Source organism: Rhipicephalus sanguineus, chromosome 1 (assembly GCF_013339695.2).
Source record: "Rhipicephalus sanguineus isolate Rsan-2018 chromosome 1, BIME_Rsan_1.4, whole genome shotgun sequence".
In the NCBI taxonomy this organism is placed as follows: domain Eukaryota; kingdom Metazoa; phylum Arthropoda; class Arachnida; order Ixodida; family Ixodidae; genus Rhipicephalus; species Rhipicephalus sanguineus.
In genome coordinates this window covers 139,869,801-139,998,623 of record NC_051176.1, presented here as the reverse complement: position 1 = coordinate 139,998,623, position 128,823 = coordinate 139,869,801, and the positions used below count along the sequence as shown (strand labels likewise).

General features: G+C 46.3%; 1 protein-coding gene across 1 annotated transcript; it reads right to left on the bottom strand.

The window, feature by feature from the left end:
• Positions 1 to 11,293: 11,293 nt before the first annotated feature.
• LOC119399091 (nose resistant to fluoxetine protein 6) lies at positions 11,294 to 116,104 on the bottom strand. Its single transcript, XM_037665909.2, has 15 exons — positions 115,693 to 116,104; positions 48,752 to 48,948; positions 46,203 to 46,317; positions 38,216 to 38,303; positions 37,838 to 37,932; positions 36,259 to 36,441; positions 33,506 to 33,599; positions 31,754 to 31,855; positions 27,026 to 27,191; positions 20,891 to 20,970; positions 19,977 to 20,099; positions 18,972 to 19,092; positions 18,027 to 18,216; positions 12,712 to 12,854; positions 11,294 to 12,638 (listed from the first exon to the last, which is right to left on the bottom strand). Exons 1-15 carry the CDS (start codon positions 116,087 to 116,089, stop codon positions 12,309 to 12,311), a joined length of 2,424 nt encoding a protein of 807 aa, XP_037521837.1. The 5' UTR covers positions 116,090 to 116,104; the 3' UTR covers positions 11,294 to 12,308.
• Between the last annotated feature and the right edge of the window lie 12,719 nt (positions 116,105 to 128,823).

Genomic DNA, 128,823 nt, shown 5'->3' with positions numbered 1-128,823 from the left:
GCAACGCGCAAATAGCCTACGAAAAAAAGACGTTGATGAGCAGGCCGGAACGATATTTAAAATGTAGCATTCGGCGATGCTTTGATACGAGCAATAGGACAGGCGCCTTACCTCGCAAAGAACGCGGTTCTTTGTCGGAACAAAATTTCTTTGGCCGATGTTTTGCAGCCACTGCTTCTTGCGCCAGCCATCACGCTTACCATGGGGAATGGTAAAAAGTGCATAATCGTTTGCACTCTCATTGTGGCAGTTATAGGCGCAACAGCACGGCATAGCGCCCACAGAAAGCACAGAAAACACAGCGCGCGCAACGTTTGCTACGCAGAGCCCCGGCGTAAAATGGCGCGAGCGAAAAAGAAAAATACCAGCAAAACGCAAGATCCACACGTCTCCAAGGGCAACGGCGAAGGAGACCAATCGTCGGCGCGGAAAAGCGGCGGAGAACGGGAGGACGCGAAAAGGGCGAGGAGGGAGAGAGGAGGACGAGCGCGCGGCGGCGAGTACACTGAATGGCGGTACTTTCCCAAGATCAAGGGACTTTAGAAGAGCGCGCTTTAAAAGTCGTCCCCTACGCGGATTAGCGCGCGCCTCGACAGGGCGTGGTCGCTCGTGCGGGCGCCTATCTCGTGATCTCGGTGGTTTGTACGTCTTGCGCTCTGCCGGCAAGTTTCCGTTGAGAGCACGAAGGTCACCTCTCTCACTGCAGCGGCCGCTTTTGCGAAAAGAGCGCGCTGCTCACACAGAAATAAATTACAACTGTGAGAGTTTGCGCTCATCCTGTGCACGTTCGTTCCGCGCGTCCTTTCTGCTTGAGCAGCGCGTTACAAGTTTCGAGCGGCTTGCCGTTCTTCGCGTAACATTACAATTTGATGCTGTAGCATTCATTCCTTCGCGCTTGGGGCGGAAGAATGCACAACAAACGCTCAACTACGTCTGTGAAGACACGTTTCACTTTCGTGTTATACCGATTCCTATGAGACAGGGATCAGCCATGTTTTTCATTGGGGCCTTTGTCTATCCCGCACACTGTAGACCCTCGGGGTGCCGTTTTCTTTATGTTGGGGCTCACGTTGGCCTTATAGTGTGTAGTGGCCCTTAGATAGAGCACTTAGCTTAGCTTCCTTTTTTTTTTTTCATAAAGGCGTTGTAAATTAAGTACTGAAGAGGCGACTTCTGAAGGGTTTCATTGCGTACTATCGTAAGATGTTCCGTCCAATAGTTCTGTCTTCTCGAGTAGGACACAGCATGCCAGCTTATACAACAGGAAATTTACGCCCAGTGTAGTGTCAGCGAAAGCGCCGTGTGTTTTGTGTAATAAAATAGCAAAGCATGACATGAAACCTGTGCATATGATAAAAGCTCTATGGAATCTTTTGAAGTATCCTAAATAGAGAGCGCATGGGAGTCGAAGCCTTTAGTAATTCGAATTGTTTGCATTTGGGCAGCTCATTTTTGGCCTGTTTTAAGTGTGTGCATATAATACTCACCAATCTACAAAGATCGGTATGTGTCACTAAGGTACAAGCAGTACCGAACCTTAAGACGTATTTGCCTATACTTCGCACTTCTCTGTGGAAGCACCTCTCCCCACGCTTCTTCACTCGACATGCACCTTGCATCGCATTCGTCCTCGTGACAGCGTGGCACGCGATGTCTAGTAGTGCGCATACTGTTACGTTTGGTCCTGGAATTCATGGCAGACGTCATTGTGCATGGACGTGTCGGCTATAGAGCTGTCCCTTCCGGGACCTGCGCTTGGACGGGGGCGCTGAGCCCCGCATTTTCCGGGAAGGAGCTTATGCTCCTGTGGTCGAGCGAGCGAGGCGGCCTGTCGTCGCTCTTTTTGCGGAAGCCCGACAGGGCAGTCGCGATCACCCGTTCCTGCCAGGCGGCCTCAACGTGAGACGGAGCCGTTGGAGAGATTGCCATCGAACCAGAGCCTGTCTTCACCTGAACGCAAATATAAGCGTTTTCAGGTGCTCAAGACAGTGCCCATCGTCTCCTCCCTAGTCAACGACCCCTTCCCCCCCCCCCCTCCTCAACCTATTCGCCGAGTTCTCGGGATCAGGTTGCCGAAGACTGAGACTCGTACGTTGGCACTGTGTGTGTGTTGTGGCCCCCATTGGACATCGATCTAGACCATGCTCCCCGTCGGACGTTTCGAGTAGCCCACTTCTCCTTTTCTGGTGGGCGGAACACTGAGACGCCAAGACACCGGATGGGCAGAAGCTGCTGTCACCGCTTCCCCGGTGTTTCAGTGTTAGTGGACGTGGTGCTATGAAAGCCGAAGACGTTTGTACAAAAAAAATGTTCTAGTGGCTTAGCTCGGCTATGCCAGAATAACGTAGCGTTAGCGAAGGTTCAGCTAATGATTCTTAACTTTCTTGATTGTCTAGGATTCGCTTGATTATCATGCTTATTGCTGCTCCAATGACACACACACGGTATACGCATTATGTGGCACATGTATATTTATTTTGCCAGGCAACTACTTCGGGATCCGATGAGTTAAGCTTCTCCGCTCTTCTGCGCCGTTGAGCAGCATTTGCGCTCTCCTGCTCCATGGCTATACCACACTGGCAAACGCCAGTCAGAGGCGCTATCAAGCGGCTCCAGCGCAGTGTCAGACGGCGACTGCACAGCGAAGGCGAATAGCTGCGCGCGCGCCGGCGCCGATACGTCTGCCACGGCTACGACGTCACTCCTCTGGAAAGCGCAGACCGGCGGCGGCGAATAGCGCGCGGCAGCGGCGGAGTGCGAGGGAGGTGCCGGCTCCGGTGCATGAAATCACTGATCCTCGCGCATGCGCAGCACGGCTCTTGAGGAGCCACTCGAAACTGGCTCGGCTAGGCCAGTGTAGCTAACGCTACAAAAGTGAAATATGAACTGAAATGGATGGGAGAGTCTATTTGCACCTCAACAACTCGGGGTCACGTGACCCAAGTTGCAACGTCACATATGACGTCATTGGTTAAAGCGATCGGCTTCAACTGGCTATGTCTTATCGTGACTACGTCTTGTCAAGCGACTCTGAGGTCACGTGATAAAAAAAGGAAAGCGCGTTTTGTTGCCATCATTGCTCGCGTGCACCAATTCAAGTTATCTTACATTCTTGTGGTCATCATCCACGCTGCGTAGTTCGTTGGCGGCTTGATTATGGTAGATATTGATAGTTCATCATCGCTAAGCGATGAAGCAATAGTACGATCGCATCTCCTGGGCTTTGGGAGTGGCGAACGCAACTGGCGTGGGTACGTGAAGACACATCAAGAACTGGAGCACCTAGAAAGAGCCCCGGGCCAAATTCACTTACGGTCTTCTGCTTCTTCCTTTAGTTTTCTACATTGCGCCATGGTACACCGTTTTCTTTTGCACCTCTTCATACCGCGTTGCAACTCGACCGAAGAGTAATATTTGTTGGGGCTTAGAGCCCCAAGAGCAGATAAGATTATGAGGGACTCCGTAGTGGAGGACTGCGGTAATTTCGACCACCTGGGGTTCTTCACCGTGCATCCAAATCTCAGCACAAGGGTCTCAAACGTATTTGCCTCCATCGAAAATGCTACCGCCGCGCATTCCGTCCCGCGACCTTCGGATCACCAGGTGAGCGCCATAGGCACTAAATCACCTAGCCAGGGACCAGAGCGAGTGCTCGCCTCACTGGCGAGTCGGGTGTGTTGCCGTGCGGGTACGTAACGTAGTACAGTACTGGTCACTGGTCAGCACATTTATCTAAAACACCGAAAAGGCGTGTTCCGGACTGCACTGACGACGTTTTCTGATTACAACTGCTTGGAAAGAGCCCGAATTCTCCCATGCAAAGCCGCTAAGGTTAAATGCTTAAAGGGACACTAAAGGCAAATAACAATTTGTCAGAGCGAAACCTCAATGTATGACAACGTCTAAAACAGCAATATTATCAACAGCAGTGCCCTACTTACCGAGAAATTAAGCGAAATCTATCACACGATGAGCGCCACGAGCGGGACATTTCGGAAATGATCCCGATGACGTGAGATAGTCCGACTACAATTAATCACTCGTAATCAAACTAGCTGCAATAAAAAAAGAACCTTCCGTGCATCAAGAGACGTAATAAAATGTTGCGTGTTCGTTTCTGTTTGATTTATGGAAAAAAAGAACCTCTTTGGCGTTGCCATGGGGAACGGCGCGCGTGGTTCAAAGGTTTCGTTTTCGCCGAACTGCGCTCCGCCCGGCTACACTGTAGCCCGGCGCCCTGCTTCGCTCACGCGGTCGTGTATCAGTGGTAGTTTCGGTATCGGGTACTGCCGCGTGTGTTTTGCGCGCTCGTGAAAGTCGCTCTGACAGAAACAGTAACGTGGTTATATTTATCCGGCTTTTTTCAAACACGGGAAAAAACCTCTACGCAGCATGTGCCTTTCCACGAAAAATTGGATCGGTCGTTTTGGAATGCCCTCTACAACGTAACGAAACGAATTTGGCCCTAAAGTGAATATCAGAAATGTTGCACAATTCATGTTAGCTGATTACTAATTTAAGCGCATTAAAAAAATACCCTAACGTAAAGCACCCTGCATAAACAAGACACAGGCGGCACCCCTGAAAGCTATGACAGTAGAGCATGATATGTCGTCAACTTAGGTGTTAAGGTTAGACAATAGAAAACTCAGTGACTATGGAAAATAACCTAAAAGAGCTCGTGGGAACGCTCATGGGAAAAATGGAGTACTTGGTATTATCTTTCTTACATCCCCTTTCTAAGATCTTTAGGACTTGTTCTTATAATTTCCGTTATTATAACGCAAACTCAATTTCGCTATTTTGCTCAATCTTAAGCAGGATTTTTCTTACTTAATGCTCTAGCCACGCTCAGGTTATTTTACCTCTGTCCTCAACATCGCCTCGACATAACGGTGAACTCACATGGAATGTAGATATGTAAATGGTAGCAATGACACAGACTGTTAAAAATTAAGAATAGAGCTGAGAAGGTATTTAGAAGCAGGTTACAAAAGACATATTACAATAAGCAGTCGGGCAAAAACTCTACAGAGGTCTGGGTAATGCATGGGATGCAAGCGGAGGACAGCAAAGAGCGCACTTGTGCTAACACTGAAGTTGTCATTTTAAGAGAACTTCTTATTTAGCAGCAAGATACAGTACGCTAAAATATCTTCTGTTAGGTAAATGCTTGTTCCATTGCATCTAGCATCGGCACCGGTGGTGCGACTGTTGTTAGAATCTCATTTGCATATATTATAAGCTAATCTGCAACCCCATTCTTGCATTCTTGAGACTCTGCAACAAAGCACCACGGCAGACAAACTTCGACACCGACACTATAGCGGCATCAGAATTTGCGAGAAAGACGCCGCACGCGTTGGAGTACGCATCACAGTACAGTGGCTACGAAAAAGCGTCATAACACCGACACAACATCGAAAAAACAAAAGGTCGGCTGCGCGTAGACGTTCGCGCACTTGTTTTTGTCGAGATAGCTCCAGCACCATCACGTGACTCTGCTCCACCCAGAGGGACGCGTACACCTAATCGCCTGTACTCGATGGAGCATTCTGGCGGAAAGATAAAAGAATGTCACTGTCGTTAGTTTTATTCAGGTACCTTAGTGGCAGCAGTATCGGCTTTAGAAGCGGAGTTCAGCCGACGTTTATTGTTTCGCACGGTGTTGTTTTTGTAGCAGTATCTTGTATCTTAAGATACACGATACATTACTGAATGTATCGGAAATACAGATACAGATACTCGATTTGCGAGACGTATCGCGATAGATACAAGGCAGTGGTGGGCAATATCGAAGATACTGCCCACCACCACCACCACTGCCAGCTCGCAACGAGACCCGCCGAACCCCACCCCTTGCAATACGCAATATTCGGTTTTTACATCGATCGTTATAGCATATTAACTGTGTAATGCATAAACATATATGTTGTGGGAGGTTACACTCGGCATAGGTTCAAAACAACCACACCCAAGTTTTGCTTCACATAGGCACGAGCGTGATATTTTTTGTCGTGGCAACATAGCCCTATTCGTTTATTTTATGTACCTCTTTATTTTAACCGAGCAGTTTTGTTTACTGCGGACAATAGTACACCGTTCTCGCAGTGAACGCCCGTCATTGTGTGGTAATTCCGTATAAAGCAGCACTGATCTATTGTACAATTATAACTTTAATCTGTTGTTTCGGGGAAGTTGTTGGAGTCCAAGAACTTACGCAACCTGTGGTCGACGCTGTCAGTTCTCTAACTTTGAAACGAACCTACAGCATAAACGTAGTTAATAATTTCCGGCGATTACGAGGAGTTTCTGGCTCTTTTGCATGAGCAGCGCAGTTGACCACAAGGATAAAAAATGTTAGTCAGCTTTATGCCGACTTGCCTCATATTCACAGGAAGAGAGAAGTTCAGAATGATGGTGTCTATATGCCGTGGTAGAGGAGAAGCGAACGAGACGCAAAGGGGCGGGGGGGGGGGGTCTTGGCTTTGAAAATAAGGAAACAGGCTAATCTCCACAGGCCAATGACTTGGCTGGCAAGGCGCATTTTATTTTTATTTTCTTGTGCCCATTTCGTGACATCCAAGTTTCAGCTTCCAGTGATGAAGTTGTAATGTTATGTTTTAAAAAGTAAAGTAAGGGAGGCCTCTCGTTTGTTTCTTCTTTTTTTTTTTCATATTTCATGGTTTGCTATTGTTTTACGAGTAGACGTAAATTGAATTTTTGGGGTGGAAAAAGCGCGGCAGTTCCATCGTTTAAGAGAAAGTGAGAGGATAATAAACGTGGCGAAGAAAGAACAGGGGAGGGGCTGCCTGAGAGAACTGAAACGCATGCCCAGCTGTGGTCTAGACGGTGATTCTTTATAGAGCGCATTTTTCTTTTTACAAAATACCGATCTTTTAAAAATACGATTGGCACGACGGTAAGACACCTGCCGTCTTCAGAGAGAGAACTATACGTCGCGACAGAAGCACTTCTCCCTGCTGAACTTGCATAGCGATGACTAATTAATGAAACTCGTTAATTAACTTTCTGATTACCAACATGAGGGCTGTTGTTTGTACGGGAAAGTTGTAGGACGTCGCAATAAATGGCGTTCTCGTTTTCTTTATGGATCCGAAAATTCGCGCCTAATTTGAAATATAGATCATCGACTCAAGGCCCCCATGTCGAAATCGATCGTGCCGGGCGCGCAGGAAAGGCGGCCGCTGCGAGTTACGTCAGACCGGAACTTCCTGTGACGAAGAATCTGGTCAGGAAAAATGGCAAGTCGTCTGAAATGCACAAGTGTACAGCTTATTCTTTGCGTGTTATGTGCTTATCTGTTTCTTTTTCTTAAGCTATGAATAGGCGCAAAGCACTCTTTCGCTTGTCCGCGAGAAGCACCACGGTGGCTGCCCCAGTCTACTGAGCCGTGCAGTGAAAGAAGTCGAAATTGCTGTTTTCCTGCGCACAGCGCGGAATAAACAGATGAGCACGGAAAAAGACGGGCAAAGTTAAGCGATCCGCTGGTGCAAGTGGGATGACTTGCAGCTTTCCACGATAAGATATTGTCGCGATTCCTTTTTTTTCTGTATAAGAGTCCTTTTTCTGTACATTCCGTACGCAGTCACACGCCATGACCATCGTTTGCATGAAGTGTAACCGTTCGTAATTCAAGAAGTGCGACTGTCAAAGCGTCCCGCCGATAGTTTTTCATAAAGCGTGCCGCCAACACTTTTACATGGGTTTCCTTTTGAAAGCAACAGTGGTGCATATAGTGGACCTCTGAAGGGGCCCTCTTTCCTTTTCTGAATTCGTCTTCGCGGAACCGCAAGCGCAATCGTAGGCGCACCCTACGCCGCCCATCTACACTTAAAGAAAAGAAGAAAAGAAACGGGTTTTACGTGCCAAAGCCACTATACGATAACGAGGCCCGCCGTATTGGAGGGCTCCGGGAATTTCTACCAGTGACATCGCACATTACCCGTTTGAGCCGCACTCTTTTGCCTCCACCAATATGGCCGCCGGTGGCTTGACTTTCTTGGAACATCTGGTAACAGCAGGAAATCCCATTAGTGTAGAAGCTCTACAGTGCTGTAAAGTGCATTTCCATAATCAACCGCATGTCACCATGCCACACTACCTTTAATTCTAATTTAGCCTTAGAACACGCTTGCACTCGCCTATTCACGCCTTTAAGGCTCTGTTAGGTGTTGGAATAGTTGCGGCACGAGAAAACCAGCGGCATTTTTTCGTTTAAACTTGCGATTTAATTGTAAATGTTAGATAAAGTATTCCTTCTCTGTAACTCGCAAAATTCATATTTAAGATGCTCACTCTTGTATGATGTTTGAACATTAAGGAAGATTACAGTGTCTGTTGTTGACACAGAACAATGAAACTTACGAGACTCTCGCATGAAAGCCTTTAGGGGCCCGAAATATGGCCATGTCGCTAATCCGTCCAACGACGATGTAACCAACTACTTAATTAGTGTGCAAATAACACATCCGTCTATTTGCGTCCTCGCTATATATATATGGTCCTACTGTGCTGTACTATCGCACCTACTTTGGAATCAATTTGGCAACTGGCAGCTCGATTCGTTAGGCGAAAGTTTTGATAGCAGGATCCGTATAACACAGCTTATACAAGGGATTACGCTTCAGCCACTAACTAGTCATTCGCCGCGGAATGATACCCCTCGTTCTACATTTCCTAATACCCTTGCAACAAGACTTCCTCGACTTCCCATCTATCCTCCAATTTCCACATCAAGATGCCTTCATTCAAGAAGCGTTACTTCATTGCCGTGCGCATCTTTCGTCGTACATCCCCGTCAAACTTGTAATCGCACGAGTGATATTCTATCGGAATAATTTTACTATTCGCGTCGTATCCCAGAGTACTCATGGAAGTTTAGCAGGGGTATTGTGACAATCGTACAAAAGGATCAACTGTGATCTCATAGTTGAAAGCCTTTGAAAGTGCCTTTTATCGTTCCTTTGTTTAAAATGCGACCTTGTGTTGCTCCATAAATGACCTCACGAATGCTTTCTTCAAAAAGAAAACTGGAAGCTTTTGTCATCCCATGGTAGTGCGTTGTTCCAAGAGGTCGTTTGATAAGTTGTTCTTGTACTATACATGACACTGACTGCATAGCCAAACTCGCTCTTTGGTCCCATTCATTCATTCACTTGATTGCTCACTTATTTGTTTTTCTTTAGAGTGAATTAGCTGCTGTGGTTCTCTGGCGAGCTCGAGGGCGAGGGTTCATTTTCTGGCCATTGCAGCTGCATTTTGATGGGGAGAAAATGCAAAAACTGCAATGCACTTAGATTTAGATGCGCCTCAAGCAACCTAAGGTGGCCAAAATAAGGAAGAGGAAAATAATGGAGATGAAGGAGGAGAGGTCCACCTGGAAAGCGTGTCTTGGTCAAAATAATTTTACTGTAAATGGCACTGTGGTGTGAGACATCTTGGTATTGGTAGGCGATGGCGCAGAATTTCATTAATTTAAATTGAGTTTCCGTCTCGATCTAATGATCGGCCTTATGTGAACATGGTTACTGCAAAAAAAAAAATACTACGCACTTAAGTGTTTTCGTCGGGCTCTCAACTCATTTCATTTGCTGCAACCGCTGCTGGCTGTCAGACTGGACACATCCATCGTCTAAACAGCAGTTGCTTGCCGAAGCTCATAACGCCATCCTCGTCTGCTAGTATATTGCCTGTTGGATTCTCCGAATTGCATGCACAGACGACTCTACTCTCAGAGTCGGCATTCGGTACAAAACCTCACACAAATGACGAAGCACCAATCTGAACAATGGCGCAGTTGTATGCCCAGTGGCAATCTACGGTAAACTTTTTTTTACCCACGGAGAAGGTTAACAGTGCCTTGCGCCGACGATGACCATTCTTGTCGTTCATTGGTCTACTTACCAGCCTTTTCTCGAAAAACCATGGAAGCCCCTCGTAGACGAAAAGTACAGCTGAAAATCGGAGACAGACCAGGGCGTCTACGTGGTGCAGTCACTTGTTTAGAAAAAAATTGGGGCATTCCATATAGTGAATGTCACATATCGTGTTAGCACACAATGTTTTCTAGCTATGTCTCTGCGTGACGACGGCATCCGTTCCTGTGTGCCGTCTTCAAGAACTGAACGAGCAGCGTCGCATCTAGCAGTAGCCTTTGGAAAGTAATTTGTTTTTCGCATCGGTATGGCCGACAACGCAACGTTGACGACTGCATTTGCAAATTGATCCTTAAACACTTTCTGTGTGATTGCCCTCGCTGCAGTACGCAAGAGATCGTTCACAACTGCTTTGCCCGCAGGCTATTTATTGTCAGAAGCAGACAATCTTGAAACACCTACCTCATAGACATTCAAATTTCCTGACTGCCACCTCCCAGTCCTTCAGCGTAGATCGTATGGCTGTCACTGAATGTGAAGAATTGAATGTCATGGGAGCATTCGTCGCATTTCATAAAATTTGAGAAAAAAAAAACACGATCGTTATGTACACTTTATTTTTGATTTTTTTTTCTCCCTTCTGTAATGCAAGTAATGATATGATGCAATATACGTACAATACAAAAAAGGCACACAAAATGTTCAGACGGAAGCGTCCTGTGAGAGACATACCCTGTTGATTCCATAACATTTTTTTTTTTTTGCTTGGAACGATCAAGGCATACAAACAAAAACAATATACCAACAAAAACAAAAATGTCGATAGGGTGCAACAAGGAATGCTGGATACCGTCAGTTAAAACACAGCTTCTAAACTGCGGCTTGACACGGCCGGACTTGTACTACGTAATACCCTGTACAGCCGTGTCCTGAAGCTGTGCCACGTTTTTATACGAAGGCAGCAGGCCAAAACCAGGCAGTATGGAGGCAAGTCCTGTCCATTGTATTGATACCTCGGTTTGTTTTTCGGTCTTCTTTGGGTAACAAATATAAAATCTCTAGTTTATCTTCCGGTTAATAGCTTCCGTTAAGTGCATACAGCCAGCATTTTAAGCTCTCTGCGTTCAAAGGATGTATGCACACAATACCGTGGTCAATATGGACTTAGTGAAATAATAACTAAGACGTTAGCAAAGACGCTAAAAACGAACTTAAGGTTGAAGAACCATTGCAAGTGGGAGAGCTACAGCAGAAGTTATCAGCTATTATCTTATCTCTTTCCGAAAATTCAGTCCGCCGGTGAAAATGCGCATCTTTTTGTCTTACAATGTGTTGCAATATATATATATATATATATATATATATATATATATATATATATATATATATATATATTGTATAAGCAGATTAGTGACAGAATCGACAGAGTACGGGCTGCGCCATCGGGTCAAAACGAAAATGTACCGCTTGAGTCGCATTTCGTACCTCACAGCATAATTTTTATCTTACAATTACCTTCTTAGCACGATCACTTGGCGCTGTCCTTGAAAATGCTGTCGTCTTAAGCGGTTAAGTATTGATCCCTCTATGTAGTCTAAACTGTTATTTGCCTTTAGTGTCCCTTTAACGATCGGTTAGCTAGTTCTATGACATGACCTTATGAGTGAGGGACAGGTCCAACGCGTTCCATGTGCCCCCAACCCCTTATGCACTCTTTGCGATTGCCCTAGTGCAAAAAAAGAACAAAAACTGCAGGAGTATCCATCACAAACTTCCCATCCCTGGCTTCGTACCAAAACTTTTAGCACCGCCTACACGCGTTAGAAATATTGCTAGTGTAATGAAGAAAAGAAGGGAGAAGCTTTTATGCGATGGTCTGACTGAACGTTGATTTCATTCTTTTGAGCAAAAAAGTAGAGTTTATAGAGTGGACACTTTCGCACGTGAATAGCGTTTTTCTATGAGGCCGGCCGTTCGGTTAGTTTACATTTTCTTTCCCACAAGTGCACAGTATGAAATTTGCAGGCATAACTTTCTGGCTCATAAAACTGGACGCACAATCTCGACGTAGCAGTAGATACTCTTGACGCTCGCGTTTCCTGCCGACCAATATCTTTGGCCTTTACCCCGGTCAGTTTCCTTTTTGCACATCGACAAGAATGGCAAACGTTGTGACTCACAATCTGCTACAGTTGCCCATATTAAAGGTAGGGGAGGTAGGTGTTAGAGTCATTCCAGCTTGTCACTTTGGCTACACAAACTCTTTCCTATTCAGAAAACTCTCACAAAAACTTCAAACTACCACGTTTCCTTTACGAGGCTTCCTCGACCTCCCAAGCACAGTCATTCTCAAAGAGGCGGCTGCAACATTATTCTGCACCGTGCAAGGAAGGCCTCACAAGAGTAGCCTTAAAGGTGGCTCGATTCGTGTGTCTTCGCGATGGCCAGCGACAGTGTTGAGTTTCCTCCGTTCAGGGCTGCCGCTGCGGCGGCTGGAGCACTTAGCTTCGGTGACCTCCAACCATCAGCCTCCTTGTTCTGCTGCTGCTGTTGCTGCTGCTGCTGCTGCTGCAGCGGCTCCGTGTTGAATGTGGGCAGCGGCGTCTGCACACGGTCAGAAACAGTCTTCGGAGGCGACCGCATCAGCCTCTCCAGAGCAGTGAAGGGGGCCTCAACCGTCAGGTAAGCCACGTACGCCATTAGAATGGAAGTGACCAAGATGCCAAAATACAGCGTGCACTGCGTGTGAAACCCAAGTTCATGTACTGACTGCTGCCGCGCGTACGCAGCCGCGCACGGCGGCAGCGCTCACCATGTAGTAGTGGTCCAGTTGAAACGACTCCCGCACGGAAGCCACGTGGACGTAGATGGGCACCGGGTGCAGAAGAAACACCAAGTAGCTCAGTCGGCTCAGCGGAGTCATGGCGGAAGATGACAGCATTTCACCCACGAGACCTGCAACACGTTTCCATTGGAAATGTCCCTTCGGTATGCATGCAGCCAGAGTGACGGCGAATAAATATCGGGAACACGCCCAAGAAGCGTGCACTGCATGGCCAGTATACAACGAGTTCAGTGTTGCAGCGATTATCAACTTTTGAGTATGAGAAATCGAAACAGCGCCACCTTAGAGTAGGTAACTCTATCACGCTTCCTCGGCATATGAAGTCGGCGTGCCTTTTTTGTCTCGTGTTGGTCGATATTGTTACGTTTGTTTTTTCTTACCGCGTGAGCATTCTTAGGTTACTTGCCCAGAAAATGCGTCCGTAACGCAACAGCGCGCCTTTATCACAGGAATACGCAGGACTCCTTTTAAAAAATGCGTGGTGTATAGTGGTATATAGTGAACAACGAATCGAACGAACGACTTAGCAAGCGTGTCGAGGTTCGAAGCCTCAACCTTCTGAGCACGTCCAAATAAATGAACAAATAAAGAAAGGGAAAAAGCGTTGCCGGTGGCGATATTCGAACGTACGATCTCACGATCGCAAGCCGATTTTCTTGCCCACTGGGCAGGGGCGAATCGTGGCCAGGATTTTATTTCGGGATGGGCCCGAACCCTCATATATGTACGTGCTTGTGAATGTTTGGATGTGCGCGTTACTCATAAAAACTCAAATAATCGGCGCAGTCGCGTGCATCCGCTAAGGAAAGAGAGCGAGCGAGCACCGCGTAGTTGAAGCCGCGTGAAGGTGGAGAAGAGAATCGCGTGCCGGGAAAACAATCCCCTCGGCGTGCTGAGCGCGCGGCAGTTCGTTTCCTCATTGGCGCGCCTAGATTTTTAAGGCCAAAGCCTTAAATGTCTAATCAAACACGAAAATTAACCGTCGGCGCCAACACGAGTGATGCTAAGAATCGTCATCGCGTGATGATGTCACCATATGACGTCAACATGGCGTCACGGATCGCCAAAATTTGTTATGTCACCATGACGTCACTGTGACGTCATAGGAAAACGCAAAGATCCACGAATTACGGTATTTTCACGCGTTGCTTTGCACTATTGTCTCCCGATATGTCGCGTATCCTTTTAAAGAGAACATGTCGTCTTCCATTACATTCCTCGACTTTCTTCATTTTAAAAAGAAAAAGACTGAGCTACACTGTAAACCATATTACAGCCATATGGGTGTTTTTTGGTGTCTGTAACTCACACCCTTACACCCCACGAAAAGGGCGTAACAGGCAGGATTACACCCTTCTTATGGGCGTACTTCACGGACTTACACCCTTTATGCATCTATTTTCAAGGGTGTAATATGAAAACTACACCCTTATGGCAAAAGTGGAATGGGGTGTTTAAGCAAACATACACCCTAACACCCTTCCAAAAATAATTTAATAATAATGATTGTAGGGATTTAACCTCCCAAAACCACGATATGATTATGAGAGACGCCGTAGTGGAGGGCTCCGGAAATTTCCACCACCTGGGGTGCACCTAAATCGAAGTACACGGGCCTCAAGCATTCTCGTTTTCATCGAAAATGCGGCCCCCGTGGCCGAGATTTGATCCCGCGACCTGCGGGTCAGCAGTCGATCATCATAACCACTAGTCCACCGTGGCGGGTCGCTTTCAAATATATAAATAAAGCGGTTACACCCGCCTCCTTTCCTCCCTTTCTTCTGAAGCACTATAAATCAAATGACATAGCTACTTCTTCCAGGAAAGAACTATAGCTATAATTCACACTCCTAAAAAAATCGGGTGACCCTCGCTCCATTAAGAGAGAAACGGCGACAACGGAAGGCTGTTGCAGAGGATTTACATACATTATATTGATAGCGCACGTTAACTGGTATGCGAGACACATAGTACACACACTCACTGAATTCAATACACAATTCATTCATACTTATACAACCCATAGTACACACTCACTCAGTTCAATACAGAATTCACTCATACGCATACAACCCATAAGATGAACAAGTCACTACAGCCGCGTAATATGGACCCGTTAACACATACCCTAATAGAAAGCGTGGCGCTTATATAGTGAATGAATTACGAACAACCCTGGTGGGTCAAGCGATGCGTCATTTTTCTTCAACTCCTTACATTTCATGGCTGCATCACAAGGCACGCAGACATTATCATATTGTAGCTATCACTTGGCCAAGCACATTTTTTAGTCTAAAGTTGCGTAATAATGAATGTTATAATTACAGATTTGATTAATTTTATGTGAAAACGACCACCTTCACAAAACTGTATAGGTGTAACATTTCAAGAAACACCCCCACACCCTAGCAGTTATTTAGGGTGCTATATTCGAACATTTGCCCTTTACGCACCCTTATTTCAAATAAGGGTGTGCAAAGGGCGTTAGTGTTGTATTTACACCCTTTGAATAAAAATTGTCAGATATAAGGGTGTACCAAGGGTGTTTCAGTGATTGAAACACCCATATGGGTGTGAAAAGGTTTACAGCTAGTGTACGTCACCTCTCAGTTTTTTCTCAGCGTTCTCAAAAATACGTCACGACATCAGTCGTCCTCTTCTTCTCATATTATTACTGCCGAGCACTTGACTTAGCCGGCTATAGTAACAGGTTTGCTATGATTTTTTAGGGACGAATGTCAATTTGACGTTGAAACGTGAAATGTGGATTTATCCGAAATGCTTCAAGAACCAATGAAACACTAGGAAAAGAACGTTTTCGCAAAAGCTTCTTTCGATATAATTTCTTGTAGAAGTCAAATTTTAGCGAATTCTGATGTTGTACATATTGTTACCCAAGGCACTGACAAACAGCACTTGCGAACAAAAAGTCGCGTCCGGAACAAGGTGTGTGTAGGTTAAAAAAAAAAACAGTTGTACTTTATATATAAATCCCAAGTTAATCCAGTTTCCTAGGTTACAGCAACGAGTTCGTACCTCATTTTCTGCAAGTTTTGATGAGACAAAAATTCCAGCTTCTTCATGGTACCAATGTCCAGCACTCGAAAAAAATGCAGAGAAACTTAGGACGCTAGTCAATAGAAGAAGTTTCTTAAGCATGCTCATCGTCAAACGCGATTAGGCAGATTGCAAATTTTTAATTTCATTTACTGCACTTGATTTTTTTTCTCCATGGTTTTTTTTTTCCTGCTCGAAAATGTAGTCCAACAACAACTGAAATTGGATTACAATTTAAAGAGTGGCTGTGGGCTATTTTTACTCTCTTGAGCTTATTTTCGTAAGAGCAAATTCTTACCAGCACCTCTATAGGAGCCACGCTTCTTCTCACAAATTCTCTTAGACGCACATAGTATTTTGCTGCTGTCTATTTTGAATTAATAAATTCGCGCGCTCAAACTTGGAATTTGCATAATCCCTATGGTCCCTTTATTTGCATTATAAATACAAGTCTCGAACCAATTTAGCGTATGACTGCTCACTTCTGTAAGGCTTTGATCGTTACATCTAACAATCATTCGCCACGGGAGTAAAGCACCCCTCGTCCTATTCCATAAAAACTTACAACAACAAAACCGCGTGAGGTATTCATCTCTCCTCCCGCTCTCCTCGCCAATATGCCTTCCTCCACGCATTGCTTCAAGTTCGTGCGCATCGTAGACCATAAATGCTCGACCAGCTTGTACGGGAATATTTTGTTGCTATATTTGTGTCGTATACTCGAACAATCATCATTATACCGTCTGGGTGAAGCAGCGCACATGCCCAAAGGAATAAGCGGAAATACGCAAGAAAACACGGCAGCTGTTCTTGTGTCTTTCCACGTAGTGCTGCGCGCCGCTTCACCTACGCGGTACGATGATCAATCACCAACTCGCCCCACTTGGCACATTACTGAGCAATCATGGAAGCTCCATAAGGTCAGTGTGACTGTTATACAAAAAGACAACTGCGTTCTCAGTTTATCTTTCTCATTTGCGTACGAGAGCTTTTTCTCGTTCCTTTATTTAATATGCGACCGTTTCCTGCTCCTTAAATAGCCTCACCAGTACTTTCTTCAAAGAAGGATCTGTTTTCACATGTATAAGTTGTGTGTTTAGTTGTTCCTCTTTGACACTTATTGTATAGCCACCCTTGCTCTTTGGCAGCATTATTTATTTATTTATTTATTTATTTATTTATTTATTTATTTATTTATTTATTTCTGGTGTAAAATTGCGTCTCATATTCTGCTGTCGAACACGTGGTCGAGGGCTTACTTAGTCCTGGATCGCAGCTTTTAGCTCAGCTCCCGTGATAGCAGCACGCGTCTTCATTTTATAGTAGAGTAGCTTGAGGAGGCTTATTACAGACTTTATCGATCGTTACGACTGGATCAGATATCATGTCATGCACAACATTGGTGAGTGGACAGGGATAGAAATAGCTCTGAATCTTGGGCTGTGTCCCCTAATGGAAAATAGACGACGAGGCATTCGTATGAAGGGTGGCAACTCTCTTCCTTATCTTTCTACCTCCTTTCATCGCCGTTTAACTGCCTAGGGTAATAAACCGAATTTTCTGCTCTAGTTCGCTTCTCTGCCATCCTCCTTTCTTTCGCCTCTCCGTCCATATGTCCCAGCTCAGTTTTACTGCTAGTCTGTTTATGTTACTAATATCTGAGTCAACTTTATACAGAGGCCTAGGCTGCTGGTCGAGTGTCCGCGTTACTTTACCGTAATTTTCTCGCTTCGGGATTTTTCCCAAACTCGTGGTGTACTTAACTAGTAAGCAAGCTTGTATATCTTTTGCTTCTTTCGTCAATCCTCGGTAGGTTGTATCGGCGAATATTTTTACAGACACACGAGATCTCACTTCTCCACAGTGACACTTATTGTGCAGTGAAGCTTACTTCTGAATACGGAAAGATGGTCTTTTCTCATTTGTGGAGCAGAGTTGGGGTAAAATATCAAATAAAAGCGCTAATATAGTTTGAAACACGAAACACAGTTATCTTTATGTTGTTTCTACGATGTGTAAGTGAAGGAATGCAATAGAAGAGAGGTAAAATATGCTCATCGCCGTGGGCTAGCTTCAGTCGATAAGCTTTTGTCTTTTTAAAAAGATTACTTATAACGTGACAGTCGGACATTTGACAGCGACGATACAGGAAACGTTTAGTGCTCTCTCATAAAAGAAATGTCTTGTGGTATTGTGAGGCCAGCTGCTGCAAAAGCCCTGTGTACCTGCTTGCTGTGTAGCGCAGAGCAGCGTCACCCAGGCAATGCCTATGGTCCAGAGGGTGCGGTGGCATCCCGCGTACGCGGCTGACAACAGCGGATGGAAGGCGGTGTCGCCTCGCCGGAACGGATACGCCACAAACACGGCAGAGCCGCACAGCACGATGGCCATCAGCCAGCCGGCAGCCAAGGCAACCTGCGTGTGCCGCCAACATTGCTTCATTCTTCACCGCGGCCAAAACACACATTGTTCGTGCTACCTGCTGCATTTCCGTGCGCGCGTACATTCTCAATCGGGTCCTGGTTAAATGCTGGCTATATCCAGGAAACCAGACGAAAAATGTCCGGTTTCCTGGCTATATCTAGCACTTTAAGCGGGACCTGATTAAGAGTGATGTATGCCTGCGATGCGTGTGTGTCCATACTCGAGCGTTTACTTTACACTATAAGGTTATACAGGAAATAAAGGCATTAACATGTAAATATCGCCTTTATAGCGCAAAAACTCGAAAATGAAAGGAAGCAGAGGAACGGAGTGAAGGAAAGAGAGGTGCTACGCGTTCCTCTGACTCCTTTCTTTCATCTTCGAGTTGTTGCGCAACCACGGTCATGTTTAGCAAACACCAACTCGCCACCAGAGTTATTCTGAATTAATTTCTGTCCGAAAGAATTTGCATAAACAAGAAATAACACAAGCGTAAAGGTTCATGTTCGTACGGCTTTGCAGTCTATTTACCAGCGTCACGCAAGTCTAACAGACCGTGTCGCATCAAAAAAAGTCTTCCCTGTAGTGTGCCCAGCGACGTCACCATTCCATAGTAGCAATGCCGTACGACTATCACCACAAACCAGCAGCCGCAGTTGAAATGTGCAGTGGCAAAACAGAGAAAGTGATCTAAATTAACCTAGGCAATAACTAACTTAGGCTATCAAAGTGAGATTTTATTGTACCTTTCCGAAACGAGGCACCTTGACCGTGGGCAGGGTGTAGCCGAAGCAAAGACCAATTGCAAATGGGCCGAAGTGCGTGAATGGCTGGTAGTACACCAGGTTCAGTAGCTGCTTCGCCTTGCTGCACAGAGAATGTGAATGCATCGCGTGTAACCCAGTGAGCGGTACTGAATAATCCATTGAAACCCGAAATTTAAAGCGCTAGCTTTTATTAGCTTATTCCTCACCTTCCAATCGTCAACGCTGTTCACAGCGCAGGCCTTGGCCGTGACAAAAGGTGCTTACATTAGTACAATAACAGAAGTTCTTGCGCTACCCTATGTAGCGAGAAAACTTGTTATTGTGGCAATGTTGTTGTGCTAATCGACCTCTTGAGGCACAGTGTTCTTGCTACTTGTTTTTGTCGAGAGAAGAGGGAACGATTTCTAGCTGACTTTGAGAATTAATTGTAAATTGCAGGCCGGGTGCAGCGCTCTAATGTTTGGCTCGCGTGTTCTCAGGAGCCTCGACTACCGATCGGCAGCGTTTTCAGACCATGCTGTAAAAGCCTTGCAGGGCCCCTTGTAGTATATGCTAATTACGATTAACTACTGAAATTCGCAAAAGAAACATATTGCCTCCTTTTCTTTCTTACAATATAATACAGAGTGCGTTGGAATCACGCTGCACGAGTTTTACACATTTGTAGACAGTCCATTATTTTTCGCGCCTGAAGGGGATATATATTATAAGAAGACTGAAACTTGGGCTAGATGGTCGTACTTTATAGTTGGTGGTACTTCATACTTCATAATGTCCGTGCGTGGTTGCGCTGCCGTTCAATTATGAGGATATATATTATAATGAACAGTTATTCGCCGAGTCGTCAACCTGATTAGCACGAATATGTTATTCGACTCATTCGCCTAAACTGTTCATTAAGGAGTGATAGCGCTTTTGTTGCTTCACTTCTTCGGTCGATTTCTCATTCTATTGAGCATAAGTGAACACCAAGAACTCACTCACCTCCAACGCGCCGTCATCATAAGCATGGCAGGAGGTAGTTCGTTCATATAAGTCACCGCACTAGTGACCAGGCAACTTGCTACAGTTAGGGAGATGATAACCAGCAGAGTCACCTTCGGTTTCCTGTTGAGACAAGGTTTACAAAAAGGAGGAAAAAACAGCACAAGCAGGACAGAAGAAAAAAAATGAAAACCGTGAGTCACGAGACCAAAAAGAATAGTGCTTGAGAAACTTCAGAAGTAATACTTGATATAAGAGACATCGACCGATGCGTACCTTCGGCACGTATACTACAGATTGTCGGTTTCCTCCCACTGATTGCGTTTTCTTTCAATGGAGACACAAGCGGAAGTAACTTGATTCAGACTGCTTCATTATGAAACTCTGGCAAGTACTATGAATCAATTCTGTTTAAAGCAACAATGAGTGGCATTGGATTTATTCCCAGAATAAGCGAAAGAATATTTTATTTGTCTCGCGCTCAGTCGCAGCCCCTAAGCCACCATGAAAGCAATCACCTGATGTTTATGCTCTTGCCTATCTTTCTGAATGTAGCATGTACTACGGCTAGAATTGTGCGACAATTCCATTCCATTTCTGTTCCCTCTCCATGCTTAGTGGCTGACCCGAGATAGCCCCCACCGGAGCAATAGGGCTGACCGGAACGGAACATGGGAAAGAACAATGCTTAACAAGAAACGGTCACGGTGCACCGTCGAAATGAATATGTACAGTTACTGCAGCATGCACAGTAAACCTCTCGCGTATTTTTTTCTTTCTTTCCGTCAGTTTTTCCACTAAAATTCCGTGATTCAAGCATGAACACAAAAAAGTGCCGTTGGCGTTAGGTGCGATGATGTTCACCGCTGGTTCGGCGTGGAATGAGGGGTCTCGAATGAACTTTCTGAACTCACCTGAACATCATCAGAGCCAGAGGAAGACCGATGACAAAGTATTGCATGTTCAGCGACAGGAACCACGAATGCAGCATGCACTGCAAAGAGAGGAGGCGCCAAATAGCAGCCGTTACAAGCCACGGAGTGACGCCTTGCACTCATTGAAATGTTGCTCGCTACGTGCAAGATTTCTTCTTTAAAAAAAAGAAAAAGAGGCTGACAGCCATTTTCACCATGTCCTCATCGGGCATACGTGACAGAGTTTTGTTTTTCACACGTAATTCTTGCCTAGGGCGTAGGTAAGGATGGGTGTGATTCCCTTCTTATATCTCACTGCGCTCGCAAGAATCAGAGGGGAGGGACTCTCATTCCGAGAAACGAGAATTTCTTCGTCGGTCGTCGGTATCGTTGACATGAAAGCATACAAGCGGTAGGTGTCCGGGAGTATAAGACCTCATGCTCGTGAGATCGAAAAAGGAGAAACAGGTAAGCGAGAAAGCACGGTGCATTGCGGACAGACACGTGTGCGCGCGAAGTAAAGAAGGGACGCTTGAGACCTCCGCATAGCATAAAGCCTACTGGTAGGCTGCCAGGAATTGTAGGAAAACATTGTATGTCTCAGGTGAAGTGCTAGCGCTTTGCAAATAACTGCGCAAGTAGGCGCTAAGTCAAACACTCAACGTTTGCTCAGCAACACAGATCGAGAGTTGCCAAAACTCAGCGCTGAGAAAACAAGGGGTGAGGCGTCGCACTGAACTCCATGCTGACGCAGCGGAAAGTGCTTGGGACGCGACAGCGTCGCTGTATATAGCTGATCAGCATCACAATCTTTCTCAGTGTGCGATTACAGCAGAAGCGTTGGGTCATACTAAGGTATGCGTATAACCCAGGCCGTTCGGCTGTAAATCAACCATAGGTTCTTGTCAAAGAGGTACTTGACTGCTACGCAAAACGTATTGTGTTTCCAATGTGCCCAACTTGATCAATATTATTTTACTCTATATGAGATGCCTTTAATAGCGAAGCTGTTTAAGCCGGCCGTAAGAACTTTGGTGTGTACAATGCGTACAAAAAGCTATCATCATCATGAACCGGCACGCGCTCTCTTCATTGTCTTTGCAGTGAAGCTATTTAAGCTATCGGTAACTTGTGCTCCGTCGTGCAAAACTCCTCATGTGGGCATTCATCTTAGACATCGGGCAAGCCCCGGTACTGAGTACAGCAGGTGCGAGCGTTAAAGGGGTCATGAATCACTTTTCCAAGTAATGATCTAATGACCTCAGTATCGGAGTTTACTGCCTCCCGAATCGATTGTCGCAAAAATTTCTCGAATCCGTCAAGAATTAGCGGAGTTACGGGGTTTGGGCGCACGCTCTCAGCGCTTTCTCTCTTTTCTCGCGCCGACGAGCGGACTGGAAGCTACACGGGGAGGGATGGCACGGGGGAAAGAAGTTACGTCAGCGCGCGTTCATGAAACGCGATCGCTCTCCCGCTGTGGTTCGCGTGTGCGAGCGCGGCTACCGTGTACTAAGGAGTGCGCCGGCAAGTGGCGGCACCCCGTGGCAAGAAGCGCATCTGATCCGAACGCCGCTCTCGATTAACGTCGGCTATCGTCCAATGAGGATGCTATGTCTTTTGCGACGCGGCGATGCAGATCGCGACGTCAATCGGTAGACGCCCTGCCCACCGACGAGAGTGAGAACCGGCCTCTGTTTGAAAAGAGGGCGCCTGCGAAAACAGAACTTCGCGTTCCGCTTGTAGCCTTTACGCGGCGCGCACGACTGCAGTATTTGGCTGAGCAGTTCATAGCCGTGTCCGCTTTCCGAAGGATGTGTTTTTTCAACAAGCCCAAGGGGTGCTTCATGACCCCTTTAAACGAAAACTCTGCTTGGCGAAGTGGAGCACGTGAAACATGTGATTGGGAGAGATAGAGTAAGAAAGAGATATAAAGAAATAGAAAACATAGGAAGAGGGAGAAAGAAGGAAACAGAGAAAGAAACAGAGAAAGAAAGCGATAGAAAGAAGGAGAAAGAGGGAAAAAAATGGTGAAGCTTGCACTAAATCGCACAAGGCTTGAAATAGTGAAGCTGGACGATTCTGAAGTCTAATAAAACAGCCAATAAGCTAGAAACAACCTAACAACAATAAGCTAAAGCCCAGCGACCACCTAGAAGCAACCTGGAAAACAAACATAGCTAAGAGCCTAGCAGATGCCTAGACGCAAACTAGTATCACCTAGCTAAAAGCCTAGCAACTACCTAGCAACAACCTAGCATAGTCTAGCTAAAGCCTGGAAACAACCTAGAAGTAACCTAGAAGTAACCTGGAAACAACCTAGCATCACCTAGCTAAATCCTACAAACAACCTAGAAGCAACCTAGAAACAACCTAGCACCACCTAGCAAAAGCCTAGCAAAAACGTAGAAGCAACCTAGAAACAACCAAGCATCACCTAGCTAAAGCGTAGCAACAACCTAGATGCAACCTAGAAACAACCTAGTATCACCTAGCTGAAGCCTAGCAAAAACCTACAAGCAACCAGATTAGACGTCAAAATCGTCTAGCTTCGCTGTCCAAGCCTTGCGCGACTTAGTGCAAGCTACGCAATCTTTTTCAAAAGGCGACGTATAGCTTTGTTTCCATTGAACTTTCTTCCGTAGCTGTAGGTTTCATGACACTACGAATTGATTGATTGATTGATTGATTGATTGATTGATTGATTGATTGATTGATTGATTGATTGATTGATTGATTGATTGATTGATTGATTGATTGATTTTGTTAGTCAAGACAAGGCGGAGAATATGCAACTCAGTGACGGTTTGATGGTTTCTTCGCTTTCTTTACGCACATTGCCAAGGTCCATTAGGACTTTTGAAACAGTTGCTATTAGATTAGAGAGCTAAAATATCGGATCTCGGCGGAATTAACATGGAGTGAGTATATATCCTGGCAGCAGAAATTAAAAAGTTTGTCACACGTAGGATGGTTTGGGAAGACACAATAAATTATCCTATTCTCAGTAATTGACACTCGCTGAACATACCACGGAGATATTAAAACAGTAACACTGCGAGAACTGAAGTCCCATCATACGCTCCTCCAATAAAGTCGGGGGACGTTTTAGAGAATCTATGAGCAAACACTTTCGGGCATGTGGGTACGTTATAAGAGGCATTTGAAGCTAATGAAATATTGTGAGGCCCACTGAAGCGTTTTACAGTGGATTGAAATCAACTTTTAAAAAAATGAACGTACTGAGTCTCAAAAAGTGCGCATACATGTAGTTGAATCCCTCCGAAAGTCACTGCTGGCAGTGAAATTGTGATCGCACCGTTTAATTATAAGTGCTAATAAGAGTGGAACGCACTATAAGTACTAAGCAACGACGCCATGGTGAAAGACAATGCATCAGCGTTTGTTGGGAAAAGAAAACAGTGTTTGGAGCGTGCTGCGCGTCAAGACGGCCCTATTGAATATGCAAAGGCACGTAAATCTGTTAATAGGGCTTGCCCTGTCATGTGAAGCGCGCCCGAACCTCACTACAGCGACACGGTCATTGCCTACACACAGTATTGCCGATGAATACGATGTTGTCCAAGTTAGTATGGTGTACCCTCGTTCACCATGCTATAGCTCGCATAATAACCTGTATTTGCGGTCACTATCGATGTATTTCTGTGTAATTCATTGGATCATTTTATTTTATTCCTAGGTTCTTATTCATCAGAACCACGATCTGATTCTGGGGAACGCCGTAATGAGGGGCCTCGGAATTACTTAGACAACCAGGGCTTCTAAGTACGAGTCAATGTGAACGAGGGTTTTACATGTCGCCCCATCGAAATACGGCCTCCGCGGCAAAGAAACCGTGACTAGTGTTCAGCGTCTTAGAAGCTACCCCGGCCAGTTCAACAACCTATAGGAAATGTGGCTGCTTTGGTTGACCGGCAATGCAAGGAGATGTGGTACAGCAGTTGTACTTCTCCTGCACTTCTAAAAAAAAAAAAAGAAGGCTTGTATTCTTGTTGCCGAAGATATGTTTTGACGCATTTCATCCGTGGTTCGAGTTGGAGGCCACACTCGCCGGATTCGAATCTTACTGACGAAAGACAACGGTAATGTCAACGACCATGTCAGCCGCGAAACAAATACTTGGAAACCTCCTAAGACGGGTGGGCACGTTTGCTGGCGCCTTTATTCGCGATCGAAACTTTTGCGTTTGCCTGTCTTGACATGTAGAAAGATTGCCCACCTTAGGCTGTATGGTACGACGAGGCTTCATCCCTGCATCAATAAGCGTCAACGTCGCTCGTCTTCCGATAGCTTGGTAACTGGCGACCATTCCTGACATTTATATCATCATAGATACCAATATTACAGTTATAACTATCTTCCCTTTGACTATCTTCAATACATCGACTGAGAATAAAAAGAATACGGCTTTCGGCTTCGAGACGTCTGAATGCATAAGGGACCCTGTGAGTTTTTTGAACTTGTTCTATAACGCCTCGGCAATAGACAGATCTCACCGCGAGTTGCACTACGCCACCGTTGCCGCAGTGCATCCGGTACTTGGAGTACTCGGTACGTTCAGCTGCATATAGCTGGTGCATCGGCGAGTTGCATTAACGAGCTTTGGCGACCGTATTTGCATGAATCGCGCTGATTGGGTTCACGTCCTGCGTGCTGGGATGCTACATCAGCAACCTGAATCAAAAGGACTCGGATTTTACGTGTTTTCAAAGGACGTCAAGCTCCGACAGGAATGTGAGCGATAGTCAACGAAGTCGGACGGAGCGGCAACTACCGCGCACCTTCATCGTATTGTTCAACGTGTTTGTAAATTCCGTGTGTATAATGCATGGTAATTTAGCAGCGCTCTATTGCGTCATAACAAGCTTTCTGCGCGACTGATGGGCCGATCAGTGACAGCAAAACTTCATACAACGTGTGCTCGATCCCCTCGCCGCCAGCGGCGACAGATAGCATACACAACGTGTTTCCGGCCAAAACAGAGATCGCTTAAATATATAGCGATACCTAAACCGACCTCTCATCAAAAGCGGTGACGACTGCCAAGTGTCTAGCATGAACAAGACCTGTGATACAAGCCGCACTTAACTGCATGCTGTGTACAGCTCGCGCCATATAGAGTGCACGGCGAAAACTCGACCGCGCCGGCATCTCAGCCAACTTCGCCACCGGGATTTCCCCATTCCTTTGAAAATGTGACATTAGGGACTTTTAGCTCGTACGTATAATTCTTTACGTTACCGTGTTACCGGATTACGTTTACCGTGTTAACGGAACTCGAGTTTTAGTGAAGTGTTAGCTACCCAAACGTAAACCTTTACGTACGTACGTAAGCGTTTACGTTTGCGCAAACCGACTATCATGATAATGTCTGCACGTAAACTTTATTTATTTTAGATAAGATTCAATCACCACTGCGGCCAAATCCTAATAACCTATGAATAACATTCAAGGTACTGCTTGAACAAAAAAGAAGCACAAAAAGCTTTCTTTATTCCTTTTTTCGTCCCATCGGTCTGTTTTTTTCCCGTCTTCGTAGTCGCGGAGAGCTCTACGCAGTTTGGGCAACTTATTTTCCGCACACTGTAACTTGTATCGCTCGTGTGCTGACGTTCACTAACGAAGATTGTTGCTCTCATGACGACAGGAACGTGCTTTCTCGTATGTTTTTTTTTTTCTTTTTTTTGTACTAATACTTATTCAGCGAAGCGACGCGAGCGCACCAACACGACGAGACGACCTGGCAACACGTAAGCGTTGTATACTGTTCTTTTTTTTCTTAACGCTAGGATATGCAGTGTAACCTGAAGTAAAATAACATACATTAGAGGTCCGAACACAGTTTAACACAGCGTTCAAATGTCTTCTGCGCCGAGGATTCATGCCAAACGGCAATATACCTCCAGCACGCAGCCGCACCAGCAGTGCTCGGAGTACTCCAACTAAGATGGCGGCAATGCCGCTGTCGGAAACTCGCGCATGCGCAGATCATCTGGTGAGATCGGTCTATTGAGGGTACTTACGATGAATACGTTTGAGTCATGCCGCTTAGATCAACCTTAAGAACAAAGGAAACTATGCGGAAAGCAGGAGATGAGCTTGTGATTGGCAATTTACCATTTTACTGTATGGCAGGTAGTTGCTGAAGTAGAGCAGGTTGGTCCACCAGTAGAGGCGGCAGTTCTCGGAAGCCAGGCCCAGCACGTCGCCCCACATGGGCCCACTCCCGAACGCCGGCATCAGCACGAACAGCGCCGTGGCAAGTCCGAATGCTGGCGTCATCCTGCACTCAAGGAAACCCACGTGCACACATCACTCTCGGAGCACTTCTTTTTTTTTTTTTATTGATATGATATATAAGGAGATGTTGGCGCACAATTATGGCGCCGGCTACTCCTTAGCCCTTGAGTGAAACTTGAACACATATCTTACGTTCTGTCAAGGCAGCCTCACGAAAACAGCTGGTACCTGTGCTCTGCGCACGTTTTTTTTTTGTTTTGTTTTCACCAGCACTGGGGTACCTGCTCATGCGCATGGGTCCGCAATATAATTCCCTTTCAGGTTTTATATAATTCTGGCATGTTATGGTCGGTCGAAACTTTGATTGTATTCCTTGAGTGTTTATATATAACGTAATCATATGTTAATGTATTAATGAATCACTTTCATTAATACATGGGTCGCTAACTTTTTTTATTTTTATAAAAAAAGTTTGCGATCTATGTATTATTTTTATTTTTGTAAAAAAAAAGTTAGCGACCCATGTATTAATGAAAGTGATTCATTAATACATTAACATATGATTACGTTATATATAAACACTCAAGGAATACAATCAAAGTTTCGACCGACCGTAACTTGCCAGAATTATATAAAACCTGAAAGGGAATTATATTGCTGATCCAATATAAGGCAACGCTGTCAAAAATATTACGTCGCGTGACGTCACCGCCCGCCTTCCTTTCCCTTTTCACTAACTTCTAGTAATGGCGAGACTGCCATGTTTGCAATTAGACAAGCGTTACCTGGCAAGGTAAATTCATATATATATATATTGTCAAGACGTTTATTAACGGGGACTCAGCGACGGCGCACGGCAGCGACAGTCAAACCGGGGCCGACTCTGCACGAGGAGCGTGCTCTCAGAGAAGAGAACGACCCACTGGAAGGCGCTTGAGAGGACGACCCATTACTCAGTAGGAACGCTTCGCTACAATTACCCCGGCTACGAAAAGGGAGCCGCCTGGCGACCTAGCAACTTGTCACTACGAGCGGGTCATGGTAGGGCTTCAAGCGCGCCACGTTGACAATGTCGCGCCCTCGACGGCGCATGTCCGAGGATGGGTCGATGGGTTCGATGAGGTAGTTCACCGGGGATGTGCGTTCGACGACACGGTAGGGGCCTTCGTATTTGGGCAGTAGTTTGGAAGAGAGGCCAGGTGCAGTGGTAGGAACCGAGAGCCATACGAGCGCTCCAGGAAGGAACGTGGACGTAGAACTGGTGGTGTCACCGCGAATGCTTTTCTGTCGCTCTTGGCTATGCGTAGTAAAGGTCTTGGAGAGCTCGCGACACTCCTCAGCAAGTCTGGCTGTGGCAGAAATAGGCGCACATTCAGATCGATCCGGCTTGTAGGGAAGGATTGTGTCAATGGTGTGCGACGGGTGCCTGCCATACAATAAGAAAAATGGTGAGAAACCAGTAGTGCTCTGAGGAGCGGTATTGTAGGCGTACGTGACGAAGGGCAGAATGACATCCCAATTCGTGTGGTCGGCGGCGACGTACATCGAGAGCATGTCGCCTAGCGTGCGGTTGAAGCGTTCGGTGAGGCCATTCGTCTGCGGGTGGTAAGCAGTAGTTTTGCGGTGAACAACGTTGCACTCTTTGAGAATGGCTTCGACGACTTCCGACAAGAAGACACGGCCTCGATCACTGAGCAGCTCCTGGGGTGGACCGTGACGCAGCATGAATCGGTGGAGCAGGAAGGAGGCCACATCGCTCGCTATAGCTGCAGGGAGGGCAGCAGTTTCAGCGTATCGCGTGAGGTGGTCTACAGCGACGATGGCCCAGCGGTTACCAGCGGACGTCAGGGGAAGTGGCCCATATAAATCGATGCCAACGCGCCCAAACGGTCGGTCAGGGCAAGGTAGAGGTTGCAGACCTGCTGGCGACAGGTGCGTTGAAGTTTTGCGGCGCTGACAATTGATGCAGGAGCGAACGAACTTCTCCTCGTAGCGGTACATCCCTCGCCAAAAGTAACGTTGGCGAATGCGGTGGTAGGTTTTCGATACCCCAGGGTGTGCACACTGCGGATCAGAGTGGAACGACTCGCATATGTCATAACGCAGACTGCGGGGTATTACTAGTAGCCACTGGCGGCCGTCGCCGTTGTAATTGCGTCGGTGGAGCAGGTCGTCGCGAACGGCGAAATGGTGGGCTTGACGACGCAACAAGCGAGTGGATGGTGTGGCCGATGGATCAGTCAGCAAGTCTATCAGTGAGGCAATCCATTGATCCTTGCGCTGCTCGGTAGCGATGGTGTGAATATCGATGGAAGAAACGACAAAGTGAGACGCTGAGTTGTGGGCATTGTCGGCAGGCAAGGGAGAGCGCGACAGGGCGTCGGCGTCAGCATGCTGACGTCCGTTGCGGTACAGCACGCGGATGTCGTAGTCTTGCAGGCGAAGTGCCCAACGGGCAAGACGGCCTGAGGGATCCTTCAATGACGACAACCAGCACAGTGCATGATGGTCGGTGACGACATCAAATGGGCGACCATACAAATAAGGTCGGAACTTTGTAAGGGCCCAAATGATTGCCAGGCATTCTTTCTCCGTGACGGTGTAGTTGGTCTCGGCTTTAGTAAGCGTACGACCTGCATATGCGACAACATATTCTGGGAACCCAGGTTTGCGCTGCGCAAGGACAGCACCAATATAAGGCAACGCTGTCAAAAATATTACGTCGCGTGACGTCACCGCCCGCCTTCCTTTCCCTTTTCACTAACTTCTAGTAATGGCGAGACTGCCATGTTTGCAATTAGACAAGCGTTACCTGGCAAGGTAAATTCATATATATATATATATATATATATATATATATATATATATATATATATATATATATATATATATATACTGTGATTCTAATGCCTCAGTCTGAGCAAGCAGCGAAAATTTTGACCCTGCTTCCCAGTGGCCACTTAACGTACCACGAATTGTGGTTCGTATGAGCTAGCCAACGCATCATGACACACGGATAGTTCCCATGGAAGAAGCCAAGAAGAACGCCACCTCCGGGCAAACTAATAGCATCGAAGTTGAAGGTTATGGTCATGGTAGCTTCCGTGGCGGTACATTTCAAATGTGTAGGACCAAAGCACTTTGAGCGCACCCCGTACATGCCAAAAAACAAGCATACGAAGTGTTGTGTGCGGTCAATATCGAACCATACTTTCCGACTGGTAATGCTTGGCAGCAGACACCACGTGTGAGCATGGCATGTCATTGGAACCTGTGCTAGACAAAGGGCCAGGGTTGTGTAGAAGACCTGCGCATGTGTGCACATTTTGTGACGAATTTTGAAATAGTACCACGTCATCATTTAACGCGTACCAGTTTGGTGAAAATGGGACGGGCCGCCTTTGTCAGTACTTGCTTCGAAAGTTTTGGAATTTACCTATCCTTAAAGGACGAGATCAAAGACGAGAGAGCAGTAAATTTCTTGCCTTCACGACCCTTCCTACAGCCGCTATTCCCTCCTCGCCACGTATTTATTCTGAATACACGTGGACAACAACAATAACAATTACTACGATTATTATTATTATTATTATTATTATTATTATTATTATTATTATTATTATTATTATTATTATTATTATTATTATTATTATTATTATTATTATTGCTGGGGCCGTACGTGCCACGATATGATTATGAGCCATGCCGTAGTGGGGGGTCCGGATTAATTTCGATAACCCTGCGGTTCGTCAACGTGCCCCTAAATCTAAGAACACCGGTGTTCTTTGCATTTCGCCCCCATCAAGATGCAGCAGCGGTGGCCGGGTATTGAACCCGCGCCCTCGAGCTACGTGGACAATGTCAGCGCTAAGCGTCAAAGCCATCAGGATTTCGAGCTTTTCGGCTACACGTTGTTATCTCCGCTTGCGCAACTGAAGACGCCCTAAACGAAGTGAAATTTCAATAAAAGCTTCGCGGATAGTCAAGCAAAACAAGGGAGAACAGGCATGGTAGGAGACAATTAAAACCTAATATCCATCGTATATGAACCAATCAAGAGCTTGAACCCTAATGACGTCACGTGAATCACCCTGCTGACGTCACGAAATGCGCCGAAAACGCGGAAAACGCCGGGAGAGAATAACGTGCTTGTTCTTTGTATTTTGGGAGGTTGTGTAGGGGCCCTTTAAACACGCATACCTGAGATACCTACCAAGTGATTTTTCTTGATTTGCTTTTACTTATCTTATCTTTTTTTACTTAGTAGTAACCGTCGTAAACACGTGACATTGCGCTAACCTGCGAACAAAGCTTTAAATGTGAGGTATACTCGCGACATGAGTAATAAGACCAATTGGGGTGATTTCTCGGGGTGCTACGAGTATAGTGTAACGAGCTAAAAGTGAAATAACTGAAACAATAGAACATAGCTACAATAAATCAAATGTTAAGTATGAAACGTAAAAAAAAATTATGGGAGATATTTTAAAAGGCGGAACAGGCGGAACTGTTGGCAAACTTTTGCAAAGTTTCATTGCTTACACATGCGCTAACCACGGAGTTATTAACGTATGCAATGGTACACGCACATAAAGTGTGCACTACCTCCAGTATCTGTGGAAGACTGCAGAGATCATGTTCCAGAGACTGAGGCTACTCTTCGTTTGGTTACATCTCTTCATCTGGTTGTATGCCAGGAGCAGGCCACTGTTGACAGAACAGACAAAGAGCCGACAATAAAGATTAACAGCAATCACTAGAGAAGGAATAGTGGGTTATTCCAACAGACTAACTGCAAAAGCGTCAATGTGCCCCGGTGGCTAACAACCGTTTTAAATGCCTGACAGTTCCTAACAAAAACCTCAAGGACATCACTGTTCACTTGATCCTGCATGTAGGCCTCCAGCTTCTTTTAGCTACTTAACGCTAAACCTAATTAATATATAACTCGCACTTTACTGCTTAGTGAATTACAAGTACATGCTTTCTCTTTTAGCTCTGGTAACATTACCTACACTTATATAAGCACTATTTATGCTATTTCTGTACCCTATTTATGTATTTCTGTATGTAACTACTATTTATTTTTAGGCTTATAGAAGCGTAAAACGTTTACAGTAATCATAAGGGTAGGAGCAACGGGTTATTAAATATACACTAACTCTAAAGGCGGCGACATAGGCGTCGCACGATCCCTTATGCATTCGCCTAGGACGACTCGAACGCGAAAGCCATCTTCTTTTCCTGCTTCTTTTTCTTCTCGGCCTGCTGTAGTAAGCCTCCCCCCACTCCCCCCAGCGAAAGCTTTCTGCACCTAACGTGGTTTTGCACTGCTTCCGTGATCGGCCCGCCTTTGACCAAGCGACGATGCCGTGTGATGACGTCATTGTGACGTCACAGCTTTCAGTGACATGTGGCGCCATTGATGGCGTCATGGTACACTGAGGTCATGGGAATTTCGGTACGTCGTCGGTTCACATGCATGCACCTTAGTATCACGTGACTTTTGATCGACTTTTATTAATTAGTTGTTTTTTTTTTTCATCATTTGTGTTGACGCCGCCTTCTCCCGATGTGTCATCAGGCCTCGTCAAATCTCAAAATTCAAAAAAATCTCAAAAAATCTCAAAATCTCAAAAAAAAAGACTGTTCTCCAAAACAAATATGTTTCGTTAAAACGAACATTTTGGAAGACAGTTGAGCAAACAGTTTCTTTTTGTGTGTGTGTTTCTATTTTAATCGAAAAAAAGCGAAATTCGATGTATTTCATAAATTTCGGCATGTGCATATGTCACGAGTACTACGTTTAAGTACGGGTGTCATGTTACTAAGAAAGCACAGGTATATTTAAAATACAAGCAGCAAAATTGCCCACATGTATCGTGAATAATAATGCCATGCGCCAAACGTACAACTTCGTTTAGAAAAACTGCGAAATGGGCAACTTTTTGTATTCCTTCAAGCTAAATGCGACCTTCATGTAATCATGTTTAGCACATTTCCTTGCGCCTTCTGCTAACTACTTCTCGCAGTTTGCGATATCAGGCGTAAGCTGGTGACAAAACGTACGACGAGTAACGGCTAAGCTGGGATATACTACGTAAACAAGTAGGCGTGCCACGTCATGCTGGGAACGAGCCGGCGTATGTAATGACATGTTTCTTGCACATGACTCGTACACTTCATAACGCCATTTTTTTTTTATCCCCGCCTTTTTATTGTGTAAAAAGCCGATTACACTGGTTCATAGTCGTAAACACCAATGCGATGTAAGATATCGTTAACAACATTCCATTCGCTCGGATTATCATTCGTACACCACTAGAAGCTTAGGGAATAACCAAAGTGAGCACTCACGTGATGAAAAAGAAGGTGTCAACAGGCAGCGTGAAGTTCTCGACCAGGGTGAACAAGAAGTCTTTGAACAGAACTTGCAGCTTGGTTAAGGAAGCTGTGAAACGAAACAACAAAGCCAGAATGGTGGCAAAAATACTCGCTGCAAATAGTGGGGCTGTCGTTTCTTCGCTTCCATTCTCTTTATTCTTTTTTTTTTTTTGTCATCCGTCCCACCGTGTGGCCAATCATAGCGACAAAGGGGCTGCTGCGTTTTGTGAACCGATGCTCGTCGCAAGGCTTACGCCATAGATCAGCGTGTCGGAGCTCCAGCTTCCGTTATTCCGAAATAGGCAGCTATCCGAGAACAACTGTCGTCGCAGCCAGCGTTTATTCTTTTTCTGAGTATCTATCCCAGAACACAGACAGACAGACAGACAGACAGACAGACAGACAGACAGACAGAAAGAAAGAAAGAAAGAAAGAAAGAAAGAAAGAAAGAAAGAAAGAAAGAAAGAAAGAAAGAAAGAAAGATCACTATGTTGCCCGGTGTAGGCGTGGATTACGACAACCGCCTTTGTTGGGCAATGTTCATCTATGTCGAACATATGGAATGCAGATAACGTTTCCGTATTCCTACCCACACATTCACGATCCCCTACGCAGATTGAAGAAAAGCATTTGTACGCATGTTCCTTGAACATTATATTCAGGTCAGGCACGTAGGCAAGGGGGGGGCCCGGGGGGCCCGGGCCCCCCCCCGAAATTCGTCCAGCCTTTTATATTCCCGGACAACATTTTTTTTCTTTTTGCCATGAAAAGACTTTCTTTCGAATAATTAGGCCTTGGGCCCCCCCCGAAAAAAAATCCTGGCTACGTGCCTGATTCAGGTTACTATGAATTTCACATCGGCGCGACTAGGAAAGACGGATTTAGAAAGGGTACAGAAACGAATGGATCGAGCGCCAAACTTTCTATTCCGTGACGCGGGTAGAAAAGTTGCACAACATACTGCGCACGCGTGCGATGTTGAAATCAACGAAATCATGGCCCCATACCGAATATCTGCATCTAACGCCCGAAAAGATAAACCTACGTACCGCTCACTCTGTTTGTACCTCTCGTCTTGATGTAGGAATGACACCATTAATACTGCGATCTCTCACACTTATATCCGGTATTATGGCAGTGATGAAATGCGTGGACAAATGGGCATTGGCTTTGATGCTCAATGAGCGTTCATACTCCCGAGCTCGGTCGCTCCCGCAGCTTCCAGTTTCACCCACATAACTTTTCCCACACGATAGCGGTATCTCATCGATATTTCTAGAGCTCGCTCGATCACCTCTTACACTGCCACTCGCTGTGAGGGCTGATGTAGCAGCGTAGCTGACTACCGTACGAGCTGCGTCGAACATCAATACGCCCCAATGGGCTGCTCCCAAGAACACCTTCTGAGTCACGATATCACGAATAATAAAATATTATTCCCTCCAGAAACGAAACCGAAACTTGCTGTAGAAAAGCTTTTACAATAAATGTTGCAGTGCGCCTGAGGATTGGCAGTATTTTTTAACGTGGTTTTGAAGTCCCTGACCTTCATTTAACACTAAAACAGGATAGCCGAAGAAACATGACGGTACCACTCACCAGGTCCTATTGCAAATTTCATTTAATCATTGGAGACGAGACTGCGCTTGTCTCATGTTTTCTTTCTTTCATGTCCCCGGGTTCTTTTTATTTTATTTTTTTGCGCAAAATGCCCTTCACAATCATTTGAAGTCGTCCAAAATCATCTGGGGACCACTTTACCGAAAAAGTCCTTCAAATCGGTTCATTGTTCGACATATTAGAAGAAATTGAACTCTCCGTTACCATGAAGTGAAGGAGCGCTATTGTATTGACGTGCGAGCCCACCTTTTTTTTCCTCTCTCTCTCTCTTTCTATTCCTTTTTCCTTGTCGGAGCAGCTGCAGCCCGCTTCGCATTGGATGGAAAAGCGAAGTCACGTGCAATGTGAAGTTACGTACACGGCTGGTTGAACAAGTGCGATGGACGTAGATACGTGCACGTTAGCGTGCACTTTCTCGAACGGCGAGCGTTCTGTTTTAAATATCGATTGTTCCTGTGCCACGGAGGTGCTTCGTAATTTGCAGACACGATCGCTACAGAGTGACCTACTCACCACGTTTGTTTGCCTCCAATGTCCAAACCTGGTGAGGGGCCCCTTAAGGTGTTAACTACGTGCGGGATTTGCAAAACGACCAATGTAACTTCCCCATAACTTGTCCAAACTGGTCGGAACCGGGCTCAGAATCTGCTCCGTTTTTCCCGACACCAACTTTTTCTTGACAGTTTTATGCCTTCAAACACGTGATCACGACATGACGTAATAGCAAACTTCGATTTCTCGTGCTGTCGCACCATGGCCGGGTTACTCAATACTTGCTCACCGGAGCGCAGCTGAAGTCATGCATTTACGCAAACGAGCTTCGAGTGAGCTTGGAGGCGCTGATAGTCGTCAGCACCCGCATTGCAAGTACGTTCGCCGGACAAAGAAAGAAAGGAAGTGTGATGATATCTGTAAGACCAAGAGGTTGCGTACAAAAGAAGGAAGAAGAAAAAAGAGGCATCTATGGCCTTCACCCCGTAGAGGGTTGAGCCACATCATGAGGAACCAACCAAACAACAAAACAACTTGGTTCAAATCGTTATCGATTCTCGAAGTGGCGTTGCCTGGCTGCGTCGACATGATTGAGTGGACAGTTTAAAGCTCACCGAAGCGGATGTAGGTGGAGAGGTCCGTGAGGAAGTAGATGTGTCCCAGCACGATCCAGAAGCAGGAGATGACGCGGATTCCGTTGAGGGCTTCCAGTGGTCCGGTGGCGTGCTCCGAACGGCCGAAGAGCGACCGAGTGTTGCGCACAAGCGAGAAGCTCGCCAGGATCTCCGCCAGTCGACCTGTGTGATGCCGGCAAGTAATACCCGTGTTACACAGACAGCCTAAACCTCGGTTAGTGTAACCGCGGTTCGCTTATGTTACACGGTATGCGAAACCGCGGTTATGCCGCTAACCGCGGTTGTGCCAAACCGAGCTTGGCGACCTCGGTTTGGCAGTTAACCGAGAAAATGGCGGCCTCCATGGAGGGCGTGTGCCCGCCGGCAAGCGTTCGTGAAAAACGAATTGGCCTGCACGAACCACGGAAAGCATGATTAGGCTTTGGGAAAACAATTTGCGTCATCTACGGAGCACCTCAAGGAATGCGCCGGACTGCCGCCAGACGCAGAGCCATTCACGCCAATGCAAGTCCGCTTTAACCGAGAACACTTGTGCGCCGTGTAACATCGGCGAACCGTGGTTGGCGCTAACTGTGGTTCAACGCGGTTAACCGTGGTTGGTCGTAACTGCGGTTAACTTGCCTGTGTAAGAAGGGTATAAGAAGCGGTCGATAAGTGAAAAACAAAACGATAAACAAGGCATAACGCCAGCTACGTTGGGAAAGCTGAGACAGGGCCTCATTGGGTGACAAAAGTCATGCGTCAATCGCACCGCACCCGAGCGATTTTAAGTGTCACGCTGTTTGTGCGTGTGCCTTAGGCCGGAAGTGAAATAGCATCAGGAACAGACATATGAACGCCAGCACAGATACCCTATTATGTGACGTAACGTATTAGGTGTAATTGCACTGCGGAACTAAGACAGCTTGTTTGTTCAAACTTTCTTGTTTTCCCTTTCTTGTTTTTTTTTGCTTTTCGGGCCTCCTTGATGTCTTGCCGCGTGATTTTGCTGTCTTCGTGGTGGGCTCGATACTTCTAATTTTTGATACGCGCATTGAGAGACCCTTAAAAAGCAGCCAAACCATGCTTGTAGCAATTTCAGTTGTACTTTGACAGTCCTTTACTGCACACAGCTTATTCAATGCCAATCACAAAATAGTACGCAGACCCGGTTGCGTTCGAAATGGTGGTGAAAATCTTGCACGAGAAAGAGACAACGGAGTGTGGAGATTGCAGCTCTCGTTATATACAATACAACTACAGCTTTCTCGTGCGTAATACTTATTTTAGGCGATGGTGGCTCTTTTCGCATTGGCTGCGATCTGCATACGCCACCGACGTGACACCTTGCAGCGTCACCAGCGGCGGTTGCTCGTGATAACTCCTACCCAGCTGTGCTTACGTCTATGTTATGTCGCGACGCCTTTCCTTCGTTTTCTTTTTCGCTCTGCTAATATGTCACTTTTGCTCGCGTTCTTCCTCTTCGGGTGGTTAAGCGACCTTCATGAAAGTGGAAGAACACACAAAACGTCCCGCGCGAGCCATTGCGCGGTATTGCGCATAAATAACATCCACTTACCGCAAACAATCGCTGTGCGCTTGACGTCTTGAATGCAGATTACGTCGACTCCTGTACCGACAATGGCGAGGAGCAGGAGAACGCCCAGGATGCAGCTGCAAAATAGTAATTGGCTCTTTCATGACATTTTATAGCCCTCTCCGCATTCACTCTCTCTCTCTCTCTCTCTCCACCTCCAATTTTATTAACGCAGACGTGGCGCTTGCTGCCCCTTCTGAGGAACAAAACGAAAGAAACTTGCCTTTCGCAACTATACTGGCAAGTGTGAATTGCGGAGAAATACTGGGAGCTGTAGGCTAAAATGAAAAAAAAATGCACAATCTTTGGCAACTAGCGTGTAACAATAAGCACAAATATAGCTGAGCAGGCGGTACTCACAGAACGATAAGCTGCTCCTGGGAAAAGCTGATTGGCTCCTTCACTTGACACGACGTGACGTTTGCCGTTATCTGGATCTCCTGCGAAGCTGCGCAGAAGTCGTCCCGCACAAGAATGTCACTTGTAACGCCCGCGATTATGCGCCAGTTTCCATAGAAAATATACAACGCTTTCAACTGCAGATTGTCGCAGATACTGTTTCGGGCGCGACGCAGGTTGGTGTACATACGTCGTCCCGTGCAGACTTGTGCTATTTACTACAGAGCTGCTGTTTCACGCGTTACGGAAACATAGCAGGTCAAATAATAATAATAATATCTGCGGTTTAACGTCCCAAAACCACGATATGATTATGAGAGACGCCGTAGTGGAGGGCTCCGGAAATTTCGACCACCTGGGGTTCTTTAACGTGCACCTAAATGTAAGTACACGGGCCTCAAACATTTTCGCCTCCATCGAAAACGCAGCCGCCGCGGCCGGGATTTGATCCCGCGACCTTCGGGTCAGCAGTAGAGTGCCATAACCACTAGACCACCGTGGCGGGGCATAGCAGGTCAAACACGGATTCTATGGATGTCTTTTGTTTCTAAAATTATCGAGACCGAAGGAGAATGAAGTACGACTCTCGCAACAGTAAGAAAAACGCTTCAATCTTCCGCTTTTACATGCTCCGTGCATTCTATTGTTGCGTGCAGTTATATTGGAAACGACTACTTCATCTAAGCAAGGCATGTAAACATTTTAGTTTTAAAAACGAAGCTTCCTAGGCATACCTTACTGTACTTTACCGTACTTTGCAGCCGTGCCGCCGAATGTCTCACGCACTCAACAGCACTTCTATGCGGACCAGTTTACACGGAGGCCCATCTGTGCTTCCACGACAGATGTACCGCTTTTCGGCACTATTCTCTTCTGAATTAGACAGAGAATCGACATATTTTCTGCGCAACAAGTACACGCCTTGAAGCGCACAATGTTTGTAGTAAAACTAAGCTTTCGTTACCTTCTTTCACAAGGCTTGGTTATATCTGTTAGGTCGCTTTCCTTGCGAGGAAAGTGAGCCGGTCTTGAAGATAGTGAAATAGTAGAGCCATGTCCATCTCGGAGATGGCTTAAACATAGGGTTAGCCCCAGAGGCAAGTGTAACCCGTTCTCGCGTAATACGCTCGGATCCCCTGGCGGGGGTTTCCGTGTCGTAATAATTTTGCGTGGCAGGCACGCAAGTGAAATGTTCCAATACGAGTTTAGAAGAATAGACTACTTACCGAGTTGGTAATTCATGATGAATGAAAATAGCGCGAAAAAACGTAGGACGAGATGAAGACGGCCATAGCACAAGCGCATTGCTGTAGCCTTCTTCGAGCTTCCAGCTTTACGAGTTTCCAGCTTTATGGCCTTTGATCCACCACTTAACATAGATTCTCGAATGCGCGCTGCATCTATATATTTTTCTCCCTCATCGCTAGCTCTTACGTTTGTCGTTTCAGCGATGCATTAGCTATTTCCATGAAATATTCCTCGAAGCATCATCGTCGTTATTATTCCCACACTTATGTACGCGATAAACAATAGTAACAAAAGACAACGCTTATTTAGAAGCAAATTTCCTTCACATAAAAAAAAACGAAACGGTGTGCGATAATGCGCGCAATTTGTCGACTTAACTACTGCGTTTCTGGTTTGTCAAGTACTTTAATATAACTAACAAGACAGATGGGTACTATATATATATATAGCTACATCTGTACTTTCACTCCCACGTCGTACTCTCATAAACATATTAGAAACGTTTCATTCTCCGGCTTCTTAATTTTCGCTGGCTCAGATCTCTTCAATATATTACCCCGGGTGCGGCGGCTGCATTTTCGATGGAGGCGAAAATGTTTGAGGCCCGTGTGCTTAAATTTAGGTGCACGTTATAGAACCCCAGGTGGTCGAAATTTCCGGAGCCCTCCACTACGGCGTCCCTCATAATCATATCGTGGTTTTGGGACGTTAAACACCAGATATTATTATTATGCCACGAAATATGGCACGCGTTAAGGGGCGTAGCTCTGTGGTAGAACACCTGCTTGCCACGGAAGAAGCCTGGGTTCGATTCTCACTCGAACCGAAGATTTTTGTTCTTTACTTTATTTGCATATTTCTTGATTTTTTGCTCACGAACAACGCTGATTTTTCACTTACAAGCAACGACGCCCACGCCGACACCGTAATTTCTGCTAAAGAAGCTGTGTAACGCTACCGCGTTAAAAATCAATAGTGGTATTTACTAACTTTGACGTAGCAAGGGCTTGTCACAACTTTACTATATAGTAACTGCAGGTAGTAATGCCAAGTTAGTAAATTTACTATCACGACACTTACTACTCACAGTCACTACGTACACGGAAGTAGTAGTAGTAGAAAGTTAGCAACTTTACTACCATGACAGCTCAAATAAAAAAAGTGAACTCATATGGTATTGTCTCTTCCTGTGATGATACCCTGGCGAATACAATAATGACATCTTCAGATAACAATGTAAACACAGAGGCACGAAAAGAACCATAAACGAGAAAACACACACACGTGCAGGCACGCACGCAGTATCAATGCTTCTACGAGACACCAACTCTGAGGGCATATATAGCCCTATATATATTTGGGGCAGCACTCGTTGCACAGGTGAGCTAACCATGCACTTAGACTTACATTAGATGTTTTGAACCCAGAAGTTTGTACCAAAACTGTTATTACAACATGATTAAGAAAATTACAGTTTCGCCGAATCACAATTACAGCATAGCATACCGCCGCCAATAGAGATATTAACGTTTACTAACGCGTCACAAACGCAAGTAGTAACTTCTACTAACCCTGACACGCTAAGTAGTAACGGCAACAACTACAACTTCTTACATAAATATAACGGAGAAAATATTAGCAAACGTAGTAAACGAGCCAAAGGGGTAGAAAATGTTGCATTTACTACCTTTTCCACTACCTTCGGTGTCATATATGACACGGAAGGTAGAAAATTCATCAAATTCAATTGAAGCTTATATTGCTAAATATTGCGCTTCCAAAATGACAAGAGATCGACGTATCTTTGAGAACTATGTCTACCTTGGAATAGCCGGTAAACGATTGTAGCAAAATAGAAAAAAAAAGAAATAGCGCAGTGGCAGGGCTGACGATAAGGCACGAAATAAGATCTGGCTTCCAACGAAACTTCACAGCGTAAAAGTAAAACTTGAGCACCAATATGGGAATGACATGTGAGGACGCCCACAACCTTCACAGGTGATCCATATTATTTGAGGTAATCCCCATATTCTGCGTCTGCCCAGAAACGAGGGCAGCTCGAGAAGGTATACAGTGCTGCCAAGCTACTACGAATATAAATCAAAGATACGATTACACGCGCTGAAGAGATGAAAACTTCTTGAATTCTTGAAGTCATGTCCAAGAAATTGTCATCTTCTCAAGCTTCCATTTTCCCCTTAATTGCTGCCTGATTTGGATTGTACGTGCTGGTGCGATAAGTTTGCCAAGCCAGTTGGACTATTTTTGCTCGAGAAGGGATTGCACGATGCAGTTTAAGCAAACATATGCATGGCACAGTTCAATATGAACGAGAAAAAAAACATGCAAAAAATGAGGGGGAAAGGGGGGGGGGGAGGAGGGCTCTTGGATTTTACAGCGAGGCGTCCTCGCCCATGCATCATCTTTATGTTTTCGATTCAAGTAGGATTTCACGCGCGTGCTGTTCCCATAAAGTTTCCAAACCTTGCACTCATTAAACGAAGGCGCAAGCACAGAGTATGAGAAATCAGCTGCAAGTTACCCGCCCACACTTCCCTGTGATAAATAATTAGCCTGTTCTCGAAGGTTTGAAGGTTGAACCACCAGCCATTTCGGCTTATACAGCAGCGACCAAGTGATAATAATATCTGGGGTTTAACGTCCCCAAGCCAAACGACCAAGTGAAGGGAAGAATATGAGGGACGATGTCCTACACGAGGTCGTGGCGGCAGTCCACAAGTTTCCTCATCTGTCGTCGCATTTACGAAGACAGATATCATCCGTGATGATTTTGTGCAAAGAGTAGGCAATTTTGTTCTAGCGAGAAAAGAGCAGATGCCGACTTCTTATACATATACTTTATGTGGTGTGACACTCCATGACTCCAAGCATACACCAAATGGCAAAGGTGTGAGGCAGTATCATTATTGTTATTGCCTCGCGCACTTTTTCAGCCTATGCGATGTCTCATAAGAGACATATACACGACGTAAAGAAAATTACACTGAAAACCGGACCTTTGCAGCCTGTGCACCTGTGACTCAAAACTGCTCCTTGTGTACAGTGTGATGACAAGACCGCGACAAAGCAGCTTTTTCAAAGCAAGCTTCGGCAGCGACTCGCATGGCTAGCATCGGATGTGCTGACCTGCGTAGGAGGAGGCCTTTCTTATGATCGGAAGAAGAGGTAAGGTTGTGGCATATCGCCAGCACACATTGTGAATAAAGTTTATTCTCTCTCTCAACACACAAAGCGATTCCAGGTATAAGGACCAGAGTTTGTTATCCGTCGAACGCTCGTTCACGAAGATTCTTGTTGGTCGGAAGTCACTCATAGTTGCAGTTCTCCATGCTAGAAGGCATATTGATTGAATTTGTTTCTTATCTGTTTGTTGGGAGCCTGAACTTTATCTTTATTATGAGCGCTTTTTCCTTTCTTTCTTTCTTTCTTTCTTTCTTTCTTTCTTTCTTTCTTTCTTTCTTTCTTTCTTTCTTTCTTCTTTCTTTCTTTCTTTCTTTTTTTTTTTTCTCTCTTTCTTTCTTTCTTTCTTTCTTTCTTTCTTTCATTCCTGTATATGAAAGGAATGAAGCCTTCGGCTGAGTTCCCCATTGTCAACAAACTGAGGTCGTTCCACTGAAAGTTGTTTGTATACATTGGTGATTATTCGTGGCAGTAAGCCTTTGTCCGTAACAAGAAAATTAGCCTCCCCCAGAGCGTTCAGCATATTCGAAGCTAGCTAGTCAGGCGAGGCATGGCGATAGCTTGCTAAGCGGCTCGTTTGTAGTGGTCTTGTCATCACACTGTAAGCAGCAACTCATGAGTCATAGGGGCGTAGGCTTTTTCAAAGGGCCTGTTTTCCGGGTAATTTGCTCCATACGCCATCGCTGAGTGTCTCCTGGCAGAGATGAAGCTGCCGCAAAGTACGCGAGGCAACGAAAATAAAATAGAACAGCTTCTTAATCGAGCTGAACGGCCATTCTGTGTTTGCACAGGATGTGGCGCCACAGAAAGAAAGAAAGAAAGAAAGAAAGAAAGAAAGAAAGAAAGAAAGAAAGAAAGAAAGAAAGAAAGAAAGAAAGAAAGAAAGAAAAGAAAGAGAGAAAAAAAAGAGAAAGAAGAAGAAAGAAAGAAAGAAAGAAAGAAAGAAAGAAAGAAAGAAAGAAAGAAAGAAAGAAAGGAAAGAAAAGAAAGAAAGAAAGAAAGAAAGAAAGAAAGAAAGAAAGAAAGAAATGCGGGTTCTGATTTCTTTTTTTTTTCCTTAGCGCATATTCTCTAATCCTTTCGACAAAGTCAGCGGAGCGGAAATAAGTGACAACAAGGGTGTTTAAGAAACATACAAAGAATTGATTGCCTGGGCACGACCTCGGGTATGACATATCCATCCTTTGGCGTGGTCGTAGCATTATAAGTCAAACTGGTCGTCGGTGTCACTGCACTCCCAGGAAATCGCGTTTCTTTCTCGTGTATGATATAGGCTGTTATTTTGCTTTGGACTTCGCATCTTTGTCTACTTTTTCTCGTCTTCTCTCCCTTTACACCTTGTCCTGTTGGCAAGAAAGTTTCGTTGACACTCAGAGCTCCAATGTGACTTCCGTTTGCAGCATAGCTGTCCTTTTGTCCTTTAAAGAATTTATGAGCAAGTTTACTTCTTGAATGAGTTCGTTATTATAAGAAGTGAAATAATAATTGAGCCGTTGGACTTTGTTTTGCGCATTTCAATCACGTTTATCTCAAATCTCACGCCTCGCGTGAATCGGAGTTGACACCTCAAGCTTCTATCTATCTATCTATCTATCTATCTATCTATCTATCTATCTATCTATCTATCTATCTATCTATCTATCTATCTATCTATCTATCTATCTATCTATCTGTCTGTCTGTCTGTCTGTCTGTCTGTCTGTCTGTCTGTCTGTCTGTCTGTCTGTCTGTCTGTCTGTCTGTCTGTCTGTCTGTCTGTCTGTCTGTCTGTCTGTCTGTCTGTCTGTCTGTCTGTCTGTCTGTCTGTCTGTCTGTCTGTCTGTCGTCTGTCTGTCTGTCTGTCTGTCTGTCTGTTCTGTCTGTCTGTCTGTCTGTCTGTCTGTCTGTCTGTCTGTCTGTCTGTCTGTCTGTCTGTCTGTCTGTCTGTCTGTCTGTCTGTCTGTCTGTCTGTCTGTCTGTCTGTCTGTCTGTCTGTCTGTCTGTCTGTCTGTCTGTCTGTTGTCTGTTCTGTCTGTCTGCTGTCTGTCTGTCTGTCTGTCTGTCTGTCTGTCTGTCTGTCTGTCTGTTCTGTCTGTCTGTCTGTCTGTCTGTCTGTCTGTCTGTCTGTCTGTCTGTCTGTCGTCTGTCTGTCTGTCTGTCTGTCTGTCTGTCTGTCTGTCTGTCTGTCTGTCTGTCTGTCTGTCTGTCTGTCTGTCTGTCTGTCTGTCTGTCTGTCTGTCTGTCTGTCTGTCTGTCTGTCTGTCTGTCTGTCTGTCTGTCTGTCTGTCTGTCTGTCTGTCTGTCTGTCTGTCTGTCTGTCTGTCTGTCTGTCTGTCTGTCTGTCTGTCTGTCTGTCTGTCTGTCTGTCTGTCTGTCTGTCTGTCTGTCTGTCTGTCTGTCTGTCTGTCTGTCTGTCTGTCTGTCTGTCTGTCTGTCTGTCTGTCTGTCTGTCTGTCTGTCTGTCTGTCTGTCTGTCTGTCTGTCTGTCTGTCTGTCTGTCTGTCTGTCTGTCTGTCTGTCTGTCTGTCTGTCTGTCTGTCTGTCTGTCTGTCTGTCTGTCTGTCTGTCTGTCTGTCTGTCTGTCTGTCTGTCTGTCTGTCTGTCTGTCTGTCTGTCTGTCTGTCTGTCTGTCTGTCTGTCTGTCTGTCTGTCTGTCTGTCTGTCTGTCTGTCTGTCTGTCTGTCTGTCTGTCTGTCTGTCTGTCTGTCTGTCTGTCTGTCTGTCTGTCTGTCTGTCTGTCTGTCTGTCTGTCTGTCTGTCTGTCTGTCTGTCTGTCTGTCTGTCTGTCTGTCTGTCTGTCTCCAACTAGCGCGCTACTGTCGCGAGTGCTTTCTTTGTATCCTGGGCGCTGTATTTCAGCACTAGAGGGCATTCGACCAAAGTCTCACTATCACAAACTGAAAAGTTCAAGTAACACGACGTGCGGTATTCCTATACTAAATAAGGCGCCGAGATGGTGTTAGCCAATGACTAGCTTCCTTGGCGAATCATAAATTTGACACCGCGACTGGCTGGCACGATCGACTAGAGTAAAGACGACATTTTTTTTTTTCCAGTGCAGGCCAAGCTTAGCGCGCACGAATAAGCCTGAAGCAGCGCACAGAAAACTATTGCTGTGTTTATGATAAGCGCATCAAACTTGAGTAGATGTATATAGCAAAGCACTGCACAACAAATGAAATGGCGTGTGTGAACCGCTATTTAAGAGAATACGCATTAGCGCAAATGCAATTCACACAGGCGTTACCACCGCACAGTTTAAATTCAGTAGATATAAGAGCCTTACTGTTCTTCAGCGTCGAACACTGTCAACAACATTCCTGCTTTCGGTATTGCAGAGATATTGGTGCCCACAGGAGTTGAAATATTGTAAAGCAGCAACTTAAATAAACAAGTCACGGAAATGCCCTAAGGAAATTCACAATGAAGGTCATAGACAAAAAAAATAATAAAAAAGTGAGGTTTCGTTGAAATTGACGCATCGTCTTCTTTCTTTGCTTTGGCGTATTTTCCGCGTATACCTTTGCCAGCCATCTTTTGAAGGTCTTCGCCACTGCACGTGGATGGTATGCAGATACCGATCCTTGCGGGAAACAGCTGGAGCCAGTAGCCATTGTCGTAGAAGAAGGTCAAAACCTGTGAAGCAGCAGGAGAGAGGCATTTTTCTCCCGTCGCTTAATCGGCAATGCGACAGGGTCGTTTCCTCGTTTATACGTATACCACTACAGCATGTGCTTTTTCTTTACGCACTGTTCTTTTTCTTTCCTGCAAACCTTTAGAAGCCTCTTTTCCCGACAGAATGATCGCAAAGCCCAAAATGGACGCAAAACGTTGTTTTAAAGAGGTTATAGCAGTGCGACACCTGCATTGACATGACGACGCCTCCAAGCATAAGAACTCTCACCGAGGCTCGGATATAGTGCTCGAAGAAACTAGAAATTATCGCAACTTCTGAACTCAACAATTTTACGATGACTCTCTACGGTTAATATAAATATGCAAGGTGTCGTTTGGTATAAAACTAATGTTTTGAGCACTATATTCGTGAATCCTAACGGAATACTCAGTTACAAATCTGCTCTGCGGAAATCGGCAAGGTATAGAGAAAGTTTTTTCTGTTGAACAAGTATGAATGCCCTAAGGCAGGGATTCTCAAACTGGGTTTCGCGGAAAGCAGGTATTCCAGTGCTCCGCGAGCGGTCATCCCAACGAATGTGACCCACTCCCATTTTACCGCCATCACCACTTAATTATTCATTTGGACAAGAAAACTTGCATAGCATTTTGCACAAAGAAGCCATCACACGCCGCATTAGCACGCCGGGACTCTGTAAGTAGCGAGAGAAAGACGCGATAGCGGCACTCTTTAAATGACTCGTAGTCGCAGTGCGTGCCAAGAAATTTGTACAATTTGCGGACCCGCGGCGACGGAGCGTTGGAAGTTCAGACTCGCTGGCGCACTTTGTTACGCGTGCGCGGGAATGAATTCGGTAATCCTGCAAGCCGAGATACGGAAGATGATACTGGCTGTTTAAACGACATTAACAGGCACGTGGAGCGCGTTATTTGTGGCTCATGGCGCATCGGCGTCCACGTGGAAGTTTTTATACATGCTGATTTTCCATTGCACTACGTCGGTTTTGTACTGAAAACGCGAAGCGAGTGGTTTGATGCGCGCTAGAAGCATCGCTTCGTGCCTGCTATGGGATACATGAGCGTTTTAAGCTTAGCTTTACGAGATGTGCCGATGGCCGTTCCGCAGTGCGACTGGCATTCTTTTTTGCTTGTTTCTTTTGTTCGTCTTGAAATAAAACAGGCTTTTGAACGTCCGGCCCTTTCTTTGTGTGAACATACTGTTTGCCGCGCGCGGCGCCTAACGTGTACTATCGGCGTCAAATGAAACCCGAACACCGGCAAGCATTCGCAGAGGTATAATGCGCGCCGTCCGGTTATCACCATGGGTAGGCGCGCATATATGCGCAGTGCTGCCGAACCGGATGCGCACGCCTGCCCATGGTGATAACCTGACGAATGCTTGCCGGTGTTCGGGTTTCACAGTGTATGGTTGGCGGACGCTTGACTACTCGCGGAGCAACGCGGTGGTAATGGTGGAGTATCGCAAGTCTATCTATTATCGCGAGTTCCACAATCAACCGCGATGGCCTTCGAATTTAAACGCCAATGCGGCCGCGTTGATCTAGCGTTGGTTGAGCGAATCTAACAGCGTCAGCACATCTTAAAACCCCTCCCCCGCTTTCCGATTATCCTTATGATGAAAACGTATAAGTGTAAGGAGAAAAAGTTATTAATTCCTCGGCACTTTTTAGAAGCGTTGAGATACCCCAAGGCTTCAGAAGCTCTGCCTCAAAGGGACACTAAAGGGGAACAATGAATCCGAGTAGACTGATAAATTGTAGTCTAAAAACACTAATGTCGTTAATTTCACCATCATCGGCTTATTAACAGAGGCGGAAATCGAGGCCAAAGCTTCATTTTTAAATTTCGCGCCGAAATCTCAGAGCGTGACGTCACGGACCTCAATGTGTATTTTTCGTATTTTGGCGACATTGGTTCCAAGAAATTTATTGAAACTTGGTATGTTAAATCTCTGGCCCCCTCAGAGGACAATGTACTTCATTTTTGCCGATTAGGAACTACGTAGCCCCTAGTGGACGCCGTCAAAATCTATGACGTCATGGAGGTTGATGCAGGAATTTCAAAGTGACGCCGCCCCCCGCATTTCCTTTTTGCGCGTTTTCTCGCTTACCAAGCGTCTTCTCGCGGTAAGAGTGGCGATTTTGGTATTGTGAAAGAGTAATTTACCAATACGAGAAAAATCGTGTTTCTCTTTAGTGTCCTAGTGTCCATTTAAGGTTCGTACGCAAGCTGCCTACGCGCAACAGGCTCTTGATGGAATTCGCTTTTAACTGAACCTCTAAAACGAATTTTGCAGGCACAAATATATTTCGGTGGCGCGCATATCCGCGACGTCCATGTCAAACGTTGCGAAAAGGTTTGCAACAAAACTTTAAATGTGTTATCGCTAAACAAAATAAATCTGCTGGCTTACCGACTCGCTGTCCTCGATGATGTCAGCGGCGTTGGTGCTGGGTCTTGGAAAGTCCCTGAGCCAGAGCTCCAGTGTGCAGAACTTCCCGCGGAAGGCATCCCCCTCCACCTCGATTGCGAGGCACTGGTCGAAGTGTCCGAACGAGGCCGCCGTGCCAGCCATCACGCCGTTCGGGATCTTGCCAGAGGAGTCCACCACTGCGGCGCAAGCAGCACAACGGTTTAATACCAGCGATATTGTAGGAAAAGACTTGTTCCGGTTTTGCACGATAGCGAGTCCGAACGCTCGAACGTTTTTAAGCGAAGCTTCTACGAGTTACAGATTTCGGTAGCGGGGCCATAGTTCGCGAAATACCCGGTGCCGGCTCTGTCGACCGTGGGTTTGTCCGTGATGAGCCGTTTTTGATATGGCAATATGATATTTCATCGAGGACGCTTGTTAGTTCCCGTTGCCACATTCCATTGTTGCCTTGCATTTCTGTATTTCATTGTTTCACGCACGATCTTCTTTTCATGCCATAACGACAATCTGAATACTACGAGGCGCGCTATGGCATACTGCGGACTAATTCATGTTTTGGCTACGTTCTGACCAAAGCCTGGTCCAGCGATATCTCTAGCTGGACCCTCAATTACTCTAATCACGCAGTCATGAATGGAAAGCACGTAACCAAGCATTTCGCGATTGCAGCAGAGCCTGAAACAAGTGGTGTCGTCATAAACATCATCAAAATACTGCATAACTTTCCGTGCACCTGCCCATAGGTTAAATATATGTTGGGCCTGTGGAATTAAGAGTTTTCACGGTACTCTCAGGAGCAAGAGCAGTAAACAGTGGTCTGTGTCATCCCATGCTACTCATTTTTTGTAGAGCAGACTTCTTGCGCTCTTGAGCGCTCTCCACAGATGCACGTGCCTTCCAACTTCAAAATGATTACATGCCGGAACAAGCGCCGGACCAAGGTGATTTCTTTCGCTGACTGGATCCGACCACAAGTTAAAGGGGCCCTACGACACAAATTAAGCGTCTCGTTTCCATCGCTTCCTCTGGAACGGTGGAATGCACCGATATCGTTGCGCAAATGGCAACGCGAAGAACAAAGCTGTTAGAATTTTATTTCAACAAAGAAACCACATTCGTTTCGGACTAGAGCGACAAACAACGGCTATCTTTGTGATCGGAAGTGACGTTTCACGACGTGGGAGTGACGACATTGGCCGGGCGTTTTGATTGGTTCGACGTGACAAGTCGCATGTAACATTCATATGGTCCCAGCTAGGCCACATAAGTGTGCGCTAAAAATGATAAAAGTTCTCTTTATACTTTCTCAAATACAAAAGAATTTGTTTATGAAATTTTGAAAACAATTGTAAAATGACGCTAGGTACGCTGCACAACGGCCACCACGAGGCGAGTCTTCCGGCATATCTCTGTAAGAGGCGCGCGGTGATTGGAACCAGCCTTTGACGTCAGTGAGAGAGTGGAATGCGAAAGGAAACGTTTTTTTTCTCGTCGTCTGCTGGGGTTTTGAAGTTTGAAAACTAATAACTTCCGCTACCGTGCACCAATTTCGATAATTCTTTTTTGCGTTCACCTCAGTATTCTGCACTACATACACTTCAGCGCTGCAGAATGCAGACGAGAAAAAAACGTTGCAGGGCCCCTTCAACAAAAATGAGACACTTAACTCGCCATTGAGCTTCGCATATGAAATTATGAAGCTTGAATAGTGAGCCATTCTTAGCTCCGTCCCCGTTACTGTTTCCCCGAACAGGCATCGATCGACCACTTAACACCACTTAACTATTCTCTTCGTCTTCTGCCAACATTCTGGTTATCAACGAAGGCTAGCGACCAACGGTCACAATGCCCCTCGGTTTCCTCATCTTTGCTTTCGGCGTTGATGGATTCCATTTTTTTTTTTTTTCAAGTCATGTTTAGTAACTTATAGCGAACAAGGACTGCCTAGTGTCAGGCTGCTCGCTAAAGGTAACCAGTCGCCACTTAAGCTTTCTTTAGACGGCTGTGTCAACGCGTGGCGTTTCTCCGAATTCAAATAAATATCCGAGCACGTGGCGCTGTTCTCACTGCGCGCAATGAAGGACATACAAAGGGGTTTGGTACGACTACGTGGCGCCAGGACAGCGATATGTGGCTTTTTGCAACATCTCTCATACTGCGGTTGACGAGCACTGAGCGCTTCTTTGTTTTCGTGATATAGTATTCGTTGGGTCCCTTCGCTACGTCTTTGTATCTCTCTCTCTCTCTGTTTCCGCTGTCCAGAGGGTCTGGCTGCTTACCGACAGCGATCCTTTGTATCATTTTCTTTCTTCTCCTCCCCCCTCCCGCCACACGTACGCGTAGCGCAGCCAATAACGGCGAGGGCTAAAAGATCGCGTCGAAATATGGCGAGAAATCTAAACAGGGTCGCAAAAGCAAAAGAATGCCGAAGGCTTGGATACCTGCCACCACATAAATTTATTCAGCAAAAGGAGGACACGGCGATGTCCTGCTTCTTGACAACCAGAGTGAGGCACAACATATCTAAAGTGCCAGGGGAAAAAAAAAACTTCCGTTTGAACAGTGCAAAGATTATTTTACAGTCCCAATCAGTATCTGCGCATAGCCGTTCGCTCAGGCCGTGTCCCGTCCAACCGATGATATCGCCAAATATGTCAGTCAGGCAGGTGTGCGTGTATATGATATGAATGGAATAATATCTAGACGAATGGATCATTTCTGTTGTGCCCGCTCTGATTTCTTATCGTTTACTAAAGAAAACTTTTTTTTCCCCTCAATTCACGGCATCAGGGCGTCGGTCGTCGGTCACTGGAGGCGCAGGCGCTATCCTGTTTCTATTCCACGCCGAGTTCTTCGGACTACTTCCCTACATTCTGTTATAAACAATATATACCGCGTGAGACAGCGGCCTCGAACACCGCGAAATGCGGAAACAGCTTTTCCTTGTACTCGACAGTGTCTTGATCCCCGAGCTCGTCGGCATGTCAGGTGCCTGTCATCGTCCGGCTTGAAGCTGTCGTTGCAATTTTTCGCTTTGTCAGAGCCCGCGCGTAGCCGGCCGTCAGACTGGTATACCCGTCGCGGTATCTTTTGGAACGCCATGCGAGATGCTTTTTTTTTTTTTTTTTGCTTTCCAACTGAACTTTGTATCTCTCCAGGGGTCCGACGTTTTCGTACCATACCATAACAGAACGCGGGCGTCGCTCTTGCTTTTCTTCACGCGTCTACATGCTGACACTGTGTCCGTGCGGCCCATCCTGTGTACGCGTAACAAATCTTTCCGCGTGAACCCAGACCCGTGGTGCAACGTGAAAAATATATATATATATTTATGGCATTTACTGACAAAACAATCTCGCACGCTTAAGCGGTATCTGTGAGACTGCGCATGCCAACTTTTGACAGCAATTTTTATCAGCGAAGGGGCCCTCCCAATTACCAACAGCTGCGACGATATAAAATCACCCTCATAAGCACATATTTACATACCCCTCTAGGTAAAAAACAAACAAAAACGGGAAGTTTGCTCTAAGTCACGCAAACCTTGGCACAGCGAAGCACGGGCCCGTCGCCGCTCGCTGGGCGGCCTTCTTTGTTTGTCTTTAGTTTTCTCTTTCTTTCTCTCTCTCTTTCTTTTTCTCTCTTCTCTCTGCTTTTTCTGTCTCTTTGTCTCTGTTTATTTGTTTTTCTTTCTTTCTCTCTCTCTCTTTATTTCTTTCTCTTTGTATCTTTCTTTCTCTTTATTTCCTACCTTTGTCTCACTCTCTCTCTATTTCTCGCTTGTTTCCTCTTTCTATTTTTTATTTTCTCTCTCTTTATTTTTGTCTGTCTTTCTTTGATTTTCTCTCTTTCTTTCTCTCGCTTTCTCTATTTCCCATTGTTTCTATACTATGCTTTACTCTATCCCATCCTCCTTTCCCTCCTCCCCACCCTTCCGTCTCTCTTCCTCGCCATTTCCTACCTCTTCTACCCCCTTGCTATACGATTTAAGAAAGAGCTCATGAAAATCTGGCACTTTATGGGCAGAGTGGTGCAACCAAACAAATGATGCTAGTGCAACAGCGTACCCAGTTGCTTTAGCGTATCGAAACTGTTACCATATACACGCACACATACGTATTACAATGTATATATATATATACACACACACAGAAAGCGAACGAGAATTATGAGTATTCGAGCGCTAACAGCCGCACGAGCGAAATCTTAATTACGCAGTTCGTCGAGTCGTGACGGCCTATACGGTCATAGCAGTGCTTTCGCTTTGCACCATTCCTCATTTACTCAGCGGAATGGGGCGCCTTCTAACCAGCTGTCCTACATGACTTGCACCATCGCCCTTCCTTTTGTGCTTGCTGTACAGACGAGCTACGTAGGAGCCGTCATACATTTTGCTAAGCTTTGCGTTTTGCTTTCTTTCTTCCCTTGCCGTGCCTCCGAGCGTACAATTTTATTTTGATTCGACATAATTCCAGGAAAAATCGCCGCTGTATACCAACGCTCCAGTAAGCCAACGTATGCTTCCCAAGTCTATCCTTCTATTTATATAAATACAACGGCAATTGTACTAGCACGTGGCGCGCGATGCGCATTGATACACACGTTTGAGCAGCGTATTTAGAGCAGCCATTATCCGTAACCGTGCCATCGTACACGGGCTTGTTCCCAAGTGCGGCGGACGTCGCATCTCCTAGAGATATATGACATAATATTAGGTTTGTAGACCTGTAAGAAGCTTGCCCCGCGTCCCTTTCGAACTTTTTCTTTCCTCGTAGTTATCGTTCCGTCGTTCATATCAAACCGTCGCGTTTCGTAACCAGCGCGAGTGCGCAAAGGCAAGAGTGCTCTGACTATCGAATAAGCTAACAAAATTCCGACTAAGAAAGATAATCGGAACCGTAGAGGTCGGGATATACGGCATAGTGCGTTTCATTGAACAGTGCGGGGTGACGTGTTTTAATGCAAGCCCCGGCTGCCGCACGCACTAGAATGTAAAAAAGGATAGAATGTAAAATGCTCGTGTTCTCCGTGGATGAGGTGTCTGTTAAACACACGCATGTTCTCAAAATTTATTCAGAGCCCTCCTCTGCGTCATCTCAAAAACTCCATCTTACTTTGAGATGGTATAAAAATGATATTAATAGAAACAGTTTGCTCGCTCTATACTCCGCCGATGGAAAAGAGAACTAAGTGCTGCGCACACACGCACGCACAAACACGCAACCGCACTCTCTCTCTCTCTCTCCAGAACTGTTCGTAAGAGCAAATCCTAGCCAATCATGACGCTGGACATATAAATAGATAGCGAAGGCAGCCGACGAACGGCAAACGGCATTGGCGAGCAAAATGCCCTGAGAATTCGACCCTTTTTGAAGCTTGACCAATTCGGTCAACGATACAACAGGGACGTCAATATACCACCAATACACATTGCAAGGATGCAAGGGAAAGAGAGCGATCTTTATCACACTGTCCATTACGTCGTATCCCTCATGAAGTCAATAACTCCGCCAAAATTGTAACAGCCTTCATGCTGTAGCGTCTCAGGAGGGAACGGGTGCTGTTTAATACATACCGCTAAGACAGACACCTTTAGTGGGTCGCATTTAAGATCTCCATTTTTCTTAGGCAGAGAACTGCAGGCAGTTTGGCTGAGTGATTTAGATCGGGGAATGAACTTTCGTCGGAAGGAACGCGCCAGTACTCGGATTGCGGAAACGCACTCTGTTCAGAAACAGCCGCCGAAGCCCATCTCGTGCTTCTTTTCTAGTTACGTCTTTGCGGCGTCGTGTCTAGCGCACCTGTCACGAACGTGTTTCGAACTGTTGGTAAGAACCGTGGCATATAGAATTCGTGCCGCCGGTCGTCCGCGAGCGCCCACCCACTTCGGCTGAAAGGGTCGGCCGGTGCATAAGCTCGTTCTGCACCTGACAGCTGCGTATGTCGGAGCAGAAATTTCACTCCAATTCGATCACTCGACACAGATACCGTGATTCCACACGAAGAGGGCGAATGTCAACCGCAAGGTTCGTTTACCTCTCGCGAGCGCGCTCTCTGACGCGCTTCCAAGAATGCGACCAAATATACACACTCGCAAATTTTGCCTCACAAAACCGTTATTGCCTCACAAAACCATTATACGCTGTGTCGTAGGAGACATACGCGAAGTGATTAGTGCGTAAAATGAAATAGAATGCCCAAAGAAGCGGCACTATATAATGTATACATGCCCAAGCTACCTTGCGCACATAAACACGTACGCCCGACGTATCACGGACTGCGGGGTGATCGAGACAGAGGGGAAGGGCGTACACACATATATATGTGGCGTTTTTTGTTGTTGTTGTTGTTGTTGTTGTTTTCAAAAAGAGCCAAATGCAGAAACCGAAACTGTGCTAAATTTCACGTGAGCGTAAAGCGCGCCTAAGTACTTTTATAACTTCTAAAGCAGTTGGAATTAAAATGCGGCGACTCCTGATTGTAACGTGAGCTCAAAAAGGCAGTTTCTAATCAAAACTGAGCCAAATGCTGCATCTGTTTCAATCAAACTGAGCCACATTCGTTAAACCAGCGCTGCGTCAACAATCGTGACCAAAACAACCAACATGGTCTCATCCAATCTGTTCCATTTGTGTCCTCGTTGTTTTGCTATCGTGTTTACGTTCCACAATTAGTTTTTTAGGGCGAGTTGGCACTTACTGAAGGACATGATGTTGTTGAGTTGTCACTTACTTGTTGAGTTGGCACTTACTGAAGGACATGATGTTGATGAGAGGCCGAATTTACTGCTTCTTTTTGCCTCTTAGTGTTTCTTTTCGAGTTTATAGCGCTACAGTGTCATGGCGTTCTTGCGCTCCAAGACTGTAAATTTGAAATAAAATAAAGCTATATGTAACCATGAAAATATAATGCAATGTAAAAATTTACTACCTACTCATGAATACTAGTCGGCCTGCACAACTCATGCCCCATGGCGACTTGCCATTCCACAAACTGTCACATCGATTCCGGGGTTAACTCGAAAGTGTGCCATGCCCATTATTGCAATAAAACAATTTACTTTAGCCCATCTTTACACAAATTATGCTGATCGTATTAGCGTTTACACTGATGGGTCATGTCGAAAACAAAGTTCTACGTCACCTTCCTATATACCTGAATACAAAGAGAGAAAAGCTTTTCGGCTCTGTCACTTTACGACGTCCACAACGGCAGAACTATTTGCTATACTTTCTGCTTTATGCTACATATGTAGACAGACAGGACCACTTCGCTGGGTAATTTTAAGTGACTCGCAATCATCATTAGTGTGTATAAAAGACATCAACTTAGAAAAAACGTATAACAAATTAACATATGAAATTCGGAAGACATACGCCATAGCAAAAGATTTACATCATGATATCGTTTTCCAGTGGATCCCAAGTCACTGTGAAAACACCGGAAATGTCACAGCTGATTGTTTGGCGCATGCAGCGCATCAAGATAACGATTTATCTCTATTACCTCTCGCGGCGAGTGATTTACGATGTTTCTTGAACAAACTATGCGGTCGATTGTCCAAAGAGACTTGGTTCTCGAACGGAGCTCAAAACACTCAATTATATACAATCGATCCTGGAATGGACTTTCAAATTCCAATTAAAATTAGCCGTTCTGTAGAAACAGTAATTCACAGACTTCGTCTAGGCACTGCCTACACTAAGAGCTTCCTATGTAGGATAAGAAAAACTAACTGCGCTACATGTACATGTGAAGAGGCAGAAGAAGACATAGAACACCTCCTTCTACACTGCAAAAATTATGCTGTTTCCCGTAAAAAATTCTTAGAAAAACTAAACAGATTGGACAGACGGCCGCTATCATTAGCAAAAGTTTTGGGTCCATCCAACAGAATCCTTTCAAAACATTGCTGCACGCGCCCTAGTACAGTTTTTAGAAGAGTCGGAAATATCAAGAAGATACTGATTCACATTTGTAATTATTCTTCACATTGAGATACTTCTGGTCACATGTTTCGCGTGGCCTCTTGTGATTCAAGGCAGCTGTGTTTAAAGTGTGGGCAAGGGCCCAGTGACTGTTGTGTGATCGCATTATACAAAGGACTGTGAGACGAACTCTTCGCCAAAGTGCGAACGTTTCTTGTGTGTCTTGTGTGTGAACATTGTTGTCGACACGTGGACATTATGCATGACGTGAGAACATTTCTTTTAAAAGGACATTGCCGTGAGTGAGTCTACTTTTATTTATGAGTTCGTGACGCTAATTAATAAGTAAGGGAAGAGGAGTAGTCGGAGCCATGTATAGGCACCAACCTCTCCTTAAACACATTTAATAATAAGAAAAATATATGAAATGAGGATATTGGGCACCGATCTATTCCTTGGAGGAGAAGTGATTCGAAACGGCACGGCATAAAACGAGCTCGGAAGGAGAAGAGCTGGAGCACTTTTCAAGGCAGATTTATTAGCTGGAATTGCATCGGGCCTTGAAAAGCGATTTACATCACAGTTACAACTGAAGTTTGTAAAGCATTCATGCGCGAACGATTTTACCGAAGTAAATATGGAAGAACTTGCGCATGTCGTTCGCCTTCTCCCTAACTCAGCTCCAGGTCCAGATGGAATTACGTCAGAAGTGTTAAAGATATTATTTGACCTCTCTCCAGAAGATATTCTTAACGTCGTCAGCCTTGGAAATGGTTGGCTTCCTTCTGACTGGAGACTTGCGAAAATTGTTCCCCTTCTTAAAAAACAGGGAGCGGGAATGCAGATAGACAATGTTAGACCAATCGCTCTAAGGTCACATGTCGTTAAATTAATAGAAAGAATACTATACATAAGAATTATGAAGTTTATCACAGATAATAGAACACTGAGCTCCTGCCAGATTGGATTTAGACCCGGTTGCTCGATATGGTGTGCGCATGTCGATTTAGAAGCTCGTATAAAGCTTGCCCGCCACAGACGGCAATGTTCGGCTTTAGTAACCCTAGATTTAGCCAAGGCATATGATAGCGTTGAATATATCATTCTCCTCAATGCCCTAAACGAATTAAATTTTCCGCAATATATTAAAAATGGATGTCCGAATTTTTAAACGATAGAAAGTTTTATTGCTCCCAACGAGGCGTTTCTACGTCTAAGTATAGTCAAACGAGAGGTGTTCCCCAGGGCTCTGTTCTTTCGCCTGTTTTATTTAATATTTTGTTAAGTTCGATTCCACTGTGTGATAAAGTACAAGTGTATGTATACGCAGATAACATTGCGTTTTTTGCATCTGATTATGACATACATTTACTCCATTCAACGTTACAATCATATTTAGCAACATTAGACTCCTGGTTTGAAGCTATTCGAATGAAACTAAGCGTTACCAAAAGTGCCATAATTGTTTTTCCTTTAAATGTGCCTGTTAATATTTCTCTTCAATACCGACAAGAAAGAATTCCCTAAGTTTACTGTATTAAATATTCGGGAGTAATATATGATGAAAAACTGAGCTGGCGTAGTCACACTGAACATATTAAAGCTGAGGCTACACGCGCTGTTGGAATGATAACCAAACTTGGTCGGCTCTGTCCCGGGCTACGCAGAGATACTTTGATCATGATTTACCGTATGTACGTTCGCCCGATTCTTGAATTTGGTTGCGTGCTATTTTCTGGGGGGCAGCATACAAGATTAATCATTTGATTCTCTTAGAGCGAGAAGCTCTTCGGAGTTGTCTTGGTGTTCCAAAATTGACTGCTAATAGCGTTTTGTATCTAGAAGCTCGGATACCTACTCTTGCTTGTATATTCCGTATTTTGACAGTTAAAACATACTTAAAATTATATGAGTCCACTCTAAGACGGTTGCAGTTCGTATTTTTTGCTGAATCGAGTGCTTTTTTTCAATGAGCACTGGTCCCGTCTCTATAAACCTCAGGTTTTGTTTGTTCAAACATTACTGGATTCCTCAAATGTTAATATATCCGAAATCATTCCATCAGATAAACCCATATCCAATGTTAGAATAGAATTCGACGACATATTCCCAGCAAATGCCAAACTCTTGTCCGCTAAGTATTTAATTGGCGTATTAGAAGATTACTTCTTACAATTAGGAATTGATAATGTAATTGCAACAGACGCATCCATGAATGATAAGAGAACAGGTGTGGGTATCTTCTCTCAATCATTATTCGGGTCATATTCTTTACGCCTTCCAGATTATACTCCTATATTTAAAGCGGAGTTAACGGCAGTTATTTTAGCCCTTCAAAAACTTCCAGCAAATCATTCGACAGCTGTTATAGTGACCGATTCGTTATCTGTGTGTTCGTCCCTCACTGCGACTTCGGAGTCAGCTATTCTAAACACATTCAGATAATTAATCCCCATAAACATTCGCCTAGTGAGATTGATATGGGTTCCAGATCATCGTGGTATATTTGTAAACGAGATGGCTGACTCACTCGCGAGAGTATCCCTTGGAGGCCCAGTTTTGTCAGTTATGCCTCTTACAGCTTATGTTACAGCAGCAAGATTCAGAAATCTTTTTGAAGACTCAGAAAAGATTAAAATACCGAATTCAGAATATTCGCACTTGCATTTTGCATGGGATAATAAATGGTGTCCCACTCGTAAATTGGAAGTATCCATCGCTAAATTAAGACGCCGTATTCCACCACGTAATTTTTACTTAAACAGGTCTGGTCTCGTGCCATCCCCATTGTGTACCATCTGTAACGAACCCGAAAATATCAACCATTATCTACTAAGATCTCACCGTTTGAAAAATCAAAAGCAAAAGTGCTTTGAAATTTTATTTTAAAAATTAGAAATACCACTGAGTACTCTAAATATCCTCTCCTTTGTGGCTCTTTCATTGGAATTTAGTAACAGGAACGTCTGCAGGGCCCTCTGCGAATACCTGGGTGACACAGCGAGATTACCTTGTCAATTCATTGTTTCTCATCCCCCCCCCCCCCCCCCCAAACAAAATCTTATTTATTTCTTTATTTCCTTCTCTCGTATCACGAAAGTCACCTTATTCTATTTGAAAAAAGCCACTTTTCCTTTTCCCTGATTTTTACTCAATGTTAAAATTTACTTTAACCGCCGGCTTCTTAGCCAACCTCCCGTTGTGGGTGTGAGACAAATGCAAGCAAGCAAGCAAGCAAGCAAGCAAGCAAGCAAGCAAGCAAGCAAGCAAGCAAGCAAGCAAGCAAGGCCTTCAATAGATGCCAAGAACAAGAAAACGATGCCGTCAGTCCAGAATATTGCGCCTTTTGCCACAAAGCACCACTCGCTCTTCAAGTCTAGTCATCGCCATTACGCGCATGCGACGATGGACGGCACCGACGGAAGCACAAGGATGATGTTAATTTCATCGCAAAATATTGTTATACCCTACATTCGAATCGTTTTAGGCTTCTTTTGCAAGCTAATTCAAGCCCAGATGAAATGTTCCAATCTATAAGAGCCAAATACAAAGTTTACTCCTGAATACCGACGATAGTGGGCTATAGTATAGACATGTCGGTTATAGTATAGAAATACTATAACCGACATGTATTTCCGAGGCGGCCGACCAATGGCGAAGATCATTTTCGAACGCCACATCTTTGTGAATTCCGCATCTCGTTATTGTCAGGAAAGAATACTGATGCGCACACACATAAAAACACGGACTCAGGAGACTCGGACGTGTTTTTATGTGTGTGCGCATCAGTATTCTTTCCTTGCAAGTATGAACCAACTCGCCCAGCAGCAAGTTTTATTGAATCGTTATTGTCACTTGAAAGCAAAAAGAAAAATAAGGAAAGAAAGAAATGCGGCTTTTTACGTCGCACGGCTACCGCCCAGTGATACTAGCAGCATTATTTTTCGCCAGTACACAGCAGCTTTCACCTGCTATTAGAAACGCGGACTCCGGATCATAAAAACAGCCACCAGGAAAGGCGGCAGTCGCTGCACCGGAGACATATGCTTTCCTGCAAAGCCATTTCAAAAGAATCCCGTGTGAAAAGAAGAAAACGCACGGCCAGCAAAAGCTCTTGGTTTTAGTGATACCTGGCGCGACAGTTTCGCATTAGTGAGGAACCGCATGGTGCGGTATGCGGGATGGGATTGGTGCTCGTCTTTTTGACGAAGACACTGAAGCGGCTTCGAAGCATTCACTTTCCTGAACAGGACGCTGACTCGAAAAAAAGATGGACGCGTCGAGACAGAGAATATGATGCCGGCCGAGCTTTGCTGGGTGCTGGCGCCGCGAAAGAGAATGTGCGGTTTCACCCTCTTCCTCGCGGTGAGTGTCACTTCAATGTGGTCTTCCTGCTATGTTAGCCGCCTCTGGTACTGTCTCAGCAATGTGGAGAATGCGGAACGTATTCAGGTGTGGCACGGACCCCCCTGTGTGGGCGGCAATTCCTAGTTTCATTCCCCTTCCCCCGACCTCCTTGTTTTTCGAGAAGGGAAGGATCAATAGGAGAAGCTGAGCCAGCAGAAAACTGGGCGATTTAAAGCATTTACCACCGTTTCAGAAAGAACACACATCTTTTTATATAAGAAGACACGTACGCATATAAAGACGTGAAAATGGGCAAGAAAATGCGCGGTTTGAACATCTACACTGTAGTCTGTTACAACCTAATAAAAAAACAAGGCTGATCCCTCCGTCATAGGAATCGGTATAACACTAAAGTGAAACGTGTCTTCACAGAGGTAGTTGAGCGTTTATTGTGCATTGATATATGAGAGATTGGTACAATGTCTATTGGTGTTTGGCAGCTATTCGCCCCGAGATCGAGCGGAATTCGCCCCGAGATCGAGCAGTTAGCATCATTGGCTTGAAAAAGAAAACTCACTTTTGTGCCATAAGTTAACCACTCCTTTGTTGCATCATTGCCATGCAGGTAATGAATCGAAGAAAGCTCTGAGCTGAACTGTTACCTTTTTACACTGTTGTCGGAATAAAACAAGCGCGTACGTGCGAAAGATTTTCATAGTGCTAAAGCGCTGTCAGCCACGTAGCTTTTCTCGCTAAATTTATTATCAGCTGTCCTACATATCATGGAGAGCTGAATAAGAAAAAAATACGGGTGCGCATTCGTTAACACAGTGCACAGAGTGCTATTCAGTAGCCAGAAAAGCAAGGTGTAAATACGTAATTAGTTCAGTCGCGCAAGGGCACTGCGTAGTATGCGGGACACAAGCTATGCACAAAGTGCTGTTCGGTAGTCAGATAAGCAAGAAGTAAATACGTAATTAGTTCACTCGCGCAACAGCACTGCGTAGTAGGCGGGACACAAGCTATGCACAAAGTGCTGTTCGGTAGTCAGATAAGCAAGAAGTAAATACGTAATTAGTTCAGTCGCGCAAGGGCACTGCGTAGTATGCGGGACACAAGCTATGCACAAAGTGCTGTTCGGTAGTCAGATAAGCAAGAAGTAAATACGTAATTAGTTCACTCGCGCAACAGCACTGCGTAGTAGGCGGGACACAAGCTATGCACAAAGTACTGTTCGGTAGCCAGATAAGCAAGAAGTAAATACGTAATTAGTTCAGTCGCGCAAGGGCACTGCGTAGTATGCGGGACACAAGCTATGCACAAAGTGCTGTTCGGTAGTCAGATAAGCAAGAAGTAAATACGTAATTAGTTCACTCGCGCAACAGCACTGCGTAGTAGGCGGGACACAAGCTATGCACAAAGTACTGTTCGGTAGCCAGATAAGCAAGAAGTAAATACGTAATTAGTTCAGTCGCGCAAGGGCACTGCGTAGTAGGCGGGACACAAGCTAAACACGTTCACATAAAACAGCAAAAAATACCATAAAGTGAAAAACCGCAGACTGTCGCCGAGGAGCATGCCGTTCAATGGCAGGTTGCGCTCTCTCACAAATAATAGAAACGTCCTTTGCCGTATTTTATTTCATGGTCGGTGTCCTGCTTTTATTCTATCATGTTACTTCCCGACCAGACGGGCTTCCGTCAAAGTCTCGACTTCAAGTAATAGTAACGTTCGGTGGGCTTCGTAACTAGCCAACTAGCACAAAACGCCACTTCGTGCACATATTCGGCAATGGAGAACTTACATATTACCAGAGGGCTGCAGTCAACGCGCTTTATTCGCCGACAATCAGCTCAAACCGCCCACAACGAAGCGCCGCTGTGTACATTTGTATACATGTGCACGCCGCCGGCCCCTATCCACACTAGCGCGGCAATAGTGCTGCCACCTGTAGCCCGATCTCGGGGTGAATAGCCCCGTCAAGCGCAAAGAAGGACGCACGAAACGAACGCACAAGTAACAACTGTCACAGTTGTTACATTTTTTTGTTTGAGCAGCACACTGCTTTTGCAAACGCAGCTGCTGAAGAGAGCGAAGTGACCTTCGTGCGCTCTGTAACTTCAATGCAACCTTTGTGGTGAACGCACAAGATGTACAAACGTCCCCCATCACGAGGTAAGCGCGCGCGCACGGGCGACCATGCCCTGTAGGGCGCGCTCATCGCAACGAGCGGGGCGACGTAAAGTGACTTTAGGGCGACGACCTTTAAAGCGCTCCCTTCGCGTCCTTCGCGCCATCTCGCTGGTGATAACGAGAACACGCTGAAGTGCCACCGAGCTCTGAGTACCGCCGGCGGTAAATGGCATATATATATATATATATTATATATATATATATATATATATATATATATATATATATATATATATATATATATATATATATATATATATATATATATATAGCTCGCCGTTAGTGTGTTGATGAACGTACGCCCTGCGGCCGAGTCGTTTAGCGCCGCGCTCTTGAGAGCGAAGGGTCGTGGGTTCGATTCCCAGCGACTGAACCAGCGACGAAGTGCAGATTTTACGACGCCGTCTTCGTTACGGAAATACGTCAGTGAAGTCTTGCTGAACCCCGGCATAAAGCACTTTCGTGCTAAAATTTTAAAATGTTAGCTCCGCCCACACCCATCGTTGTCCCTCCCACAGTGAATTTGCATAATTGCTACATCCAATAGCGCTAACTCGTTTTCGTGATGTCATGCACTTCTCGAGCGTTTAGGACAGTTGACTTTCCCACACAGAAACACGCTTGCGTCGCTGGTTCTAGGTCGGAAACTTGAGCGCCCCGGTAAATTGCTACTCAGTTACGCGTAATGTTTTAGGTAGTAACGACGAACATTTAACTCTTAATATGCGTAGTAGTTACATTAGCCCAGAAAAAGCACTTACGGTTCTAGCGGAAACCAGCCAGCACGACTGTCTCTCACAGGTAAACACTCTCTCAAAAAAAAGTTAGAAAAAGCTTGCAACCACGAGCAAATAGTAACAGCAGCTGTTACTAGCTTACTTGGACCGTTACTAACTTCTTGCTGCCTTTTTTCTACCTACGTTAGCAGACACCTAAAAGTTGCAGCGGTTACTACCTCTTGCGTACCGTTACTAACGTTTCGCCATGCACCCGTTAAACGAACTTGTTAAACGAATCTTTGAATTTATCATTACGAGCTTTTTACAACCTATTTACTAGCATGGGGATTCATTCATGTTCATTGAGGAGATATTAGTAAGCTTAGTACCCCGTCTTGGGTCTTGTATATTAGGCCATGTTGAGGCGATATTGCGCAAAATAGACCTAACATATACTGTTTGTCTTAATATGCTTGATTAAAAGTCCTACGCTACGTTACCTCGCACACCTAATAAAGTTCTACGCTATATAAATATAGGCGCATAAATTAAACTATTGATCCTAAGGCCTAGCTGCTCACCGGCAGCAGCTGCGTACACCAGAGGTACGGCTATAAATATTCCTGGAACCGCTTATGCATTACGCGTGTCGCGTATCCTCGTCACTGTTTTCTCTCTTGTAAACCTGAAACCATCGAACATGTCTTTCTGGATTGTTGGGAAGGGGTGTTCTTCTGGGACATACTGCAGAGAACTATAAAAAAAGATTTACCGATTGATGCCTACGGGATCAGGTTTTTACCAGTTAATGAAGAAGACGATGGAGCACCTTATGATACTGTTATGTTGCTCGGCCTTCACAGTATTTGGAAAAAGTACATGGCAGTCCGCCATGCCGACATCATTACACTGCCCATTCGTGAATATTTCCGCCAAATGATCACGAAGTTTATTGAAGAGTGTAAAACTAAAGACCCAATTCCAGAGTGGCTCGAACATCTTGAGCCACTTATCCGTATAAAGGAATTCTAGTCACTATGTAACCATTCCGGTCTTTACCTCTGTATGTACTGTTTATGCACTGTAATATTATTGTATGATGTGCAAAAGTAAGTAATAAAGAAAAAAAAAGTGTCGCGTATCCTCGTCGTTGTGTATATGTACTGTTCTCGTTCATGACATTCTGTGCATAATTACCTTATGATATATTGCAATGTCGATGCTTGCGAATTTGACCGTTATGAAAACAACTGATTCGTGAGGCGAAAGGATCCCGGTTACTACTTTTTTTTTGTAGTAACCGTTACTGCCTATATTTTACTAGTTAGCAACGAGAAGGGTAGTAACCGCTACTAATTGCGTTTGTATACGGTGAGGGTAGTAACGGTTACTAACCTCCCCGTTACTAACCGCGCTTACTAACATGGTAGAAACATATGTGACAAGTAGTTAGTAAACCGAAGTTAGTAAGTACTACAACGTTTTTTTTTTTTTTTTTTTTTAAGAGTGAAGGGTGGGCACGCCGATATTCTGCGAGCAGAGCTTACATTTTTCTCTAGGTTGTAACCGACTTTTTTTTTTAATAACTACATTAGACGAATTCCGTCCTGCCACATTGTTTACGAACAGTACACGTATACAACGTGAATGATGTGTACGCAGTCGTAATGTACGCTGTATGCACTGCGAATAATATCGTTATGAGCGCGTTATTAGCGCAATGTAGTAGCTATACGTGCATACGTTCATCGCCCATGAACACTTAGGATACGAAGCGCATACAATCACTCAGAGCCACACTAAATAATAATTAGGAATACTAATTCCGATAATGCAGTTCTCGATGAAAACAAGCACATCCGTGCTTGTGTATAGTCCATGCCCGTGTCGAAGAAGAGACGCTGTGGTGAGGTAGTTCCGGCAATGCAATGTGGGTAATACAGCAGCGTGATCATATTTTCAAACGAGGCTAATCAAATCCTTTATGTTTAACTCAGCTCAATAACGATGCTCCTAGTGCATTAGCACAGCATACATGTATATTGAATATTGTTTCATTTATTCAGACCGATACCTTCATTCATCGGCTAAAGGCGATTAACTATAATCTGGGCAGCACGACGATACGCATATACATAAGAAATCGCTCCTATAAATAGTTCTAGTAAAGAATGGGGAACGGAGTGAACAAACTTGTGACGTATGCCACTATCCTCGAAGGCTGGCGTCGCTGCTTCACGACTGTGCGACTCGAAGAGTGCATGGAAAACTCCAAGTAATAAATAACGCATACGTCTGTTGCAACTCGGCAAAGGATCTGCGCACATGAAGAGGAACCAACTCGCCGACCTCCCATATCTAGCGTAAATATATAACCTACAAAGTCAAGAACTATGGAGAGAAGGAAAGACCGGGAGATTAATCAGGCTGCACCTCGTTTGCTAGTCTATACAATTGCGAAGGCGAAGCGGGCTAGCTGGGCTTTTTTTTTTTCTTTAAACAGCTGCACTGTGCGCAGTGAGCGCGTGTGCGTCCGCGCTTGGATGAGCTGCTATTATCACTTCCGTTCCTTATCCCCCCTCCCTTGCTCCATAAAAGTAGAAACAAAAAACGTAGACTAAGCCTTCCATTTATCTTAATGCTTTCCTCTCCACTTGGATATGCAGCCATTCTCGTACAAATAGAGGTACGTACGAAATAATGTTCGAGGTAAGCTCCTCGGTTTTGCACATGTCGCCAAGTCGCACAGCCTCGCTGAAAGTGGGCATCAGTGGCTTCAAGATCATCGGAGTAATTGTCTTGAAAAAGTCGTTCTTCACGACTGAGTGGTGTTTTTGTAAAACGACGCATGTCTAAAGTACTTCCCTCTCGGACAAACGCCTCTCTCAGGCGTGTCCCTGTAGTCGCGTAAACCGTATACCGTGCACCTATATACCTACACACCCCATAGGATGCCTGCGCAAACTATAACTGCACTTTGCTTCTCTTGTTGTCTAACGACTAATGTCGAAACGCAGACGAAAACCGCGCAGTTAGCGTTGGAGAAAAAAAAAAAAGAGTGACGCGAACCTATGTGAAATGTAGGTTGATAACATGACCGCTACAATGTTGCGGTTTGATTTCGCCGAATTTCGTTTTATTCCATCAATCCACCCTTCCGGATCGTCATTTATGATAAAAGCGGCATTCGGGCACTGCTAACACCAATGACGAAGCACGAAAAGGTGTAACATTTGAATGTAATCATTACATTGCTTTTTCTAGGTATGAATTATACATAAACATTTATCGGCTATCTATCTATCTATCTATCTATCTATCTATCTATCTATGTTAGGAATATAGTAAAATAAAAAAAGATGAGTTGCATGGGCTATGAATTGTATGCATAGAGCAGATAATGGTTGACTCGCTTGCGTAGCAGAAGAATTGCTAGGTAGTAAGCCAACGAAAAAACTCACAGGGTCCCTTATGCATTCTTGTAGGACGACACGAAGGCGAAAGCCATCTTCCTCTTCCTTTTCTTTTCAGTCGATGTACTGATCCCCCTCGCCCCTCTCCGAAAGCTGTCTGCACTTAACGTGGTTTTACAATACATCCAGAATCGGAGACATTGCAATCTTTCTGTACCTGTTTTTGCATGCTTCCGTGATCGGCCCATCTTTGACCAAGCGACGAGGTCACGTGACAACGTTATCATATGATGTCATCACGTCATGTGACATCACGTTGGCGTCGTATTGACGTCGTGATGATGTCATAAGTTTTGGCGATATGTGACGTGACGATGCCGTGATGTGTGGACGTCATCGCGTGCTGGTGATTTTTTGCATCACTCGTGCTGACGCCGACGCCGGTGGACGCCGACGCCGACTGTCAATTTTGACATCTGATGTAGCATCTAAGGCTTTCCCATTAATAGTTTTTAAAAGGAAACCTGACATTCCCTGCCGTTTAAGAGGTTCAAATAGGTTGCCCTGTGGTAGCGAGATTAAAGTACCTTTATCTGTTTTTATTTTACCCTCAAGACTAAGGTATCACAGAGGGAAGTTGCTTAAAAATGAATACACAAATAAATGCTAATGCAGAAAGAGATCATTGTTAGCGCTACGTGACACCTGGAACGGTGATGTCGGCTTTGGCTGTGCGAAATTTTGCGTTTTCTTCGATTGCAACTACTGAGCCGGGAAGGGGGTTCTATTTTTTTAGAAGTCTCGGTAATGAAAGACTTGCAACAGCTAAGCTCTAGAATGGCAACGAATAATTTCAACCTCACAGCTGTGATCGATGCGGGGTGAAATATAGGCCACAGAGGAAATAAGGCTATCGCGCAGGTAGGTGGTGGTGGTGGTCAGAACATTTATTAACCATTAAATGGTTATAGAGTGGTGATTGGGCTGGGGCCGTATTGGCCTCCTCCCCTCACAGTACTAGGTGGCGCCCCTATTCCAGGGCTCCATTGCAGGTAGGAATTGCGGAAGCGTAATTTGTGAAACAAAGCGAGGCGATATTACCAACGTCGGGCGGAGAACGGAGGAACAATTGAGGAGTTTTTCGTGGAAGTTACGCTTGCTGTGCCGCTGTAATTGCAAAAAATGAAAACAAGCGGCATTGCTTTTGAACTGGTTCAAGTTATTCAACAAGCGTACGAGAATGCGGATCCCAGATGGCTCACGCGCATTGCATTCAACTTCTAATTAGCGTATTGTATAACATTCACTACAATTATCAAGGATTACCTTTAATGATGCAAGCGTGCACGTAATCGCAAACGATGTCCGCTTCGAAGTCATGACCACGGCAATAACATGAGGTTCACTCAGGGCACCCTTGATGTTATGAAGAGATGGATCTTGACCACTTATAACTCGTTACATTGATCGAAGGCCGCATAACTATAGACAAGGTAGGAGATATGATCTCAACGTTCCCGTGAGCTCGCATATGCAGCGAACGGCTGCGCACGTGGTCTTGGAAAGTCAAGATACAAGCCCGAAGTAAGCGTCCTCCTCGTCTTTTCGTCGGGGAGGACGATCCGCCGCCGGCAACCTACAACATCCTCATCATCAACATTTTTTCGTCGGTGTGTAGCAGTGGTAATTCCAGTAGAGCAGGTAAGCAGGACACGTTATAGCAAAGCAGCTCGTTCGCCAGAGCTGCCTGTAAGAGCAGGTACTGGTCAGTCGTCATTTTCGAACATATTACTAATGAAAGCGACCGTCCAACGACAACGCAAGATACTGCTGAGGTCATGCTTGCGCATTGTTTACGTAAGACCGCAGATTACGAAACTGCTTGGAGTCTATACATTTATGCATAGACTTTAAAGGGGCCCTGCAACACTTTTTCAGCATGGTCAGAAAACGCTGCCGATCGGTAGTCGAGGCTCCCGAGAACGCGCGAGCCCAACATTATAGCGCAGCACGCGGCCTGGGATTTTCAACAAATTGTCAAAGTCAGCTAAAAAGCGCTTCCTCTTCTCTCGACAAAAATGATGCTTACGGCGTCACTTACACAACGTCCACTGGCTTATATGAACATGGTGCGCTCGGTAGTTACTGCGGCCGCCGCGGGAAGCCGTCAATCGCCCGCGCGCGCACGCGCGCGATCGCACTGAAAGTACGCCGCGCGTTCGAAGAAAAAAAAAGAAATAAAAAGTGCTCAAGGTCACGAGGTGGGCGTGACATACCTTCTTCCTCCGTGCCACCCCTCCCTGCTTAGCTTCCAGCGCTTTCGTCAGGACGAAAGAGAAAGAGAGAACGCAATTACGGTGTGCGACAAATCTTTGTAACTCCGCTCGTACTGGACGGATTCTCAAAATTTTTGCGGTGGTCGATTCCTGAGGAAATAAGCTCCTTTAATGAAGCCATTTCATGGCTACTTGGAAAAGTGTTGCAGGGCCCCTTTAAGAAATGTTTCGAAGTAACTATGCGCGAGGCCGGATCGGTCGCTTCACTGCGCAAACGCTTGGGCCTGTATACCTGCCCATTCGACTGAGGTGGATATGTCCGCAGCTCTCTTGACCTGCATAGCGTCAGGCGTGCTATATTAAAACTTACGACATTGCTGGGAGAAAGACCTTTTGACTTGTTGTGTTCCGTGCTTTGCGCGGAACACAACACAGCCGGCATAACAGGCTGTGTTATGTTCATATCCTGACATACAGGAGCCCTGTGAACGTAGTCCTGACATACAGTTAGCGTGGCGTCTGCGCAAATATTTAGCGCGTCCCAGTGCACGGCTGAAATGCCTCATCCTTGTGGCCACTGCTTTACCTTACATGTCGACAACTGGGCTATGAGGCCGAATTCGTAGTGGTTTTCGTTCGTTAGTGCTCCTTGCCGTTAGCTGGCCCCCTTTCTTAAAAAAAAAGAAAGCCAGCATCAGGATTGGTTGGAAAATGCTCTTACGACTAATTATGTTCTTAGAAGAAAGGGTGCAGTGTAGTTACTCTATAGGTTACCGAGATTGTTGTACCATATATTACAGCCGTGTTAATAAGTGCAGTTAGTAACAATAACGTTGGTAACTGTTCCTAGCTCTAAAAGGTAGTAACCTTAATTAGTGATGGCTCCGAAACGTTGTAAGCGTTGTGAACGCACCTGAGTTATCATCATCAAAAGTGAGCTTTTGCAAGCTTCTAGGCCAAACATATGTCGCCTGAATTTAAAAGCAACATGCCACGCAATTCAGTGAACAGACACTATACGACACGACACGCCAGTCATTACCTCAAGTGTGTACCGCAACATCCGGAGAAATAGCCCACCTAAAACCGAGAGAAAATCGACCGAAAATATAAGGCGGGCTAACTTTCTGGGTGCAGTACAAAAATGTTCAAGAAAATATAACAGCGAAAGAATTAACACGCACTCATCAGCACTGAACTCATTCATCGTCAAAACCGTAGAACGAGCAGCCGCTCTCACTGTCAAACAAAATGTCGGAAACCATACCATCTTTAAGCGCAAAATACATCTGGCCAGATGAAGCGTATGAAAGTCGTTACTGACTTACCTAGACTGCACCTGTAAACCTATAATGTAGTAAAGCAATAGACAAATGTCAGTGACTCTCTGTGACACGTATAGTAACTCCTGCCGTTGCCAACTTTTTGCTTGCAGTCAAAAGCGTAGCATCAGGCGTTTTTGTGAGTACATGCTCTAGACCTATATTCACAAAAATTTGTTACGTTCTAAGTGTTTGTAAGAGAAATTTCGACCAACCGGAATGATATATTATCGAAACCGGCCGGCCACTCCCAAAGAGCCCTTACGAAAGAAAAGCTTTGTGTATTCGGCCCCTGATTATATAGCATTGATACTCCACAGCGCGAAGTGGACGGGCCGCGTTGGCACCAGAAAAAAAATAGCTTCCGAAAATCATTTTCCGCGATTGCCAGCTGCACGCAAGTATAGAGTAAGCTGCAATATTTATATGAGGACAGCGCGCGTTTCACGATCTTTAGTACCTTATTGCTAAAGAGCGCACCATATGACGCGTCGGTCAAAAGCATGTGGCAGGCACGCTGTCCATGTTTATTTGTGAAAACTTTACTGGTTTTTGAAGCTTTCTGTGCGTCCTGAGTACTTAATCTAAGAGCTCACTGTGCATAGCATTAACAAAGTACTAGATTGGGCTGGTTGGCGCTGCATGGTAGACGAAGAACGAAAACAGCGCTACACGGGACGAGAAGAGGACACAAACACAGCGCTGACAAGACGAGAACAAGACGAGAAGAGGACACAAACATCAGCGCCGTGTTTGTGTCCTCTTCTCGTCCCGTGTTTAGCGCTGTTTTCGTTCTTCGTCTACCGTGCATAGCATATACATGTTGCTTATGTGCATAGCTTTGTAGAACGTCGTAATATCCTGGTTCTGTGGCTATGTGCCAGTGTTATGAAGGTATTGATATCAAGGCATGTGCAAGCAATATTTGTCCTCCGTGAAACTTGTAGCTTTTTTTAAAAACAAAAAGATAAAAGCGCGTGGCGTTTTGATATCCAAATTGACGCCATGCTTGCGAAAACTGCGCGTGCACAACATTCGGAAACAATGTGACGCATGCACGACAAACGCGTAGCGGAACATACGTCATTTATTTCGGGCGACAGTTGCTCCACATAAAATTTTATAATGTATTGGAAATATTCCGTCGCGTACTTGCCGTTCAAGACTGTCATTTAAACTACAGATACGGAAAATTTGACAAGAGCAAACGGGAGACGCGACCAGCTAATGGAAGATGTCGCACTCTGCATGCTGCCAAGTCTTGCCGGTTTCTTCTCCTTGCAGCTTAAATAGTGCATTTCTTAGGCGCACGTTACAGTGCAGTAGGGTAGGATCTTTCCAACTGCGTCAGTTTTGTGCTCAGTGTAGGAAAAAGTTACGTGCTCGTCAGTCACATGGCGTTACGTGCACGCCGCGACTCTTTGTTATATCAGTACCATGGCAACGAAATGCTTCTTCTGTCGCTGGAAGTTGCACCGATGCGCTGATAGGTTGCCACTGCCGGCGGAGGGCTGTCGGACGCGTGCCTACCGATGGTTCTTTATTTGGTCGATCACGCTTCGCCGATCGCCGCGCGGTGTCATCTCCTAAGTGATGTTGTACCGCGCACCTACGCAAACAACACCGCTGTCCACGCGAACGCTTCCTGTACCCAAAGTGGCTTAGAATGTAGCTCCGCCTGCTATCTATTCCTAAGTTATGGCTCATTCACACTGGGGAATCCGCCAGCCACAGCGACCGGAATTTGCGCGCCGCCGAAATTCAACATTGTTCACACCGCTTAGCAACCGCACCGCCGAAACTAGGGCTCCTAGTTGTCATCGTCCCTTCGCGCAAAGGAAAGCTGGCATCGACGCGCTCTGCATTGTGCACGCGTTTCGTTATGGCGAAGCGCATAAACAGGAGCCGGGTCGTCGAACTGCTGCGCCTGCTGGAAAGCAACATTCTGGCGATGTCTGAAGAGGAGAAACATGCGTTCGCCGAACAAGAAACGACGCAAGCAGTTGTGGTTGGGTCGTCCTGATTTGCAAGACGTGAGAAGGTTGGTTGAGCCGAGATAATAATAATAATAATAATAATAATAATAATAATAATAATAATAATAATAATAATGCCTTTTATTTCTTCAAATAAAGCAGTACATGTGGCTAGGCCTGCCAAAGCCAATTGGTGGCTTGAGTGGCAGAGCCTGGCAGACAGCGAAACAAACCGCTAGCCGTTTTGCGAGATCGCGATGGTGTATTGCAAAGATGCTAATCGCGACATCACTTGGCAGTTGTCGAGAGCTACAGGATGATTACGAAAGACTTCGCTGTTGCTGTGGGCTTCGACGACTGCAACACAAGCACTCCGCCATTTTTCTTAATGTTCTACTCGCGTTCCGATTGGTTCGCGGTGAGGGAATCCGGCGGCAGCTGCCGCAAAAATCGGTCCATGACCGATCGGCGCGGAAAGGGATTTTCCGGCGGATCTCGCTGCCGCCGAAGCGGATTCCGCGCGCTCTCGCCGCCGAATGTCTCAGTGTGAACGCGCCCTTAGTCAGTATACGCGCGAACCAAAGTCTCTGATGTTCAAACGAGGCGCCAGCCACGCGGACGTCAGTTCTTTTTTTTTTTTGTTTTGCCTCACTCGTAACAGTCACGCTCACCGGAGCAGTCTTTGGGAGCACTAAGGCCATCCCGTCTGCTCGAACTTACTCGTACAACCGACTGGGAAGGAAAAGATGGCTTTCACCTTCGAGTCGTTTTAGGCGAATGCATAAGGGACCCTGTGAATTATTCATTCATTCATTCATTCATTCATTCATTCATTCATTCATTCATTCATTCACTTTAATTGTGCAAGGGCATCTTTGGCGAAAAAGCGCCACAACCATCAATAAATACAATGCTAGAACGAAACAACATGAGTGAGTCAACTATACGGTCGATTGGTGTAGCTGACTGTATAAGAGCGTAAAAACTAGTAGACGAAGGTGCGAATAGGATATCCAAGCCAAAGGTGCTAATTACTCCAAATAGCCACTTTGCCAAGTTTGTCTAAAGCACTTCAAAGTTATCTTCTACGCGCACTGAAACGAGTTCATTTTCAAAGAGAATGAACGATCGCCTCCTCGCAGCTACAACTGCCGCATTTAGGGCCGTCGACCATTTCGACGTGTGCTGGTGGAGGCCACGCCAAGCATAGAATAATCCAGCTTTGGTCAAAACAACTGCTTATTAAAACAACGCTGTTTGGGCAGCGGCATTTGCCTCGCGTGCTTACGTACCACCATGTTGCCCGCGCGTATATTTTTGTGGAGCACGATCTGAGGAGCTATACAGGGCGGCGCTAAATTTTATTGCTTTCAGTGATTCGCCTTTCGGCCAAAGCTTTTATACTTCTTTTCACCTATTTACTATTCGACGGAAAAAAGAAAACTAAGAAATGCTGTCTCCGTACCCTACATTTAACGATATTTCGCGAGTTTCAGCGCTCTCCGCGTAAATAACACGATCTCAGCAACGCTAAGCTCGCTTCAACAGCTGTTAAGAATTTCCCGTGAAACACGTCGCGACGGCTGTGCATTTCGTCTTGACGTCACCAGGGCTCTTGTCGTAACGGTATATGGAAACCTACCCGCTACAGTGCCTCAGCGGCAATGGCGTTGCGCTGCTAAGCACGAGGTCGCGGGATCAGCTTGCCGCCGCGACGACCGCATTTCGGTGGAGGGCAAAGTGCAAGAAAAAGCTCGCGTACCGCGCGCATTCGGTGCTCGCTAAAGAGCCCCAGGTTGTCAAAATTAATCTGCAGTGCCCCACTACGGCCTGTCTCATGATCAGATCACGATCAAGTTTAGATCACTGCCCAAGCATATTTCCGGGGTAGTGTGGGTTCAACGTTTAACTTAAGGGGACTTGTGTACGTCCATTTATGGAGTCCAACGCTGACACTAATATACAGCCTTCAGATGAATAAAGAAAATGAATTAGCATAAGAAGGTACGTAAATTATTGCCAAGTATTAACTCCGCCCGCTTATAACGTAGAGAAGCGGATGTTCGGGAAAATGCACGCATAACACGTGTTCTGACGTCAGAGTAGCGCAAGGCCGATATTATTAAACTTTATCCTAATTAACTTTAATTAACTTCCCTCCTAGTGCAATGAATGCTTCGAATGAATCTTAGCTTGCTATACTTCACCTATTTAAAGTTCGGCGCGATTTTTCTTTTTTCAGTTTTCCTTCTGTCTCGTCAACAGACACTATTTACTCATTGGTCATTCAAGACAGCAGAAGAGATTGAGCTACAGTCATTCAGGTAAAAGCGTCGTGACAACAAATAGTACCAAAATTCACAGAACAGGCTTTGTCCTGTGCTCTTCTTAGCGTTAGGGACTCAATTTTTTTTTCTCCGTGTCAGTCGAAAATGTCGAATTTGCTCTGCAGCACGGGCTCAGGGGATCAGTAACCTTGTTCAAAGACGCCTTTTTCTAGGTCAACTGCAGTCATGGAGTCTTAGTTCGCCCGAACGTCAACGCTGCGTTCAAAGTCATTACGAAAGAAATTACCTTTAAGGTGGATGCACAACTTATAATTGATGATACTCTCTACGAAGAAAGATAAAAGCTAACTTCGAGAATTCCACACAAAATTCGACCATCGTACCTTCCATCCTACGTGCAGGTTTCACGTATATCAGACACCCACATCATTCTTCATTTCCACGAGATAACGCTTCTTTTTTTATGCAACAGCGTTTCCTTAAGTTCTCGTACTTTATTTTCTTAATAATAAATATATTACACTTTCTCGGAGAAACATACGAATCTGTAAATGAGAGAGTCAAAAACTCCTCGCCTGTCTAGTTGAGGCTGCTGCTTTGTGTACGGCAAAGCGCTGCTCATTATGGCACATGAAGCTGACTGAAATAGTAATGAAGGTCCTTGTTGCCAGACCCATTAAATATGCCTCAAAGATCCTTTATTGCTCATCTCTGGGACTAGGCTTTAACACTTTAGAGGTGGACGCCGGAATCATGCTACAGAGAGGAGCGACCGTTGATGGCAGTTCTTGAAGGGCCTATCACGCGTTCACGAATAGAGGACGACGTTGTACAACTCCAAATACCTCACCATTAACGCAAAACGCGGTAGGTCATCACCAACTCGTAGCTGTTGCATACATTCCGACGTCGGTGCGTATACCCTATAGCACCTGGGAGGGCGAAGCCACGAGGCGAAGATCTGCTTCGCGACAGGTAAGGATTCCTAACCAAATGTGGGTTCAAAGTGGGCCTTCCTTTATGATACTATTGCTGAGACAACCGCCCGAAAAGCCCCATTTCGGGACCCGATAGTGCTTTTCGCTCCTTCCGCTCCGCTGGCGCTGCGCTCATATGGCGCTCTTTTATACTCGGCTTCTATTTTGTTCGTGCCTCGAGTTCGCTCGAAACTTGAGGAAAACAGGGCTGAGAGCGCACTGCCGGAGCTGATGGCAGTTTTTCGGGCTCTAAAGAACAGCTTGCACTGATGACGTTCCTATGGGCCCACATTAGGCCAGGACAAAATGAAAAAGGGGCGGGATATCAGAAGTAAAAGAAAATTGGCCAAGGGAAGCCGACAGGTGGCACTTAAATTAAACGAGTGCACTTGTAGGTCACGAGCCTCAGTTATTCGTGCTGCCTTTTACGTCTCAGTCGACTGCCGTTGCGGGACTTGGGGAAGATGACATGACTCTTTGTGAACCTTTACGGTATTCCGTAATTACTATGTCATTTACGTGGCGCAAACGAAATGCACTGTACAAGCGGAGGGCGACAGACAAGACGGGAGAGGAGATGGCGTGACTGACAGTACCGGAAGTCCTCGGGCGGGCATCTGTCTTGCCTGAGTTATGGCCATAAAAATACGATACAAAAGAAGCACCGCGCATGCAGGTTACAGACGAGGCCTCGCGAGGCTCCGTACGAAGACGCGAAATTCGAGGCACGAGCTGGGAGAGGTTTTGAGAGCGGAGGAGCGTGACCGGTGCAGCGGGATATAGAACTGGCTGGCCGTTTAATTCTCACATAAGAAAGAGCTCAGAGGTCAGGCGAGGATGACAGGGTTCAACGCGAGCGCTTGACGCCCGTGCAAGCACGTCGCGTGGGCAAGAATTTTGAGAGGGTCCGAACTGTTTATATATATAAAAATTAAAGGACACCCTACCATTGGTGTCCCGCGAAGGCGAGGCCAAACGCTTTCGTAAAAAAGATAAGCAACAAAAATGGAGAGGGAGGGTAATCTTCCTCCGCTATGCCGTTCACCTCTCGATGGCCCAAAGAGCAGAGGTGCTCGAAAAGTCCATCTCGCGGCAACCGCAATCGATCAATCGAAGAGTGGCCCACTCGAGCGCGTGTTCTTGATGCAGCGAGCGCTGACCGTCGACTGCAAAAAGCCACCGCCCTCGCGTAATCTGTCGGCGCTTTTAGCGTGTGTACGCGCATGGCAGTGCAGCCATTTTCCTCGTCAGTCCTGCGGCTAAGAGACGAGCGCATTAAGAAATAGTAGCCCATCGGCGCGGCCGTGTTCGCAGAGCTCGGGAAGCTCAACTGCCACGCAAGCGCGAAGGCGTCGCTCTACACCGACGAAAGGAAAGGGTCGGTGGCGCACGGCTATAGTAGCGATTCCCAACTGCAAAGTATACACGTCATATAGCCCGCCATATATGGCACGACGTATTGCCAGAAGGAACGCCCTTCAATTGAGGCAGCGCTAGGTTTTTCCGGATATGGAATCGTGACTTACGGTTTGCCTAAAATATGGGGGTTCCACGAGCACCGCCATGTTCTTATCTAACGCCGCGACATCGAATCACTTACGGTTTTGATCAGGCGATTTCCTATACCGAAGGAGTTGTCCTCCTAAAGTGCCTTCTCGTGCAGTTGACGTAAGAGGAACCGTGGATGTGTTTTCTATGTTATGGTTCAGCGTGTGCATTAGGAAGGGCCTGGTAGTCATACTAATGACAGTGTAGGTGACGTTTACGCTGAGTGCGACTCCCCTAACAGCATGCTTAGCAGGGAAAGCCATCACTTGTGAAAGTATCAATTATCACGCACGCACGTTGCAGTCCTTAGAAGACAACCGATTCATATGGTTACCAAAAAGTAAGACGTGTTCAGTTCTATTGCTCACTTCAAACTATATGGTGCAGTATAGGTTGCAGAGGTATACAAAAGGCTGTAACTTCGTACCATCACCTTATCATCGCGTCATCACGCCATACCCTGCCCTCGGGCAGTGTTAACACGAAGTCAAAGTTCAACACTCTATCACTCAGCATTTGTTAACAAATACTACGTAGTGTTGCATAATATTGCGCCTTGGCAACTATAGGGTCATGTGGTCTAACACTTAAAAGTGTTTTATTATATATAGATACATTTATTATACATACTCCCTTCATTAGCACGTAACGTACGTTCTCAGCAATAATAACCACCGCCACACTTGAAGACATCCTTGTGTTGAAGTTTCAAGTTTTAGAAGGGAATCGCTGCGTAGAGTGTAAATGCGATGTCTCTCTCAATAAAGGACCAAGAAGAATCTATTATGCTGCCCCTTATCCTATGGTAATAGCGACCAAAAACGCTAAGCGTAGGGGTAACGAACATACGTTAATTGAGCTGTTTAAAAATCCACAGGCTGCAGGAAGATTTCTGAAATAGAAACGTTGTAATCCACCCGATAGTAGAACATAGTGGCTTACGAAACCAAGACAAATTTTATTTGCGATATCAGTATACGGGCCCTCAAAGTGTGTTCTCCAAGTCCAGTGTGAGCATGGTAGGCAATAAAAGTTAAACTTTAGTTATCTAATATTCCACTGGACGCTGAGTGACACCGGTGGTTTCCCGTCGGTCTCATCCAGTGACACCATCGAGGTGGGCCATCTCCAACACCACAGGCGGTGCTCCTCGTGAGGCCAACGTTGTAATACAGCTGGTGGAGCTGTCAGAGTTCTAAAAAAAAAAAATCGTTTAGTCTTTCTGTGTGGCATGCTGCTACATTGAGATGGGTCGCAAAATTTCCGCAACGTTTCGGAATCCGGCAGAACTAATTTGTCACGTACCTCCTTCTTCAGAAGATCAGAGCCAATTGTGGTTGACCAACGCAAGTGGCTCTTTCTACCTTTGTCTCTTTTCATGTAAAACATTTGACGTACATCAGCGGGTTCCGTGCTCTGTGAAGTATACTACGGAATACGGAATACCATTCCGTTTGCTCCTTGTCGTCAGGCTTAGCGCAGCACATGTGGGGGGGGGGAGGGGGGGAGGGGGGGAGGGAGGGGGCTGACGTATTTCGAAATGGCCAATGAAAAGCGTACTAGGAGACATAGGCGTGCGCAGGATTACCCTTCAGGAGGGGCGAAGGTTGTTCACGGCACCCCCCCCTCCCTATTAAGTCAATGTATGGGGCAGACTTTGCGCCCCCCTCTTCTTAGGTGACTAAGGGGGGGGGGGGGGGGGGCTGCCGCCACTCTGTGCATGCCTATGCTAGGAGGGCTTTTCCGAATAGTATTCCGTGGCATGACAAAGGCCCGCAAGGCTCGTCGATTTCTTTTCCTTTTCTTCTTCTTTTCTAAGTTAAACACTGTTGGTCCCTTGCTTGCATGCTTGCATGTCGGCAAATCAATGCTGCAAGGCAAGCACACATGCCCTGCATTCGGCGCGTCTATCACGAACCGGCTCAGCTCTCTCTTCTTAAAAAGCCTGTACTTGCGTGCGGCACGAGCACTCGTTCGCTCTTATTTAAGTGGATTTCGAAACTCTCGGAACTACCCGGAAAAATAAAAAATTGTCACGTACGTGACTACCACTGTAATACGCCTTTCAAGGACCGCAAATGGAGTCTGTAAGAAGAGATCCTTGCGCCTAATGATGTCGTTAAACTTCATTTTACCGCAAGCCACCCTTGCGAAGTCACGGGGTAGAAGCGTAATGTTGAATGGAGGCGCAGGTTTGCCAAGACAGCAGTCAATCAAAGCCCCTTTCAAAATGACATAAAGCCATCGTACGAAGTCGTACGTGCTCTGGCAACTATAGTATGTTCTCTTATACGATTGCTGAAACCTCGCGGAGGACATTCGCGCTGGAGCGCAGTGAACAAAATGAAAAAAAAAAAAAAAACGAACAGGAAAACCCTGTCAAGTGTCTCTCTCCATGAAGGAAAGTCAGTTCCCTCAGCTTTTTTTTTGTTTTTATCTTCTCTTGCCCAGTGACAAGATAGCGAAATAACAAAAGCACACTCAACAGGCACTGATTTGATGGACTCCAACAACACGTCCGCTGACGGTTGCCTGAAGCTATTTGCGATGCGTTTTGGCCGTAGCCCGAGTGCAGCGGATCGATTTTGACTGTGCGCTTCCGCGCGCGACCCGGTCCTTTTCGCACACGTCTTTAGGACGTACAAGGAAGCTCGGTGTCAATCTATGAGCTCGCGGTGCGGAGATGCGTACAATGCGCGAGAACCTATATTGGGCTGCATGTAAGCCGGTCACGCGTATGGTGCTTTTCTTTTGCCCCTTCGTGCTGCACTGGCCGAACGAATCGATAATGAGAATCGTGCGCGTCGTGTCACCTTGTTTCTTTTTTTTTTTGTTCGTTTGTGTATTTCTTATATGTCCCATACAACAGACCCAGCCGTCATCCGCAGCATTCAATGAGGCGCGGCCGGGGCGAAATTCACGACGGTCGTAGTTTCTCGCATAGTTGCAGAGGAGTGAAAAGTTGAACGTATACGTGAGAGCAATAATGACAAAGGTAAAGCGACCGTACGGAATCGGCAACACCTCCCACTGACGCTATGAATGAGCAACAACTGCGAATGGCTGCGCGGAAATACCGGCGCATTCCGACGTAACTTGTTGCAAGGTACAAACATTCGAGTCACACCGACATCTAAGCTCCGCGTCGTATACAGAAAACTCGTAGAAAGAAAATGAAGGCTTCCGTTTAACACACGCACAGTCGTCGTGAAATGCCCCTGGTTGGCAGAACTCGTCAACGAAATACTTTCACTCTCAGCAATAGTAAAAAATCACCGCCTAAGCACTCAGTACAGACGGTTAACCGGCGAAGCTCAAACGTGCGGCCCCCATGGAGACCCCGGTGTTTATCACGAGCTGGGATCTATCGAAGTGTCTTCACCTTATTTAAGAACACATTTAAGGTCACCACAATTAAGAGGTGTGTGCTTCAAACTTTGCGTTTGGTTACTTTCGCTTAAAGGACATTAAGAACACGCAAAGTATTTTATGGGTAGCGATTCATGCCGCGGCGGGTTTCATCCCTATAGCTATATATGCTCACAAAACCTGAAGGGAAGCGAGAACCAGTAGAGGTAGCGTAATGCCAGCATTGCTTCTTTACTATAGTTCCTGCGCGCTCGCGCACCGCCACATTTTTCCAACTCCAAGCCATATGCAAATTCGCTATAAAAAGCGAAATGTTAATGTATTCATAACTTGGGCACCAGTACGAAAAAAATTCTACCAAAAAGCGTTGTCAATTTTGATGGCGCGCGAAGCGTCCGAAGCGATAGCAAGGTTGCACTGGCAGAGCTTTAGAATTCTGGCTTGACGAGCAGCGGGCTAGGAGCGATCACCATTGGCGCACGAGATGGGACTGAATTGAACACCGCCGGCGTACGGTCAGTGTGCAGAGAAATGATTACACAAATGCAGTCTTGCCGTTCACCACGTTGTAGTATCGCACATAGTTATTCAGTTAATACGCTAACGTTCGTACGTACAGGGGCGATGGAAAGAAACGATGGAAAGTATCGCAGAGTACCCGGGTTCGAATCCAGAACCCACACTTTCTTTTTCTTTTTTTAACATTATGTGCGGTAGCTGCGACAGACAACGACGGCGGCAGCGGCGGCGGACGACATTGTCACCAAAATTGGCTGTTGCAGTGAGCCCACAACAGTTTACGTTGTAAAGCATGCCAAAAATAACTTTGACGATAGATAAAAGCAAGAATAACCGAAGTCAAACGAGGTGTCATAAATGCAAGCTTAAATGCAAGGGAAGTAAACTTTTTACTCCGCCTGGACAGGCTATATAAAACCTCCATCGGGGCGTGCGCTAGATGACAAGTCATTTTACTCCCATCTCGGCTTTTGTACAGACGATAGCCTTTCTTGGGGAACTTAAACGCAGCAATTTTAGTCTGTCTGTCACCCGATTCAACCACCCGGCCAAAGTTGAACCACTTGCTTACCGCCCACCCAGCTTGAACTGGTACGGCTGTTCATACTTGTGAACGTTGTCGATCAAAAAGTATATATTACGCATATCTGAGGCGCGACATCACTAGGTAAGTATTAGATGGCCTGTTCCTTTAATAGAAAATAGATAGATACGTAATTCTAAAGACCCTAGTTTCTTAAGCTGCGCTGAAAATGCGACGCGCCGACGAAAGCTCTCTGCCGCGGAGGAAGGAAAGAACTTTCCTCCTCCGTGCCCTCTGCACAAGCTCGTTTCCCGACGTATTGCCAGATAGCGCCCATATCTCACGCAGCGTAGAGTTACTGCATATGCTAACTTTAGGTAGCAGAGTTGCGAATCTGTCTTCCAAACGCCGCTAGCAACCATGCGTTGCGGAGAAGCTGACGCTGGGGCCAAGTTTTGTATTTCTCGATGGCGCCGCTGCAGCGAACTGGATTGACACTAGTCATTCACATTAAAGTAAATCACCGGTCTTCGACACGCCGAACATGTCGACCGGTGACCCGGTAGGCATGTCGCCTGCAAAAACGGAGTAAGTCTTCGCGACATAGCCATGGTTGCTAGCCAGACCTATGCGCAACTCTGCTACCCAAGGGTAGCATATACAGTAACTGTAACGCAGCGCTCCTCTATCGTCTTTCGACGACATTTGCAGCGAAGCACGCAGATACGCGGCCAATTGTTTTTTTTTTTTTTTGCTTACAGTGTAAGTTGGTCATATGTCATTTATTTTTTACTAACGTGAACAGAGTGAAAGAAGGCGACTCGTCACCCGTGGGGTGTCGAACCGAACATGTGCGCATGCGGCATCCGGTGATTTGTGGAGTGGTCATCACCGGTGTCGATACTTTAGCTGTGAATGACCCCTGCAACGCTATAATGGTGTTATCATAACTCATGCGAGTTCGAGTGCGCACCCCGCAGGGCGTCGACACCACCGATATATCTATGTATAGTATAAATATACGAATCTATAGTTGCAACTGGGCGGGTCTGCTCCGCTAAAGTTTCGCAACAAAAACATTCACAGAGCAATTTATGGTGGGGGAGATGCGCAGGTTATTCTCAGCTGCTCTCCGAAAGGCTCCCTATAGCTCCCGAACTTTCCCAAACTACATGCGACGAGCACGTACCCATTGGCTCGAGGTGGTCGCGCCATCTGGGAAATCTTGCAGTCATCACAACTGTTGCCAGTATGCCCGCGGTTCGTGCAAACTGTCCAGATAATTCGCGCTAAATATTTCGTGAGGAAACAGCTTCTTAAAAACTTGGAGGACGCATAAGCTTCGCATTTAAGAGGGGAACGCAACAACGTAATCTGGCCCCGTTAAAACCGCCTTCTCATTCGATTGTCTTGTTTCGGTTCTCTATGGGCACATCATCCGTGCCGCGAGAAAAGCAGCGTCTGTGCGCTTTTTTTTATTATTATTATTTGCGACATAGACTTGCCCTTAAGGCATAATATTTCTTGTGCAAATTTGTGCTAAATGTGCGCCGTTAGGCCGGTGTTGAGTATGAAGTGAAGAAGTGCCTTGTAGAATGTGTTATCATGTATCCATCGGTCATAACTGTTTGTGTCACTGTAGCGAAGGCCAGCTTGCAGGAGATGACGGCAGCGTTCCGACTGTAACCCTTAACACTGACCGTTTTAAAGTATCCTAGAATGCCTACTGCAGGTAGAGCTGCGTAGTGCCCACTAGGTCATAATTCATCATCTTGCAAACGGCGAAGTACCCACCGCGCGTCTGTAGAGCAGTCATGCACGTAAAGGGGTGATCAAAAGTTCCCAGGCCACGCTGCCATAGGAATACAAGGGATTGCGGCCTGGGAATTTTTGACGACCGCTGTACATACCTGCACACTTTTTTATGACATTGCTGATTATTAATATTTATTATGGCTGAGCGCTATGTAAAAAGTGGGTCATTTTTTAAAAAAACACCCACTCGTTGCGCAATTCATATGGTGTAACGCCTGGTGTGATTGTACGCTTCTGCCACGCAATATTATATCTCGTAACGAGACTTTTCGCTTTACATTACGCCTGTGCAGGGTGTTTTCCCGAAGCAATTACGAGCACTGGCATGGCTTTGTGGCAGAAGACCTGATTTCCACGCAAAATACCTGTGTTCGATTCAGGCTCTGACCCTTGATTTTTATTCCTTGCATCCATCTTGATTTTTCGCTCACGGACAGCGCCGCCGACACCGGAATTTCTACGACACAGGCTATCGCGTTAATATGTCGCAGCGAAGCAGGCGCTCTGCGAGGAATGCTTGGTGGTAAAGAATGTGCAAGGTTCGGCCCCTATGCATACGGATATATATCTATGCCTGGCTTTGCGTGTATTTTCTGCGAAATGCCAACGATCACACATTTCTTTGTTGCGCGAATAAACGTGGGACAAAGTAACAGACACGGATCAGCGCTAACTTCCAGTCGCCACAATATTTTTTTTTATTCTGACTATACTCGGCGACAACTTTTCTTGACAGCACTGGGGAAGCTATACAGAACCAAGGCGCATGCCTGCTACCCCGCCAAAAAATAGTATTTAAGTTTACTGATAATTTTCTTATTTGCCTTGCTGAAATAAAAGATGCTTTATTTATTATGAGACTCAAACAGTTGCGGGAAGTCGTAAGTAAAATACAGTTATTTTTCACTTTGAAAGGATGCCTTCATTTTATTTCAATTTCTTAGACAGCACCACCTTTGCACCACACCCGTTTTCCAAAGTAAACATGGCGTCCATGACGTAGTGGGTCAGTGCGCGGCCGAAGACGCGCTGTTTAGTTGTCCAAGAAAAATATGCTCGTAATATGACACTAAATGTACACTGAACAATCGAAATGTTTCTCCCATTCACATTTTTCGCGATTATGTTTTTTTTTAACGCGTTAACGATGCGAGTGAGCAAAACCGAAATCAGCCGCAAGCTGCGCGGAAGCCCCGCCTCCGTAGCCTTCGCTCCAATGTCGGATACGTTGTCGCCGAGTATTCGCAATGCCCATAGACTGTCGCGCCACCGAGCGGAATCGAGGAGCGTCCTCTCGAGGAGGGTTAGTAGACGACAAAATGGCGGCACTATGCAGTCGCTCCCTTGTTCGGCTGGGCTAGCCTCAGTGTTAACGCGTTGGCAAGAAAGGAACACTACGACTTTGCATGTTCCCTGCGTCAGTGAACAAACCGGGCCCTACGTGACACGAGAAATCTGATTCGTTCTTGCGAGACGCGAAGTTTTCGTGAAAATACGTGGCAACTCGCGCTTTCAATGCTAGCCCACAGTGTACACATACTATCAGCTTCGCGAGGCTTTCTGTAGCCACGTAGGTAAGTTAAATGTTATCGTCTGACATATTCAGTTGAAGCTCACCCTGTTTTACTTGCATATATAATTGGTCAGTGTTTCTTGTAGTGCATGGGTCCCATAACACAGTACTCGGGAGGGAGGTTGCGCGGGCTCGCGATGTGCTCATGTATAACTGAGCGATCTCAAGTTGGCGATACATTAAAATAGGGCCTCTATCCTTTGTCAGCAAAGCGCTGTTACGAATCGTGCGAGCCAGGGGCGTAGCCAGAAATTTTTTTCGGGGGGGGTTCAACCATACTTTTTGTATGTTCGTGCGTGCGTTTGTATGTGTGCGTGCCTATATACGCAAGCAAAACAGAAAAATTTCGGGGGGGGGGTTTGAACCCCCCCAACCCCCCCCTTGGCTACGCCCCTGGTGCGAGCGACGTTTCAATCATTCGAGGACGCGTCTGCTCGACGCCTTTCGTGGAGCGAACGCTTTCCATCCACGCCGTCCTTCGCCAGTGTGCTGGGTTTCATAGCCACCGCTGCGCCGCTTGTTTTTGTACGTTTGTTGATAGGTGGCAGCACACTGCAAGCGATTTGCTTGTTGACCGGTCTGAGAGCAAAACGTTCTCCGCGCCCAGACGTCTCTCTAATTGTAAACGTGGTGACGCGGAGTGGGCGAAGTCGTTCGGCGGAGGAAATTCTTCAGATTGCTTTCAGCAGTGATATTGAAAGAAACCATCTTGACGACGAGGATTTTTCACTGGACGTAAAAGAATGTGAAAGCACCGAGAGTGATAGCGACGATGAACCACCAGCTGCTAACTCACGACGAGCGAGTTGCACTTCACGTCCCCTCGTGCGTTAATGTTCTTTCACGCTCGTAACTCGTAAGTCACTTTGATTGTATTTAATGTATAATATCCTTGAGCGAGATCAAAATAAAAGCATAGTTCCTCTTGTGCATTGCATGTGTCACAATTATTGTGGATATTATGGAGCGCCGCATGCCGCCAGCACGCTCGAGCTCGACCAGCGAAGCGAAATGGTTAGAGCGATGGAGCGTGTAGTCACGGCCCCAATCCACGCCTCTCGGCGAACTTCTTCGACGTTGCGAAAAGCACACGTGTGCATTCTTTTCGATATTCATGTTTCGATCGTGCTGATCGAACCTGCAACATGCGAGTGAAGTACACACGGCTAGAGTCTCAGCATGGCTGTGACACAAGCGCTACTGAATGGCATGTTAAGTGCTTGTGTTCCGTTGAAGACGTAACTCCGCGTTTCCGACTGCGCAAGTAATGACGATGGGGTATATCGCAGAACACTTTTATGTTTGCAAGCCATCATCACGCGCAGCAGCGATGGCGCTACTCGCTGGCGGCCTACTACTGCGGCAAATCCGTCAGGCAGGCTCGGTACGTACACCTCGGACGCCGTTCAGCTCATACGTCAATTCTAGTTCATACAGGTTTATGTAGCACGCACAGGATTTCGCAATGCACGGTAACGGAGCTGAAATATAACCTTTCACTTCGCAGGAAATAATTAGGTGGCGAGTACTTATCACTTTCCATGGTTTGGGAAAGTATTTTAGTCTCATATCCATTTCAGCGCAGCTCATGGCTTCATCCGGTGAAAGTGGCATGGTCGGTACGTCCGCACGTCCTATCTGTTCCTATGCTAACAAACGGGTTGACCCTCCTCCTGGCGCCATCTTGAAAGCACGGCGCGCCACCTATAGTTCGTGGGCATTGCGAATACGCCTTGTGCACCGCCTATAGAGGCGCCACTGATATCCACCTAGCGGGCGCCGCCGACAGTACGTGCGGGAAGCCGAGCAGATGACAGCGCTTTCCACAGCCTTGCTGTGAGGAGATGAATGAAGTTAGCGGCTGCTATTTCCCCTTCGTGCGGGTGCCAGACAACTAATTCTGCACTGGCAGCTGCAGGAAAGGCGCGGGCCTCTACGAAAGTGGACTTGTGCACGTTGTTTGCCACGAACGAGCGCTTAACTAAGCGCACGTCGCCGATTTCGAACGACGGCATGAAAGCCTGGCGCCGACGGTTCGTGCGCGAAAGAGCGCACGCATCGAAAAAACAAGTATAAAAAGGCGCCGGGAGCGCGCCCGCGCGCCTCCTACCCTCTCCGCAGAAGACGCCACCAACACAGCCAACGAACGCGAAAGATCAGGATATTCGAGAAAGCAAAGCCGAGCTAGCGGCGCCGTCTAATTCCGCAGACGAATCGGTGAGAGGATCTCGCCCTTTCCCTAGCTTTCGCTGTGCTACGCACAGACGAATCATACGCACCTTCCCTGCCTTCCCGAACCCAGGTGCGAGCCGATACAGGCAATGCAAGCACAGCAAGCGCGCGGGGGCAGAGTTGGCAGAGTCAGTCAGTGAGGAGTTAGTCGGCGATGAAGTTATGTCGTTCTATAGTGATAGCATCGTTCGCTCGACCGCAGAAGACGTGTTGTTTGTGATCTAGAGCTGTGAGTTAAGTATCAAGAGATGACAGTGACAAGTTTTGAAGAGGGTCGCCGAGAAGACATGTGATGACCGACTGCGGAGGAGAACGAACGTCCGCGTGGAGTGAATCGTCATGGCGGTGAATATCAAAGGTGCGTCGCGCAGACCAGCGTAACAAGATCCAGCTATGAGGTGCAGCTCATGGTGAACATCCGCTTTGTTTTGTTTACAAAGCTGACGTCTCAATCACTTCTTGTTCTTTGTGAAGTCAACCATTGCTGCATTTCTGTTTTTGTAAATAATAAATATAGAACTTAGCTTGTAATAGCGCGGTACATGTACCGCGCTAGTATGTACAAGCTAAGTTCATGGATGACCAACTCGCCCGAACTACGACACTTCTGAAATATAGAACGTTTGAGCGAAGTGCCCTGCACGGCGGTCGAACCGAACCAACGCATGCTCAGGCTGATAACTTTGGTCGTCTACCAGTGTCAACATGATCGAGTGCATCCAGCGAGCACCGATATGACAGAACGAAAGCATTAGAACTAGAAGCCACGTGTTAACCCGCACAATGACGAAGCGGCTCGTCTTTACCAACGAACAGCGGCGATCCATTGCTTCCGTCGCTCTTGCTCTGGAGGCCTTGCGGTAGGTGAGTTAGACCGTGTTCCGGGCGCGTTTTTGTAGGTGTTTGAGCACTCCACTCCACAGCAATTGTTATTCGACATCCCTTGTAGTTTCGGCCACCACAAATACGACAAACGTTGCTTATTTCACTACGGAAACGTGAACAACGCGGAAACACACGTACAACGACGTAGAAAACCACGGCGGCCGTCTGCTTGCTTTCCCGAGAGCAATGATTGAGTTCGCCGCCTATGGCGCTTCCGTCGGCGCGCACTAGGCGTATAGACCAGAACACAGAGAATTCCATGCGCATCGCCATATTTGCATCGCGCGTCGCGCCATCTATCGCACACGCGACGAAAAACATGCGCGGGCTGCCACGCCAGCAGACGCTACACAGAGCAAATGTGAAACTCCCGAAATTCAGCCCGTCGGAGAGCGTGTTTCTCGTCTTTTCTAGCCTGGACATTTTCGCTGATTTTATTGGTACATCAAGAACATCTTGCTCATGAAAGTCCACAATGTATATAGTACGTGCTGAGTGGGCTGCGGAAGCAACCTCGTCAGATACGTACGCTGTTACATTTGTAAAAAAAACGTTCTCACTGTGGTACGCGTGAATCGTAATTGCAGTGCAGCTCGCGAAAGAGTGAAACGATGTTTTGTTGCGCCATATTACAAGTTGTGCACAAAGTTACGTGGAATGTGATCATTTCAGCATGCATCGCGTAATAATTAGAGTACGCTTTACGGGTAGTTTCGCGGAACGTAATTTTTTGTTTCACGAGCGCTCTTACAATAATGCGTCTTGCTCACAAAAGCGTGCTATCAGAGAGTATAACCTGCAGTATCGTTCAGCGATCCCATTTGGAAGCTACCTGCGCGATTTTATTCTTGTAACGATGATGCTTTACAAGCGAAACCGCGCTACTCTTAGTTAAGCCGGTTAGCTACGCCTGCGACGTAAAGGACACTGGCGCGAGTACTGTTACGTGCCAATATATGTATTATGTGCAGCTGGATGCCTCGTGTCCAAATAAATTTGGGGACATCAAACACTGCAATGAAAGCACGAAATTCTGACCAGCTGTTGAGGAGCACCGTGCCATTTATTACCTTTGAAGACGAAATCTCGAAGGCGTGGATGCCATCAAATCACTAAAGCTTAATACTACGTTGAAAGTGGCAAAGCATGCAAATTGCTTGGGCTTGAAAGCACTACCTTGCACGAGACTTTCGTCAAAGGAAACGCTCAAAGGTATGAAGTGCACCCCCACACAAAGCTCGCGCCTGCCTTCAACCCAGCTGCGTGTCACGCAAATTAGGTTCGCAAAATGAAATAGGTGGGCATCACACTGCAGAATACACGCAATTAGTGTACTTACTCGCGCATTTTCACTCGGCTCCTAGTTTTTTTGCTTGAATCACAGTTATCCACTCGCGGCGAAGCTGAAAACACCACACCGGCACTATTTCCGTGGCGCGTCGTAATCGTCGCAGACAACGCTAATATCCTCTTGTTGCGCTGCTTGTTTTGGCATCCAAAGACAACGCAGTAGTGCCCAGACGAGCTCTTACACGCCGAAGCGGCGTGAACGGGTACTTTTTCGCACTTTAAAGCCTCAGAACTGCAGCTTGCCCTGTTTACTTGGTGCAGCCCACGCGCGCCTCGGCAGCCCGGTCAGCCCGGCGTCTGGGTGCGAGAGTATCCGCTCGGCTCGCCAGCAGCCTGGGTGCGAGACAGGCGTGCTCTGGTGTATAGCGCTCGGCACTGCCGTCACAGTACGTGAAGCCAAGAATGATAATTCTATTTGTAAAAGACGCACCGGTTCCTCGATTGAACATAAATCAAGCGCAGCCGCAGTTTTCTTTACCTTCAACAGTTTCTCCTATCCGCTGGCACTTGGATTTGAAAATGACTGTGCATCTTTGAAACAGAGGATCGCTTCCACATTCGCGACAATTACTTACTTCCGCTTAACTTTACCTGCATGCTGTTATGCCAGGGCTCCCAACCCGAACTTCCTTGCTTCGACAAGGCATTCAAGCTGGTAAAACGTCTGACGCAACCAGCATCAACACCAGCTGATGCAACGAGGCGGGAGCCTTACGCAATCCCCAGCAACTCCGGCGCTGCGTCTGACGCAACCGAAGGAAATCTCCCGCAACGTGCGGCAAGCCCTCTCATCCGCGGATCCGGTTCGAGCCAGCGACCAACGGCGGTTCCTGATTGGAGGCTTCGAGCTCCTGGCTGATGCAAGCGATCACCCAGGGCTATAAAAGAACCAAGCTGCGCGGAGAGACAGAGAGCAGGGTTGCCAGGTTTGGCTACTTTGCGCCAACTTGGCTACTTTTTTAGGCCGGTGGCGGGAGAAAAATAGTCTTGGCTACTTGGCTCCTTTTTGGCTACTTTTTTGTCCCCTTGATTTGAGAAAAATTATCAACATCTGGTGACGTCGCAGCCGCTCGTGTTCGAGTATATGGTGCCAAAACATGGCAGTCAGAGCGTACTTCCAGCTCCGAAAGTTGAATTTTGCCCTTTGATTGCGCAGATAATGAATTTTAATAAAAGGTATGGCGCAGTGGTCTAAGCGGGCAAAGGGTCAGGGGTGGCGATCATAGCATAAATATAACAACCTACACGTTTATAACCTGCCAGTCAAGCAGGCCTCTCGCGCACACACGAAAAAAATGCTTTTGGATACCTGGCTTGGACTCAGCGAGGACTGTTGCATGGAGCCACATTTTACAGATCACGCATTGCTCAACGCGGCTTTTAACCACACTTGCAAATGAACAGGAATCGAAAGCGCTCCACATTCAGGGCACTCTGTGGAACCTAATATCTGACATTTCGAGTGAGCACTGAGAAACCAGGACACAAGATTCAAAGGCGGCAACACAAGCGCTCACTAACAACAGTTGTTAGTGAACGCTTGTGTTGCCGCCTTTGCCTCTTGTGTCTTTGTTACAGCGAAAGCTGTTATGAGATCATTTCACCGGCCGTTTTTGGCGCCGTAGTTGTCCGCCGCCGCCGCCGCCGCCGGTGTCCGTAACCAGTATCGCTCGAAATAAGAAAAAAAATCCAGGATGGAACGAGGTTCGAACCTGAGCCCTCTGCGCGGGAGCCCAGTATTCAACCTCTGAGCCATGCCGGTGCTTGAAACTGCTTTGGAAAAAGGTCCTATACAGGCTTCATGTCAGGAAGGAACCACATTAGCATATGCAATATAGCGTGTTAGAAGAGTAAAATAAGCACCAAGCGTCGCACAACGCGAATTCTGTAACCAGGCGTCACACAATGCGAATTGCGCAACGAGTAGGTTGTTGAATGCTTCCAACCCATTACAAAGGGCTCTGCCGTAATTCTTCGTCGTCATCAGGCACAGCATCAACAAAGTGCGCATAATGCCTTACATGCGTTTAGCAGGTACCACGGCTGTCCGTAGAATGACGAAAAATGGCACAGTGCCTGCTGCCCTACTTCTCAAAAATTACAATGATTTATAGCGTAGTGGGTCCCTCGCAAGTGCACTTCTATTGGTTTCCAAGGAAGCCCATAAGCGCATGATCCATTTCCTCGGGGTCTCAGTAAAGTTCTTCGCCCCCCCCCCCCGTCTCTCTCCCACGTCAACGTAAGTTATACAGCATGGCGGGAGAGAGAAATAGCGACCGGGCGTAACCCAGTGCAAATTACATAACTGGTGGGGCCGTTTAAAGCTTCCAACCCATTACAAAGGGCTGAGCCATAATTCTTCATCGTCATCATTCGTCGCGTCAACAAAATGCACATAATGCCTTACAGACGTGTAGCTGGTGCCTCGTTTCTCCGCAGAATGACGAATAATGGCTTAGTAGGTGCTTCCCAACTTCACAAAAACTGTGATTTATGGCGTAGTGGGTACCTTTCTAGTGTACTTGTACTGTATATCCCCAAGAGAGCTTACAACGGGCTCTAGAAACACCGCTCTTCCAGCTTTCGCTGTGACTGTGCTGCGGTTTCAGCGCAGGCCTGGCGTTTTTTCTTTAGTGCTCTCTTTAGAATGTTGTACCATCTCGCCCAAGAAACAATCCTTGTAGGATATCCGACGAACTGCTTGTATCATTTCCTAAGCTTAGGTAAGAACGGCAACTCTGTATTTGTCATCACGTATGAAATTTTTGCAAAAGTGGCTTCAGTTTATGCTTAATGGAGTAACTGAGATTTCGATCGCACTCATCATACTTCACATAAAAAACAGCGCTAAAAACGGCGGACAAGAGAAAGAAGGACACAGACGGCGGCGCTGACTTACAACAAGATTACAAGCGCCGCCGTCTGTGTCCTTCTTTCTCTTGTCCGCCGTTTTTAGCGCTGTTTTTTATGTGAAGTATGTCATACCAACTCGCCCAAGCAACCACTTTAGCACTCATCATGCCGTAAACTTATTTTTATTGTCACAACTTCTAGTCACTTCAAGAAGAGTCATGCAAGACACATGGAGAGAGTCATTTTTTTAACAGCGCGAACACTACGTCATCATGCAAAAATGATTGCTAAAGTCAATAATTTATGCTGGAATCTCACAAATTATGATTTTGAATTGTTCATGCAGCACACATTTACATTTTCACTGAAGGGCTTTTGTGTTTAGTCATTTAAATAAAAATGTGGAAGCGGTTTTCACACATGCATGGCTACTTTTGACTACTTTTACTGCTCTTGGCTCAAATTGGCTACATTTTGGCTAGTTTTTCCAATTTTCTGGCCATTTTTTTTTCTTTTTGACCTGGCAACCCTGACAGCGAGACAGCGAGCGAAGAAATCCCGGGTCGTCGTCGCACCTCTGTGCGAGCCCAATAAGCTGTCGGCCCCAGAACCGAATATGTGACGCCTCTGTATATATATGTATATAAATTTGCCTTAACTCACCGTCGCCTTGATCGCTCCATCAGCTCTGCGCAGAAGCAGTCGCAAGCTGGGACACCTGTTACCTAACAATGCTCAGCTCACGCAGGTGCACATTGAGGAAACGACCAGTGTGGCCCAGGCACGACTTACGTCAAGACAGAGAAATTTTGTATGCAACACCAGCTGCGTGTGCTATAAGTACGGCTGACGGTGATGGATTTTGCACTCACGCAACTCCTCGTCTGCGGAACACACATGTCCTTGACAATTTAGTCGCGGCAGAGAGCATAGCATTCAAACCCACGTTTTTGCGTAGCTTCTTTTTAAGGCTGTAGGACCACTGTGTGTACGGAATGACCATCATGTTCCTTCTTTCAGCTCGCTCACTCTCCCGTGTGTAACAAGCACGCATGAGAGGTTTACATGTTCTATTCTTGGTGCGTCACCTCTCCAACATCCCTGATTACGTGCATCAAAGATTTGTGGTCGTTGGTAGAGCGTTTCGTCTTTTAGATGCGAAGCATCTTATGGCGGAGTTCAAACCGGTGGTGGTGGTGGTGGTGTGCGGCGGGACCACCCTTACTGCGCATGCGCGAACCCTCTCCACACACCCACTCTCCCACTTTCCCCCTCTCCCCTTACCCTCTCTCATTTCCCTCTCCCACTTTCTCCCTCTCCAATTCCCCCTCTCCCTTTCCCTCTGAAACGCGGGCTCGATATGCCGAAACGCTGCTTCGCACTGCCTCATGATCCCCTTTAGCGGAGATGGTGTGATTTTTTTTCTGTTCTTTTTTTTTCTCCCAGTCTATATATGCCTCGTCTAAGTATATAACCTACCAGGTGTATTCTTTCGAGCAAGAAATCTGTTATCAAGGGTAACCAAATCGGTACCGCAAATACCAAACCTTACTTAATGCCCGTGATAGCGTCAACGGAAAATTCGACCGCAACCGCGCTTCGACGTTCTATATGTTGTGCAAGGTTGTATCGGTGAAGTGAGCGCCAGAACAAGGTTGTACTAGCGCATTCTCTATCGCCGGAAGTGTTTACATTTCCCTAAACCTGAGCTTTTTTAGCGTCACTTCCGCCTTACTGAACAAACACCTTGGGGGCCTGTTCTCGAAGCTCATCCTATCTCTCTCTTGTGTCTGGTTGGGAGTCTCGTGTCCTCTTAATCGCATGTGGTATGGATTAAACGTAGATTCTAGCAGCAAGCGCGCACATACGTATCTCTTGCTTTGGTAACTGCGTCATATTTCCAATACGTTAGGAAGGACCGTGCACCTTTGTTTTCCGGAACGGGCTAAAGCGCCGTATCCCACCGCTTAATTTCCACTATCTCGTCCTTGCTACATCAATAATGAGATCGAATTGTTCGATAATATCTTTTCTGTCCTTATGGTGGTCTTTTGCCCAATAAGATACACATTTAAAAATTTCCCTTCGTAGTCTTGGCTGATTTTACGTAACAATGCTGCAACCTCACTTGGAGCACTTGTGCTAGGCTTCAGCCATAGGAACATTTGCACAGCTGTCTGCGGCCACCTCAGCGATGCAGAAAGTTTACCTCGTTTAAAGTTCTCTATTTCGATTATTCTGTATCAGAACTCCACAGTTTATTCCTCCTTTATACCACGATCATTCGTTTTCCCTTAATTAATTATCATTAGCAATTTCTCTAGCGCCTTATTTTTTTATTTTTCTATTGCTTGCAATGGTGATTATGTAATACGTATTACTTCATTTGACTTATGACCCTTTCCTTTAGTATTTTCATTTATATTTTTGTCGTAATGCCATCCTATCCTTGGCTCAATGTTCATAGCGCGTTATACTTGAAAGAAATTATCATCATCATCGACGTCGTAGTCACAATCATAACAATTAATCGAAATCGAGCAACGCCCTTGTGATGAACGCTTAACGTCTCTGACATTTAGCGAAAGAGATGATGCGCTGTTTCATTCGACAGTTTTAGCGAGTACGAACGAATTGTTGCGAATTATGCGTACTTAGGGAATATATAAAAAAAACGTCCGTTTCTTTTTTATTTATAGTCGCAGAGACGTAATCTCGCACGTCTCGTTCTATCCTCTTACCAATATGTGGCACAAAGGTTATATTTTATGGCCTGAATCGTAGTACTATCTATAGTTTGCCCATGGACGAATGACTGCTTCGCTTATTATTTTTTCTTAAATCCAGGCAGGTGACGGTGCCATCGAATGATCCGTACCTCAAAATGTGGCATTCCTATAATAATTTACTAGAAATGAAGCGTCTCTAGCGCAAAATATGTTACGGTGCTCGGCTGCTGACCCGAAGGTCGCGGGCTCGATCTCGGCCGCGGCGGTCGCATTTCGATGGAAGGGAAATGCTAGGCCCATGTACTGTGCGACGTGAATGCGTGCTAAAGAACGCCAGATGATCTAAATTTCCGGAGCCCTCCACTACGGCTTTCATCATAATCATATCGTGGTTTTGGTACGTAAAACCCCAGATGTTATTATTGTAAGCGCAAAATTGTGAGGTGAAGTGAGCGTGCATTGGAGGGGGGTTCAAGTTTCAATGGAGGGAACGGCCGACCCCGTTACTCATATACCGAGGCTCGCGATGGGTGCGGTCTGCCTCGCCGAAAGGTACCGAGAATAACAGGTGCTGCAAGCGTGTCCTTACGCGCAATTGTTGGGCCAAAGCCAAGCTATAAGGCCAAACGTGTCTCCACACTTACGGCACGGCGTTTCACCGACACGTGCCACGAAAGCGGTCTCACCGAAAACCGCGTCATAAGGTCAACAATCAGCGAGAGTACACACACGCCCGCTTTCCCCCGCGCGGTGCGTGCGCCCCGCTTTCGACGTCGCGCTCCGCACACGGCCGGATGCCACCGACGTCGACGCACGTGTATATCGCGCGAAGCCCAGGCGGTGCTTCTCGTTTACCTGGGAATCGAGGTGAACGTAGGCTACACGCTGAGGAACAAAGGGGAGGCCGCGGAAGTAGCTGGAGCTCTGAAGTGCCTCACGTCGTATAGTTACAGCGACGCAAGAGCGATGGTGAACAAGAGAAATGACGCGGCAACGCCTGTCAAGTCCCCCGACGTGGTGACACCGCCCTCGCCGCGACCCGATCGAGTGGGCGACGAGAAAATAACAGAGCCACAACTCGAAAAACGCGGCGCGCGAGCAAGCGCCAGACTGGAGGAACGGGGTAATGCCCCCTCTTGACAACCACACGGTGGAAACGGCCTCAGTAGTGCAGTTCTAACGACCGCTAGAGAAAAATACCAAGCGACGTTATAAACGACGTTAGAAGAAAACTCGAACGAGACGATAGCTCGAAAGAGGAAGGAGGTGTAGTTCTGTTACCAGGTCGGCGAAAAGTCACCGCTGACACCGTCCGCGTGCAGACGGAGCGGCGTGCAGAGACAGCTAGATCGACGACTCGCGAGGGGATGAGCAACGCAGTGCGAACAACGAGAAAACAATGAACGCTTACAAGGATGCGCTATATATGTGTCACCGACGTCAGGCTGCTACTGTGACGAGCGTCGCGTAACCGCTCGCCGGTCGGAGACGCGGTTGCGTAACCGTGAGCTCCTACGGTCGCGCGCATCGACCCCCTCCGTTGCGTCCGCCGGAAGTAAACGTAATTAAAGTCCCCCCCCCCCTAGCCCCCAGGCTCTGCCAAGAGGACCGGAACGATGTAATGCGTGGGATATACAACGCGAAAAAAAAAGTCCCGCAGTCCATTATGCGGGGTTGCCTAAGACAACTGGAAGGTGAAAGCCATCTTCTTTTTCTTCTCACTCGATTGTATTGATCCCGCCCGAAAGCTTTCCACACCCAACGTGGTTTGCACTGCCTCCAAGATCGGAGGAATTGGAAGCCTTCTGCACCTCACGTGGTTTTCCAGGGCCTCCGTGATCAGCCAACCTTTGAGCAAGCGAGAATATCGTGTGGTGACGTCATCATATGACGTCACATGACGTTACGCCATGATGACGTCACAAATTTAGGCTACCTGGGACGTCATGATGATGTCATGGGGTGACGTCATCACATGATAATTTTTTGCACCACTCGTTTACGCCGCCGACGGCCACTTTTTGCGTTTGATTTGTCATCTTAGGATTTCGCCTTAATAATTCACATGTTAACTAAATTCGTGAATATATATATATATATATATATATATATATATATATATATATATATATATATATATATATATATATATATATATATATATATATATATATATATATATATATATATATCCTGCAGCCATGACTTCATGCGTTTGCTATGGGCAACGCCACGAAAACGCTGCTGTGTTTCTTGAGATGTGCCAGCCATAAATGTGATCGCGTGTCATGAACGTTTGTTTGCCTGTGTGTCTATGCATAGTTCTCCGCTTTTTCTCATTTTTCGCTCCCCTATTCTAAGTAGCAAACTGGGCTCATCCTGGGATTTCCTTATGACGTTTCTATCTCTCTGCAGCGGCCTGTAATGTAATGCATGACCTTGCGCCTGCAAATATACGCAGTGGCGCTATTTGCGGCCAACGTGAAAGCGTAGGCAGATAGGACAAGTCGCAATGGCGTTTATTCTTGTTTCGTCCGTTGTTACGCTCACCAGAAAAAGAAATAATAAAGTTGCAAAATACTTCTTTTCCATCTCGAGGAAGCCTGATCTAAGAGAAACAAAGTTTCGTGACGTCCTTTTTCAACACAGGCTCGGGATAGTCTCGTAGAGCTCAATGACGATTGACCAAATTGGTCACACAAGCCGGCAATTCAAACCTGCTCATCACATTTTCAAGGTGTCCATGTTGCTAACATGGGCACATTTGTGCGACGTGCTTTCGCTTTCCTAGGGATAAAAAAAAATTTCAACGCCCTTACACTGCCATGAGGATGGAAGCCAGCGAAGCTGGTACTATGGTGGGTCTGGTATAGTGAATATTGCTGTAGTGAAATTTTATGTTATCATTATTGACTATATTGAGCTGATATAGCCAACAATGATAATATATATATATATATATATATATATATATATATATATATATATATATATATATATATATATATATATATATATATATATATATATATATATATATATATATATATATATATATATATATATATATATATAATTTTACTAGAGCAATATTCACTATACCAGACCCACCATAGTCACAGCTTCGCTCGCTTCCATCTTCCCAGTCTGTAGAAAAGATCTGAATTTTAAATGCGAAGCATTTCTTAGCGAACTTCAGCGACTTTGAGCGTATCTATCTATCTATCTATCTATCTATCTATCTATCTATCTATCTATCTATCTATCTATCTATCTATCTATCTATCTATCCGCCTACGACTTTGAGCTCTCCTGGCCGTTTCGTTAATGGGATGTATACCAGAATTGGTATTACATAACATGACCGTATTACGAACATAAATGACATGTCATACCATGAAAACCATGATATGCATGTCATGAACAGCATGATTTACATGCCACGGTCTCGGGGCACTTGCGGTCGTTTCGTTAATTTGATATATACCAAAATTGATATGGCGTGACAATAGTGCATGACGCACACAAGTGGCAGGTCCTAATGTGCAAATCATGAGAAGCATGCCATGTACAGCATGATTTACATTATATAGTCTCGGGGCGCTCGTGGCCGTTTAAATGAATGAATACATACCAAAACTGGTATGATGAGACATTTCTGTAGGACGAACATAAATAACACATGGTAACATGAAAATCATGATATGCAAGTCATGTACGACATGATTTACATGCTACGCTCATGGTGCCTTCGCGGCCATTTCGCTCGCTTGATATACACCAAGATTGGTATTCCGTGACGACACTGTATGATGAACGTAAATCACAGGTGGTAACGTGAAAATCTTGACATGCAAGTCATGTGCGACATGATTTAAATGCCACGCTCATGGTGCCCTTGCGTCCATTTCGCTCGCTTGATATACACCAAAATTGGTATTGCGCGACGAGACTGTATGATGAACGTAAATAAGAGGTGGTAACGTGAAAATCATGACATGCAAGTCATGTGCGACATGATTTACATGCCACGCTCATGGTACCCTCGCATCCATTTCGCTCGCTTGATATACACCAAAATTGGTATTGCGCGACGAGATTGTAGGATGAACGTAAATCAGAGGTGGTAACGTGCAAATCATGACATGCAAGTCATGTACGACATGATTTACATGCCGCGCTCATTGTCCGAATTTGGTATTGCGCGACGCAACTCTATGATGAACGTAAATGAGAGGTGGAAACTTGAAAATCATGACATGCAAGTCATGTACGACATGATTACACGCTACGCTCATGTTGCCCTCGCGGCCATTTCGCTCGCATGATATACACCAAAATTGGTATTGCGCAACGAGACTGTATGGCGAACATAAATGATAGGTGGTAACACAAATGTCATGACATTCATGTCATGTACGACACGATTTACATGACAGTGTCATGGTGCGCTTCCGGCCGTTTTGTTAACTGGATATATACCAAAATTGGTATGGCATGACACTAATGCATCATGAACATAAATGACAGGTCATGCATTGTATATTCCAGAATATACGTTCCATTAGCATGGCATATACCGGATTGTACATGCGTGCATGCATGTCAAACATGCGATATATAGTGAACTAGATGCCATGGCATGAATGACTTCACTTGTCTCCAAGACAGACAAGGCGATGTAGCAGCTCTCTGCCGGCTGCTTCGCATTACATCGACTCCCACAGTGCGTGGGATCTGCCGTATTTTTTATCCCGAGGAAAGCACGTCACATTCATGTGCCCATGATAACAACATGGACACCTTTAAAACGTGGTATGCCACTCTGCTTTGCCGTTTATGGCTAAGAGTGGCTTTCACGAAGCCATTCTCATTTCGCATCAAAATAGCTGGCCACCCTATTTGTGACAACTGTAGTAGCGAGGAGTAATTACAGCGCATCTTCTGCGACTGTCCTCGCTACAATGTGCAGAGACAATCACTCGCGATCGCTCTAGCTCGGCAGACACCATTTTGGAATGTCGTCCCGAGGGGTCATTGCGGATGAAGGCGACGAAGGCAGTGCTTAAATTCTTGAAGACATCAGACTTGCACCGGCGGTTATAGACCAATGTCGATATCGTGACTGGGAGGTGCGTGACTTCGAGCGTGCGTGCTCATCTCTCTCTACACCTGTATCTTTAAAACTCCCCCGTCCCTTTCCCCAGTGTAGGGTGGCATACCAGTTTTTCTGGGCCGGTTAACATCCCTGCCTTTCCTTTCTCCCCTGTTCCTTCCTTCCTTGAGCGGATAAAGCGACGTACATTAAAAGATCCCGGTGTTTCTCTTGTGCGTGACGTATATCATCTCATCAACGGTGGCCAACGGCGGTCTGAAAATGAAATCCTGTAGCACATAAGAAACCCCGATGCTTCGAAAGTACAGAAGCGGCGTGAAGTTCGCATCAATGCATGTGGTCTCGTCTTTGAGACAAAAATTGTTCACGTCATTCTGCCATGTATCGGTTCGCCGAATATTGTAGTTCTACGCGTCTGTTGTCCGCGGACGCGATCCGCCAGAACCTAGCCATATACGACTTCGCTGTGAAAACTTCAAGACGGGCGGCAGCGCGAAGGACGGAGCCAGACGACAAACACGGCGCCGTGTTTGCCCTTTGCACTGCCGCCCACCATGGACCTAAATCAAGTTGCCCGACACGTCGTGCTACTAAGAAAAAAATAGGTAACCATCCCCATCCCTGATGGCAACTTCTCCATTATGCAAACTTGAATGGAAAATGCTTGCTAAATTCGATAGGCTTCTCTCGTGCCCTAATTGTGTGACGCCGAACGAAGCACGGGCCCTACGGGGTTGGGAGTAGTCTGAAGTGGAGGTTCATCCTGCGAAGTTGTAACACAGCAGATTCATGGAACGGGGTTGCATTATACAAGGTGTCTTTTTTTTAAACACAATACAGATTTCTTATAAAAAGCTATGGCAGTGTATAAAAAGTATGGCAGGCATCTGTAGTCTTGACGAGCGAACTCCGCGAAAATACTCTGCCGCAGCTAAAGCTACTTTTCAAGAGAACAATTAACAAAAAAAAATTTCTTAACTTTTTTATTGTAAACTTGAGGGCAGTTGTTTACAAGGGAAAGATGCAGGCCGCCACAATTTATGACGTCCCCTTTCATAGAAATAAGAGCTATTAATAATCGAATTTCAGTTGGCCACATCGATACCGAGCGCGCCGAGAACGCAGGAAAGGCGTCCACTCTGTTACACTAGAGGTAAAGAGAAGCATTATAAAGCTGCAAATACTGAGTCGCAAATGATGAACGCGCGCTTCCATTTCCTACACATTTCTTGCGGACAGTGATTTTTTGCTATTGACCTACTCTGTAACGTGATGAGTTACAAAGTAGGTCACAATTTTAAAGGCGCTCTAAAAACCATTTGGTATTCCCTTTATACAGAGAATACCAAATGAGTTACGATGACGAAAGTATACTTTCGCCATCGTAAGTACGCTGAACCATTGAATAGCCGTGTCGTTACACCGTAGGCAACGTTTCGACATGACTAACAGCTAAGGCGGAAGCAAGCAGCGTGTCTCACCGCACCCTTGCCCCGGCACGATGCATAAACTTTAGTTACATGAACTCGACGCGAACGTATTAAATAAGAAGTCGGGCTGACGGAGCCCGAAAACACGTATTTTCATTATGTATTTTTGGTAAAAACACGTACTTCACCAAAATTGCCCCCCCCCCCCCAACCCCGGCTACGGGACTGGAGTTAACCCAATCCTTTCGTAACGGGTGGAGCGAGATGCTATATCAGCGCGAACTTGGACAAATACACGAAGTACTGGCGCAGTAGGGCACCTTATAAGTGGTTTGACCGATTTCGCCTCGACGCTCGCGAGGCCTGACCCACTAGCGTTTACATGAACCCGACAAACCGACTGGATCCGACTTTATTGTTTTTACGTAAATGCAGTGATAGAGTGAGATGAGCGACATAGCCTGCTGTCTTTCCGCACCTCCCTCCTCCGCACCCCGCTCCTACATATAAAAAGAAAATCTCCGCGTCGAGTGACCTTATATTATATGGTGTTAACGCCCTAACACCTAATAAAATACGAAATACTAGGTAGCTGCGCACTGTTTTGTGCAATCGCTATAGCGGCAAGCCCTCTAACATGAGTCGGGTGGTAATTGGAATAAAAATAAACGGAAAAAGACTAGTTTTCATTTTCACCAGGATGGAAACACGATCGAACCTAATGCAAGAACGGAAGTCCTTCATACAGGGAATCGATATCTGTTTTTATTTCATAAAGGCTGACGCTACTAACTTCAACGGAGGAATGAAAAGCGGTTTATTTCGCGCGCGAAACCGAAAATATGACAAAAAGCGAGAAAACGGCAAGTACAATGATTTATTTAACAATGTTTCGACCGGGGTACGGCCGATACTACAGATTCCTGGACCGGATCGAAACTTCAGTAGAAGAAAATATGTTTTCGTACTTGCCGCCATCACTTATTTGCGCTATATATATAGTTCATTAAATTCCAGCAGCCGGGCAACGAGTATCAGCTGCCAACGGCAGCATTAATAAAGGGAAAGTAGAGGCAACAGTTTGCCCAAGGCCGTCATTGTGTAATGTATGGGGCAGCGCTATCGTTCGTATCGTATTCGTTCTAGCGCTGCCCCATACATTACACTACGAACCCTAACCAACTCGCCCACCTTTCCGTTATTCTGCCCGTCATTCCCTTTAGCCTGGAAAGCAAACTGCATGCGATGTTGTAACCGAAGCGAACCGCGAGCACAACGAGCACGGTTAGGCACTGAATTGGCTGATGTAGCGACGTGGCAACACGAACGTAGAACGAGATGACTGACTATCCGAGCAAGCGTTATCGTAGTCAGTGACAGCAAAGGACAATGCTATCCAGCACAATAATTGCGCGCCTTCTGGCTAACAACCATTTCGCTCGTTTTTTTTGTTGGTCTTTTTCTTTGCTTTCCTTATTCATCCTCTTCAACAGTGAGCTGTCCTGAGACGGTAGCAGCAAGTAAGCCTCGGGCGCTTTTAACAGCCTCATTATCCTCACAATGTGGCAATGCGTGTGTGAAGTCTGTTCACCAATGGCAACAGCAAAAGAAAAAAAAAAGAAGAGAGAGAGTGTGTGTGACATAAGCATGTGAACAATTGGCGCGCAGGACATCATAAATTAGCCTGCGGCAATTTGCGACTGCCAGCTGTCGACGAAAACCCCGTTGCGCAGGCACCACGGGAAAACGGTAAAAGCGTGCGCGTGAAAGTCAATGCCTGATGACAGAGGCGATACGTCAGAGGAGCGTCCACTTTTTAAATCTTATAAAGGCAGAGACAAAAGCGAACACATCGCGTGTTCGCGAAAGTCTCCTATATACCAGCGCTCGGTGACTCCAGCCGTTTTTCCGAAGGTCGAGCAAGCATTTCGACAAAACAGATCGACAGCCACGATATTATTTACCCACAACTTAAAGAATACTCGCACACCAAGACTTTTTTCATTCCTCGTCACTGTTTTTTTTTTTTTTTGCAAAGAAGTTTGGGGGAGGGTGACACACGTGCACCAAAGCAAGACATTTGCTTTGAGAGACGCCGTATTGGGTGTTCCGTAATAATTTTCATGACCTGAGGTTCTATAACGCGCACAAAGCTCGGCAAATCCTTAAGGCCCGAACACACGTACGCGTTGACGCGCTGCAACGCGTAAGTGTCTTCGGGCCTTTACACTCCGCTTCCACCGGAACGCAGCCGCACGGAATTAAAGCCGTGACGCAAGAACCATTGCAATAATTATTCTCTGTAAAATAATTATTGTTCTTGCACATAAACGTGGCGCCACGGAAACAATTTGCCGTATAAGAAAAGAGAGCCCGTGCGCGCGCACCAGTTTCCGTGACGACGCCAACGCAGGAATTGAAGGAATGGAACACGCGAATAACAGTCGGCGTACAGTTTTTGTATAGCGTAACATGCTTGCGGTGGCGTTAACGCGCCACGCAACGTTCGTTGCACCACCAGTCAGGGCAGTTGAAAGTGCAACTATACCCTGACGAAGAGAGTTCCGCTCACGAGACTGTGTGCACATTTAATTTCAATATATATATATATATATATATATATATATATATATATATATATATATATATATATATATATATATATATACATACATGCACAAGGCTATAGGTTACGTTCCGCTAGCGTGCCTGGATAGCCGAGTAGCTACGATGCTCGCCTTCGGATCGTGGGAACAGGGTTCGAATCCCGCCTCGTCTGAAATTTTTTTCGCGAAGAAATTCTCTCTTTCTCTTTCTATTTCTTTCTCTCTCGCCCATAATAGTTATTGCATCCCACGCCGGACAAATCGGCGCACGTGTTCTGGGAGCGAAGCAGAAGATGAAGAAGAGGATGAAGATAGCGCGTGTCGCTTCGTGATGATGATTTATTTATTCATTTACTCATAATACCTCAAAGGTCCCACATGGGACGTTACATGAGGGATGGGCGAACGAAAAAACTGGCGGGTCAGGTTAGGTTTCATGACTTGAATGATGGTCTTCAATGGCAGCTTTGAATAGTTTTCTGTTGGCGGATTACGACTAACGGCTGGTATACACAGCTCCGCTGTTGAAATGTTGGCCTCGCGGAACGTTTGCGATTGTTTTACGGATGTGCCTCGCAATTTTTCTTTTTTGCTTGTTTTGTTTTAGCAGAGTCGCTTGCACGTTGTATCCCTACGACGCGACAGCTTGAGGAGGTCAGCCTATCGCTGTCCCCTGCACTATTGCGTGCATGTAGTTGCGTCTTGCCTAAAAATCAGGCTTAGCCAAAGGTGAGGCGTGTCTGTAGTACACACGCACGTACATTTTTACCCATCAAGTAAAATCCTAGCTACGCCCCCGCTACAAATATTTATTTTGTGCATTTTCTCTCGCTTTTTCGAACCACCAATGAGCCACCGTGGCGAGTTTCAAGAAAGGAAAGACTGCGATTAAAGAAAAACAACGTATTTGCGCGGTTTCTGTATCTGCACTGTTGAGCGCCGATCGAGCTGTGTCGATTGCACCTCCCGAGTACGCATTGCAGGGCGCCTGCATGTCATCTGCCCTGGTGAAGACGAGAACGAAGGTTGGCTAATAGTCCATAACGGCCACAATTAAAAAAAAACGACACATTTACTTATTCCTGGTTGTATGAGAAGCCGTTCTTTGGCGACTGACGTAGCTTCCAGGCGCCAGGCTCGATGAAGGGCAATAGATAGTTCCCGTTACAATTTCTGTGTTACATTGCTCAACTTCTACTATACAGGAAAGAACGCAACAGCCTTGAAAAAGAAATATTTCACTATTTGGAAGCTCTCCCACACTAAATCAGCGCCAAAGAGCGAATGCTGAGCTCCGCAGAAAAAAGTTCACGCCACGAATGCCATGTCTAACGTAAGAGCTGGGATTAAACCCAGCGGGCTCCCTTCAAGACATCTCGCGTATAAGCGGGCCACTCGTGTGTATGTACATACATAGCACGCAATCAAAGCTACGTCTCAGTCTTCGAGCCTGCTGCGTTGTAAGCAGACAGCCCTCATCGGGAGGTCTGTCATTGCTCTAAAGGCCCACACTGCGCACACATATAGCGTACACATTGTTGCACGAGGGCCAAAATTGTGCCCGTGGTACGCGTGTACACAAGACGCCTTTGTGCAGAAACAAATAGAAAAAATTGGCCGCGTATCTGCGTGCTTCGCTGCAAATGTCGTCTAAAGACGATAGAAGAGGCGCTGCGTGAGATATGGACGCCATCTGGCAATACGTCGGGAAATATGAGTGCTGTGTTGCGGGCTGGTAGTCCCGGCTCAGCGGCAGGCGAAGACCGGCGGTGACCAACGCGACCGGTGGGGACGCCGGCCAGCCCGAACACGCTGTTTGGCTCGATGCGCCGAAGGAGAAGAAACGTCCGCACTCAACGAGTACTCTCCACAAACTCTCTTACTTACACGTCGCCTGGGTAAAACAGGAATGCCAGAGAGGCGCCCCCTGTCATTCGTACAATGAAATACTGAACCGAAACCGAAACACAACATGAGCTTGTGCAGAGGGAACGGAGGAAGACAAGTTTCAGCGCAGTCGCATTTTCAGCGCACCTTAGGAAACTAGGGTTGTAACATTGTAGGGCGAGTAGGGCCAGAAGGACCGTCACGACGAAAACCTGCCTCCTCAGTCGTATTCGCCTGGAACGTTGGTGTGGCTTCGCGTTCCCTCCTCCGCTCCTGGCCTTTCCACAAAGCTACTGCCTAAGTACGAAGGCCCCTACCGCGTCCTACGTCAAGCATCTCCAGTTAACTATATGATTGAGCCTGTTCAATCATCTACGGACCGCCGTCGTCGCGGCCGCGAGACTGTTCACGTCGATGGACTGAAGCCGCATTATGACCCACCAGTTGTACCTGTTCCTTAGGTCGCCAGGATGGCTCCTTTTCCGCGGGGGAGTGATTTGTAACATGGTAGGGCGCAGACAAGAACGCCTGTGAAAGAAGAAGACGAAGACGGTTGTGGTTGGCGCTCGCGCTTGCTCGGCTTGGACCGCTGATCGCTTCAGCTGTGGCAATCTTTTAATAAACGCGTTACTGTCTCAACGTTAAACGTATATTATCAAGATCTTTAAAACTGCGTATCTATGTATTTTCTATTGAAGGAACACACCACCTAATACTTACCTAATGATGTTACGCCTCAGATATGCGTAATATTTACGTTTTGATCGACAACGTTCACAAGTATGAACAGCCGTACCAGTTCAAGATGGGTGGGCGGTAAGCAAGTGGTTCAACTTTGGCCGGTTGGCTGAATCGGGTGACGTGCCGACAAACAGAAAGACAGAAAGACAGACCAAAATTTCTGCGTTTAAGTTCCCCAAGAAAGACTATCGTCTTTAAAAGAACCGGCAGTTATCCTGCACAACGAAAACAAAACTTTGAGCTCCTGACGGCACGTGCGCGCGCTCGCTGCCTCGCCACCGATACGCGCAGCGCTCGCGTGATACGAGCGTGATGACCGCTAAAGGGCTCGCTCACATACAGTGTCGACGGATCGGGTATATCCAACCTTTTTCACCGAAGCAGCTGGCGCGCCTCCTGCCGTGGATGCACTGCTTCGCTGTCCATCACAAGTTGAGGGGGGGGGGGGGGGCAGTTTTCTTTGACCGCCTGCGCTTCCCTGCTTCGAGCTCGGCCTGTGACGATCGTTGTGGATGGGATTAAAAAAAGTACAGCACTGCGAGGATATCAGAGTTGCCCGCAGTTCCCGCCGCGCCCTAGACAGCTTCTTGCAGCATTTCGTTCTGTGCTTCCTCTTGCTACCAGCAGTATCCCAGCGCGGCTATTTTAAGGAGCCTGCTTTCTTGCGATACCGCATTTTGTTTCGTACAGCCTGTGACCCTTTGACATAGCTGCCATCGCCGCAGCAGTGATGGCAGTGCTGGCAATCCAAGCTACCGTGAAAGCGTGCATAGTCCTTGCGAAGCGTGATTTCTCGGTGAAGTTTTTTTGGGCGCGTAATGGTTTTTTTTTTTTTCGAATTGCAACACGACTAACAGCAGTGTTCATACGGCAACCATCACTTGGAGTCTGCACAAGAGTATGTATACCAAAACAAGGGAGCTCACTTATGAAAAGGAAATTCATCGAATGTTAAGGATGGGCTGGAGGGCACACGGCAGGCATTACCAAATCATGACAGGCAATCTGCCGCTGTGCCTAAGACAAAAGTGCATAATCATTGCATACTGCCACTTCAAATATATGGAGCTGCTAAAACTTGGCGGATAACGAGGAAGCTAGATAGAAAGTGAGGGACCACGCAGCTTGCGAAGGAACACAAGTTGTTTGGCATAACGTTAAGAGATCGTAAGATAAGCAAAATGGATCAGAGAACAAACAGGGCCAACCGAGATTACAGCTGGCATAACGCGAAAGTAATGGAGTTGGGCTGTCCCCGTCTTGCGTACGACCGACAACCGGTGTTCAGTCAGAGCAGCGGCGTGGAAGAGGCGGGAAACGCAGCCGAGGACGGCAGCGACTCAGATGGAGTGACGAAATTAAGAAGTCAGCAGGGATTAAATCGAATCAGCACAAGATAAAGTGAATTGAGGATCATCGGTACAGGTCTTCGTCCTGAAGGTGACATAAAATAAGCTTGTAATGACGATGATGACATTGTAATTCCTTTCTCCGTTCACGATCATCTTTCTGTCGCTCAACTGTGGCAGCAAAGAAAATGTGCGAGAGCTGTACAGCCTGCGCACTATGCGCTTCACGGCACTTTCTCCGCGGGTTTCTGTAGCATGTACAGGCAAGCACTCCGTGATTGTATATTTCGCTTTTCTACCCTCGAGTCTCTCAGGGTTGTCATCGTCGCAATGTTCCTCTTTCTTTCCTTCTTTCTTTCTTTCTTTCTTTCTTTCTTTCTTTCTTTCTTTCTTTGGTTATTGTAGGCAGCAGGCGTGTACCGGGCGCACCGAAAGCGTGGACTTATTTTCCGCCCTGGCATTTGTTGTATCAGAGGTGCAAGGCGGTCAGCGACACGCTCACATTTGACGAAATGTGCGCCTGCGTATAACGGTCGGAGTGGCTAGCAATTACTGTTGCCGCCGCGCTTCAAACGTCACGCGTTCATTTTCCTGCCCCCAGCATAGCTATTTTGTGGCTCTCTCTTTCACACTTGAAGCGTACGCAATATACACTGCCTAAGCTTGGGCTACTCAAGAGGTAGTAATTTCGTTCGCTTTTTTTTTTCCCCACTCGAAGACTCGCCATTCACATGCCAAAAGGCTGTCTCTGCCTGAAGACTCAGCACTTCTTTGGGCGACAGGAGATAAGACACCTTTGTGCTCGCACAACCTGAATGAAAAATACCACGCAACGAAGCCAATGAAGGTACAGGGGACGTTATCTGTAGTCTTTTAACTGTATTGTAGTAATTAAGGTATAAATGTGAAGAAATTAAAGTGGACGAAAAAACAACTTGCCGCCGGCAGGGACCGAACCTGCAACCTACGGATAACGCGCCCGATACTCTACCAATGGAGCTACGGCGGCGGTCGTCCTCCTGGCCACTTTATCGGGTATTTCTGCGCGTGCAAACCTAGGAGTGTTAGTTAAGCGCCGCTCGTAGCCATGACGTGTGTGAAGCACTTTTTGTTTTAACGCGATAGCGTTAAAGAGCTCGTTTCGCAGAAATTCAGGTGTTGGTTGTGACTGAAAAATCATCACCTTGTCCGTCACAGAAAAATCGAGAAAGATGCAAATAAAATAAAATAAAATAAAATCTTCGGTTCGAGTGAGAATTGAACACAGGCCGTCTGCGTGGCAAGCAGGTGTTCGACAACAGAGCTACGCCAGTGCTTGGAACTGCACTGAAATTAACTTTCATGTTTCACAAGCAGACGCGTCCTGTGTACAGGTGTCACAGTAGGAGATGTGATATCGCAGTAAAACGGTGTACAAGAGTACATTGCAATCGGGCGCCACACCATGTGAATCGCATAACGAGCTGGTGGTTTAAAGCCTGCCACCCATTACAAAAGGCACACACATTACTGCGCGTATTCCCTTACGAACGCGTAGTGGGTGCATGGTAACTTGGAAGAAGTATCATGCGTGTAATTGCTGCTGGTTTAAAGCATGCCACCCATTACAAAGGGCATACACATCAGTGCGCGCATTCTCTTACACACACGTAGTGGATACACTGTTGTCATAAATGTTCTGTTGAAGAGGGCGGAAACCTTTACCTTTGCTATAGGTATGTCCTCTGTGTACGTGTGCGTGTCTGTGCGGCTGGCTGGGTCACTGAACATAATGAGAAGCGAAACAGAGCGCGATGAGGATGGTGCCGGATATATCTATCGTGTTCAACTCTTAAAGGCGAAGCTAAAGCGTCCCCCCCCCCCCCGTCCCTCACCGTTATACGCAGGCGCACATTTCGTCAAATGTGAGCGTGTGGAGGGGACGCTTCTCGGGCGGGGGGGGGGGGGGGGGTGCAGGTTCGGTACTTGCCGGCGGAAAGTTGCCTTTTCGCACACTTTCATTTCTTCACATTTCTATCCTAATTACTACAATACATTTAAAAGCCTTCAAATAACACCCACTATATCTTCCTTGGCTTCATTGCCTGTTGGTTTTCATTAAGGCTGCGTCTCAGAAAGAAAAACGAGCCCTTAAATCCCCTTCTTTGGGCTGGCAGCAATTTTTTTTCTGCGGCTGTCAGTGGTCCTTCTCAGAAGGGCACGTGGCCAGGTGTCGTACGTGACACATTATATGAAGCAGGAAAACATTAATGAAGGCGTCGTGGAAAATGTGGTACCGTGATTGTCATTGTTGTTCTTGCCGTTTGCCGCTCTTTTTCTCTTCCCCAGCGTAGGGTAGCCGACCAGATACTTTCCTCGTTAACATCCCTCTCTTCTTCTCTTATTTCCTCTCTCTCTCTCTCTCTCGTATGCTTAATATTAGGTGCACGCTAAAGAACATACGGTGGCAGAAATTAATCCGAAAACCCCCACTTCGGCGTGCCTCATAATCACATCGTGGTTCTGGCACGTAAGAATCTATCTATCTATCTATCTATCTATCTATCTATCTATCTATCTATCTATCTATCTATCTATCTATCTATCTATCTATCTATCTATCTATCTATCTATCTATCTATCTATCTATCTATCTATCTATCTATCTATCTATCTATCTATCTATCTGTCTGTCTGTCTGTCTGTCTGTCTGTCTGTCTGTCTGTCTGTCTGTCTGTCTGTCTGTCTGTCCATTGTACGAGATAACTTCACTAATAAATTAGGAAAATTTTTATTAGTATTAGTATAGCTAAATCATCGATCTTTATTTTTTTACTTTTCTGAAAACTTTGAAAACCCGAAAGGCGGAAGAGTCAATATGACCTTTAACAGTAAAACATTAACGTAAATATACAATATTTTTGCTCTCAACATTTTTTCCTAAAAAAAACACTGTGTTGCTAGCCCAACCAGTAACTGAAGACTGACTAACACAATAAAAATAAAACTCGATCAGTTTCATGGTGTTGTCTGCAGTTATTTTCATAGCGCAGTTAAGTTGATTGTGTGAAGTTTTACTAGTATGGTGCCTAACCAGATGCTTAGAAAAGGTTGGACGGGCCATGTTACGATTTATTGTGTCGTTCAAACTAAGCAGATATATATGCTAACCGGAGCTAACGCCTCATCCCGAACTCGCGGTACTCCAGATGTAAAATAAAAAACCGCGCTAACATAAAAACTTGCTTTGTATTAAGCGCTAAGATTTCACAACACAGCAGGTGCTGAGTCGCATCCAGGGAACGCCGTGAAGACCACGCAGTACATGGAAGATGCCGCATCTCGTCAACAAACGTCGCCATCGCGTTTCTTAATCGCATCGCTACACTATTCCTAGATAGCCGGACAAGGTCCTACTCGTATTTATCATTTCTGCTTGCTTGTGGAGACTGCAGCCAAGTCACTCATTCTGGTCGATGCTCAAGCGCAATCCCTGACTGCGTGCTTGCGTTTACAACTATATCTACAGCTACGTAACACGATCTATACACAAGGCACATTGCGTGGATTATTCAGCCAAACGAGAGCAAAAACAGAAACAGTCAAGGTAAGTCGGCGAGTCGGTTAATGGAAGCTATAGTTTTGTCCAAATGATCAGAGATACCGTGCATCAGGGCGCTAAAGCTTTTCTATATATATATATATATATATATATATATATATATATATATATATATATATATATATATATATATATATATATATATATATATATATATATATATCGCAAACGAACTCTACGCCATGGCGGGAAAACTTTGCCGCACGTAAAGTTACATTCAAATGAGTAATTAACAAAAGTTTGTTAATTACCTTCTGAATTATTAACTTTAGGGCCGTTGTTTAAATGGAAGAGTTGTAGGGTGTGACAATTTATGACATATCCATTTTTGAGAAATAGCGAAAAATGCACGCAATTCGACATAATAATAACCGAAATTAAAGTCCCCGATCTAGGCGAAACCGAAACTGAGCGCCCCGGGGGGGCGCAGGAAATCTGTCATTCCTGTCAAGTCAGACCGGAAGCTCACGTGACAATTTTTGAGCAATGGCGCATCGCGGCAGAAGACCAAAAAATGTTGCGGAGAGTGGGCGTCTAAAGGCGTGGCGATTCATTGGCCGCTCACTGTGTATATCGCGCGCTCGAGAATGGGTTGTCGCGCCATCAGACGATAGGCTCAAGTCAGTGCCTGCTCAGTGTACAACAGTTTTAAAATTCTGTGCATTATTGCAGTTGAATAGACGCGAAAATGTTTTGAATTCGATGCAGCGCTGACGCAACGCGATCATGCATAGTTATAGTTAGGGGAGAGGGGGAGCTGTGTTTTGGGCTGCGATCAGATAGAGAGAGAAAGATAAAGGAAAAACAGGGAGTTTAACCAGAAGAAGCCTCCGGTTTAATACCCTGTACTTGGGTGGGCCTGCGATGTGCGGCCGCTCGTTCTTTGAAATCACGCTGTTTGAGCAAACATCCCACAAAGGTCGCAGCAAAGTTAGCTGCGTGCGGAGGCCACGTATCAGACGATAGGTTTCGGAATGGTTTCGGAGACACTTTCGGGACAAAAACGCCAGGCGCGTTCGACCGCCAGGAACATCGCTCGTAGACGCATCTCCCCAAAGTGATCGCTCGCGAATGCAGATCCAGTAATTACCGCACTTCGTATGCAAGAAGCAGCAAGACACTATAGTTGCATGCGCGCACGGACGGACTGGCTTGTCACGCACGCTACGCCAGGTCCCAGGCATAGAGCGGTAAAGAAACAACGGCCCGCCGGTACGACTCCAGGCAGTTTTTCACGGTAACTTGTAACATGACTTTTGAGAGCCAACAGGAGCCAACCGCCGAGAGAAATTCTTTCCAGAAATTCATACGGCTGCCGGGAGAATAGACCCTGCCTTTTTTCATGTCCTCAACATTGAGCTTTTCTTGCGAAAGCACGCACTACCAGCTCTTTGCCCTTTGTGAAATCCCAGAACTCCGGCTTGACAGTTCCGTTGAAAGATTGCAAAAGAACAGGCAGAGCGCTGAAAGATTTCTTTAGTGGACGCAGTTTTGGCGCGTTGACCATCTCTTAATAATGCCGCACTGTCCTTCGAGAATGTATGGTACCAAAAGAACATATACGTTCGTTATATATTAGGTGCACATATTTGTGTGCCATCTTCAAAAGAATTTCGCCGGTAGTTGCCGCTCATGGTGTCCATTTCTTGTGTCTTCATCTCTATTTCGCGCCATGCATTCTCGAATAACTGTACCATAAAGATCATGCATATCGCACATTGTCCCCTCTTCGGGGGGAAAAAGTATAGGCAGTGTATATCCTCATGGCAGTTGTTAAAAGTTCTGTATCGAATTTTACGTGGCAGTCGCCAACCATCGGTTCCATAAACTGACGTCACCAACCGGCGATAGAATACTTTTCGCTTTATTCTCACGGCAGCTGTGATGTCTTGTGGCCGTCAGCGACGTCCTGTTTCCAGTGTCTTCGACCGAGATTGAATTTTGCTACGTATAGTACCGCAGCTTACTCCAAGAGCATCGATTGTGGCAAAGGGCTTCAATGCCGAGCCCATGATGCAAAGTGCCCAGTGTGACACCGGTATTATGTCGAATTTCTCACGAATTTGCTGAGGTGCCTGTCTGCCATCAACATGTGTCGACGGTCAGCTGCGCTAACTAGTTTCCGCGCAGGTTAATTCGGTAAATTTGTCACGACACTCTCAATGTGGTTGGCTACCAGCAGGAAATAGGACGCGAGGTTTACTCTGTATACCTGCTCACAAAGAAGGTGAAATGGGCCCAACTTCATGCGGCGTGCATGCGCGGCCGCGGTGCCGCTGATGGTAAAGCGGGTAGCGCCACGATCGCCGCTCTGGTCAGAAATTTGTCAGAATAATTCTCACTGCAACCGGGAATGCTGATTTCCGAACGTGCCTAACAGTTGGCCACATTGGCAACTGAGAAAACTCTGAGCGGCTGTAGTTGATTCCCGTCAATAGGATTAGACAATCACGCAAGAGAAGAAAGAACAACACATGAAGAGGGACACAAAGAAAGTCCAACTGCAGCAACTGCGGCAAGCGTCGTGAGAAATACAATTGAATAGCGCTGTCACAACGGACACTTTGCATTGCGGGCTCGGTATTGAATTTCTCCGTCACCATCGGCACTTCTTTGCGCAAGCTGCCATATCGCGTAGAGAAATTCAATTCCGATCGCGATCAACAACTTATTATAGGAACGGGACGTCGCTGACGGGCACAAGAAACCATGAAAGCCAAAGTGCGGTGGAAAAAAAAACTTTTCCAAAGGTAGTTGGTAACGAGATTGTAGGCATCCAATGGTAAGTGACTGTCATGGAAAATTCGGCACAGAAATTGTCATGGTTGTTGTGAAGACACACTGCGTCGCGAAACTCGTATATTACAGATGAAAACAATTCCATGGATGCACATAAGTCAAATGCGCAATGACTCCTTCACGACGAGAGTATTTGCGCGTTTCACTCATTGAAAACAGGTGCATTTTCTCTTTTTTTATCTCACAATAGCGATAACCGGCACTGTCGCACTGACGCGAAACGTAAAATAGCGCCCTTTTGCGATTTTTTTCTTTTACTCTCTTTCTCTTTGCGTTCTTGTAACCAGCTTGGCTTTGACCGACATTTAGCCACGTGTTCCTCCCCAACACAGCACGTAGCTTGGCGCCGTGCTTAAACCACGGAGAGCTCGCGCCATAGCTCACGAGGCTGGCTACAGCGAACATTTGATCAAACTGAAGCTGAAATAGAAATATTTCTTCGGATCAAAGACATCGGCAATGACAACACTGCCGAGGGCTGGTGCATTGAGGACCAGCACTCGCGGAGTACCGCCGGCACATGCAGAAGATTACTACAGCAACCGCGGTTACTCACTCTTTAAAGCCCACGTCTTGAGCTGCCGAACGGCGAGGAACATCTTGAAGTACGCTGCTTGGCATTCCGTCGAGATCTCGGCCTCCGATCCCAGTCGCACCAGCCTGGGAAACATTGCCTTGAAGAAAGACTCGATGCCCGCCTTGAGCCGTCCCTCCTGGTCCTTCCATACACGTCGAGCCACGTCAATCTCTGTCTCGTTGCTGCCGCCGTCCAAACGTGAACGCCCTCCCGCGAGCACCGTCTCTTCGCCTTTGATGTCCTCGGTCCGAAGATTTTTGGGCGCCGCCGACAGCGAAGAGTCGGCTCCGCATTTCTGGACCCACAGCGAAAAACACAGTAGAAGCGTCGCCCACGCTACCAGAACAGTGAGGCAGCAGCGGGCTTTCGGGCCCATATTTTTCCACGGCTTTGGGCACGTTCCGGCTATCAGGTCCCTGGCGAAGGTCGGCGCGTTGAGCCGCTACAACGTATGTTTGAGCCGTGCTCCCGTACCGCGAGTCCCTCTAATACGAGAGTCCTTATTTGCCCGGAAGACGTTAGTCCGGGTCAGTAATTGCGCAAATCAGATGAAATCGTGCGTGCCTCGATCTTGAGTCGAACGCGAGAGCAGCCCTACGCTGCAGCTGGTCCCGACCGGAGGCTCTCGGGGAGTGCGGACCCAGTCGTCGGGCGTGCAGAGGCAGAGCACGGATGAAGGATGCCGGAGAGACTTGTCGGGAGGAGCCGGCTCGCTCTTGTGCGGCGCCAAAGGCTTTCTCTCCTTTTTGGACGCGTGCTGCTCGACGAGGAGTGGCGCACCCTTTCCACAGGCCGACACAGTTTTCTGGCCGGCGGGGAAGCGAGCCATCAAGCCGACAGCGCGTAGCCGATGGGTTGCGGCGGGGGAGAAGGAGATGACGGTGAACACGTTGCTACCCCGTGGTCCACAGCAATAGGCCGAGGGGCCTAGGATGTGTTAGACCGCACCGCGCGCGAGATTACTAAACGCCAAGTATGCCACACCGATGAATACAATGCCAGGGTGTTGTGTCAAGTGAAAACACGTATGCGCTACGCGCGGCTCTTGTTTCGCGCGAAATTGCCCCGTAACACCGATGGTGTCAAGGACACAGCCGCTGTCTTCGTGGCCCGCAGGCCTTTGACACATCTGCCGCCGTCGCAAGCGCCAAGAACAAAAGTAACTTCACACGCCGGGAGGGGGTCGCCTTTGTGACCCGATATCGGCCTCTGTCGGCATAAAATTCGCCTTGCGGTTCCCAAAAAGCATGCGGATGAGAAACGCGTGAGTTCAGCTATGTACTCCGTTAGTACCTGTGACCAGCCGTTCTATTTTTAATAAACTATTGCGGCTTAGCAGCAAGCCACGAGTAATTGCATAGCCTGCAAGAGAGAGAAACGCGATGCGCATAGGCAGGGAGGTTAATCGGAAAACAAATATCTGGCTTGCTACCCTGCTCTGGAAAAAGACGCAATTATGTAAGCGCACCTAGCCAACACTTTTTTTTTTCTAACTTCCGGTGTACGATGATGTGGCAGGTCTGCATGCTACATGTTCGTCAATGTAATGACGAGTGCAAGTTTTGTATCCGTTTTTCTCAGAAGAAAAAGCCTTCGTTTCCGTATACGGCTATAAGCTCTGCTGGGTGCCAATTGTTCGGAAGACACCCGCTGTGCGATCTGGGGATTTCCACCAAGCAATTCATCCAAGCCATATAGCTTCGCCAACGACAGGCGAAAAAGAAAAAAAAGTAGGACCACTTTCGGTATAGCAATAACTTTCCAAGAAATATTTGTGTGACCCGGCTGACGTGAAAGATGCTCCATTCTTTGATGTCATTCTGTTTGTGCAAGGAATCAACTCATCAAGTGTAACTGCAGTTGCCTACTTGCATACAAAGTGGTGCTAGCAATTAACTGTCTGGGTCGAAGTCGGCGAAGTTTCTTGTTAGACTTACTAGCCACTTTCTGTCAAATATGCGTGCCATTGCTGCCACCTATGACAGAAATATAAATAGCTCCCCGACGTTTCAATCATTGTTTCATTCCGAATTTTATGCAAAAAGCTCCGAAGCTCAATGCTTCAGACGTGATCTCGTGACTGTACCTTGTCTACATTCGCGGTAAAAAGTTTAACAAACGAGTGCCGCCACGCTGCTTGCAGGAAGTCTAATAATAATAATAATAATAATAATAATAATAATAATAATAATAATAATAATAATAATAATAATAATAATAATAATAATAATAATAATAATAATAATAATAATAATAATAATATAATAATAATAATAATAATAATAATAATAATAATATTATTATTATTATTATTATTATTATTATTATTATTATTATTATTATTATTATTATTATTATTATTATTATTTATTTGTTTATTTTCCATCAAAACAATTAAGGCTTGATGGAAGGTGTGAGACTGAAAGCGAGGCACGTTTGACTAAGGTCTCACATCTTTGACAGCAGGCAGCAGCAGGGAACATCATATATATTGCATTTGTATTCACAAGAAAGCAAAACAAAAAGAAGAGAGAGAAAGAAAACACAACAAAAATGTCGGCCACTGCGACTGTCAGGCCATCTGAGCAAGGGCTCCCGGATGTGTCGTGTTCTTGGAAAGTCCACAGCAGCAGGTGCTGCACATCAGTGCCAATGTCATGCCCTTGGGACACCTACATCGCCGTTCTTTCCTTTTTTTCCTTTTCCAATCAAGGCTTCGTTTCAATAAAGAAAAGTGGCCGACGTTCTCAAGGCTCATGCGTCATTTCATTGCACGCTACTTCAAAAGCTACTCACGCAACCAGCTCTTAACTACGTGGTGAGTGCAAAGATAAAAAATTTGTGAACACGGGGTGTCGCTGGAGCCAACACTTCACCCCCCCCCCCCTCCCCCAAGCGGACTTATCTTCTTCAAGGCTGCAAACTTGTACGTCACTCAGTACGTCATTCAGTCATGTCTGAAATGACGGGAGTTATGTTCGCTGCACTTATGCCATGAGCATGTTGTACACGAATGAACTCGGCAAAGAAAACCGCAGTGATCTCACGGAATGAACCGGTCGCCCGTAGTCGAATAGATTGCCAAACGGGGAGATTCGTAGGGTTGCTGATCGGGCGAGTTGGTCATCCATGAACGTAGCGTGTATTAGCGCGGTACATAAAAGAAATGGACGCGATACAGACGTAGAGAAAGGTAGGCGCCTACCTATCTCTATGTCTGTATCGTGTCCCTTTCTTTTATGTACCGCGCTAATACACACTACGTCCATAGATTCGTAGGGCTTTCGGACGGCGAAAACTAAAGGAGAGAGAGAAAAGAAAGGTCAAAGTGGAACCGGAAGTTTTCTTTTTTTTTTCTTCTTTTTTCTCGCTTCAGCTGAAGCCCAGGCGTCAACAAAAAACTCCATACTCTTCGTCTCCAACGTGCATGTACCCTCGTCTGTCGTGAAAATGAGACGGCCTACGTGGAGGCGACCACGCTATGCGTCGTATGTTGCAGGAACCCCAACCCAGAGATTCTTGCTTCAAGCCGTGCTCGTCCATAGCACAAGGCAGCCACGTTGGCAGAAAGGGAAAGGTACGACTGAAGGTGAGAAAGAGACGTTGGGTGCACGGCTTAGCGCCTGTCGTGACTAACTACGTGACTAACTACGTGGGCTTGCACTCTCCGCCAGTAACCAAGAAATTCTCGTGTCACTTTTTTTTTTTTTGCTCTTTTTCCCTCCCCATACCACACATCCTCGCCGCAGCCAGAATGGCGCACGTTCCAACGCATTTGCCCCCTCCCCCCTCCGTGCCTCCCTCCCCGTCTTCCCCATGTTATAATCGTGCTCCCTACATGGGCTGCATTCCTTAGATCGTCCACATCTCCAACCCCCTTGTGTACTTCCAGTGTCTGCACCTTCTTCCTTCTCCCAGGACTCTAGAGCGTGTCCCAAGGAAGCACAGGGACGCGGCCGCTGACCCCTGGGCAACCACGTTTGTCATAGCCACTGTGCAGACCCCCTTCACCCCTCAGGTTCCTGCAGGTGCGTCTCGTGGCTCGAACAATTATCACAGCCCCCTGGTACCTGTAAAGCTGGTGTTGACCGCCAGTGGCCTCTCCGAATTCGTGCAGTGGAAAAGTTTTGACCGGGTTCAAATGTGAATCATGCCTGCAACGTTTCTGAATTTCGCGTAATCTAACGCAAATGAAACGTACAGACGACATAAGTCCGTATATGAGAGGGGGGAAAAAGAATGTTTAATATATAAATTGTACAAGGCGCTTAGAATGTAGCCCGAAATTTCGAGAACGAATTTCAGTGCACAAGCAGAGTGGCTCGAGGAAGAAACACGAGTCGAAAACAATCTCAGTCGAAATCAAGAAAAAGAAATGGGCTTGGGCAGAGCATGTAGCGAGAAGGCAAGACAACCACTTGATATCAATCGTAACAGACTGGATTCCGAGAAAAAGGGAAAAGGCAAGGGTGGCTGAGGGAGGCAGAAAGTTAGGTGGGCAGATGAGATTAGGAAGCTTGCGAGGACAACGTGGCCACCGCAAACACAGGGCCGGGTTTTTTGGAGATACATGGGAGAGGCTTTTGCCCTGCGGTGGGCGTATGTCAGGCTGATGGTGATGATGATGATGATGACGATGATGATATCGAGACCCGTGTAATACTCAGAACCTCCCCCCCACCCCCCCAAGTGTAGCCAATCGAGCAGGTGCTTCCCCGCCTCTCCCCTTCGTTTCTTTCTCTTGTTCCAAGTGCACTTACCTTCCAAACTCGCAAGCTAGAATTAGCCAATAGACTTTTCTCAAGCAAACGAGCGCCACCAACGGGCGCGCAAGCGCTCAAGGGAAAAGTGGTATCGCTAGGGACCCTAGTATCGCTGCAGCCGCCCCCACGACGAGCGCGCGCGCTTCACGCTTCAGCTTTCCGCTTGTGCCGTGCTAGCACTTCTTAGATCAAGTGAATTTGACAAGGTGCAGTATATTACTGCGTGATTCAATCATGAGCTTCTTTGTTTAGTGGCTACGGCCTCTCTAGGCTTTCCAGCTGTCTAGCATTTCCGCGTGCCGCTGTTGAAATACAGCTGAGCGGTTCCGAAGCGTCAATGCTGCTTTTATTTTTTGGCACCAGTTTTTTTTTTGCCCTATGGCACTAATTAAATAAAAAGATACAAATCGCTTCCCAGCTGAAGTCCAGGAGTGGTCGATGCAATTCGCAGATCCATTTGGAATCAACATTCACCGACACTGTCAACAAGCACAAGGTGAGGTTTTGTGTTGATTTTAAGGGCTCGTTTTTCTTTGTAATACACAATATTAATAAGCACTAACAGACAATAATGCCAAGGAAAGTATAGGGGATGTTATTAGTAGTAAATGTAAGGTAAATGTGAAGAAAGAAAAGTGGACAAAAAGACAACTTGCCGCGGGCAGGGACCGAACCTGCGACCTTCGAATAACGCGAATAACTTACATTTCCTACTAATAACATCCCCTATACTTTCCTTGGCATTATTGTCTCTTAGTGCTCACCAATAAGGTGAGGTTCTGATATTTAAATATTACGCGATAGAGTATAGACGGCATTTAGTAAAATAAGATACACTGATTAGACAGCGCGCGCGTCGCCCGCAGCATAGGTAACAAACAGTGTTGGCGGTAACGCGTTACAAGTAACGGCGTTATCGGTAACGCGTTACTTTTTTCAGTAACTTAGTAACGTACTCGTTACTATTTCGGAACTGTATCGGGTAACGTACTTTCGTTACAATTTCTCGGTAACGTGAGGTCTCACGTTACTCGTTCCTTTTCATTCCAGTTATCCTCGCAGTCTTACACAAAATTAATTCGTCTTGTAGGAGCGCCTTTCTCAGAGTTCACCCCGACGTTCGTTATTTTGTCTCTCTTGATCCGTACTCGCACTTTGCTTCAGTTATTTTGTCGCTGCGGCAGACTGCTGTCTGCCCGCCAAGCGTTGACAAAGCGACCCGCACGGCGTTCTTTTTTTTTTGCGCGGGGGAAATTGCAATGGGGAGCAAATTGCCGAAATTTATTAAACGGATCTGCTATGGTTTCGGCTACTTTGCTATCGAGTGTCAGTATTCGTTGATTGGCTATCGAGTTTCAAGTTGTCGTTGATTATCGATGAAGTGAAGCGAAATGCAGTCCTCGTAACCGTCGAAAGTGAGCTCTCGAGATTTCGACTTATGGACATCAAGGCTAGGTGTGAGCTCCAACACAACGGAGGATGACTTCTTCGGAAATGCCTTTTCGACATCATCGCCATCTAAAGATGAGAGACCGTCTCAGTACCTTTGGCGCCGCATGATACTGCGTTTAGCGGACTCAAGGAAAACGTTCCGCGCGTTCAGCAGCTCTTCCTGACAGTGATTACACGAGTACTATATAGCGCATCCGTCGAGCTCCTATTTAACATAGGTGCGGAAGTATTCGCTAAGAAGCTAGTCAAGCTGTACGATGACAGCTTTTGAAGTGCAGCTGTTGCTTACATTCAGCACTTAGTAGTTACATTAGGAAGTTGTCTCTGCAATACCCTAGCACTGTTCATAAATTTAGTATTCAAAATTATTTTAGCTTCTTGCTATCTGCAACTGCAAATACGTTTCTCGTTATTGAATTCCTGCGAGCGAGGCTAACGCTGAACACCTTCACGTACACAGACGCCATATTAAAGGTAAATGGGAAAGAAAGTGTCCATGCACGCAAATACGTTTCCCTAGATTTATGCCATTTAAGCATTTATTTACTGCTAACCAATTTGCGCATTTATTTTGTAAGTAAAAGCACGCCGTCCTAATTACTGCAAATTTGTTCAGTGACGTTTTCTTTGCGGAGAACGTTGACGATGAAATCGATCACTTTTATTTGATTGTCCCACTGCGAAAAAGATGGCTTGCTCATGCGCCACAGAGTCAGAAGCCGTCACATGTTACTATAAAGGCAACTTTAGGCAGTGCTGCCAAGGTACAGCGCATTTTTGCAAATTATTCTAGTTAAAATGAAATCAGTACTTCGAGTAAAATTGTTGTTTCGGCTAGGACTTTTACGTGAAATATAAATAAGAGCTTTATAAAGTTGCTATTGTACGTAGCCGCTGCGAAGGTGCGCTGATTAAGATTTCTGATCATGGAGTAACGGCAGAACTAACGCCCGTTACTTTTTTTCGGCAACGGTAACGCGTTAACTTTTTTGTGGGTAACGCAGGGCGGTAACGCGTTCCTTTTTCTTTAGCGTAACGAGTAACGTATTTCGTTACTTTTTTTCGGTTACGCATACAACACTGGTAACAAACGATAGGCTTCTATCATCCTTCCTTGACATTAAACTGCAGGAGTTGTAGTTTATAAACGCCGGTTGTGTTCTTGCGTGTTGACGCAGGGGTGACCATACTGTAGATATGTATAGTCGTGAGCAGTGTAAGATGGAACACTGAAATTATCTTTGGAAGGTCATAGCGTCTAAACGCAGTTGGCAAGTGTAAAAGTGTTCATGACCAGTAGCGTAGCCAGCATTTTTTTCTCAAGGAGTGGGGCGGGGGGGCGGGGGGGGGGGGGGGTTAAGCACATTTTATGCATGCTCGTGCGTGCGGCAAACTGAAAAAAAAAAATTTCGGGGGCCCCGCCACGGTGGTCTAGTGGTTATGGCGCTCGATTGCTGACCCGAAGGTCGCGGGATCAAATCCCGGCCGCGGCGGCTGCATTTTCGATGGAGGCGAAAATGTTTGAGGCCCGTGTACTTAGATTTAGGTGCACGTTAAAGAACCCCAGGTGGTTGAAATTTCCGGAGCCCTCCACTATACGGTGTCTCTCATAATCATATCGTGGTTTTGGGACGTTAAACCCCAGATATTATTATTAAAAATTTCGGGGGGAGTTCAAACCAACCCCTCAACCCCCCCCCCCCTCCCTGGCTGCGCCAATGTTGATGACATTAAATGCTCAAGCGGAAAGGCATATCTGGCAATTATATGCGTCACATTCATGTCAGTACATTACAAGTAATTGTTGAATAAAAATGGATTCGGTGTACCAGCTCACATTGCTCACGATAGTACTTCTTGATGATATCGGCACGCGATAACGCGCATGCCGTAACGCGCACGGTTTACCCTCACAAACCGAGAAGCTGACGAGATGGCGAAGCTGTTAGGGATTTTCACGGAACGCGTCGTTTTGCTTGGCAAAACGAGGCTTGCCGTGGAAAGGCCAACAACAAAGATTATTCCGTCCACGGCGTGTTTGCGAGAGGGTACAGTATTATCGCTACAGGTTTCTTGATGGGGAAGTGCTTTTTGCATTGTTCGTGTCTAGCTGCCTCACAGAGCTGCAAACACTGAATATGTAGTCGAAAGTGGAACGATTCAATACACTGTCGTGGGTGTTAGCGGAGGTGTATCGTACCACGAAACTTGCCAAGGGTGTGCCAAACTTCTTGCTGACCATACGAGCAGCACGTGGTTTCGTCGGCTTGCTCAGTTGAGCTACTGAGCACGTGTAGCAATGGCAAACCCGCGTTCGCGTTAACTGCGGTTAATCCTGTAACCATGGTTAAGCATAACCGCAGTTAAAGCTGCCCGTGTGACAGAGGTATAAGAATACTCAAGAAGCGGCGACGTGTTCTTTTCGTTTCGGGCTCCCACGGCGCCAGCGAGCAACATGCGACCGAACAGCCGACTTGCTCGACGTACATACACACTTTTCCTATGGTGCTCCGCGCCCCCGCGGGGCGCTCTAGGAGTGCTTGGAAAGGGTCTGTTGGAAGAAGGTGCAAAACCTGCAAGGTACGCGCCGTGGTATGCAGCTTAGCGTGCATAGTATCGCACTGTTAATGGGCCAGTAAACGACGACACTGGCACGGAGCCATCGCCTCCTGTGTTTCACCGGTTGCTGCCACTTGTAGGCTAGAATAATTTTCCGTAGCATTGAACTTCCCATTCAAGGAGTAGGAACAAGATTTTGAGCCACCGCAAAAGAGAGATTTTTTTCATTTCTCCGGACAAGTATCAAATGTTTTGCTTTGATTTTAAAGTTTTCGTCGCCCAGCATCTGCAAGCCAGCCCCACCGAAGTGGAAATTATCACGACGATGCAGCCAACGCAGTTCATTGGGTTTGTGCGTCATGCATGCAACCTCAATCGCAGAACTCGCTGTCGGAGTCGCTGGACGAAAATTCACCGATCGTTGTTTGCGTGCACCATGTGCGAGTGATAGCAGATGACAAAGCTGCTGCTGTTGCGTTGCGAGTTTCTGTCTCCCCGCGACGTCAGATTTTCTTTACACGTCACTGCGAAATCGCACCCTCGATGTCGGAACCGAAAATTATTTTTTAAGGTAGCGGTAATTAAAATATATGCAATGCATTCCCAGCAAACCACGATGCTCGTTTTGATGTTCTCCACATCAGCGCTTTTATTTAGGACAACGATTCGAAGATATTTAAAATTCGCGTCAGCACTCCTTTCAGGAAGCAGCTCACGCTTGTGTGCATATAGCGCGAGACATGGTACGATTGCTCATCCTTTTCGACGTCCGGCTCGTCGGTGCAGGAGCCAGAATGGTGGCGTTTCGTGGTACAGGGCCTCCGGATCGGGCTTCTGGCGTGCGTCAAACGCGGCAGATTTCTGTCATCCGTTCGGTCCGGCGATCGCACCACCGTATAGATAATTTTACCTAAGACACATGGGCGCCGCCACTTCGGGCTGTTAAACGAATGTTTTCTCATTTTTGTATGTCGCGACGTGAATTAATAAGGTCATGGAACGTCGAATGAAGTAACCCAACCGTTTACTGCGTATACACGTCTACAGCTCTGTTCGTTTATTTGTTAAAGTTACAAAACGGCAAGGTTAACAGCCCAATATGACAGCACCGAAACTCATCCGCAAAATAGTCGATAGCCATAACCCATTCATGGCAGCACGGCACCATACCACTGACGTCGCTCCGCTCGTGCCGCCGGTCGGTTCCTCGCCGCTCCGAACACATTGGCCGAGGTTGCCGAGGCATTTGCTCCCCGGCATCGCTGCTATCAGCGGAATGAAAAACAGTGGCTACAATTTCTCCGTTATGCGACATAATTCCCAGTTCAAAAAGGCGGTGCGGTGCTTTCAGTGCGTCACTTATTCAAAGCAGCGCCCGCATCCAAGCCGCTCGCAAGATCGGTAACCGCGACGCGAGGGCATTTCGCAGATGAACAGCGACACGGGTCGTCTCATCCAGCCGGCTTGCTTGCTGACTCCAATCGAAAGGAGCCTGTCTACCTCTGCTATGATGCTTTCTCTTTTATGGCTAGGCAGATTCGTATGCGTGCGCTTCTTCTAGTCCAAACAATTTTTTTGTCTTTGTCCAAACGAAGACACACGGAATGTAATCTGATTAATATCGAGATTATTATCAAATATCAAAAGATCAATTGTGTGCGTTGTGCAGCTCTCAGTGACCGCCAAAGGAATGTTGGAGTCAGGTCACAAGCACGTGGTTCAGGAAAACTGCACGTCAACCAAAGTTTTATCCAAAACTTGGAATTGAGAAAAGATTGCGGCAAGATGGAACCAATACTTCTAGCTGCTGAACAAATGTTGCGACGAAAAGAATATGCTGCGAATATCGAACAAGTTTAGATGACATTTTTTTGAATTCACGCAAAAGATCGTCATCGGCGACGATTCTTTACGATCCTTTCCTTTACGAATCTCAGGGGGCGTCGGCCGCCGTGGCCGGAAATCGCACCTGCGCCCTCGTGATTATAGCATCGCAACATATGACTGACTGGTGACTATAGCAGCTCCCTAAGCCACCACGGCGGCCACAAACAAAAGCGGGCGTGCAAACGGCGCCGCAATAGCTCGAAAACTTATAGGCTCCCTTAAAGGGACACTAAAAGGCAAATAATAAGTCGACGTTGATTATTGAAGTAACGGTAAAGAAACCTCGAAGTGCTACTTTTGTGCCAAGGAAGTGCTTCTTTTGGAATAAAATCACGTTTTAGTGGTCCGCATCGAGTTAGCGCACTTCAAATCACCCGCTTGAAAGCGGTCTTTGTCACGTCACTGTTGCCGTGCCCAACGTTGCCCGACTTTACTGCGCGGCGGCGTGCACTGGCGGCGTGCACCATTCGGGCATCCGGCAACATCACATGCATATGGCATTTTGTCGAACTTTCTGTCAGAGCGACTTTCACGAGCGTGCAAAACACACGCGGCAGTACACGATACAGAAACTACTACTGATACGCGACCGCGTGAGCGAAGCCGGGCGCCAGCCGGAGCGCAGTTCGGCGAAAACGGAACCTTTGAACTACGCGCGCCGTTCCCCATGGCAACGCCGAAGAGGTTCTTCCTTCCATGAATCAAACAGAAACGAACAAGCAGCATTTTATTACGTCTCTTGATGCACGGAAGGGTCTTTTTTTATTGCAGCTAGTTTGAGTAATAGTGATTAATTGTAGTCGGACGCTCTCACGTCTTCGGGATCATTTCCAAAATGTCCCACTCGTAGCGCACGTCATGAGATGCATTTAGCTTAACTTCTCGGTAAGTAGGGCACTGCTGTTGATAACACTGCCGTTCTGGACGTTGCCATACATTAAGCTTTCACTCTGACATAAGTTGCTATATGCCTTTAGTGTCCCTTTAAGCATTCGCCTATAAGACGCGAAAGCCATCGGCGACAGGCCATCTTCTTCTTCTTCTCAGTCGATGTATCGATCCTCCCCCTCCTCCCATCGAAAGCTTTCTGCACCTCACCTGGTTTCGCACTGCGCCTCCGCGATTGGCCCACCTTTGACCAAGCGACGATGTCATATGATAACGCCATCATGTCACGTCACGTTATGTGACATCACAGTGCCGTCATGGTGGCGGCACGAATATTTGGCAATATGTGACGTCATGACGTCTGATGGTGACGTCATCACGTGATGATGATTTTCTGCATCGCTCCTGTTGACGCCGCCTACGCCGACGGTCAATTTTCGAGTTTGAAGAGGCACCTAAAGCTTTCGCCTTAATGAACGAGAGAATTGCAGGCCTGTAAGGTGAAGACGTGGGTTCGTCGTAAAATAACGTATAAGGCCCGCAAACACGGACGCAAGAGAATGCACAGACTTCTCTTTTGTCCGGGCTTCCATGCCTTGCGTCAGTCATGATGGATTCCTACGAACAAGCATGCGCTGCCTACCGGAGGTCTCTCGTCCGCTTTCATTTGTCCTTTGCTTTATCGTTTACACTTTAAAATTAACGAACAAAGCAATAGCTTCTGACATCTCCCTTGGTATCGTTATCCGCTGGCTTCGCTTCAATATAAGTTCTAAAAAGATGGAAAGTAAGTGACACAGAATACGGCATATCGATAGAAAAGAAAGCTTTCCAGTCTCTCTGTATACGTATGGCAGAAGAGGGAACGACTAGACACGTTAGCTTTGCGATTCATTTCCTCTTCTAAGTCAACTCTATATTTCATACTCCATTTCCGCCTTTTTCGCTCAAGAATACTATCCCTTGCGCTATGTGCTGAGGCACCGGCATCACGAATGACAGAGAAGGAAAGTAGAGCATAAAGACCGTTTTTAACGAAATCCTACAAAGCTAACGGACTTACAAATTCTTCTGTGTGGATTTTTTTTTCTTTAGATCTACTGTCTCCGCAAAGTACTGGATTCCTGAATCGTTTTCCCAATGGCACCGTTTACTGTAAGCGGCCATTTTCCTGAATGCGAAAAACGCAATTGCGTGAAACGCCTTGCACGAGACCCTCTATAGCTTGCGTCCCGCCGATTTGGTTTAACATATTTATTCCTCAATTTAGTGGCGTTCGTCTACATGCATACACCCCACCTTTTATTATATCAACCAGCAACGATACGCCCCCGTGAGCGCAGAGAGAGCGGTAATAGTCTCTCTCTCTCTCTCTCTCTCACACACACACACACACACACACACACACACACACACACACACACACACACACACACACACACACACGCGCGCGCGCACGCACGCACACACACACACGCACACACACACACAAGCGCGCGCGCACTGCTGGATGTGACCACCCGTCTTCTTGTCGTGGTGGGTGGGCGGGCGGTGTGAAATA

Excerpts from the sequence above, each read along its gene's own strand:
- LOC119399091 (XM_037665909.2), bottom strand. The coding sequence starts at position 116,089 with ATGGGCCCGAAAGCCCGCTGCTGCCTCACTGTTCTGGTAGCGTGGGCG. Across the intron at positions 36,442-37,837 it reads GCGCACAGCGATTGTTTGCG|GTCGACTGGCGGAGATCCTG; the intron begins GTAAGTGGATGT and ends GGCATCACACAG. Across the intron at positions 19,093-19,976 it reads ATGATGACGGCGCGTTGGAG|CAAGGCGAAGCAGCTACTGA; the intron begins GTGAGTGAGTTC and ends TTCTCTGTGCAG.